The 137,912-nt window shown below is 42.9% G+C and overlaps 18 protein-coding genes across 25 annotated transcripts in view; 7 read left to right on the top strand and 11 right to left on the bottom strand.

Annotated features, from left to right (window-relative positions):
* The first annotated feature begins 5,659 nt into the window (after positions 1-5,659).
* tmem150aa (transmembrane protein 150Aa) lies at positions 5,660-14,147 on the top strand. Its single transcript, XM_079269979.1, has 7 exons — positions 5,660-5,840; positions 6,046-6,093; positions 6,215-6,301; positions 6,575-6,642; positions 8,967-9,094; positions 9,180-9,357; positions 11,249-14,147. Exons 1-7 carry the CDS (start codon positions 5,776-5,778, stop codon positions 11,548-11,550), a joined length of 876 nt encoding a protein of 291 aa, XP_079126105.1. The 5' UTR covers positions 5,660-5,775; the 3' UTR covers positions 11,551-14,147.
* Positions 14,148-18,780: 4,633 nt separating this feature from the next.
* rnf181 (ring finger protein 181) lies at positions 18,781-20,883 on the bottom strand. Of its 2 annotated transcripts, XM_079269884.1 has the most exons (7): positions 20,826-20,853; positions 20,393-20,459; positions 20,162-20,289; positions 19,943-20,079; positions 19,706-19,821; positions 19,533-19,607; positions 18,781-19,427 (listed from the first exon to the last, which is right to left on the bottom strand). In XM_079269884.1, the coding sequence occupies exons 3-7, from the start codon at positions 20,245-20,247 to the stop codon at positions 19,368-19,370; spliced, it is 474 nt and encodes a 157-aa protein (XP_079126010.1). In that variant the 5' UTR covers positions 20,248-20,289; positions 20,393-20,459; positions 20,826-20,853; the 3' UTR covers positions 18,781-19,367. The 2 variants fall into 2 exon arrangements, with proteins under 2 accessions (XP_079126010.1, XP_079126009.1); XM_079269883.1 differs by lacking the exon at positions 20,393-20,459 and having other exon boundaries at positions 20,826-20,883.
* A 578-nt stretch (positions 20,884-21,461) lies between these two features.
* LOC306779263 (uncharacterized protein) lies at positions 21,462-38,633 on the bottom strand. Its single transcript, XM_079271112.1, has 14 exons — positions 38,503-38,633; positions 29,458-29,666; positions 29,157-29,242; positions 28,920-29,059; positions 28,656-28,839; positions 27,691-27,805; positions 26,285-27,583; positions 25,232-25,498; positions 24,685-25,101; positions 24,378-24,539; positions 24,107-24,280; positions 23,942-24,023; positions 23,688-23,836; positions 21,462-23,556 (listed from the first exon to the last, which is right to left on the bottom strand). Exons 1-14 carry the CDS (start codon positions 38,513-38,515, stop codon positions 23,290-23,292), a joined length of 3,564 nt encoding a protein of 1,187 aa, XP_079127238.1. The 5' UTR covers positions 38,516-38,633; the 3' UTR covers positions 21,462-23,289.
* A 606-nt stretch (positions 38,634-39,239) lies between these two features.
* On the bottom strand, positions 39,240-41,758 carry ctu1 (cytosolic thiouridylase subunit 1 homolog (S. pombe)). 3 transcript variants are annotated; one of them, XM_079270492.1, is made up of 3 exons: positions 41,700-41,758; positions 40,479-40,979; positions 39,240-40,342 (listed from the first exon to the last, which is right to left on the bottom strand). In XM_079270492.1, the coding sequence occupies exons 2-3, from the start codon at positions 40,972-40,974 to the stop codon at positions 39,807-39,809; spliced, it is 1,032 nt and encodes a 343-aa protein (XP_079126618.1). In that variant the 5' UTR covers positions 40,975-40,979; positions 41,700-41,758; the 3' UTR covers positions 39,240-39,806. The 3 variants fall into 3 exon arrangements, with proteins under 3 accessions (XP_079126618.1, XP_079126619.1, XP_079126617.1); XM_079270493.1 differs by having other exon boundaries at positions 40,479-40,974; positions 41,613-41,748; XM_079270491.1 differs by having other exon boundaries at positions 41,613-41,740.
* Positions 41,759-42,164: 406 nt separating this feature from the next.
* Positions 42,165-43,430, bottom strand: crybb2 (crystallin, beta B2; the record flags this gene model as incomplete). Of its 2 annotated transcripts, none has more annotated exons than XM_079269799.1 (5): positions 42,165-42,333; positions 42,466-42,608; positions 42,706-42,838; positions 43,059-43,177; positions 43,353-43,430. In XM_079269799.1, the coding sequence occupies 5 exons, from the start codon at positions 43,413-43,415 to the stop codon at positions 42,165-42,167; spliced, it is 627 nt and encodes a 208-aa protein (XP_079125925.1). The 2 variants fall into 2 exon arrangements, with proteins under 2 accessions (XP_079125925.1, XP_079125924.1); XM_079269798.1 differs by having other exon boundaries at positions 43,059-43,247; positions 43,333-43,415.
* Positions 43,431-47,108: 3,678 nt separating this feature from the next.
* Positions 47,109-48,920, bottom strand: LOC306778159 (beta-crystallin B3-like; the record flags this gene model as incomplete). Its single annotated transcript, XM_079269574.1, has 6 exons — positions 47,109-47,370; positions 47,495-47,637; positions 47,818-47,950; positions 48,078-48,196; positions 48,531-48,631; positions 48,884-48,920. The coding sequence occupies 6 exons, from the start codon at positions 48,918-48,920 to the stop codon at positions 47,109-47,111; spliced, it is 795 nt and encodes a 264-aa protein (XP_079125700.1).
* A 726-nt stretch (positions 48,921-49,646) lies between these two features.
* On the bottom strand, positions 49,647-75,070 carry LOC306778396 (uncharacterized protein). 2 transcript variants are annotated; one of them, XM_079269886.1, is made up of 13 exons: positions 74,971-75,070; positions 73,259-73,352; positions 71,034-72,343; positions 70,195-70,285; positions 66,937-69,627; positions 65,307-65,432; positions 55,119-55,237; positions 52,538-52,697; positions 52,175-52,331; positions 51,819-51,949; positions 51,533-51,675; positions 51,340-51,427; positions 49,647-51,232 (listed from the first exon to the last, which is right to left on the bottom strand). In XM_079269886.1, exons 3-12 carry the CDS (start codon positions 72,326-72,328, stop codon positions 51,352-51,354), a joined length of 4,989 nt encoding a protein of 1,662 aa, XP_079126012.1. In that variant the 5' UTR covers positions 72,329-72,343; positions 73,259-73,352; positions 74,971-75,070; the 3' UTR covers positions 49,647-51,232; positions 51,340-51,351. The 2 variants fall into 2 exon arrangements, with proteins under 2 accessions (XP_079126012.1, XP_079126013.1); XM_079269887.1 differs by lacking the exons at positions 49,647-51,232; positions 51,340-51,427; positions 51,533-51,675; ... (2 more) ...; positions 52,538-52,697; positions 55,119-55,237 and adding an exon at positions 66,271-66,326 and having other exon boundaries at positions 65,337-65,432.
* Positions 75,071-75,952: 882 nt separating this feature from the next.
* Positions 75,953-83,132, bottom strand: rnf10 (ring finger protein 10). The gene is made up of 17 exons (XM_079270211.1): positions 82,599-83,132; positions 81,590-81,774; positions 81,266-81,471; positions 81,097-81,187; positions 80,797-80,981; positions 80,472-80,608; positions 80,135-80,289; positions 79,708-79,833; positions 79,287-79,536; positions 78,983-79,116; positions 78,638-78,755; positions 78,432-78,533; positions 78,177-78,314; positions 77,962-78,053; positions 77,770-77,827; positions 77,170-77,334; positions 75,953-77,061 (listed from the first exon to the last, which is right to left on the bottom strand). The coding sequence occupies exons 1-17, from the start codon at positions 82,690-82,692 to the stop codon at positions 76,988-76,990; spliced, it is 2,310 nt and encodes a 769-aa protein (XP_079126337.1). The 5' UTR covers positions 82,693-83,132; the 3' UTR covers positions 75,953-76,987.
* Positions 83,133-83,494: 362 nt separating this feature from the next.
* pop5 (POP5 homolog, ribonuclease P/MRP subunit) lies at positions 83,495-85,456 on the bottom strand. The gene is made up of 5 exons (XM_079271161.1): positions 85,394-85,456; positions 85,179-85,321; positions 84,369-84,518; positions 84,183-84,266; positions 83,495-83,933 (listed from the first exon to the last, which is right to left on the bottom strand). Exons 1-5 carry the CDS (start codon positions 85,411-85,413, stop codon positions 83,830-83,832), a joined length of 501 nt encoding a protein of 166 aa, XP_079127287.1. The 5' UTR covers positions 85,414-85,456; the 3' UTR covers positions 83,495-83,829.
* Positions 85,457-85,812: 356 nt separating this feature from the next.
* On the top strand, positions 85,813-90,597 carry unc119b (unc-119 lipid binding chaperone B). Its single transcript, XM_079269633.1, has 5 exons — positions 85,813-86,118; positions 87,006-87,119; positions 87,823-87,931; positions 88,037-88,209; positions 88,336-90,597. The coding sequence occupies exons 1-5, from the start codon at positions 85,881-85,883 to the stop codon at positions 88,446-88,448; spliced, it is 747 nt and encodes a 248-aa protein (XP_079125759.1). The 5' UTR covers positions 85,813-85,880; the 3' UTR covers positions 88,449-90,597.
* A 561-nt stretch (positions 90,598-91,158) lies between these two features.
* Positions 91,159-93,291, top strand: cUnh12orf43 (chromosome Un C12orf43 homolog; the record flags this gene model as incomplete). Of its 2 annotated transcripts, XM_079269919.1 has the most annotated exons (7): positions 91,159-91,280; positions 91,588-91,618; positions 91,898-91,996; positions 92,098-92,165; positions 92,266-92,353; positions 92,432-92,688; positions 93,194-93,291. In XM_079269919.1, exons 1-7 carry the CDS (start codon positions 91,163-91,165, stop codon positions 93,289-93,291), a joined length of 759 nt encoding a protein of 252 aa, XP_079126045.1. In that variant the 5' UTR covers positions 91,159-91,162. The 2 variants fall into 2 exon arrangements, with proteins under 2 accessions (XP_079126045.1, XP_079126044.1); XM_079269918.1 differs by lacking the exon at positions 93,194-93,291 and having other exon boundaries at positions 92,432-93,091.
* Positions 93,273-98,048, bottom strand: hnf1a (HNF1 homeobox a). Its single transcript, XM_079269917.1, has 9 exons — positions 97,387-98,048; positions 96,228-96,427; positions 95,907-96,087; positions 95,242-95,444; positions 94,763-94,935; positions 94,528-94,669; positions 94,259-94,444; positions 93,982-94,176; positions 93,273-93,484 (listed from the first exon to the last, which is right to left on the bottom strand). The coding sequence occupies exons 1-9, from the start codon at positions 97,689-97,691 to the stop codon at positions 93,354-93,356; spliced, it is 1,716 nt and encodes a 571-aa protein (XP_079126043.1). The 5' UTR covers positions 97,692-98,048; the 3' UTR covers positions 93,273-93,353.
* Positions 98,049-102,706: 4,658 nt separating this feature from the next.
* msi1b (musashi RNA binding protein 1b) lies at positions 102,707-120,722 on the top strand. 2 transcript variants are annotated; one of them, XM_079270397.1, is made up of 15 exons: positions 102,707-102,828; positions 103,118-103,158; positions 103,708-103,789; positions 103,935-104,019; positions 109,069-109,110; positions 110,907-110,999; positions 114,010-114,058; positions 114,539-114,621; positions 114,709-114,826; positions 115,776-115,856; positions 117,247-117,303; positions 117,623-117,685; positions 117,987-118,138; positions 118,788-118,833; positions 118,919-120,722. In XM_079270397.1, the coding sequence occupies exons 1-14, from the start codon at positions 102,770-102,772 to the stop codon at positions 118,827-118,829; spliced, it is 1,047 nt and encodes a 348-aa protein (XP_079126523.1). In that variant the 5' UTR covers positions 102,707-102,769; the 3' UTR covers positions 118,830-118,833; positions 118,919-120,722. The 2 variants fall into 2 exon arrangements, with proteins under 2 accessions (XP_079126523.1, XP_079126524.1); XM_079270398.1 differs by having other exon boundaries at positions 118,924-120,722.
* A 4,561-nt stretch (positions 120,723-125,283) lies between these two features.
* Positions 125,284-129,142, top strand: prkab1b (protein kinase, AMP-activated, beta 1 non-catalytic subunit, b). The gene is made up of 8 exons (XM_079269693.1): positions 125,284-125,632; positions 125,811-125,950; positions 126,658-126,827; positions 126,923-127,016; positions 127,172-127,286; positions 127,576-127,709; positions 127,828-127,896; positions 128,561-129,142. Exons 2-8 carry the CDS (start codon positions 125,828-125,830, stop codon positions 128,636-128,638), a joined length of 783 nt encoding a protein of 260 aa, XP_079125819.1. The 5' UTR covers positions 125,284-125,632; positions 125,811-125,827; the 3' UTR covers positions 128,639-129,142.
* Positions 129,143-129,244: 102 nt separating this feature from the next.
* Positions 129,245-130,701, bottom strand: LOC306778884 (phospholipase A2, minor isoenzyme-like; the record flags this gene model as incomplete). Its single annotated transcript, XM_079270607.1, has 4 exons — positions 129,245-129,369; positions 129,810-129,937; positions 130,015-130,171; positions 130,662-130,701. The coding sequence occupies 4 exons, from the start codon at positions 130,699-130,701 to the stop codon at positions 129,245-129,247; spliced, it is 450 nt and encodes a 149-aa protein (XP_079126733.1).
* A 2,555-nt stretch (positions 130,702-133,256) lies between these two features.
* Positions 133,257-134,252, top strand: LOC306779009 (phospholipase A2-like; the record flags this gene model as incomplete). The annotated part of the gene is made up of 3 exons (XM_079270750.1): positions 133,257-133,369; positions 133,875-134,008; positions 134,134-134,252. Exons 1-3 carry the CDS (start codon positions 133,263-133,265, stop codon positions 134,250-134,252), a joined length of 360 nt encoding a protein of 119 aa, XP_079126876.1. The 5' UTR covers positions 133,257-133,262.
* Positions 134,253-134,464: 212 nt separating this feature from the next.
* On the bottom strand, positions 134,465-135,765 carry LOC306779010 (perlucin-like protein; the record flags this gene model as incomplete). The annotated part of the gene is made up of 7 exons (XM_079270751.1): positions 134,465-134,618; positions 134,719-134,834; positions 134,988-135,127; positions 135,222-135,272; positions 135,356-135,442; positions 135,519-135,602; positions 135,687-135,765. 7 exons carry the CDS (start codon positions 135,763-135,765, stop codon positions 134,465-134,467), a joined length of 711 nt encoding a protein of 236 aa, XP_079126877.1.
* Positions 135,766-137,476: 1,711 nt separating this feature from the next.
* cox6a1 (cytochrome c oxidase subunit 6A1) overlaps positions 137,477-137,912 on the top strand; it is a 990-nt gene continuing 554 nt past the window's right edge. The window contains exon 1 of the mRNA XM_079269664.1: positions 137,477-137,600. Coding sequence (XP_079125790.1) covers positions 137,492-137,600 — 109 coding nt within the window. The 5' untranslated portion in view covers positions 137,477-137,491. The remainder of the gene's footprint in view (positions 137,601-137,912) is intronic.

Raw genomic sequence — 137,912 nt, forward strand, 5'->3', positions numbered from 1 at the left:
AGGTTTTTAGACAAACATGATAGACATCAAGTAAAGAGTTTGTTTCATACAAACCAAATTACATTACAAATGTTGTGGATGCACAAAAACAATCGTCTCATGGTGGTTTCCATTTACTAGAGAGGGAAGGCAACCCATGCTGTTCAATTGGCGTATGTAATAAATTATTATCATGCAGAAGAAATAAGTACATTTTGATTTTGATTCAACATTTGTTTCCTTATTGATCCAGTCCTGTCACTCATTGTGTTGTTCGCAAGGTTTACGGATCACATTTTGCAGTCCCTTCAAAGCTGCTTATAGTAAAACAAGAATGTCAGTTATAATCCTTCATGTAGGTTTATAAAGCCTTGTAAATTCTCTGTGGAAAATCCAAACACAGATTGTTCAGTTACATTAAATGCTAGTGTTGAACTTGACCTTTGCTGATGTGATTATACACATACAGGGTTTGCTCAAAATAAGCAGCCACTGGGCATTTCGTTTCTGTTTTCTCAACTAAATGTGTTTTCCAAAAAACATTTTCAGCTTTAAGATTCACCTGACAAATGTTGATCATTTAAATGACTTAAACTGTGAAGGTGACAGCATTCAAGAGAAGCAACAATACTTGTTTTGAATAATGGATGAATTGTCTGCAGCTACATTTCCAGGTTTGGTAAATGTGCCTCACATTAGCACGTTGTAGAAATCAGTGGAACGTCATCTGTTGTTGTTATCTGTTGTCTCCAGCAGATGGTAATATCATTGGCAAGACGATAATCCAAACCTCACAATTTACTCACTTTGTCATTGTGCTGAGTGACGGTACTGACAGTGTGTATTGTTGAGGTTGGAAAATTGAATATGACTCAGGTGATGTCCTGTATATTACTGTATGTATGCCATGTTTATGCTGCATCAACATCAAGCCAATAAAATAAGTGCTAGCCATGTATAAAATACATAATGTCAGTAGTTGAGCTTTTCCGAGTCACCCTCAATTGAATACACCACATTGATGTTCATTTTTGTTCTGTGCTGATCACACAGTTGGTGGCACTTGAATAGAGCAGAGCCATTGACCCCAGTGGTTTTCCAACTAAGTCAAATGTCAAGGTTTCATCACCATCCTGCCTTCCAAATAAAATAGTTGGAATTTGTGACAGCTGGAGGCTCTACGGACAAGTGGGTTACTACTATCACATGTTTATACAAACTAATTAAAAAAAAGGAATAAATTATATTATTAATTTGACTCAAGCTGCCGAGATTAAAAGAAACAATAAATTAAACTTGCTTGCATTTGCTTGCCACTGGAATAATCACGGAAAATGTAGTTTTAATCAATGAGTGCATTGATCAAATATAACTTGATTAATTATATTTTCATTTTAAATTATACCTTCAAAAGTAAAAGAAAAAAATACTGTTACGTTTAAAGATATTTTCACTTTAAATTATGTTCTGTAATAATAATTGAATTTCAAAAATGGAAAAGGAAAACAAATTTTAAAATGGCTTTTACATTTGACTTTTTGTTATTCCACTGCCTGTCATATTCCATCTCAGTATTAATTTGTTTTCTACTTCATGAAGTCTAACCCACAAGAGAGCAGCTGAAGCTTTGATTGGATAGCTGTTACGTGTGGGTGGGAATCTTGTGTGTCAGAGCTAATTACTGCTATTAATTGCACCTGTTTCTTCCTGCTTTGACACGTAAAGATGACTGCAATGGATGCAGTTAAAATTGTACTTCTCTCATTGTTGGAATGCTGTTAAGCATTCCAACTATTGTTCTTCGAATCTTTATTCAACTTCTTCTATTTCTTCCGTCCCACCTCTTCTTCTCCTTCATTTTTTAAGCTACAGAAACCGTTCAACTATTAAAATGTTCAGCTCTTTCACCAGAGGTCTGCTATGACTTTTCATATTTCTAAGCTTTAAACTTTTTGAATTATTAAGCTTTTTATTGACAATGGGATCTCTATGGAGAATATTTTCAAATGGCTTCAGGCACACAGGTGTTCGTGATTGAGCCAATTAGTGATGTTGATAAACACACAGACTCACAGACACACGCGCACATACACTCCTCTCCCTCTATCTCTCTGTGTCTCTCATACAGTCATTCAGCTCTTAGGGATCTTTAGAGGTCTTTCCCCCCTCTTGGTGGACATTTTTTGAAACATAATTTTAAAAAGGGTAAGAGAAACATTCACGTTCCTCTTATGTGTTATAAATGAAACATCTCAATGGACATTGTCATCAAAAACTATGGAGGTGTCTGTCGCCCAGCAGGCCTGTTAGTTACATCAGAATAAAACCAGAGATTGTGCGAAAATAAAAGCATCATATTCATTAAAAAAATTATGTTAAAAAGATCAACAAGGTTGAACACGTAGTGAAACTGTTGATGTAAATTATACTGACATGTAAGGTGATTGTATTCCAGCTGGCACCGAAGGCGTAGGTATCTTTTTTTAATTCCTGGGGCACACATTCGCTGATGGGGATTCTTCCAATGTATCACTTATTTTGTTCATGTAAATACGTTTTGTAGAACATCTATATTTCTACTCTTATCATGAACGGAATGAGTTTGTAAAATGAAAAAAAAGAATGTTTTGAAGAATTTCCTAAAAGCCATTCTCACAGTGAAACTATCATGTCTTATTTTGAAATGCACAGCCGGAAGTCATTTATGTCGCTAGCCTTGTCTGCTAAGAAATCACTGTTTTTAAAGGGAAACCAAGGTTGTTGAGGTCTGTGGTGGGCATAGCAGGTTGAAGGTATGTCCAGATTCCCCTTTTGTGTACTGACTGTCTCAACAGCGTCAGTTTTATTGTCCTCTATCTGTCTTTTATTTAGCAGCTTATCACTTAGGTTAGCGGAAATCAAGGAGCAGGCAAGTCAAGACAACTGGTAAAGTGCAAGCTAACAAGCTAGCTCGGTTGAAGCTAATAAAGCTAACGGTACCGTTCACCGGTTCACTGGCACAGGCTGCCGACCACAGTGATGCTGCACTAGTCGACTGTGGAGAAGTGACTATAATGTGTTCGCTGTTTATTACATTGTCACAGTTGTACCCAGTCTTACAAGTACAGTGCCGAGTATTTCCTCTGACTGGCTGCGGGGGTCAGGGGTGCTATGGCCCCCCATAACGTTAACGTTACATATACTCTAACACACTCTCAGCTTTGCGATGATTAACTCAATATCCGGCGTTTTAGCTGCTCCTGAGAGGATAGTTATGAATATTAAAGAAACATGATAGTTATACTGCATATATCTGACCAACTTGAGCTACATCTGCAACTGGTTTGTGAACTTTCACGGGTTATTCATAATTTGACCTAATGCTGCTCTATGCTGTCATGGAAAGTTTACTGTGTGTGTGTGTGTGTGTGTGTGTGTGTGTGTGTGTGTGTGTGTGTGTGTGTGTGTGTGTGTGTGTGTGTGTATAGTTTTAACTGTGACGTTAAAATGTTTCTTTTGTGAATAATAACAATTAAAAGACAGTTTGTGCCTCGTCACCCGGCATATTGCAAGTGTGTGAAATAGAAATGTAATTTCTTAATTGAATACCTAATTATGACATCAAGTCGAGTCCTATCTGGGTGTTGTTACCTGCATGGAGAACAATACACATGCCTACATTTTTATATTATTACTATGTACACCAAACCATATGAGGAAACAGCTACACTTGAGTGCAGGAGAGAACCAGAGGACATGGATGCAACAAAGCTGTGTGTGAGAAAACATCCTTATCCAAATCTACTGTTAGTGTTTAGCAAGCTGTTGAACTGTGATGTGATGTTGAGAGCACATGACTGTGTACTCACTATTGCTTAAGGTCTGTTAGTTTAATGAAGTCCATACAGATAGGGGAGCTTGTGTGGGGCAGGTGAGTCATTGTCTCTTCGATGGGGGACAATAATAGGCTTTCTGTCTGTACACTTAAGTCTAATCTTTAACCACACCAAACCCTTCTGTTAAAGGAGCCCAGTCTAGTACTGTAAGCTACTGAGGTGGCTTTCCCTCAGGAGTGACCTGGTTGACGCGCTGGTTGTAAGCCCAAGTTATCTTACGTTACAATTGATGTGCGTTGCATTAGGTAAATCATCCACAGACGAGGTTTGTTGAACGAGAGTCCGTTTATTTCCTTAACAAAGGAAGTTGATGACATCACATGAGCGAGCTGATACAATGCCAGCAAGTGACTGAGAACTGTTACTGTTTGAAAACAGATGTAGAATATCTTAACCGGTGGGGTGTCTAAAACTGTTGCAATAAGTGATGAGAAATGTAAAAAATTACCAAAACACAACACCAGTAATTCAAAGGAGAGCAAAGTTCAAAGCTGCAGCAGGATAAAACGGTCGAGTGAAAGTTCCCCACACCTGAACAATAAGCAAGGAGAATTTGTTAAACCCGTTCACTGTATATTCCCTGTGAGAGGAGAACACACTTCTGTAACGTGATGCATGTTGTTTCTCCACCACAGAGCTGACCGTGGCCGAGCCCTCATTCTCACAAGGTTACACTTTTCCCCGACGCTACCGTTCACAGCGTCGCGTTGCTGTTCACTTCTCTCCCAGAGGTGCTTCTCTCTCTGTCTCACAGTGCTGCTGTGATTTTAGAGAAACGTCACCATGAAACATGGCAGCGAAAACAATTGCTTTTGTTCAGCGCAATGTTTTCTAAATGATGTACATTAAACACCAGGTTTTGTTTTTAGCCATTTAGAATTCCAAGAGCAAGGCTTCCTCTTTATACAAACTATTTCCATTAATGTTTAAATATGATCAAATGAGAACATTATCCAAGAAAAGGCTGATATTCTAGTTTGTCTTTCCACTAAGTTGATTCGGCACCAGTGCAACAGTTTGCATTCTTTTATTAAACACATTTTGATGAGAGATTGACTGTGATGTGGAAATGCTTCTGTCATGTTCACAGAGTACAACATTCAGACCACTGACTGGTTGTCAGCTGTAGTGTTTGCTGCATCTCAAGTACAGAAGATGTGAGGCGGTCTGTCTCTGACCGTGTTCCGGATGCAGGCAAATCCGATTTTGTTTCTCAAATCAGATCTTAAAAAGACTGAGCAATCCATCTGCATGGGTTGCTGTGGTAACAACGTAGACCTCAGTGGCTAAGGAGGCTAGTATACATCGAGAGGAGGAAGCAGCGGGAAAGCAAAGTGAAAGTGCCCAGAACTGTTGTTCACCTCGGTTGTCATCCATTAATAATTGTATGAAATGTCACAAAATTGTGACAAATGTAGGTCAGTGGTTTCCAAAGCCCAGGATGACATCCACAACTCATAGATATTCAGTTAACTGTCGCAGAAGAGTAAAGAAACCAGAACATATAAGCTGACGACTAATCGATGACTTGTTGCTGCTCTAAATTAGACAGAATGAAGAGAAAAATGGACGCTCAGAAAATGGTGAATTAAGTCTTCATGACAATGTAACTTCTGGAGTATCATTGACGTCTCAGATGTATGTTAGTAGTTTAATAAATCTTCATATATTTGTACTTTCCCGTCTTCTGTCAGGTTGCTGCTGGCTGCAGGGCCCTGTGGAGGAGAAGAGCTGTGCCATTCCCTTTTTTTTCCTCTCATGTCCCCCCCCCCCCCCCCCCCTCCTGGTGTGTTTCCCTGTGTGTTAGTGACCCCGCACCCCCACCCACCCCCCACCTGATTCCTCCTGTCGTGTTGCCACTCCAGCCCGAAGCCCCCCTCTCACCCCATGCTTGGGACAAAGCCAGCTCACTGCCAGCCCAATGACTGCCTGGATCGTCCTGCCTGTCAGCCTGTCTGCCTTCTCCATCACAGGAATATGGATAGTGTGAGTTACAAGCAACACTGTGTCTGTCACAATGAAACATACTGTGTTCACATTATCAGGTGTACAGATGAAACCGTTTCTGAAGCCCAGTAGAGTATGTTCTTTCTTGATAACGGTTCACCTTGTCTCATTAGGCATCACAGTGCTGTGTTTGACCTTTTGCCACTTCTTGCTTTAAATTGTGGTGTGTTCCTTTCCCCCTCAGGTACGCCATGGCTGTGATGAATCACCATGTTTGTCCTGTGGAGAACTGGTGAGGGATTCTCCTCCTTTTTTTAAATTTATTTTTTTAAATTTAGTTTTAATGTGGGCACAGTCTGATGCCGCAGCTACCAGTGAGGGAGTGAACTGAACGTCTTGTGTCCCTGCTCCAGGTTTTACAATGTCACATGCACAGAAGAGCTTCCCCGACCGGGCTTCCCCAAGACATGCTGCACCATCCAGGACATCCCCCTCATCAGGTCTGCGTCTACCTTTCCTCCTCTCTTTGTTTATGCAGTTTACAAAAGCAACTGTGTGTCAGCAAAAGCCCCGAGGCATGAATTAGCACCTTGTTATGTTGTGGCTCTTTGACTGTCATTAACATCACTTTGTCTATTGATATACATTTTGACTACATGGCTGTGTGTCTTGGAAGAAATACAGACAAATGGTAAAAGGACTGTGGCCTTGCATATAGTGATATATTTAGATAGATGTTATTCTCCTAACTGTTTTGTCTCCATTTGCTACAGTAAATGTGGATCCTTCCCTCCTGAAAGCTGCCTGTTCAGCTTGATCGGCAACGTTGGAGCCTTCATGGGTAAGGCCTCGTTGTGACTGAATTTAAAACCATACACACACGCACACACAGTTATTTCATTAGAAGACATGTTTTGTGTGCAAGAGTTCTTTCTTCAAAGGAATAGTACAACATTTTAGCGGAGAGTCAGAGGAGAAGATTGAATCCACTCACACGTCTGTACGCTAACTATGAAGTTACTGCCAGGATAAGGTTAGCTTAGCTTAGCTTAAGGACTGGGTACAGCTTGTCGGGCTCTGTGTTTCCTGTTGGTGCCTCAGAAGCTCCAAAAGTACATAAGCCAACAGACTCTCATCATCTGCAGAGATGGGATGCAATTTTAAGATACCCAAACCAGACACACTCCTTCCTTTTGGCTGCACCTTTAAATCCTGTCCATGAAAATCACAAACGGGATTAGTGACGATGGACAACCCTGGCGGAGGCCAACACCCACTGAAAAGGTGTTTGACTCTCACTTTGGTTATACAAGGACTGGATGGCTTGGAGCAATGACTCCGGTACCCCAAATTCCAGCAGAAACCCCTACCGGACTCCTTCCACACTCTGGTTTTTGCTTCGGCAAGTGCCGCAGCTGCGGTCCTTCTGGCCAACCTTACCTGTTCTTCTATTTCTGGAGACCCTCGGGCGAGTGAAGTCCAAAAGGCCTCCTTCTTCAGCTTGACGGCCTCCTTCACTGCTGAGGTCCACCATTGGGTTCATAGGTCGCCCCCACACGATGACGTTCTGACCACAACTCCTAACAGCCGCTTCCACAATGGAGGCTTTGAACACGGCCCACAGCCTCCCCCCCAGGAGTTTCTCTGGAGATGGTAGTTGAAGACCTCACGCACACGGGTCTCAGTCACACATGTTAATATGAAAGTTACAAGAATTTAAACTTTTTCCTTTCCTGACCGATGTTATTTTTATTCTAAAATATAGTTGCTGTTTCTAGTCGTTTTGGCCAAGCTAAGCTGTCCGTCTCCTGGCTGTAGCTTCATATTTATTGTACAGACATGTGAGCATCAATCTTTTCATCGAGCAAGAAAGAAAATAAGCATCTTTATTTACAAAATGTGGAGTTATTTCTGATCCCATGACCAAAAAGAATCTAAAACAAATATGATGTACAAGTGGGTATTATCAAGGAAATTAAATATTCTCAAATCTTTTGTACCATAATGTAGTAAAATGGCAAAGACAATTGTTAAAAACCGGTTATTCAATATGCAATGTAAAGTTGTCTATCTGCCACTAAGTGCACTAAATAAACCTGCTGCCGTCTGCTCTTTCACACCAAGCAGCGACTGAGTACAGCTGATGTGAAAGTGTTTGATGTCTGTCTCCGCTGTCCATTACGTGTGTTGTATTAATCAATGGGGCCCACAGACAGCAGCCACTAACCTCCAAGAGATTCGGAGGGGCTTGAAATAGCCTGTGCTCTCTAATCAATAATGAATGCGGCTTTCCTTCTACTTCCCCCCCTCTGTCCTCTCCTCTGCACGTGCCCTCCGTAGCCTTCCTCTTTTAGCGCCTCCTCCCCCCCCATCTTGTGTTTCCACCACTCAGCTCTGCCCCAATTTTCTAATTGCTGCTTTAAATGCTTCTCTCCCGCTGTTTTCACGATTCATTTATTTTTGACAACTTTTCTTCCTGTGTGTATTGAGAGTTATTGTTATTGGTTCATTGCATTTTTATTTCTCATCCTGTTAATTCTCAGCTCCTTTCTGCCTCTCATTAGTGTGTGAGCTGCTTGGATGACTTAGTGTTTACTGTCTTGGTGGTAGTACTGTAACACGCAGCAACCTGCAGGTTTATGGTTCTCAAAGAGTGAAACGAACAAAATGGGAAGAAACTGGGTCAAAAATCCCCCATCATGCAACCTGAGACGTCAATTATGTTTTCAGGTTGTTCAACCCTCCCATACTTACGTAAGTCAGGAACGCCTGGAGGGGAATTATTATAATGTAGCACAAACGTCTACTTTGACTCGAGGTTAAACTAAGATTTGTTCAAAGATCAAGATCACTGTGACCTCAAGTCTGTCTCATTCTCGTAAATATCATAGTTCAGGAACGCCAGATGGTATTTTTTTTTCACACTTTGCACAAATGTCCACTTGGACTCGAGGATAAACGGTCAAGGTGACCTTGCAGAACTCATGAATTCATATGCCAATTATGGCAATTTCACGCACACGTCTACGAGGATAAAAAGATGAAGTGATGACGTGGCTGTAAACTGGCCTGGTTGGCAGAGGCATACGACCTCGAGGCGGTAATTCTCCTTTCTATATTGTGTGTGTCATGGATGTAGTGTAAATCTTCCCCTTTGTCCTGCAGTGGTGATGGTGTGCTTTCTGCGCTACGCCCAGGTGATCGAACACAGCCACCGATGTTGGGTCAACACCAGCGCTCTGGTGTCCGGCTGCACCAATGCTTTGGGTCTGGTCATGGTGGGCAACTTCCAGGTAAATATGAATTATCTTAACTCAAATGTTGGTGACCTCAGACAAGTAGAATCCACTCCTCTGACTCTACTGCTCTATTTGTCAGGTTGATCACGCCAAATCTCTGCACTATGTGGGTGCCGGGGTGGCATTTCCAGCAGGACTGCTGTTTGTGTGCTTGCAGTGTGTGCTCACCTACCGGGTGGCTGTGACGGCCCTTGACTACTGGATGGCCCATTTCCGAGTAGCTCTGACACTGGGAGCCATGGTGTCCCTCGTCCTCAGTATCCTTCACCTGCTAGCGCCCCCTTGTTGTGCAGATATTATGTACTGTATGTTGCATCTAAACACCATGTTGGATGTGAGGAGACATTTTGACATGAAAGACAGTTTGTAACGACTCCCATTTAGGCCAACCGGCACGAAGGTCTTGCACACTGGAATGACTTATTGGGTTTTTGTTTTGTCATTTTCCCTTCAGTAGCCGTGTTACAATCCTGCACGGATTAAGACAACTCTGAGACAGGACAGCGTGGCCATGACAACATTTGTCTGGGCTTACTTTTAGCTCCCTCTCCTGCCATCTTATTTAACAATCGCGATGCCTCTCCTCCCTGCCTTTGTCTCGGTGGTGTCCGGGGTGACTGCTTTTCCTCCACAAACCTTCAGTCCTGTATGCCTTCTCCTCTGCTGTCTGGTGCCAGGGATGAGAACCATTCAGGTTCATGTGTAAGAGTCTGAAAAATAGTCTATCCTAGCATTCCCTCTTTGGCATCCCATTATTAAACCCATCTGTTTTATGGAGCTATGCAAAGCCAAATTCTATTTCACCCTAATAATATAATGTATTCACTCCTGCACATTGTCATATATATCATGTCATCACATCATGGATTGTTCTAGACCAGCGATTCCCAAACTTTTTAGGCCGCGCACCCACTTCTACACCCCCCCCCTTAATAAAAAAACAAAACAAGCAACAGAGCCCATTTACAGCCGCATAAAAATCTGACCAATGATAGAACAGTTTGCTCGCGCGTGGCGTTAGTTTACAATATTTAGTCCGCTGTTAAATGTTGCAGTGTGAACACAAACCGAACAAAGCGGCAACTGCAACATTGTATCATATTAATCCCTGAATCAGAACAAAGCAAACGAACTGAAGGTGTGAAAACGCCCTGAAACACTGCAACAAAGTTTCAATAACTTTCAGTTACACAAGGCGTCACTTTTAAAGAGCAATCAGGATGGCGAGCACACACGCACAGGCTCAGATTATCACATTTAACTTACAATTAATGACCGACTAATGTAGCCAGGATGTCTTCGGACAAAGCATCGATGCGGCGACACAGTGTTGTTGGACACCGGGATCATGTCCAACTTGTTTGCTTCTTTCCCCCCAATCATACATTCCACCATCTCTCTGGCAGCTGGCAAGCTCACGTCTTCGGCGATTGTGTGCGGTAGCCCCTTTCTCGCTATTCTGTAACCAGATATGAAGCCCGTAGTGCGTAATTTATAGACCCAACACATGAATGAGACTCCAGTTGTTTTTGGCTGTTTTGTAACTCCTCCAATTTCAATTTAAAATATGTAAGGGGCTTTTGACTTGCACTGGCATGCTTGGTGTTCAGGTGGCGACGTAAATAAGAGCTTCAGACTGTTAGCCAGAACCTCACTGCACACCACGCACTGTGGCTTTGGGCAATCTGCGTTGCCAATCCAAGTGAAGCCCAGACACAGATACTTTTCATCATATTTCCTCTTTTTTTTCCCAGTCTGATGCTCACCCTCGTTTCCTCTTTTTTCACCTTGACTCGACTCACCTCGACCCCCGTTTGACTCCCGTTTGACCCCGTTTGACCCCCGTTTGACTCCCGTTTGACCCCCGTTTGACCCCCGTTTGACTCCCGTTTGACTCCCGTTTGGTTTTTATTTTGTGAAAAATCCCACTTTTTAAATTAAAATTCTTTTTTTTTAAAATATTTAATAGTATGACACCATCAGACGCCATTACACTTTTCCTCTCGCGCACCCCCAGGGGTGCACACACCACACTTTGGGAATCCCTGTTCTAGACAATAGGAAGTGTGAATAGGAAGAGGAGCTCTGTTTGTTTTGCTCCTCCATCTACCCGATGTGTTTGTTCCCCTTAACTCGCCGTCCTCCCAGGTGGCATCTTCTTTATCCACGAGAGCTTTATCCTGCAGCACGCTGCAGCCATCTGCGAGTGGGTCTTCACGGTGGACATCCTGGTTTTCTACGGCACCTTCACCTACGAGTTTGGCACCGTCACCAGCGAGACCCTGATGGTGGGCCTGCAGCAGAGTCACCACCATGGTTCGGGAGTTAACATGGGCTCCAGGGCCCGGGGCTCGACACTGGGTGGGGCGACTAAGGGCCTCAAGTCCCCCGGGGGAAGCAGCACATCCACACACCTCAACTGTACGCCAGAGAGCATAGCCATGTTGTAGCTCTGCAGTGCTGCTCAAAGGTTCGCAGAGGTGCTTCGTTGGCTGACACAGGAGGGCAAGACAACCGAGGAGGAGAGGAAGTCCTGCTATCTTTAACCATTGAACCAACACCAGGTTATCCCGTCTGTAATGCTGTACTATCTTTTTTTTTTTTGGTTGGTGCGAGCTACTGCAGTCGAATATCTTGTAGCGATGTTGAAAGGTTGAACGCGTGGAGCTAGCTTGAGCATTCGAACCATGAATGTTTTCTAAGATGGCGGTTGATTTGGGCAGTTCTTCACCGGAGTCGGTTGTTTCTTGAACATCACTGGTGTGCCCACAATGTTCCTTCATGGCCCAGACGCTCCTTCATGAACTACCCAACGCTCGGCGGGGCCCACCTGTTTTTGCCTTTTGCTTATCGCTGCACGGCGCCGTTTTTTTTTTTTGAATGAGAGAATAACAATTTATGATTGAGTTTTGAATTTGCACAGTAAGTACAAAATATTGAATGTTTGAGAAGGGAACGGTTAACAGTTGTGTATGTTTTACAGGCTGTAAGCATACGGCCTTTTAAAATCAATCAAGCATAAGTTATCCGTCAAGTGGCAAAAATCATTAATTTCACTCGACAATGTAATTGGTTGCACAGATGATTTTGAATGCAAATTTTGATGGTATTTTTTAAATGATTTTACAAACTGTATACGTGTATCTTGAGCCACTATAATTCTTGAGATCATAATCCATGTCGTTGGCATGGGAGTGCAGGATTACGACGAGGGCCGTCTCAATCACGTATAACTCTCTGAAGTAGTCTCCCTTGATGTCATTCCGTTATTGTCCAACACGTTGCATGATCCGAGGATTTCTTTGTAACATTTACATTTCATGCTGTCTTTTTATTTCATTGACTGTGAAGTCCGGTGCAATAATTGCCATCAATCGTCTGACCATTTCAGCTCTGCTGGAGTGAATAATGCCTTTTTTCAGTGTGTTGGAGTTCAACACTGGGCTTTTTGATTTGTTGTTAAAGAAGTGACACCAAGACATTTTAAGTGACCTAAATATTATAGTAAAATAAGTAGATGTGAAGGTATAAATGTAATCCGACTAACACATTTACAAAATGACGTAGTTCTTGCCCACACACTGACTTGATTCCAGGCTGGACCCTTGGAAGCCTTATTTGAGTTTTGACGATAGGTCTTCTGTTCGATATGAAGCGATGCTCCACCTGCTCAACAGTTTATGTTCACAGTTAACCGAGAGGTGAATATGATGCTTGTCGACCTCGTGCCATAAACGTAATGGCGTCACAAGAGTGTCCGTGCAGTGTTACAGACTTTACTAAACGGGTCGTAGACTGAAAGGAAAGTGTGTCCTGTATTAAGGTTGTGTATGATTTCCTGTTGCCAATTTCTCTTTAAGTGATATTTACAATTGTGAATTAGCTTATACCAGACTGCCACAAACTACCACTGCTCAAACTAAAGCTGACTAATGCCACCCAGTTTAGGACGAGCTCGGACGTTGTTTTTTTCCTCTGTGAGCTGCTTGATGCATGTTTCACTACACACAGTACACTACACACAGTATTCTGCCCTCTGCGTAGTGTTGATACATGTTTAACTGTCTAACAACCGGATGCCAGCAATACACGTTTTTAAAAAGGTCACATCACCTACCTCTTTTATCTTTTGTGGGTTTGATGTTCTGAAGGAAAAGCTAGAGTTCCAACATGTTTAAAAAGTGTTTTTAATATGACGCTAGCTCAGCAATCCAACGCTGGATCCACAAAGTCTCAGCAAGCTTTTGACAGGACAGCGGATCTGCTGTTACACGAGCTGCGTGATCATATGTCGGGTCAGTTTTCTTTACTCTTTGTGCATTTAACTTCCTATTCTTTCTGGGACTGCAGCAATCCTGTCTTTGTTCTGCAAATCTTGCCAAAAAAAAAAAAGGACTGGAATCCGCTGGAGGTTCAGATGGTGTTGTGTGCGTCTGCAGCAGGTGTATGACTTGATAAGAGTGCACAGTTTCAGCCTTATCCCTCGGACTGTGCCAGGGGGAACATGTTCAGATTTGTGTTTATTTTAATCTTGTGTTCAGCTGTAGCCTATTTCACCAAACTGTAACTAAGTCACGCGGTGTGACTACAAACGGCAGCTTGTATGAGCCCTCGCATCAGGGCTGGATGTATTCTGTATACGCATCTGTTCTATGATACCATCTTCCACATGCAGGCCAAACTTTGAAGGTAGATTTTACAACTTTTTGTTCTTCGCCTGTCGACATGTACGCTCCAGTAAGCTTTCGTATGGTATCTTTGTTGGTGGAAGGATCCGATGTTACAAAACGCTGACCTGTACATGGCTTGAACTCTTTTAACATCACCACAGAAACCATGTCCATAAAAATGTATTCTACATATTTCCTCAATTTGAAAAATATGTCAAAGAATGGTAGTCGGAGAAATCCCCCCAAAAAACAAGTCCACACAGATTATTTAGTTTCCTTTTATAAATTCTGTAAATATGTACAATTTGTCTATCATTTAGGTATTTTCATTTGACAGAGATTTATATTCAAATATGAAATAAATATGATAAATTATATGTTTTGCATGGATTGTCCTTGATTCACAGAAAATTGTTGTCGTACAACAAAAGTATCTGTAAGTTGCTGCATAAAGCAGAGGGCAAAATTACATCATGCTCATACAGTACACACACACACACACACACAGTGTGGAATGGTCTTTGGGTGGTTATTACAATTGCAATCATTGTGGTCTCACCAGATTAGTTTATTATTATCGAGTAACATATTTCTAATATTGGACTTTATGCCAGTGATGGTGGCTTTGCAGCTTGTAGTTCTTCAGGTTTCCGTGCTGCAGTCCTCACTACCCAGTGTGTTATCGGTGTGAATGGAATAGGCAGAATGTGTGACCCGCAATAAGTGTAAATATTTTATTAAGGATTCGGCTCTACAACTGAACTGAAGACTTAAATTCAACCGCCAGGACCGGCTCATTCTGTCAACATTTTTATTACAAATCACACTGACTTTTTATACCATTTCTATGACATAATATGCCTTTTTGTGACCTATTGAGGGCATACTCTATGATCTTTTATTACATACTATACTATGACTTTTTGAGTACATTTTCATGACATAGTATATTATGACTTCTTTATATTTTATGATTGCATACCATACTATCACATGTGACATTCTACAAATTATTATAATTAACTAATGATAATATGACTTGTTTTTGGTATACTGTACGATGACTTTTTTACATTTTGATGACCTACTATATACGAAGACGTGTTTTGTGACATTTCATGGCGTATTACACTGACGTTTTCTATGACGTTTTTAATGACATACTTCAGTGCACTTCGACAAATTATCACATTTGATGACATACATTACTACAACTTTTTTAGTGAATTTTCATGACATGCATGACTTTTCATGAAACATTTTATGGCAAACTATACTATAACATTTTCAAGACATACAATATTGTGACTATTTTATTACACTTTTTTTGGCCAAACTGTACTATGACTTTTTTATGACATTCATACAGTGGCAGGCCGTGCATTTTATACCTGGGCCTTCTGTGCTGTCCTACTACAGTTGAATTACGTCCTAATAACCTCATTATGACACATCAATCCAGCAGACCTGCAGCAGAGCCACGCATTCCACCACACAAGAGCACGAGCCATTCAAATATTATTCATAAAAATGACACGATAGACAAATGACTTTTTTTATGAATTTCGTCAACATACTTTTCATGACTTTTTTACACATATGAAACTATGATTTGTTTTGACATGCTGACTTTTTCATGACTTTTTTCAACGTATTATACTTTTTTTCGTCATGACTTTTCATGACTATGACATGAGTATAGTCTGTCCAAAAAAGTCAGGAAAGGTTACAATATAATATGTCGAAAAAAGTCATCAAGTCATTGTAGTGACCCCGTTGCTTATCAAAAGAAGGCAACCACGGTTGCTGATTGCTTGTTTAGACGTGTGCAATAAATAGCGAAATCCAGTTTCCAACATCTGCATTTTATTTCTCACAATTGCATATTTTCCAACATAAACAGAGGTTGGTTATAATATCGCAGTCAAAAACAGTTTGCCCCTGTATATTCAGCAACACCTGCATCAGTGACCCTCCTGATTATATTCATTTGTGGCTTATTAATTGACAGCGGCACTACGCCCCCAAGTGGCGGGAGGTTTTACAAAACAAAACAAGTACAAAATGGCTCTTACAGTCATAGTATAGTACAGGGATTCCCAAAGTGTGGTGCGTGCACCCCTGGGGGTGCGCGAGCTGCCTCTAGGGGGTGCGCGAGAGGAAAAGTGTAATGGCTTTAAATTAATTTTAATTTAAAAAGTGGGATTTTTCACAAAATAAAAACATGAATTATAAAAATCCCCTTTGTAAGATTTAAAATTAAAAACATACAATTTAATAAATGCACTTGAGCTCCTTCCGGCTGTCAGGAGAGTCGAGCGGGAGTCGAGCGGGAGTCGAGCGACACCAAAAAGGAGGAAGTGATAGCACAGACAAATCGGGAGCACATCGGCCCATCGCGGAGTCAAGGTGAAAAGAGAGGAAACGAGGGTGAGCATCAGACTGGGAAAAAAGAGAGGAAATATGATGAAAAGTATGTGTGTCTGGGCTTCACTTGGATTGGCAACGCAGATTGCCCAAAGCCACAGTGCGTGGTGTGCAGTGAGGTTCTGGCTAACAGTCTGAAGCTCTTATTTACGTCGCCACCTGAACACCAAGCATGCCAGTGCAAGTCAAAAGCCCCTTACATTGTTTATATCGAAATTGTAGGAGTTACAAAACAGCCAAAAACAACTGCAGTCTCATTCATGTGTTGGGTCTATAAATGACGCACTACGGGCTTCATATCTGGTTACAGAATAGCGAGAAAGGGGCTACCGCACACAATCGCCGAAGACGTGAGCTTGCCAGCTGCCAGAGAGATGGTGGAATGTATGATTGGGGGGAAAGAAGCAAACAAGTTGGACATGATCCCGGTGTCCAACAACACTGTGTCGCCGCATCGATGCTTTGTCCGAAGACATCCTGGCTACATTAGTCGGTCATTAATTGTAAGTTAAATGTGATAATCTGAGCCTGTGCATGTGTGCTCGCCATCCTGATTGCTCTTTAACAGTGACGCCGTGTTACTGAAAGTTATTGAAACTTTGTTGCAGTGTTTCAGGGCGTTTCCACACCTTCAGTTCGTTTGCTTTGTTCTGATTCAGGGATTAATATGATACAATGTTGCAGTTTCCCCTTTGTTCGGTTTGTGTTCACACTGCAACATTTAACAGCGGACTAAATATTGTAAACTAACGCCACGCACGAGCAAACTGTTCTATCATTGGTCAGATTTTTATGTGGCTGTAAATGGGCTCTGTTGCTTTTTTTATTTATTTTATTATTAAGGGGGGGGGGGGGGGGGGGTGCGAACCCGGTCGGGATGTAGAAGGGGGTGCGCGGCCTAAAAAGTTTGGGAACCGCTGCTTTAATAGATTCTGTAAATATCTATGATTTGTCTATCGTTTAGGTGTTTTCATTGGACAGAGATTTATATTCAAATATGAAATAAAAATGATAAATTATTAAATGTTTTGCACGGATTGTTCTTGAAACAGAAAATTGCCTCCGAGTCCTTATAAACAACAACAATCTCACTGAAGTGCTGCTTAAAACAGAGAGCAAAATGACATCATGGTCATACAGTACCGGTACTTGTTATATTGACAGTGTAGAATAGTATTGGTATCATCCATATATATATATACACATATACATACATATATACATATATATACACATATACACATATATATACACATATATATACATATATATATACATATATATATATACATACATATATACACATATATATATATACATATATATATACACACATATATACACATATATATATATATATACATACATATATACACATATATATACATACATATATACACATATATATACATACATATATACACATATATATACATACATATACACATATATACATATATATATATACATACATACATGTATGTATATATATACATATATACATACATACATGTATGTATATATATACATACATGTATGTATGTATATATGTATATATATACATACATGTATGTATGTATATATATACATATATACATACATGTATGTATATATATACATATATATATACATACATGTATGTATGTATATATATACATATATACATACATACATGTATGTATATATATACATATATACATACATACATGTATGTATATATATACATATATACATACATACATGTATGTATGTATATATATACATATATACATACATACATACACATATATATACATACATACATACATACATGTATATATATACACATATACACATATATACATACATACACATATATATACATACATACATATATACACCCATACATACATACGTACGTACGTATGTATGTATGTGTATATATATATATATATATACACACACACACACACACACAAATAAATGGTCTATTCATTTGAAACACCAATATAAATAACTTTTGGCATATGACAAAGAATGGCTAACTTGCATAATGTACTGCTGGTTAAAAATCCCACCTAAGTTGAGTCAGCAAGGTTGCAAGTTCAACATTGTGTGTTACCACATGCACAGATAGCAAACATGGGTTTTTCCTAGATTATTGCTGTAGTATAGAAGTGGTATAAATCTGCATGTGATGCAGAAGAATCAAAAAGCCAATCCAGGTCATACTGGTTGTGTTATTAAGTGTTCCTCTGTGTCGGCCAGAAGAGGCGTTGCCTCCTCAAACATCACGGGACAAGTTAAAGGGGAACCAAACTAATTGCACAGAAAGGTCAGTTTACTCAGCATGAGGCAAGTACTACTCAGCCAGTGAAAGTAGTTGTATACTGTATTCTGTGGCTCGAGAAGAGATTGTTCAGTTTGTACCTCGGCTTGAAGAAAACAAACCTACTGACAGCCCGTGTGACAGTGGGGGCATTTACCTGACAGGGTACCTGACATAAAATGCAGAATATATGCAAGTGTATACTATTCATATTACATAACTGAAGTGCACTTTAAAAATGATTTCTGTGGAAAAAAAACGAAAAGAGTCGGTGATTAAAATATATTCCTGTGTTTAAATAAATCATATAAATTTGACAAATACAGCTGAACAGACTTTTTTTGTGTGTTTAAAAGGTTATAGATTTAAATCAAAAAGGAATAAAACCAGAAATGCTTCAGGGCCGCCGTCAACATCATACTTGTCATAAAATATTTTCATCCTAACTACAAAGAAAAGAACATTTATCCACCTGAAATATAAGCATGTTCAATGATCCTGTTGCTTATGCTGCATTCATGCCGATGATTACCCAGATTGCAGTCAAACCAAATTCGTTGTTTTGTTTTTTTAGAATGCAGTTACATAGTTTTTGAATGTGGGATATTATTTAGAGAAAGCTGTCAGTGATGGTGGCTTTACAGCTTGTAGTTCTTTTTGCCAATTGGTAGATGGTGAAGATGTCATTTATATTCCTGACTCATAACTACAGATATGAGGCTGACATGAGAGTTTTTCCCAGGCGCATGATTGAAATGACGTTCTGCACAAAGTGGCATGAATGCAGCATTATGCATTTCCTAAAACATTAATTTTTCTCATAGATTTCTGTAAAAAGTCGCTGTGCCACAGCACAGTTGAGTCATGTGTACATGGATCCATGTAGGTCCTCCAGCCGGTGTTCCCTCTGTTTTCTTCTCTCCTACAGGACAGGAAACAATACTCAGCTCGGGACTGGTGCTACACAGGAAGCACAGCTAGAAGATGACGCTCATTTGTACCGTCCAAAGCATATTTACACACTCACCTTGTCTTTTTTAAACTCCTCATACTCTGAATTGTCAGTCGGTAATTCAAGGCGGCACAGCGGACAGGAGTTGGTCTATGATTGAAAACATGCAAAAGATTCAAAAAGGTATGTTTTTCCCGAACATGTCCGATGCGGAATTGAATTCTGAATGATACATGTGTCAGCTTTACCTTGCCCAACCAGGGCAGTATACATCCGGAGTGGAAAAGATGTTTGCAAGGCATTTCTCGAACTGACTCTTGTGCCTCGAACTCCAGCAAACACACAGGACACTTGAGACGTTTATCTGTGAGATATAAAAACACACACACAGTTAAATCCCTCCCTACCTAAGCATGATCTCTGCCTCTGTAAACCGCCGCACTTGTTGAATATCAGTTAAACATGACTGATGTCATGTCTGTCACCTGCTTGCTCTGGAGAAATGATGACCACAGTGAGGGTCTGAACAGCCGTTTTGGCAGCCGGAGGAGGGAGACGCTGGTCCCAGTCGGACAAGTCGAACGCCCCCGAGTCGAATAAGTCCAAGCCCTGCATCAAAGACCTGTAAACAAACCAACAGTCCTACTGTACACTGGTAATCAATGTGAAGCGTTACAATGTGTCGGAAGTGTGTTGAGCCTCACCTGGCCAGCTCAAGTAGTGCATTCTGACGATACTGCTCCTCCGGGTTGGTGGGCTCACAGTTGTGTTCATCAAAGTAGGACGCCATTGTGGTGAGGCCGATGTCTGAGTCCACTTTGCATTAAGATACCTGAAAGACATGTGGATGTTGTAGGTTCACCAATTTGTCCAAAAAAACCCCATTAAACCCACAGCTGACATTTAAAAATGAAACCTGAGCGATTTGGCATGACCTTAATGGTGATGAGTGAATAACCATCCCTCTCGTGCTCACCTCAGGGCTGTAGGCCAAACCACCTGCTGTACCATCAGGGTCAAATATATGATATGTAAATACTTAATACATATCTTATAACTTATACTGATTAAAAGGCCTCCATTAAACCGCCAGCACCAATTCTTTACGCTTAAGTTTAACTCAAAACGTTCATCAAATGTTTGATAAACTTTACACATGAATGAACCTTTCATACTTTTTAAGATATATATAACAACATTGCTCATTCTCTGACAAACAAGGACACATGAATGCTGTTGAACGGTATTTAATGAGTTTGGTACACTTATAACTAAAGTCAACGCTAGCAAGACCTTCGTTTCTTTAACTTGTACAAATAGACATACCGTACAGTAACACATTCTTTGCCAGACTTTAACTCGACTTACCTGAAGTGTTAGCACAAATAAACATGTCATTCTCCCTGGTATGACTGTATCAACCACGTGATACTTGTGTCCAATCACAGGACCGAATGGCTCCAGTTTCTTCTTCTTCTCTAGGTTTTATGGCGGTTGACCAACGACAGCGTTGCATTAGCGCCACCACCTGGCGCGGGGCGTGTACTGCAGCGCTAAAGTTATATAAAGTCCGTTGTTTTTCAGTCAAAACATCCGGTTTACTATCTGAATTAAGTTTTTGTTTTAAGTTTGAATGTCGGGGCAGTAGTCTCTATTGCTCATGCATTTAAAATAGCCTCCTTACTTCTTTAATCTTTGAGGAGGGAGGTATAGTTACTTTATTCATAGCATAGACATGTTTTCGCTACAGTAGCATTAATAGGTACAGGTAAAGCAATAAAAAAACCAGTAAAAAATATTTTAAAATGTTAAATATAAAAATGCACAATATATACAATAAAATAGATTATATTAACTAACTAAAAACAGTGCAAAGACTTAACCAAACAACTGCATTGTACAGTTGGACTAATGTTCGTGTTCGATGGTGTTTCCTTGAGTGAGAGTGTAAAATTGACGCGTCGAGTGAAAACATGTCACAAATGAAGCCCTTGTATACTATTTAATAACAAAACTGAATTTATTTACTTGAATCAGACTAGATGAGAGGAATATCACTGTTCATTACTACAGACATTCAGAGTGAAAAGAAAAGAAAGAAGAAGAGACACAAACAACTCAAATAAGGTATGGCTTTGGTTAAATAACACTCTACTCAACTGATTCAAAAAGATAACCGTTACATGATATCTTAAGTAGAGTGAAAAAGGATTTAAGGCTCTAGAATTCCCTGAAAAAGACAAAAGGCCCGATTATTGTGGTCATACAGTAGATGCTACTCAGATGCTGAGGGACACGAGTCATCAACTGACGACCGGGCTCTCACTTTTACAGCCACCATTTTTCAGTGGACTCATACATGAAACATCACTGCGGACTATTGACCTGTTATGAGTATTGTGCTGTTTTTGCCAGTGTTATTAGACATGGTACTGATACAATGGCACAGACAGACAGCCTTTTACATGAGAAATACACACCGATGCTGAAATACAAAGCTGTTAATCCCCGGTTGCAGAGTCATTGGAACATCACAGGCAACTTTCTCGTTTTGTGAACTTCTTTCAAAAACAAGTGAACATTCATCAGCTTCTCAATACAGTAATGATACCAAAAATATCAAAATATCTTTGCTATGCCTCCTCACCAGCCCTCCTCCTTCTTTGAATGAGTGGTTATCAAACGCATGTACATGCTAATAAGCATGCCAGCGTTTTGCTTACATTGCAGCTGCTTTTGATATATACAAAAAACTAGTCAGGATGTACCTAGAAACAGTAATGGTAGTTTAAGAGATGCACAATATACTCCCACTACCTTTGCGTGATTCCACTTCACTGTAAGAGACAACCGCAAAAATCAGATGTCAGATTGTTTTCTCTTTTCTTCTGTGAAAATACAAGGAATGATTTGGCAGATACGGCAGCTACTGGTGGACGACTACATACTGAACTTCCTCATTGACATCACTGTGAAAATACTCATCCATGCATAGTTTGCCTTTGGCTAAAAAATAGGTGTAGTTTGTCACGCTGATTCTGGAAACTGTAAGATGGATTCAGTTCAAACTCATCTTTGTGACACGTAGTGTAAAGACACTAGACTGTTCACACACAAAGTAATTGTGAATGCTCAGGCAGCCCATTGTCAGTCAATGCTACAGTGATATTATGGATACATCCATCTGCTCTTTCCAACTTTACACCATGTGGGGGGGATACGCGTTCTACCCTCCTCCGTTGCAACAGCTTACATTGTAACGTTAAAAAAAAAAGAAGAAAAGTCACCTGCTCCCTGCTGTAGGTGTCGGATTCTTTTTTTATGGTTTCTAAAATGACACGCTCAACCAGTGAGCAACAATGTCGCACATGCCTAGTGTTTCATGAATGACAATGACAGCTCTCTGCCTGTTGAACATATCCAACACATTTCAGGGGATTAAGAAAAACACCATAGTCGTGTATATTATCAGTGTTGAGTTGAAAACCCTCGTAATGTCACCTTTTGAGTATATCTGCGTCACACTCCGGCCTACTGACCAAAACTCCAAACCACCTGTATAAGAGCCTCGATGCAAACTGCAGAGCTGGCGGTCTGAATATAGGGACGTTTCTCCAAGTTGATGAAGGACGAGTTACAAGTATTTTAGCAGAGACTGTATGCTGCTTCAACCACATGCACATACTTAATCCATACACACTTCCAATGTCCCTATCAGAGAACGGACATCCTTCTTTGATACCAACACAATAAATCCCATCCCAACCCTACCTGTGCTAAAGATGCTTTAGACACTGATCTGACCTGATCCAGAGCTGCTCTCACTAACTCCCTAACTGAACAGCTTGACGAAGCAGCCATGGCAGTACGGCTTGTCGTTTTGTTCTTTAAAGGTGCCTTTGTTGAGCTGTTTCAGGCAGAAGGCACAGACAAAGTGCTCCGGGTGGAACTTCTTGGACATGGCTGTGATGCAGCGTCCCGTGATGGGCTTCTGACAGCCGGAGCAGAGGGAGCCACGGCGCTCGTGGTAGTGCACTTCACAGTAAGGCTGGCCATCGTGCTCAAAGAAACTTCCATTCACAAACGGGGTGAAGCACTCCTGTGAACAGAAACAAGAGAGGAAGCAGAGGAAGATGCTGTTATTCTGGAGCTATCGTTCCTTCAACAATATCCAGCTGAACTCTGGTACATGAAATAACACCAGAGTGACAGAAATGACAAGATACAGACCCTGCAGACAAAACATTCAGGATGCCAAAGGCTGTTCAGCGCTGAGATGTAGTTCTCCAAAATGGCTCTGGCACAGCCGCCACATTTTGGTGCAAACATGTCAAAGTAATCCTTCCTGCAAAAGGCTTTTCCATCCTTTTCATGAAAGCCTTCATAGAAACAACAAACAGGTTTTAATAAATCACAAAACCGAAATGCGAACAGAAACTATTGTTTGTACTTCTATGAGCGGACTGTAGATATAATCACAATACCTTCTGGGCCAAAGAAAGATCCACACTGAGCGCAGAAGAAGTGTTCGGGATGCCATGTCCTATCCAGCGCCGTCACAACTTTCTGAACAGACATGACAACACGAGTTGTTGGCTGACTGCACTCTACAACAGACACGACCACATAAGTAAACAGCAGCGACTTACATCCAGTATGGGCCCATTGCAGTAGTAGCACCGCGGGGAGAACAAGTTGTGGTAATCGGTCTCACAGTACGGTTGTCCTTCTCGCTCAAAGAAGTTCCTGGAGCCGATCTCCTCTTGACAGTGCGTGCACACAAAGTGTTCAGGGTGCCACGTGCGGCCCATTGCAGTCACCACCTAGACAAACAGAAAAGTGGATTGTAGAAATTAAATGATTAAAATTACAACACATATATATTACAGACGTACTATCTTTTTTTTAAAAGCGTCTCACCTGTCCCACAATTGGCTTGCAACAGGCTCCGCACACTCCTTTAGCTACGGTCTGTACACCCAGTTTGTTGAGGTCAGACTGCAGGCTACCCAGCATGTTGTCCAGCTTGTTGACCTGTGTCGGAGCCCCACCAGCAACGCCGGCCTTCCCTTGGGCCATAATCTGAAATGATTAAATTGTCAAAATTTGCGTTAAAGATGTGCCTGATACACACAGACGTTTAACAAAATGATGATTTACGTTACAAAGATGGAAAGAAATGTGAAGCTGTGAAAACCAAGAAGGGATAAGAGACAGGGGTTCATGCCTGCATTGGAGGGAAGATTGGGTCATACTCTGTTTGGCAGCCTACTGACACCAGGACTTTGGGTGGTATTGGTGTCACTGGCTCCACTGGTGGAGGGCGGTTTGGGGCTTTAAGAACAGGAGGAGGGGGCTCTGGTTTGGGGGCAGGAGCTTCCTGAATTGGGGCTGGTGGTGGTGGTGGTGGTGGTGGTGGTGGCGGTGGGGCTTTTATAATCTGCCGAGGTGCAGGGGGGACTGGTTCCTGGATGTAGGGAGGTTGTGGGGGGGGAGGTAGAGGTGGCGGTGTAGGAATAGGGGGGTGCTGTACTGGGAGTAGCCGCTTAGGTTCCTCTATAACAGGAGGGCGACGAAGGGCGGGGGGAGAGAGAGGCGGGAGCACCTTCCTCACGGGGACAGGCGACTCTGGGGAAATTATGATCTGAACAAAGAGGAGAGAAAAACAGAGAGAAGGGAAGGAACACAGAGAGCAAAGTGTGTAGAAAACTAAAAGGTGAATTTATTGGGAATAGCAATATTTGGGGAAAACTGTTGAGCACACTGAAGCCAACCTTGTCGACCTCACTGCCGGCCCCATCGGGACGGAAACGCTGGGGTTTGCATGTGACGACGACGCCCTCGGTCAGCCAATCATCGGACTGTTTACGCCGCCGCTCTGAGCGGCCGATCCCCAACTTGCCCTGAAGCTCCTCTATGAGGCGGTCCTGAGAAGTGTTCTTGTTTACAATGACGGGTCCCATCTTTCTGCGCAGTAGTCCGTCTCGGAACATGGGGTGCACGTTAGGAGTCTCCTTGGTACGCCTAATCACTGATTTTATCTAAGAAGGAATGGTGAGCATCTCATCATACGTCCACACCAAACACAACCCAGCTGAAGCAGTCACAGCGGCAGCAGGTGAGTCACAAATCCATGACAGGCCAGGATGCTGTGGTCAGTGGGCTCGGAGTCACACTCCATGCACTTCCAGCATGCTTATGTCAGGTGCGCATGAATCTTCCTCACAGCCTTCCTAGTCTCTCAACAACCACACCAAGCTCACAACGCAGGTGACATTAGGGTCCTTCACACAAAACTGGTGCAGCAGGTCAGGAGGATTACATGTGCCATGCTCAGGACTGGTTCTGCCAATCAGTGAGTTATTTCTAAGTGCAGCATCAAAGCAAATGCTCTTGATTACAAAGAGCATCTCTGTTTCTAAGCCAGCTTCTATTCCAGCAGCTGAAAGCCTGCTGTGCTTTATGTGACCGATAGTCTACATTCAAAAGATATTCACTTTAAAACATAAAATACAGAAAAGCAGAAAACCTTTCATGCTGTTCATTGACTAATCAATTTGTTGACCTATTGTTTCAGCCCTACTTGATCGTGCTAAAGAAGATTTGAGAGAATGCTAACAAAACAATCCCTGTTTTATCCATCTTAAAATGACAAAGTGCAAAACTTATACTAGTGAGCAAACTAGCAGATAAATATTTGGGATCATGTTTTAGTTTAGTTTAAGTAGAGGCTAGCTAGTGTGGAAGCATCAGTCTCTGGAGCAGGAGCAGAACAATGTGAGCAAAACAAGCCCATGTTGTGTCAAGCAAGAGGCGAGATGCATTACATGTCCGGAAGCAGAGACTCGGTCTATACTGGGAGTCTGCAGCAGGGGCAGATCCAGGGCAACGTCAGGGGTCCCGGGGCATGAAGACGGGGTCATGGACTCATCCATCCAGCTGGCCTCCGTCAGCGGGGTCATGCTGCCGTCTGTGTACGGCCTCTCGGTGTAAGGCGTCATGGTCCCATCCAGCCCATCGTGGAAGGACATCGACAGCTCCTCGTCAGCCCAGTCCAGATCTCCATTCCCATCAGTCCCTCCGTCCACCGAGTCGTCTGTGATGGTGTTGGTGGCGCTGGTGAAAGTGTCGGGCTGCACGCTGTTTCTGTCCAGAGGCAGGATGAGCTCCTCCTGCATCTCCTGCATTCCTCTGCCTAAAAAATGTGCCTCCATCGTCATCTGTGGATCCTCCACATCTGCTTCGGAGTGATTCTGTGCAAAACTCATGGCTAGCAGCTTGTCCAGCGCCTCGTCCAAGGAGGGCTCCCCCATGGGGGGTTGCTGCACAGCGAAGGGGCTGGCTCTCTGGGCTGCGGGGGCCGACTCCAACAGCTGTCTGCTGGTGCAGGTGAAGGCCAGTGGAGAGGGGACCGTCATGGAAGAGACTGGAGATGGCGAGGATGTTTTTGAGGAAACGTGCGCAGAATGTGGAGATATACAGACAGCAGCAGGGACGAGTGAAGGAGTCTTTGGAGCTGAGAGAGGTGGGGTGAGGTTTTTAAAAGGAGGAGGAGTAGAGAAATTCAAAGCAAGGTTATGAAAAGAAGATCCCTTGGTCATAGTCTCAGGAGCACAGGGGAATTTACCGACAGTATTTGAGGGCGAGACCCGCTCTACAGATGGACTAGAGGACTTGGAGGACTTGTGGTCCAGGACAGTGTTAACGGAGGTCAGCGAGTGGGTGGTGGTGGTATTGGAAGGACTCGGGCTATTTCTCATAAGGTTGGAGTTAAGGGAAGCGGCTTGAGAGGGGACAAGCAGAAACTTGGTTTCGGACGACAGCATGGTGGCAGAGACATCTATGACAGAGTCCAGGTCTAGGTCACTGGCTGCAGAAAGTGAGGATATGGGACTGTGAGGACAGAGACGGTTCGCATGGGGCATCGACATGCCACCGTCTCCTCTATCCTCGTCTATGTGCAGCTCTAGACCGGCAGGCAAAGAGAACAGAGGAGAGGCACAGGGAGACGTATGGGACAGGCTAAGGAAAGGAGAAGCCACTGGGGTGATGGAGGAAGAGGCTGGAGGATGAGGAAAGCTGGAAGACGCTCCTGCTGGGTCCAGCAGAGAGCCCAAAGAACTGGGCTGAAGGACATAGAAGCAGAAGCAAGATAAGAGGAAGAGGACAGAGAAATCAACAGAAATGTGTTTTTGTTGAAGCCTTTCCAGTCGTCACTCATGCTGCTCTGTACCTTGAAGTCAGACAAAGAGGCCATCAGCTCGTCGAGCTCTCTTGTGGCACAGGAAGCTGAAATTCTGGCTTGCTGCTGAGAGGGTGTGTCCAAATCGCTGTGGCGAGCAGAGGAGCTGGAAAATACAAATTATAATATGATTTGTTATTACATGCAAACATTGACTCCTTACTAACAGCAGAACCCAAAATATATATTGTCTAACAGCTAACCGGCTAGCTGACTGCTGGCATTCATGTACGTTCTGAGGAAGTAAGGTTTGTCATTCTGTGTTCCTGATCCTAAAACATCAGAAAGACAAAACAAAACTAACTTGTAACCATGTTGATGCCACTATGAACCTGAATAGTCTTATTCTGTGCCGACAAGAAGTCGAAACTGCCACATTCAGCATTTTAGAAGATGAAACTAAAGGGAGACAAAGGACAACGGCCCAGCACAGTCTTCCCACTCCTTCCAGACAGAGACACGTCACACACTGATAACTTCCTCTCTTTAGTCTAAACACAGCTGCACATGTAGGCAAAACAAGCTAGCATGCATTCTAATCAATTTTACATTCTTCAACAAAATCGTTTAAAACTAGTAAAAATAAAGACGAAAGCAACATTACGTAAAGTCATCCAACCTGCATGTGCTACCATGTGACGTGACTTGGGGGTGTGTTCAAAGCATTTCCACAACATAACCGAGAGCAGCCTGTTCAAAACACTCTCGTCTATAAACTACCATTTGAACGTTAACGTGACCTTGAACATAAGTTGGCCCTTTCAGATGGCAATGTTGTCCGTTTTGGGGAGCTCTGAGTGCGGATGCGGCCTCTTGTAAGCTTGGTGTGTTGAGGATCTAATGACGGGATGCAGTGTTCCAGCTATTTCTCTGCCAATACAGATCCTAAAACGTCAGCTCAAGGTATCTGCTGATTGAGTGCTTTCCGCCCTGCCTCCATGTGTGATATAAAGCACCTGGGTGAAGGCACCGAGCCCTCCAGCTCGTCCAGCAGGCTCTCCACGGTGGGCCGGGCCTCTTCCAGCCTCGTTCCGTTCCTCTTGGGTTTCTCCTGAGGGGCGGGGCTCACCATGATGTCAGGGGAGACGCCGTTCTCGTAGTGGGTAATGCTGCAGGACGGTAAAGGTGGAGCTGCCTCCTCTGTGGACAACACACAACAGTACAGCTCATTTTGCTGACCACAAACAGCGCCGAGAAAGCTGAGGGGACTTTGCACGTACCTGTGGTGGGGAATGAAGGGGAGCTCTGCTGCACCGCGTTGAGCTCCAGCAGCAGTCTGTCGAGCTCCGACAGGTTACTGCCCATGGCAGAGGTCATGGCTGCTGTTGACGAGTCTACCGACTTCTGTTTGTTTGGAAAACTGAAGAGGAGACAGACAGGGACAACTGCTAACAGCAACTACAGGTGGAAGAAAAGGAGGACGACACACACGACATTTCAAGCGTGTGACAGGATACCTGTAGACGTGGTCCTCTTCAATGTGAGACAACGGAGAGCTGCTACTGTCCCTGGACCATGAGCTCTTCTGGGCTGAACCTAACGACTGCAGAGGACACATCAGTGAGACAAACGGAGAAAACATGAGCAGAGCGATTCGACATTCATCTGGACACAGTTAACTGTGCGAGACTGACTTCCCCTCTCTCATGTTTCTTTTCCGATGAGTTTGATATCAGAGAGAAACCTGTTTGCGGAATGGCTTCACGGAGAAACATTAGTTCACGAGTTATGCATGATCATCACACTACGGAGACATACCTGCTGAGAGGAGTGGTGGGAGTCCGGCTGATCCATCAGGGACCCGTTCAGAGCCTCGGCTGAGGGCGGAGGAGGGACCGGAGGTGGGACGGACACATCCTGGTAGGAGTGTCCTCCAGTGGGGATGGAGTAGGGGGTCTCCTCAGCCAAGAACACAGGTCGCTTTGAGATGTGGGATGTCGTAGATTCCAGGTCCGCCAGTAACGCGTCTGGAATAATTGATAGTTGGTCATCAAACGTGGACTCGGTAATGCCTCGTGTCATTGGAGCAAAGACATCACATTCCCGAACGAAAAATATTTCGACCTGCAAACATGGTTGCGCTGGAGACCAGTGAATTCTTTACTGGGTCGTTGGGTTCTCTGAGGAGACTCCTGACTGGGGTGTCAGGCTGTAAACGGACAATGCCAGCGTGTCTGAGTCAGTCATTCCAACCCATCACCAAAAAAAGCTTTTTGTTAAGCCCTGTCACCCTCACAGCATGGCCCGGCACATCACCGAGCACAGCTTCATACCTATACCGATTAGGCCTTCATGAAATATCCCTCTGAAATCCCCAACATACTTTCCCCTCCCCACCATCGCTCCACACTATAAATACAACCCTGGTGACAATGAGAGCCACCCGTCTATGAGCTCGATCTGTCATTACAGTATTCTATACCTCTGGAAGTTATGCATGCAAAGATTAGTCGATGTTTTATGAGAATGCGTGTGAATTTAACAAGACAGACCGATAAGAACAAAGAAGGCGACCAACAGAAAGTGTTTCTGAACCCAGTCCAGGGTTGAGGGGCGACAGTGTTACCCCGCTGAGTGTTCACAGGAACGCAGGAGCAAAATAGACTCTTACATCACACGAGCCGTCCATTCTCAGCCGGTCCAGAATAGAAGCAATCACCGGCCGCATACTGTTACAGTACAGAGGCTTGGAACGGGAGTCTGTTCCGAGGAATTACCGCAAACTCGAACACAAGAGAAGCAGAGTCAAAAGCTGTCCAACTGAGCACGAGGTCAGACGGCCAACCAGGCTTCTAAAATACTTCCAATGTACGTAAAAAGTGTCTCTCTAAATTATAAATCTGTTCATGTATGAACACTTTGATTTCCTGTCCTGAATAAGAGTTATTTAAAAAAAGAGACTTGGATCAAGTCTGACTGCACAACACTGACTACTCATAAGGCTGCCTTACTCCCCTGTGTTGCAGACACTGACTTCATATCATCTGCAATCAAGTGACAATAAAGAACACATATCTATCACAGAATATCTGGAAAATGAAGTCCCCGCTGCCTCAGGCTTGGAATAGACGAAGATAAGTTTGTCCTTCGTCTACGTCAACATTAACAGATCCAACAACAAAGCAATAATATAATGAAACAATAAAGCAGTGCCTGTACTCCATGAGTACATATAATAAAAAGCCAGTATATATACGCACATTATTGGTTCCACCTGCTGTATCTGTAATATCTTCCGGGCAGTATTAAATTCATGTTTGTGTGCAGACAGCAGTACAGACGAAGATAGTGTGAGCAACAAGGAGTGATAACATGTTGCCAGCGTAATGGGGGGGGGGGGGGGGGGGGGGGGTTGAGAGCCAGAAGTGGGTGACGTATCCTTTCACTCTGCCTTTCTCTTATAACAAACACTGAAAGTGTCTCATTATTCTCACCCTCATATAAATATGGCCACTACGATTGTAGCTTTACAGATGTCGGGCTTATGTCCGTTATGTTAAATTGCATCCAAAAGCACATCTATCTATCTATATACCTATCTATCTATCCATCTGTGTGACTTTAAGTTTGAATGATCCACTCAGATGAGATAAGTTCACAAGAAAAGTGCGATAAACCGGAGACTCTCGCACGTCAAGACGTAAGCTATATTCTGCAAACAGTCCTTCAGACCAAAAGGAGATCCGGCCCAGAAGCTGAATGTTTAAGTCATGGAGTTTCACATAAACCACATGGGAGCACAGGCCTATTTATAGCAGTAAGCTCAGTGTATAGCCCGTGTCTGTGCAAACCTGCTGAAATATCACGACCAGCTCAAAATAATCTGCACCTGGTGCCGACATGCTGAACGAGGTCTTACTGAAGTTGACTTTGTCACTCATAAAACAAAAGCCTCCGCAGAGAAAAACACCACAGCAGGTTTTGGAACAAAGGTGAGCCATATAAAATACAGTGTAGGGTTTACATTTACATCTCTCTCTCGTAGCTTAGAAGACCGTAGAAGCTGTCAAAAATAATAAAAGCCTTTAAAGAAAGACGAATTATGGAAATGTATCCTTGAAAGTTCGTTGTGGCGTTGACGAAGAGGAGCTTTCCAAAAACACCTGTAGACAGAGCCAAGATTATGAGACTATAAAAGTGTGCACTCACGATATCCCCCCCCCCCCCCAAAATAATACAACGTATTGTTAGTTGCAGCACTGATATGAATGGCACTATAATCACAGTGGGAGATGCACCACATACGATTCTGCTATTTCTGTATCCGGATAAAGAAAGATTAAAACACAGCCAGGCCTGTTTAAATTTAGCATCAGATAAGTATCATTTTTAAATCCATAATTCACAGCTCATATCCATTTGTAGCCTTCGACCTAGCAGCCTGCAATAAACACACATCGCTCCATTAAGTGCATCTCTTTGATATCATTTAATGCCGGTCACACAAGGATACAGATTGAAGATTGGAGCTGCTACTTTAACGGTCTTGCTTCCCTCTTGTCCCCTGAGGAGGGCAGCATTGAGTTTGGCATGAGGACTGACAACAAGCCTTCGTCAGTCTCAGAAAAGTTTTGGTCCATAAAGAGTTCGAAGCATTAAGAATGCAAAAGAGCTGTAAGCCAAGTAACAGGCTAATCTTTTCCATTTCAGACAGGGGGGGTAGGAGCCACAAAGGACAAAGTCCAATTCTGCTCCAACAGCATCCTGACTCAATAGCCCATTGTGCGAGCTCTGGAGGAATAAAGCTGTCATCAAAAGGGATATGACTGGGACTAATAACACGAGATGGATTCATCAAACGTCCGTCAACAATACAACAGTGGCTCCCTGTGTCGAGGGGAACCGTCCGTGGTCACGCTGTGGTAACTAATCTTCATTACGTTCAATAAACAACTCGCAAGATATGTGGATAATGTACACATTCTTGTGGTAGTGGGTGCATGTACAGTCCGGCTTGTGCACATACACGCCCCCCCCCCCCCCAGTCCATCCACCCACTCACCCAAGGCCCTGCCACAGTCCTGCAGCGTTTATCAGATGGGAGCGAAGGTGCATGGGGAATTCCACACATTCCTCGGTCCGCTCCTGAGAAAGAAAGCAATCAGGCGGGGACACGGTGGCTCTAGGAAGGGGGGCATTCGGTTGTTGTCGTCCCAGCGAAGCATCGTTTAACATGCAACCTGTCTGATCTGGAAACAAAAATGATGCTGTGTGATACAATCTACTCCAGCAGAACAAACATTCCTCCCACAACCTCAGGAGTTTAGGTACAGAGCCGGTGAGGAATGTGCTTGAATACAAAACACCATCTGTGAAAGTCCAGAAAATGAAAATAATGTGTTGACAATTACAGGACCCGTTCCACTAACTACAGCGTGCTTTGAATTCCAGGATAAGGGAGATGTCAATGTTTTTACTCCCCATTTCCCACAGAGCAAGGTGTACAGTGCAGGCGGGGGGGGGGGGGGGGGGGGGGGGAAGGGTCCACAGCTCACCTGTTTATAGCCGGGCAGGAAAGGAGCAAAACTGGCCACGGCCCCGCAGCGAAACTCTACCCCATCAGGCCAACCCGACACGATATTTATATCAAACAAGACAGACGGGGGCCGGGGGGGGGGGGGGGGGGGGGGGGGGGGAGATGCCACTGAGACAGGCAGGGGAGGCTGGGTAGAAACCAGGAACAGACAAACAAGAGGGAATCTGAGTGAAGGAGAGAATATTGACCGGTAGCAAACAGATTAAATGACAAACCGAGAGAAACATTCAAATACAATGTTGTGCCTCACAGCTTACAGATGCCCACCCCACCCCACCCCCCTGGTTGTACACTAGGACACGCAGATCCATACAGACAAAGGATGAATGAGTGTAATAGTATACCATCCGAAAAGACAGAAGCATCTAAGGGGGATTATTTCAAAATAAACATACCCAAAAATACACTGCCAAGCAGCCCCATAGCTGAAAGATGACACGCCCCGTGAGAGAGCGCTGGACCAAAATAAAAGCACTTCCCCACAGACCAGTAAATCAGATGACAGGGGAAAGTCTGAAGACTGACACCCAGTCGCTGAGGACACATTGATACCGTGCATGTTCAAGGACCGTATGCCAGAGACAGTGAGCGGGCTTTTGTGCCATGAGAGTGGGGTAGATTGAGGAAGACCCTCGAAGAAAGGCCATCTTGTCTCCGACTGAAAACACCGAGCTGAGCTCCAAACAGCCATTAGCTGATGGAGATAGTCATGGATGAATTATCGACCAACCTGCTTACTATTTTTTAAACTGTATTTGACTGAAAGTTATGAAAACAGTTTCAGATTATTCTCCCGATTTATCATCTCAGTTCAACCGAGTATTGTTTTCAATATTTCTGAACTAAAGCCGATTAGTGAGCTTTGTTAGATTCTGATGCCAAAATGATGAGCAAGCATTTTGTTACTTGACATAATACTTAGTGCTGCAAACACACATCTCAGTTATCAATCAAGCTTTGACGTTTAATACCAATCCGAGTATCAAAACATGAGAAAAGTTGAGTTTAATAGAATCATATTAAAACTAAATGAAGTGAGATTTACTGCCCTGCTCACAGACAAGCAGCCCCTCTGTCTTTGAACTTGGCCCCTGGGGTCCCCAGCTCCAGTAATGCCAGAAGAACCCAGCAGGGACTCGGATTCCTACTGCATTACCCTAAAATAATCTGCTTTCTGCGCCACGACACAAGACCAGGGAAACAAGCATGACAAGAGGAAAAAGAGTAGACAGCATTTAATCGTGAAAAACACTGCTCTGGCCAGATCACACACCCCGAGGGCCCACGGCTGCCCACTCTACCAGAGTGTGCTGGCCTCCAGCACGGACTCTGCTCATTGTTTTTCTCCTCGGTTTCCTCAGGATGTGGGGCAGGGTCTGTTGCGTCAGCGATGAGGTCAGCCACGCAGCTCTCTCCTCCCCAGACCCAGAACAGGATGGGTGTGGAGCTCGGCAACAAGACTGATTTACAGCCGGGAGCTTCCCCCTTGCCGAGCATGCGAGCCCGCTGGTTAGGAGCGGTATGCGCCATCCTCGCAGCTCTCACGGGGTGATGAGAGCTCGTCTGGTAACACTAACTCTCTGCTGCCGACACACCGGGACCCAGAGACCACTTAAGACCTTCTAAGATCTGTTGGTATGCTGCGCAAACGCTGTAAACATTTAAGACCACGCCGCTGCTTCTACAACGGCCAACTTCTGCTCCTGTCTGGAGGATAAGGCCTTCCTCTGCAAGGTGATCGACTGATAATAGTACAGTAAACCTAACAAGGCCGCTGTGTGTTTACAAAACGCATATCTAGCAGGTGCTGCCGTCTGTTGCCCACATCGACACATCCCGTAGATACACATGGGCCTCACAGCAAAACACAGACTGAGGCCCACATTGTTTTGTACAGCTACATTGTACCTGTGATTCTTCTCGGGGTTACAGGATTTAAACCATGTTTGTACATTGGTAAGCTAATGCACACTGTTTCCTCTAGTAAAGTTAGGTAAATAAAGATAAAGGCACGTTTGTCTTCAACGGTACAGATGAGTATTTCTGCATGTTAGCATTACAAAGCTCGCAAGCCTGACTCTTACTAGTTACACTGTCGCCTGTATAGGAGACTATAGTGCTGTATGACAATACAAGACGCTCGTTTCAACACAGTGTATCAAACAAATATATACAACGATTGTGACTGAGCTGTGTTGATTTGATCTGGGCTGGATTAACCCGTTAATGGCCAGACTCACCCTGGGTTCCCCAAATTAGTTTAGTTGTAATTTGATTTAACACACAGATTTGTAAGAGAATGTGAGAACAGCATCAACTGAAACATTCTAGGTACTAAAACTACATTTTGACAAAGGGCCCCTCTGCAGGACAGGGCTCTGATAGTGCATGATGTACACAGTGAACCTCTGGTTTTAGGGGTCCTTCAGGGTCTGGGGTCCATGGCCACTTGACCGTGTCAGTAATCCAGCCCAGGATTTCCCCCCCCCCCCCCCCCCCCTAACAATGCATGTCTATGCTCATCCACTTTCTTCACTGTTAACCTGCAGACATGGAGCACAGCCTCCACAGTACAGTGAGGTCAGTCTGCCTGAATCTCACACAATCCTGAGGAATTCACAGAGAGCTGAGCTGAGCTGAGCTACATACCACACAAACATGAGACCCAGGAGCAGGACAAGCCAAAAGGACAGTGTGTCATATGTGGTCTGGGGGGGGCCACATGTGGGTGAGGACTCTGGGGGCCATATCAGTAACAACAGTGAGGCAATGCCTGGCCGCCTCACTGGACTGTGAAAGACTGATCAGAGACAACGTGTGGAAAAGTGTGACTCAGAGGAGCTGAGAGGGAATTCCCTTCCTCGAGTGTCAAGCAATGCGAGCAGATCAATATCCACAGAATGAAAGAAGACTGGAGGAGTGGAGTCTGATCGGGTTTCCAAACAGCTCCACGTCGACCCACCAGTCATCGATGAGCCTCAAGACAAGGACCCATGGGGGCTTGTTAGAGGGGGTTTTACTGGATATGCAGTAAACCACAGTCATTAAGGATTTACTAACATTTAACGTGGTTTGTTGTTGCATATTTAGGGAGGACATGGGAGGGGCTTTCCACATGATGTGGACAAAGAAATGTTTAAACCCTAAGAGAGGGTACTTTAAGACGTTTTTGACAATCTATAAGTGTAATTACCACAGGGCCCGTTTTAAAAAGGAGCGAGTGAAACCGACGGCCCTCCCTCTGGTGACAGCATGCGCAGGGCTGAGAGTAGTGGTAGGAGGCGAGTCATGACCCAGAGAGTATTTGGCCTTGGACCCCGACACAGAGCGATGTTCGACATTCCTCAGCAGCCTCGCCCCCTCCATCAGCCTGCTGTTCACGCTGCTTCAGTGAGACTGCAGGCTCCCTCTCAACCAACAATCGGCTCTTTCAGTGGCCCTCGGGAGCGAGAGCATCTAGCGTGCCCTGGAGGTATTCTCACATCGGGCCAAACTCAAAATGCGGCACGTCGTCTCTGCGCTTAAACAATTCACAAATCCATTTTTACGGCCTTTCTACTGGGAGAGATCAGTACAATGGGAGCGTTCCTACAGATACTGGACTTAAGAAGTGGTTTATTGTGAGTCAGCAAAGTAAATATAGCAAACTGACCAGCTGGTGAAAACTACAACAACCAGAATTAGAAGTTCAGCAGGTTCAATGCCAAAGGTCAAGGGCCGATGAACCAGAGAGGTAAACTGGTTAATGAGGCACATAAAAATAGATGGAGCGGATTGCTGAGCGCTACACATATTCAGTTTATGTTGATTGTCATCAATGCTGGTGTTGGACATAGGGCGGATAAAAGGCACTTTTAGTCCTGAAAGGATTAGTTGATTAACAAAAAAAAAAAACTGCAACGCTTTTCTCCTAAATATACTGCATCACTGTGTGTTAAATATATTCGAGTATTCAACCATTTGTCACGCAAAAAAAGCTATTACAAAATGTCACTTTGGGGTTTCACCATTTTTGTCGGCTAAACATTTGATCGAGCAAAAAAATTCAACATGTTAATGAATAATGAAAACTAGTTAGTTATTCACAGGCCCAACTCACAGCTCTCAGGAAATGACAAACACCAAAAAACACACATAAGAAATGATGGCAAATTGACTTAAATATCAGCAGGTTGACAGAAAACGTATCTATTCCAACAGCAATTTTGAGGTCGTCTTCTATTCTGAAAGCGTGACTATTGTGTAGTAATAACAACTCAGCAAGTGAATTTCTTACATAACTAAAAGTTAATTCATGCCTTTATACCACATGATTTAAAGGCCACTCTTACATGTACGATCATAATACAGGCGATTGTGCAGTGTGAGGGTTTTGAATCCCCATTATTCAAGGTCTGTGTTACATGTACACGGATAAATACCGGCCCAGCTAGACTAATCTAGATTCTATGTTAGATTAATCTAACATATAAAACCTGCTTTGGAGCAGAAATCAACAGGGTCAGGGTCCTACCAACAATACTGCTATACTGTTTCACCTCTAGGAGAAAGTGTTGACAGTACCTTTGACATAGTAAGTAAGATGTTGGGTTTATTTGCAGTACAATTTCCAGTTCTATTGTCCTAATCTCCTGTGTCTCCTGTTTCAAGGCTTTCCATTTATTTACACAAACACAGTAGATTGCATGGCCAGTGATGAGGTATCACTAGCAGTTAGGTCTGTTTCATCAGACAGGAGATACTTCATAAGCCAGGGTTGAGCTCACATTGTGCTGCAGCGAGCAGTCTAAATGGGGAGGCCCGTTGACTCCACCACTTCAAAGCTGGAATGAGTAGCCTGGGGGCAAAAGTTGAGGAGGTATAATGTTAAAGCTCCGTGTTAAAATGTCAATCAAATATCTCCTCCCTCGGGCTGAGGAATTGAAAAAGTAAGTTTGTTTAAATGTGCAGGATATCGATGTGTTATCCGACACATTAACGTGACTACAGAGAGTTTTAAAAAAGGAGGTTGGTAAACGGCTAACGATGCTACGATGCGTGTATAAATCAAAGTGGGTAACATGAGGCAAACATACACTCTGTCATACTGCACCGTGGCATTTTTTTGGGCAGCAAACTAGCCAGCATTTTACAGAGTAAGGTGACTCAGAAACGTGTGGGTTTTTTTAAACGTAAACTCTCGTCGTAACGTGAACTCCTCCACCCTGCTGTCCGCTGCTCACTGTGGAAAAACAAGAGCGTTTAACACAAACGACTTGATAACTCACCTAAGTCGTCCATAGTGGCTGCCTGGCTTCGGCCTGTCTCCCGTTTTATGTTTTGGTAGCTTCTCAACTTTACGAGTTTTCCTCTCTCCAAACTTCTCCCCACTGGCTGCTGCTCTGGAAGTTGTTCGGGGATAGCTCTCGTGAACGCGCTGCAATATGTCCATGTGTACTTTTAGCAGAGCGCGCGCTCTGATTTGAGGCTCGGTGATGAGCGACATCTAGCGACCAGAAGGTGGAACTACACGAAGTGAAACCGATCAGCCGAATTCACGAGACGGATGATCGTATTTGGAAAACACGGAAAATACTTTTCATGATCATTTTGTGTGCGTTCACACATAGAATGTTTTCACAGATTTATAAGATACAATTTAACACGAGTTCTTCACCTAGTCAGATAATTCAACACTATTCTATTTCATTGTATATACTGTGCATTTTTGTTGTTTTATCTTATATATTCTATATTCTGATATTTAATTTGTCCTACTCTGTTATTCTATTGTGCATTTGTTAATACTTAATATGTTTGGTTGCTCTGCTACTTTGCTAATTGGTGTGTCTTGCTGCTGTAAAATACAAATTTCCCCCTGGGGATAAATAAAGTACATATCTATCTATCTTATTTATTTCATGATATTATTAATTCTTGCATCCACCTCAAGAAAAACAGGAGAAACAAGAAGATATGGGATGATGCATTCATTAAATCATCATATCCCACAGAGATTGGAGCATTGAAACATAAAGAAGAAACATGAAATACAAAACATGAAATAAAACATGCCATCAGTGAGATTCCATCGCTGTGGAAACATTAGCAAAATTAAAAAAAATAAAAACAAAGTTGCTAGTCCTCATTTCTGCACTTCACACACCTAGTCGGTGTACACTACTTACACAAGAATGTGATGCTGATGTTTAATATGTCCATGGTAAAAGTGACCTGATTAGCTCGTCATAGAACTCTGTACCAAAGCTTTCATAGACATTGAAAAAAATGTTCCACCGTCTCCTGTTGTAATGTCCCTGAGATTAACGCAACATTCTTAAAACGTAAAGTGTGTCTACATAGTGTCCCAGTGATCCCTGGTTATCAGCTGTAAGACGACAGTGAATGTACTTTCTATGATGTTTTTCTCAGTTTTTATTATTAAAATATTCCATGGCAACTTTCAACAAAAATTTAATTGATGATAAATGAAAAAAAAATCCCAGTTGACTCATTGGACTTTTCTAATGTAAAAGACATGGTGCATTTTTAAATGTGGTCTTGTGGTAAATAAAACAGGGGATCATAATTGTCAAAAGACTACTGATTTCAGCTTCCTCTCCTCCTTCTCAGTAAGAGGCTGCTTGGAGAGGATTTTGTCATGCAGCCGGTGGTGTTTGCCAATGCCCAGCTTCGGCAGACCTCGGTTCAGCCCCTCCAGCAGCACGCATGACTTACACAGAGCCTGGCTGGAGATGTAGCCACATTGTTTGCAGGTCCCCTGCACAGGCATCTTCACGCCCTCCCGCACAGACAGGTTCTCCCCCGAGTGAACGATATCCATTATGGAGCTCGGCCTCACGCTCTCCAGGTCCTTTAAAAAGGTCCTCGCATGGCCCCGATAAGCATTGGGAGAGTAGATACATTCAGTGGAGAAGTAGTCCAACTTCTTAAAGTACGCATACAGAACAATCTCTTTCTCGTACGCATACTTGAGGGGCTTGCAGCGCGGCACGACCCCTTCGCCTTCGCTGCTTGTGGAGATGGCAGTGCATCGGCGCAGACGAGCTATGTCCCCTCGCAAGACGTTCATCAAAACCGTCTCTGCCACGTCATCAGCATTGTGACCTGTGAAAGAAAACACAGATACAGCCCTTGTAACAAATTCTAACAAACATATTTACTCTTTTAAATTCAGGCTGCTCTTTCACATTTCAAAGTTGAAATTCTTGCATTCACATTTCTAAATGCTCTTTGGGATTACCTGTACATATCTTGTCCACTTTCAACATGATGGCTCCTCTGTCGAGAGCCTGCCTTCTGAACACTCCACAGAAGGTGCAGTTATTTTTCCGGCCCACCTGCTTCACTATGGCATCCATAGTCCAGCCGTACAGCTCCTCGTATGACACGATCTTCAATGGCAGCTCGTACTGTTGCTGATTCCTCTTAACAGTCTCCAAGGAGTCATCTCGGTAACCAGAGATTCCCTCATCCACTGAGAGAAGCATAAGTTCAAGGCCGTAGTTGTACCGCTCATTTAGGAGCTTCATTACATGTGCGAGCACTGTGGAGTCCTTTCCACCCGAGGCAGCAATTCCCACTATCTCCCCATGTTTGAACAGCTTTGCTGCCACGATCGTCTGATGCACCTCCTCCTCAAAGGCCCAGAAGAAGCACTCCTTGCACAGCGAGTGGCCTGTTTTTGGACGTTTCAGCACAGCACGCTTGTCGGTACAGTTACTGCACAGGACAGGCATCTTTACTGTTGGATACGAGATGCAAAGTTAGTTAAACAAATATGTAAGTAAAAGTCTGTCAAATAAACGAATATACTACACTCCATCTTTTTAGTTGAAGATGCATACAGCTGACCCACACACTTTCATTATTATTCCCTTCATTTAATAGATCATTCACTGTTATCTTAATAAAATTGCTCTTTAGTTTAATCATTTTCTCTTTGCTAATGTATGTATCTGAATGTATATGACGCTTGATTGTAAGTATACGTTGCAGTTAAGCAGGGAAAAAATTCAGCACACTTATTAAGGATTCAATTTGCATAATGTATTAACTTTAAACGTGCTGCTGTGGATACTATTATCCCACAATGCACTGCTCAACTGAAATGGTGGAGCGGGTTACATCATACTGTAAGATGTGAGGTTGTGGCTGTTAAATACCCTAAAAGCACAAACCTCTTGGGAAGAAGTTGATACAAACAGCCCCTAAAACCTTTAACATTTCGCTAACTGGTTGAAATGACTTAATACAATTTAAGCACACGGCTGTTCATTTCATATAAAAGCCCAACGACGTACTAATGTTACCGTTAGCCGTTCCCTTGTCAATTTAAGCTAAGTAGTCACATTTCTATTTAGTAACATTTTCATACCAACGTTTCCGATGAACCGAGATCTGAATTGAGTATATGGGGACGAAGTACACTCGAAAAATACTTAAAACATATACACTTTCTTACTTAAACAAAAGTATTACACGAACAGATAAAGTAGCATGTTGTTGTCTCGTGAGCTCCGCTTGACCGGAAAACAGGAAGTGACACCATCCGTTAGCTCCTGCAGCACAACCTACTGGTCGGAGTTACTAAGTGCACATTAAACTACAATATTAACAACATTGAAATGTTTCTTATGGTACCTCTCCATAGACCCTTTAAATCATTTGACATAACTGACCTAACTTTAATTTCACCTGTGTTGTTCCTTTAGGATGTTACTGTGAAGTGGCAAAGAACTCAAGTAAATCACACAATGAAGTCAAATGTAAGCAATTAGGATTTATTAGTTTGCCTCGAAGAATGACACTACTGCAACAGCTGCAATAGATATCAAAATGCTGCATGGTGTAAATGAAGAACAAAGGGGTCGATGCTGGAAGGGAGCAAGGCCATGGTCAGGGTTCATGACAGGAAAGAGTCACAAGCTTAGTTGGCGGGGTGAAAAGCACCCCTCTGATGCCACTGCATGTCTCTGATGCGCCGGACCGACTGGATCTGAGGAATCTGGGCTCCGAACTCAGTGCTGTCCTTATACTCCCCCTTTTCAAACAGGTACTGATAGCCTCTGTAGCCTGGATACTGATAGCCCACCCAACTGGTGCACCAGGAGCACAGAGAGGGGGAAAAACAGATAAGAGACAGTTTTAGGTGAAGAGATAGTGACAAGAGACATGTAGTAAGTTATTTGCAATATCACTCAACATCTGTGTTGGGAAGATGGACTCACGTGCCACTCTGAACTCGAACAGAGGAGACCTTCTCCTGGTACCCGTGTGCGTGAAAGCTGGGCACATCGTCATCTATGATTTCTATCTTCTTCCCTGCAAAGCTGGGGTTTTCGTAAAGGACAATCTTGTGCTCCTGGCTGTCCTGAAAGAGGAGCAAAGCATTAACCAGGTGGATGATTCGACTGATGGCACGACTGATGGGGGTATATGTATCCATGTATGGGTGGTGTCTTTCTTACCACTTTAATCGGGCGGAATGCAATAATGGTGTCACTACGCCTGCTGTTGGTCCAGGAATCCCAGCGAGGATACTCCCCCTTCTCAAACACATACTGCTCACCCTTACAGCTGGCCTGCTCGTATCCCACCCATCTGAGTGGGCAGGGAAGAAAGAGATGGATGGTTGTGATTGAAGTAGGGGGCAAAGCAGGAAAGAAAGCTAGTTGCACACATTTTTTCTGGCCATTTTTGTCCCTTCCATTCTGTACTCATACACAAAGTCATTCCCTTATTCTGGGACTTCATGTCACTCCCTGGCTGTTTGGTTCTAAATCATTTTTTAATGCTCTGTCGGTCTCTGACCCACACTCACGGTCCACACAGCACCAGTATGGAGCCCACTTTCTCCACGCCTGCTTCCTGGAGGTTGTTGCAGGGACCAGTCAGCTCATGGCAGCGTCCCTGGAAGTTTTCCTGCTCATAGATAACCAGCTGTGTGCCGATGGGAGAAAGGGCGAGTGTGAGTTGTTGAGCTACTGGTCTCAATTTCAAGAGTGTCAATCTGTTTCCAATTTGATATTCGGTGGATGCAAGGCATCCAAATAGGGCAAGTGTAACTCCTGCAGGAAGAAGCTGTAAATTGTAATTGAATTGCATCTCCTCTCACCTTGAATGCACTGGTGCCTGGCTGCTGCTGCTTGGATGCAGGGTTCAGGTGGTCTGTGGCCATAGTGAATGGATTGGCAAAGATGAAACTGAAAAGAAAAACTATAATATCTGTTGTTTCTAATAAATATCATTGGATGTCTACATGATTAACAACATGTAGCTGTCTTTATATCTAAAATATGAGCAGGTCAAACTGCTGTTGATCCCACTTTTACATATTTCTTTATAATATTTACCCACACACATGTATAAAAATGTGCCCGTCCCTCTCCCTCCAAAACAAGTTTCTGAACACAGAATTACAACAATGCAACATGGGAGACCGTTTGAAGATAAATTAAACCTAAAATATTCAAACAGAAAAATAAAAACAAATACTGATCAAAAATGTTAAAGTAAACTTAATAAAAAATACAGCTTGACGGACATGAACCTCTTACCAGTACCTGTCTGTGCCAGTGTGTTTGTGATGGCACGATGAGCTCAATATATACGACGCCCAGGGGTGGAAACTCTGCCAACAGTCCCCACAGTGTCCAAGCCGGCCTGCAGATCGGCCTGTCATAGGCCCAGCAGGCTGAAATGAGGGGTCACCCTGTATTCTCCCCCCACCCCGGGGAGTCACACTCCCGCAAAGTTATTTCATTAGTTGTCAGTTTTGTCCAGCCAGTCATTGTTCGATATCCACATGATTCAGCACAAACAGTGCCAAGAGTCCCACACCTACAATGAGAGGCAGAGCGAGAGAGAAAGACAGTAAAAGATGGGTTTTACTGTGCAGGAGAGATTCATGATTTGAATTACAGTCCAAATACCTCTGAATATTTCCACAAGAGTAGGTTTATTTGTTATTCAATTTCTAGAAAACTCTATTAAGGTTTCATGTCAAAAAACAGTTGCCTCTGCTGTTCGGAAGCCCCAGAGCTTCAGTCAAACCTGTTTACCGCAATGCCAAAAAGTTGAGTGAGGATACATTTAAAAGAACTATATGTCACATTTAATTATTTAATTTGTTTTATTGACCTTGTATGTGCATGTAAATAGTCTTGCAAGGGTCCAGAATTAAATATTGTCTTCTATTGAAGAACAAATATTGTGTTATAATTTTACTTTACGTTACATAATTTTATAAGTGTACATTTAGATATGTACATATATTTAAGAATATATATATATAGCTTAAATACAGAGAACATGTGTCACTATTGAGGTTAGATCCAACCTTCTGTAGAGATTTCAGATGAGAGGTTTTGTAGTGCAGCAGAGTTGGAACGTAATAAAGTGCTTTTTAATTAATTCTACAAACCACTTTATTTTTAACACGTCTCATCAGCTTGATGAGTATTATCTTTTTTATAGCTGATATCATTGTTGGGTATTTTATTAAATTTTACATTCGCACTATTTTACTCATTTTAATCCTGGTTTTACATGTAGAGCATTTTGAGACTTTGTGTTGAAATGTGATAAATAAATATAAATAATGTTTATTATGATGTTTATTATTGTTATTTATCATGACTTGCTTAGCAGGATGAGGTTTTAGATGTTAATCATGGGAGCATCCAATATAATGGAGTTATTACACAAGCTGCAACACTACAATACTGGTTTAGGCTGTGATCACATAGGTTACACATGCTGGTCTTTTCAAAAAATATATTTTTGACAGAGAAGTATTTTTTATTAATAACATGCTGAATGTTGACTTTGAATCATCATTATTATCATTATTATTGAGTAAAGAGTTTTACCACATCTACTGGTGGAAGTTTTGAGGCAGAGAGTCTAGAATTACATCCCAGCTGACCACCATCATGTGTGCTGTGCTGCACCCTTAAAAAAAGCAAATGAACACCCATATAGCTCCAGGGGCGCTCAACTGATCTTGCACTGACATCTGTGACGAAGTACAAAAATATACACGTACAGTGAAGCATGTGAAAAGACAGATTCCAGTTTCTCTGTGTTCTTGTAGCTGCGAGTACATTTCCAAATCCCGTCTGTTGGCTACCACATAAGATGTGACAGAGTGTGAATAGAGTATGTACCGTGCAAGTGCTTAATGAAGACTGTGTGGGCATCATCAATTCTCTTAAACTACCCAAACGCTCCACCTCCTGTAGATATCTGTCTCTCATAAAACACATAACAGAAACAGAGTCAGTCGATCATCATTAATTCGCAGCTAAACATGATTCAGTGTCATCGATGCATTAGAATAGTGTTTCATCATTCAGCCTTAAACCCCCCATTTAATGTCATAGGCTACAAGGCATGCAGTGGAATGAGCTTTTAGGAGAGGAGTTTGTGAAACACTCAAGATTTTGGCAACTTTGGGTCTATGAATATGTGTGATGAACCATGTTACTATTCTGTTGGGATATTTGATGTTTTTTTTACGTCATTACATTTAATTTCAGTTCAACAGAAACAGGATTACATTGTGTGAGAGAGAGAACCAATTAGTTATTTGAGTCTCCTGACAATACCGACAAGATGTGTGATCAGTGTCTGAATGTATCCCCGTTGCAGCAGCGAGAGACTGGAGTAAAACTGAGCTGTTTGTGACAAGACACTGTCTTGTGATGATTCAAAACACAGGCCTGAGTTTATAAAGAACATAGGAGGTTGTGCGTGTATTGAGGGTTCTTTCAAAGAATTTAAGGGTGAGAAAAGTCAGTTCCATATTGGAGTGCAACTTGTTTTAGTCTATATCTGAATTAGGGATCTGGGTTTTAGATCTCATGTCAAGAAGGCTTTATGCTCTGGTGAAAACTACAGATTAAAGTGCAGCAATGTGACACTAAGAATAAATCCTCGTAATTTGTTTGTGTTCTGAATTAACCGCCTAACCGAAAGGTTCCTCATAATCCAATGTGGTAGATTCGTATGCTACAGATGTGCTCACAGCTGTGTATTTATTACTCATGTGAAAAAATCGAAAGGAAAGGGGAGCACTGCAGGAGACAGAGGGGGATATACAGGCCGGAGCTATAAGTTCTGCTATAAGGTCTGTGTCACCCTGTTCTCTGTTTTTTATCACGGTTATGAGAAGAATTGTTTCTATTTTAGATTATTACATCAATATCTACTAAATTATAGCCTGCATGTGCAATTTAATGTAATGAAAATAATGATGTCTGCAGATGGCATCTGTTTGGATTGTGCAATACAGATATTGGCTCATATTATAAGAATACTATTTCCATGAGTTTAATATCGTTGATATCAGTTCCTAATGTTTACTTAGTGACGATGCATCATTAGGATCATCAGCCATCTAAAGCACAATGATGACTATGGAAGGGAATGCAGTGCATGCTGTTTTTATGGCAAGCACACAAAGCATGACATCACTTCCACTGCTGTTTACCAGATGCGTATCCACATATTCCCTGAATAAGTCACGTGTTCCTAATGCTGCTGGATGAGGCTTTGAGGCAGTAAAAGTGTCTCACACGACAGGCCTCATTATTTCCACATAGATGTCAAACTACTATCAGAGATGTAAAACTTCCTAAATGTTTAGTATCCAATTTAAAGCTATTCCCACTGTGACTTACAAGTGTAACATCAACCAAAAATAGGACCAATTCCAGGTCAAACAACTTTATTCGCCACTGAAACATACATGGCACTCCTCATTGGGCACAAGCATCGTTCGCCATGGTTAGGTTAAGGTAGAGGGCAGGCACTGTCGGCAGCGTGGGGGAGGCTGTGGGAAGGGGTGGTAGGCGTGTGAGGATCCTGCTCAGCTGGCCCCAGCTGTGGCAGGAGGGGCAGGAGGTGCTGGGGCAGGGTCAGGGTCAGGGCCGGGTCCGGGTCCTGGGCCAGGAGCCGGAGCCGGGTCAGGGACAGTGAAACAGCCCCTCTTGTGCCACTGCATGTCCCGCACACGTCGGACAGACTGGATCTGAGGTGTAGGGGCCTCCCAGTCGTTCCAGTGCTTGAAATCTCCTCTCTCGAAGATAAACTGCCGCCCCCTGTAGCCTGGGTACATGTAGCCGACCCATCTGGAGGAAAGGAAACCAGGCAAACTGTGACGCATGTCTCACGATGGGCTTTGAGTTGTGCAGGTAAATTAAACAAAATGAACACCAAAAAGAAATGGACGTAGGGGTGTAGGGAGGGTCTTACGTTCCGTTAAGAGCCTTGACACTTGCCACACGATCCTGAAAACCGTGGCCCCACAAACTGGGCAAATCATCATCAACAATCTCCATCTTTCTACCAGTGAATCCAGGGTTCTCATAGAGGTGTAACTTGTGTTCAGCACTGTCCTATAGAGGGGAAACCAGACACATGGACGCAAGTCTTTTAACTGTCTCTGGTATATGCCGACTACAATCATATATCGTGTGTAGAGAAGTAATGTGCGGGCAGCTCATAATTGAAACCCTGCACATTTATAGAGCTTTATGGCTGCAGTGTCAGTTTTGTATGGAGACTAGTCAACCCACCACTTTGAGTGGCCTTAGAGACAAGAGGGTGTAGCTGTTCTGACTGTTGGTCCAGGTGTCCCAGCGTGGATACTCGCCCTTCTCCAGAATAAACTGCTCCCCTGTGAAGCCATGCCGATCATAACCCGCCCAGCTGAGAGGAAAAAGAAGATGGAAATAAAAGATTAAATGTAGTTTACCTGACACTGATATCAAACATGACCAAGTTATCGAGGAAACAATTTTCTCGAGACATGAATTAAACGTTGAGCATTACTTACGGTCCCGTCTCAACTATCACAGACCCAACCTTCTCCAGTCCCTTCTCATTCACATCTTGACACTCGGCAGAAAACTCCGCCTTGCAGCCCTGGAAGTTCTCAAACTCAAACAGCAACACCTGGATGGAACCATAAAGGTGCATATTTACCAGCATGACAACAATACAGAGAGGAGTCAGGATCAGCTCAGTCCCCATTAAGTTTGTTTTGGAAAAAGTCCTTCATAAAGTGGCTCATATTGGTTATAAAGAAGACACATTGCGATAATACCTACTCTTACATACTGTAGAATCACTTGTATTCCGATGTCTTAACCAGGATACATAAGGAGACTTTTTTGGAGCGAGATTTATGACCAATAGTTGGATTCTGTGGTTGTGTTGGATCACTCCAGGTTTACAATCCTTCCCTGATGAAACCAGGTTTGCATCTCTCACATGATTGTTCCAGTACCTTATATGTGGCTCCAGCTCCACCCTGGCTCTTCCCAGCAGCCAGCTGCTCCGGGGCACTTTGCTGCTCTGCCGACATCCTCCTGATCCACTGCTCCTCCACTTTTTTGGCAGCAGCACACACGCAGAGAGAGCACCATCCATCACGCATGCATGTCCAAGCACACACACACAGTCACAGAAACGCACACAGGAGGAAAGCTCCATGTCACAGTTGCAGTTTATAACTCACCCTTGAATAAGAGGATAAAGTAGCAATAGTTTGCCGAAAAATTCTGTTATCATTGAATCGAGTGAATGATAGAAAATATTTAAAGCAGGTTCTATTACAATCCAATGATAAATCATCCAAACCTGGGTCTCCACTTGATGCAGCACCATCTAACTCCATTTCATTGGAATTATAACCGACTGTGTCCAGAGTGAGGATTTTACCTGGGTATGCCTGCTAGGAAGTGGTAGTGTCCCTCTTTTTCGTTGCCACTTGGTGTTCGGTGGGGTTGAGCCATTAGAGGGCAGGGACAGGGGGGGTATTTATAGTTTATTTATGGCCACAACAGCAGAAAAGGGGGAGCTGTTGATACAGCAAGTCTGTCGCTCACATTGTGTCCGTAACGCTGCCTCTCAATAGGCAGCTGTGTTGGCACACGCTGCCCTCCCTGTCCGCCTGGCTGCCAGTGAGCACTGTGTGCGGGCACCGGGAGAGAGAGCCAAGAGGATTCAGCAAAACGCTGCGGTCAGCACAAACACACACAAACACACACACACACACACACACTCTCTCTCTGGGACTACACCGGGTCTCAACCACACCAAACCTCACACTTTCCCCACAAATTTGAGTTTGTATTATCAGCAGGATCAGATACTTCCATTCACAGTTTTAACTTTGAAGCAAATCTGCAACAGTTGCATCAAAGAATCTTATCAAACTTGATTATATTCATGGCCCTTGCTTTACTAAATAAGACTTTAAAAAGATGTCATTTCAATCGACTCAAAGCTTGATTAAGGAGCGCAAAACACTTTAACATCCACAGAGCTAAACTTAGTTAGGAAAACACTAGACAGAGACCTGTAGCTCAAGTCAAGTACATTTTATTAAGAACGTATTCACTTTAGGACACTGGCCAGTACAACACAGTGTAATATACATATTTACTTTCAAATAAAAAAAGAAAACGAGGACATGAAAAAATAAACCCTCAAAATTCATGACCAAGTAAAACGCCATGTACAGACACCAGGGACAATCACTTCGAAGACTCGATTAACATTTACTTGCATTGCACGAGCACTCCGACAAAACAGGAGACGAGACATGGTCAACAAGAGGGGGCAGAGGTCAGTGCTGTAGTGCATCAAGGGACAAAGTGCTTTATAGAAGCGCAGTGTGAGTGGGTGGATGGACAAACATCAGAACGATTGCAGTTAAGATGAAAAGCAGGAGCAAATGCTTTTTGGGAGTATCATAGTAGGTAGTCATTTAAACGATGTCGTGAACAAACCACCCCGACACTCTGAGCGATGTCTGGTGTGACAGCAAAGATTGTGCATGCACATTCATTAACGGGGACAAAATCGTGGTAAATTGCACAGTCGTTGGAAAAAAATAATATATATATTTTTTTTTTTCAAAAACATGACTGAAGAGTGTGTGACGGCCACAAGTTGAAAGTATGGTTTATGATGAATGCTTACAGCTACATTCACTTAAGCTGTTAAAGGAGGGAACACAGGCTGATTCGTGTTGTTTTATTTATATATAAAAGATTGAAGAGTGTATTTGTGCTGATAAGGAGTAGGCATGATTGACAGATGCAAAGTCACTTGGCCAAAAAGTCCCCCGTCCCTCTTCTTAGATACTTAGACAACAACATATATACAGTATGCAGCAACCGTGACAAGGTTAGGATTGTGGAGTGTAACAAAGTATTGTGGTGATGCATCTTAACTTTTGTAAAAACTAGCTCTCGGTCTCTGTTAAATCAATGATAATACAAATATAACATCTCCTGATTACAGTTACTGACATGATAATACACTCTCTCCGGGCAATCGAGTCAGCAGATATTTGTTCTCCACGTTCAAGAAGGAAAATCATTCGTGTTTGAAACGTTGTCCTATGGCAATGCTTGTGTGACTACCATCAACAACACACAAATGTCCAACGCAGACACAGCCAGCTTGTACATATTAGTCGAGTAAGGAGACTAAATACAAACATCTTGGAACGGATCGGCTGGATTGTCCTCCAGCAGGTGATGAAGCACGTCCAGGATGAAGAGGCGTCGTGGTCCCACAAGTTAACCATATCCTGAAATGCAGCTCGACAGGAAATATTTGCCAATAATCGTCTTTTCTCACCCCCCCCCCCCCACCCTCCTCAACTTCTGGTCCCCATTAAAGTGTTCGTGTGAAGTGCCTCCAAGTGCAGAAGTGCTTCGACAGGTTCAAGCATGAAATGGATAAAGCAGAGTAGCCCGATGTTTTTTTTCCTCCTTGCTGGTTTTCCTTTTTTTCCACAAGACAGAGACGCTCCATAAAAAAGGCACCATGCACATTTATCAACCCAGACGGGAAGAGAACAAAAAACAAATAGAAAAACCCAACAACACATCAGCAGCTGTAGATTCACCTCTCCTACTCTCTAGGCTGAACGTTAAGGCTTCAGTTTCATATAGATTCATCTGTTAAGGCAACCTAGAGGGGAGCGAGAGAGGAAAACTGGTGTCAAAAATGGAAATAATATATCTTCATGTTTAATACGCACAGGGAAAGATGTAGCGGACATTCAAAAACTATCTCACCTCATTATTCACTTAGCTGTCATTATCATACTGACTTAAGCGCTTCTTGGACTTCAGCTCTTTCAACCACTGCGGTGAGTCCTCCTCACTACATGAATAAGAGACAGACAGCACAGTTAGTTCAGGGGCTAACGGCTAAACAAGCTTTTGTCTCCAAAAGAAAAACACATTCTCTGTAACTTTCAGGGCTTACCCGTTCTCTTTCCCACCAGCAGGGGGCAGTACACGCGCTGCCCTGCGAAGAAAGGGGGACTTGGGAGAGCGAGAAAGCTGCGAAGGAGAGGGAGTGGATCCATCGATTTGATTGTCAGAGTCGCCCCTCTTCTTCAGCTGGGCCTGACAACAGGAACGGGACACATTTAGGAACATTTTAAAAATTCTAAATAAAAATAGATATCGCTGCAAGTATACAAAACATGAGCAGGGAGGGCAAAACAATATATGGTGAATACATCTGACAAAGCACAAGTGAGAATCACCTTTAAAGCTGAAGGGTCCATCCCAGGGAACAGAGCAACCCTCTGTGGCTGAGAGGAACCAGCCGGGCTGGCGTCTACTCCTTTGGCCGGCTCCTCAGACGAGTCATCGTCCTTACTCTCAACCTTTGCCTCTGTCACAGAAGGAACACGTAGCATTGTAATATGCGAGCATACTGAAAAGTCAGTTAAAAAGAGGAAGCCTATGGGATGGTGTGCAGGAAAACATTAAAACGTGCCTCTGGGCAACACAATAAAACTTCTGAGAGCATCATGTTCACATATCTCATATACTGAAGGAGGAGCTCATCTGATGGAATAGAACCGTATCAACATTTAAGCTCGTCTTTGGTGCTAACCTGTGGAGTCTGTGTAAAGCCAGTCCTCCGTGGTTCCTCCCTCCGACAGCGCAGCCGTCTGACGGGCAGCCCTGGAGGGTCGTGTCTGCGGCGCTCGTTTCTTCCCCAGCTGTGCTCTGGAGCGAAGAGCGCTGGTGTCTAAGAGAGCGGTCGGGGTCTGGACACGCAGACACAAGAGGAATACATCAGGTTGTATACAAACATACGAGTGACAATGCATTCACGACACACATCGGTTGCTAAAACATGAAAAGTATTATTACAAACAGTAACATCTTAAAAACAGCATCTGACATGAGCAACTGGTGAAGGCACATGTGCCATCAAAAGAACCGGTCTGTGGTGAACTCAAATCACGCTTACATCAGGGAAGGATAGCGGCTCAGATGGGGAGGAGGGAAGCAGGCTGTCCAGGGTGTCGGTATCAAACTGTGAGGCCAGATCACCGGGCGTGCGTGGGGAGATGGGCTTCCTTGGTGAAGGGCTGAGATTGCTTTCCGAGCTGGGAGTGGCAGGAGTGAGGCTGAAATAGTAAGTAAAAAAAAAAAAAAAAAAAAAAATAGATAGTTAGGAAACACCTTTGAAAACAACTGTGTGGTTGCTGTTACCACAGTTACAATCAAACCGAGTCGGAGTCATAACTTTCCTTTTGTTGACTTGACTTTAGGAAGTTATGACTTAGCTGACACACCAACAATCAAACTGCAAGCCGAAACAACAGAGATTCTTATACAAATATATATGTAATAGACAACTGTTTCACTTCTTTTTTTCTTTTCACAGAATTGCATTGAATAACGACATTCATGTTAGTTTTGGTAAATGTTGTGATGTTATTTTCTGACCACAGGAGGTCAGTGTCTGTGTTACAGGGCAGCGCTGGAGTTATTTCAACTTTTCTTATCAACAACTCCCCCAAAGATACGAATACCAACAAATCGTTTGTTGGTTTATCCTGATACAACGATGGCTTTCTGTGGCATAGAGGTCTCACCATCACCAGGCTGTGGCTACGCAGGCAAACAATGCTCGTTAGCAGGACTAACTAATGTTTGGATTAAGTCTGTTCAAGCGAATCAGTTTTAGTTATTAAATAATAATAAAAAAACATTGTACACAGTTTCTTATTTTTCATTAGAGCATCCTCAACAAAGGGAGAATCTTAAATCTCATCTCTGGTGATTTAAAGCCTTTCCACACTGTGGGTGATTTCTTTCATACTTTCACACAGAACATGAATAATAGACAGAGAAAAAGTCATTTTTTTTCCAGAACAGGGAAGATTTGTTTCTGAGCTTTCGCACTTTTAATAAAAGGCATCAACCGATTTGTTCCGCATAACACACTTTCCCACCACAGCGTTAAATCCATAGCACTGAGTGCCTTTTTTAAGCCAATACAAGCTAATGATTGTCAGGGTTCAATTAAGGTCGTGGAAGACGACCCGCTCCCTCAGTCGAAATAAATGTCGTTTTCAAACAAAAACACGATGATTCTTAGATTCATGTAAGATTATACAATGATTAAAACATAGTTATGAATATTATGTTACTAATCCCCCTAAATGATACACACGGTTCCTTTAAATTGTTCATATTTTGGATAATTTTGCATGGATGCAGTGAAAGAGCATAATCTGGAGTTTGGTGTCATTTCAGCTAAGTGGGAGACTTCACTGTATTTGGCTTTGATTTACCGTTTACTGATGTACAGCTTTGAACACTCGGCAGTCTGCTAACTTGTTGCTCTGGCTACCAATATTAGCTGCTCTGTTTAAAAAAAACAAAACAAAAAAAACAACAAAAAAAACAACAACATTTTGCCTGGAAAAATGCACGCAGGCTGAAATTCAACATGGTGTTGTCCTGTCGGGAGATGCCGTGACTTAAACCAACAGCGGAAGAGCTTCGAGTTATTTCACACTACACAACTTCAGGAGTCTGTCAGGGAGCCACAGCCAATGAGAGCCTCAGGGCTGAGGGGGAAACCTGGTGGACGGGTTGCCTCGCCTGTAGCATTTGCAACACAGACCAAAGTTGTTATTGTTGCACCCAGGATGTTGGATGTTTGCATGGATCAACATAACACAGTGACTGATTTACATGGGGAAAATAGTAAGGAGGTGTGGAAACAGGCTCTTATGTGAACATGTGTCAAAAATAACATCAACAAGTATGAATACGCTAGCGTGTGTAAGTGTGCGTGCGTGTATAGTTTATAGACCGTATCTGGGATTCCCGATCAGTAATTTACGAAAACCACGACGACTCCAAAACTCCCGACTAGATGACAGGAAGTTGTGTACAGTACAGCTATCTGCTGACTTTGAAAGTGGTGTAGTGTGTACTTTGCTTAAGGAAAAGTCTGCTGGCTGCTCGACCAATCCATGCAGTGTGACGTGCCACAGGCATCCAGTAGGTGACCTGTCCTAGAGCTGCTCAGTGAACAGCTTATTTTTGTAGATTACAGCACACTTGTAACGCGCAGCGGAAGGATTCATGTTTTGTTTTTGTTGATGAGTGAATCGTGATCTATTGGTGAGGCCAGTGACGATTCACACCACGACTACATACTGTTTCTGGAGACGCAAACGATTTATAAACATCTTGTCATGAAAGACAAATCACAGCCTCAGAAATGTTAGCAGTTAAATAAGCAGTTATGTTGATCAAATATATCATGAGTATAAAAGTGTATTGATACTTAATTTCAGAGGAAGGCACAAACTTTTCACATTTCACTCAAAGAACTGATCTCAAAGTTGATTCCAGTGTTAAACATTTGATTGACTCGGCCTTTTTAAGCAAACATAAGTTAATGATAGACTTGTTTCAATAAAGTCCATCTGAATCCAGTTATAACACACTTTTTTGGAAGCGGAACTTTAACCCTGAACACAAATAAAAACACATGACATCAGACATCACGACTAGAGTATGTTTACCTGTCATCAGTGCGCAGTCCGGCCTCCCAGGTCCCATACTGGCTGTCAGTGTCACGGACCGGTGTTCCCGAGTCCTTCCCCTCCTCCTCGTCACCACTGTCACCTTGCTTCTGCTGCACCTGAAGGCAAGAGAGAGGGAGAAATATGAATAAATGAGGAGGAATCAAACAGGAACAGACCAGTTTGAGTGACACAAACATTGCAGCAGCTCTCACTTGACGCTAGACATCTGAACTTCAGTTAAGTTCGGTAAATATTTGTGCATTTAGCTTTGTATTGCCGAGTCAAGCTCAAACAGTAGTTGGGTAATCGATGTCATCAGCGCTACTGAAGAGCAGTGTTGCTGCATCCCGTCGAGCTCGAGCAGCGGTACAGTCATGAAAAGGTGAACGGATGAGTTAATGGAGTGGGTGATCGAGTGTGTGTTTGCGGTCCACTGAACCGTGCCTCTTTTAATGAGGCTGGTACAGAGGACGTACTGTCTCAACATCACACAGGGCCCACAGAGGCACGCCTGCTCATGAACTGATAACCATGGCCTATATAGGGGAAAGACATGAGAAACCCCTTCTGTCCTCAGATGTTGCCTGAGGGGTGGACAGAGAAATGTGATACACCTGGCTCGGTGATTGCCCAGGTTCCTAGACCGAGAGCCGTGCACTAGTGATGTTTATGTGCGCAGTGGGTCAGAGTTCTCAGTGTTAGAGCTTCATGAATGCTATCCTTGTTTTCTTTGTGTTTCCGAGAGCAGCGATACAACAAGAGTACTTCAAAAAAGGAGCGCAAACGAGACAATGAAAAAGAAAGAAGAGCGCAACTGTGGTTTGAGGGAACACAAGATAGCTGAAGAGAGCGAGAGAGAAACAGCAGGGCCGGATGTCATTCATCAGCTGAGCCCTTCCTGACAGGAAAAAATAAAACAGAACAGTGAGCATAACATTCATCATTGCTCCCTGCATCAGAGAAAGCACTTGTTCTCAACTTCATCCTCTTCTCAAGGATTTACCGCACTCTGCACTTTTCTCTTTGACATCACAGGGTCACGCCACTTACCCTTAAATACACACACACTGAAGAGTCCTTCCATTGACAATGAACAATACCCCCCGTCCAAATCAGACATATTAACCATATACTCCACTTATCTAGTGATCTTGGGGTCAATCAAATGCTTATTTAGCTAGATGAGTAGGTCTCTGTAGCTTATTCTTCCTCAAAGAATAAGCTACAGAGAAAGATGTATAGAAACATTCGTGAGTGGCTCGCTGCAGTATCGGAACAGAAGCTACAGATCACTCACATCTATTGCATGGCTGCTGATCTAATAAGGCTCCTTAAGGCTCTTTGTTATACGAACAAAAACAATCTCACCTTCACCTATGGAAGTCGGGCTGTCAGGATATGAAATTTCCACTACACAATTTTAATAATCAAAAGAATTCATGATAACAGTTTTATCGCTAGCCAAACCAAACCAAAAAAATAAATAAAACTTGACTTGGTGGAGGTAGACAAAGCAAGAACGGTAAGAAATGGAAATGATTTAAGAGGCACTAAATTATTTATACAATATCATCACAAGTGTATTTCAACATATCAATATATTATATAGTTAAAATATCACGGTCATCATAAATAATGGCATCTCGCAACACGTCTAGTTGGAAGCAGCCCGGTCGATCGGAAAGGTTTAAGACGAGCACTTCAGTTAAAGCATCTGGCTCTGAAAACACCTCTCTGACAGCTGACTTAAAAAGGGCTGCCACAGACAATTTCTGGATTTTTCAAAAGTCATGCAGTCGTGCACATTTAATGCAGAAATTGATGTGCAGAGGCATGGAAGTTTCAACATACACTTGGTATGACGTCACTCCTCTCTCTTCTACCTGTCACTGTACACTGTTGTAAAAATGCCAAAAAATCTTAAAGCCAGGTCTCGTAAAAATGCTAGCGAAAAAAAGATTCCTGTCGTGTGTGTGTTGCTCAACCTAAACACACCCTCACCTGAGCAGCACACAGGACAAACATTGCCTTTGCTGGAACATGTTGAAGAGAGGCCTCAATACACAGCAGCTAGAAGAAACGACTTATGGCCGCCCGCTCAAAGCAGTCGTAAAGCCTTTTAGAGGCTCTTTCAAAATCTCATACCATTTATTATTCAGTGAAATTGGGGCCTTTAGCAGCCTCAGCACTGTACCTCAATTGGACTCTTTCTACTTTCTCTTTTGATGAAGCCTGCATTAATCTACACACAGACAGGTTTATTGGCCAAACAATTACAACAACAAAAAAAAACTTCAGCACCGAGATTATTCCATTGCTCTGCTGAATGCACACACACACACACACACACACACACAGGTGTAGGCTCTCCTATCAGCCACAAACAAGGAGAATGTGGTTGGTTTTGGAAGCAAGGTCTACTGAAGCAACAGGTCCAATAGCAATGATTTAAATCTGTCAGGGCAGAAGGCTTTTCCCTTAATAACATTAGCAATTGCCAGCTTCCCCGAGACAGGAAGGGTGTGTTCGAGGGAACCGACATAACAAAGAGCGGATGAATGGAAGGTTGAAGGAGAGAAAGGGCTGATCACTAAATAGGGGACAATCTGAGGAGGAAGGGGCTCGATGGAAGCCTTGGAAACTACTGCTTGATAACACACCGATCATCGCAGAGTGCCACACACAACCCGACGACACACTTGCACAGGATGGAGAAACTGCGGTCTATGGACTGCTTCAACCTCAACGGTTAAATGGAAAGTGTTCCTTGAAAAGGGAAGGGCTAACCAGAGCAGAGAACACAGTGGGCAGATATATACACGTTTACATGAACAAAGCATCCAAAACACTAACTCACAACCGTGTTAACAGCGCTGTTGAACAATGTGTGTGCAATTTGTGTCAGTGTCAGTGTGTGCATGTGCTAGCGTCACATCAGATCTTTCAAACCGTAGAAATGTCTGTTAAGGTGTGCACATGCCTCAGTATTGCAGCGAACGTCAACATACAGCTGACTGCGACTGTATCGCGGCTCATGCTCGTGTTGTGAGCTTCTCCGAGTTATTGTAAATGACCATCTCAAGTACTGTGAGATCATTAAAAGACATGAAAACACATTCAATCGTACCGTTACACTGGTAGTACGCCACCGCTCCCCACTCATCTGCTCTCATCGCTCTGGGTAGGGCGGAGTGGGAAAATATGCTCTGCGTGCACTAATGTACACAGCAGTAATCAATATCAATATCCTACATATATTCAAAACAACCGCTCCCACAAGCACTGATCTCATTTCAACAAATGGGCATTCTAGCCGCATGTCAGAGGGCTTACATTGAGACGAACTCTGCTCGGCAAACCAAACAGCACCGTATTATTCTTTCATTACATAAGTGGTTCATACAGACACAGGGCTCAAGGCTGTACAACGCGTTTCGTAAGAACAGAGGGAAAGAATGTAAAGACCTGACTTGGCTTAACAACTCTACTCAGAGGGCACTGGATCCGACTTAAAGGATTATTCTCATTTCTTTCAACCGGGTGATGTTTTCCTGCTTTTTGCCAATATGACAATTTTTTGAGTTGCATTCGCGTCTCCTAACTGACTCCAGATCGATGCTTCTCCAACTTGTTGGCAGTGCCGTTACAGGTAATAGCTGACCCCAAAGATGGTTTAAAGTTACAAAGCAGAAATACACACCAGTTACACGTCTATACACAGTTATAATAAAACTAGTAATAATAGCAAGTAAACAGTCACCGTGACATTTTAGTTATAAAATCTATCTTATAATTTAGTGATGCTGACATACTTCTCACAGACGGGTTTGTCCAGTCATCAGGTCACACTGGTCGCCCCCAAAATAAATAGCTATGATTGGTTGAGTTTAACAGTGTTCTTTGAACGTCCAAATCCCAAAATAATTTTTCAATTTAGTCCACGAGAGTCTACGGCTGATATTTCTTGACCTGTCGCAACTTTTTTAATGAAATTCATAGTTCTGCTGGTGGGATAATAACATTTCACTTAACTTGCTTTCGGCACATGCTGCTACTGCATGGACATTTCATTAAGATTTCCATCATCTGCTGTAATGTTAGCCAAAGCTATTCAAAGTAACCCAATACCAAAGACATGACTGTGGCGACACATATCAGAGATATTGTTCTCTTCCAGCATCTGTGAATGCGTTATGTTGCAGTTGTCACTAGCATAGTATCTCTACTATAAATAGTAGAGATGTCCTAGACCCATGTCCTAGACCTGCTCTTAAAATATGTTTTACATTTTTATTTTATTTATTATTTTTTACTTTTCTCTGTGTATATAATTTATTGACCCTAGGGTCACATTGTGTTTCTTATGCTTTTAAATGTCTGCTCTTTATGATATTATTGTCTGTGAAAAGCGCTATATAAATTAATTCATTCATTCATTCATAAACAAACATGTTTCACATCGTCTGCATCTCTGGACATACAGACCTGTTTTAACAATTTTGTAATCAGGATAAACATTTTAAAGAGAGTCGTCTCATTCCCACATCCCTCGCCTCCTCTCGTTGCTTTCCTGGCTATGTGTCCATTACCAGTCAGCCATCACGGACCACTTACTGTCATTCATCCACTTAACACTGGCCCGGTGGGGAGGCATGTTTCTCCCAGAGACCACAACCACAGTTGATGGTGTTTCAGATCTAACAGGACATGCCAACACAACAGACGACATGAAAACACCCCTTATCTTAAGGGTTGTGACTCATGAGGTGTTGGACGGTAGTTCAGCAAACAGGCGTAACCTAAAGATAGGCACAACTTCTCTGTAATGCATCCATAATATCCCTACATGGATTTCTACCATCGGTCCTTTATATAGAGCAGGTTGGATATCAGGGTGGAGACAAGTGATAGGAAGCCAAGGAATCACATTTGTGTCCCCTTGTGACATGATGAACCAGTACAACCACAGCTTTGATAAACAAAGAGAAAGAGAGAGAGAAAGGTTTACATTGCACCAAGAACAATGCAAGACTGAGAGGTGCTGAAAGCATAGAAGGAGATAGAGGAGACCAGGCAGGCAGATTGATGAGTTCTTGACATGTTTGGCTGGAGACCAAATAGTTGACGAAGGAGCAGCTGTTACCACAGTAACATTACAGAGCTGCACGGACATTGCTGCTAAAAATGACTTGAATTCCACTTGTGCTTTATATAACTTCAACAGATGTTAAAGTAATACTGCTGGGCACATAGCTGACCGACTCTACGGGTCAGTTAAAGTATGAATCGCATTTGTGTCTGGCACTTGCGACTATAGTTTGTTGTTGGCATCAGAGGTGAGCTGTGTGTACTGGTGCTTCGCTGGTGTGTGTGTGTGTGTGTGTGTGTGTGTGGTCTTACAGAAGTGGGGGTGTTTGGTGCAGTGCGCCTGCGTAAGGACAGACGTTGCTGGCTGCGTAGCGAGAACCTGCGGATGGACTCCCTGCTGCGAGATGCCAGGGAGCGCAGGGAGTTGGTTCTCTTGAAGTCCCCCATCCCGTCTTCTCCCTGGCCTCCCCTCTCCACGGACAAAAAGCCTAGTGCCCCGTGAAGGGAGCGACGGACGTTTCCCACCCATCCTGACATCTGAGACTGGGCCACTGACAGCTTGTCCCCCAGATACTCCATCACGACCCACTGCTGTCAAGACTTGGTGTGTCAGAATGGAGTTTGTGAACCGTGACTCCTGCCGTTATTATCGCAGCAACAGAGAATCATTAGCGTCTAGCTATGTTTAGGGACAGTGTCGTAGGTATTCACTGGAGTGTGCTGCTGGGTCAATACTGCAGCAGTGAGGACGGTGACAGAGAGAACAACACGGCTCAGCCAGTCCAATGTGGGGATGTTGATGGTGTCTGCTGCTTACAGCACTGCAGCAAGAACAACGACAGTCAGTCCCTGACCGTTACAGGACTGAGCGACTCCTCAGTTTCACTTTCTGCAGTGCAGTCCCAATGGAGCCGTTGGGACTCTGTTTCAACTCATCACGGTCAAGGCTCCAGCCTTTCGGCCTGAACTGAATAGCGAAGCTTTCTAATGTCTATTTCAATGCACACAAGATATGCTGGCTATGATATGTGATGGCAAAACAACCCAGTGGGCACGTAAAGGTTAGGCCAGCACTTTCTATTAGTTAAGCAGGGCACTACTCTATGAGACAGCCTAAAACACTGCTGCACTATCTACCAACAGTACAGAAAAGACAATAATAGAACCACATCCTCAACATGCTGGTTGTGTTTTGGCCCAACATTCAGCTCCACTGTGCTAATAATACTTAGTTTCTTTAACACCGCTCTGTGACACCTCTGCCAATTCTCCAGATGTGAGACACTCTGTACCAATCCCAGCCTCAATTACAGCCGAACCGACAGCGCTCCCAGAGCTGTCGCTGATGCGGCAACCCCAAAACAAGGCCCAGGTTAAAAGTTGAAAAAAAATCCATCCATCCAACAAGACTACATCTCCACGGTGCCAGACGCTGTTGCGAGCCTCCGGCGAAAGGCTGCGAGGGGAAATGGTGCAGGACAGCTGGTGGCGAAAGGAAAGCTGCTGTAGTCATTCGTATTCCATAAGGAAAAAGCAGAGGGCAATCCACGCAGTGCCAAAACAGAGGAAAACAGCAGAGAGCACTGTGGTGAGGAAGTCAAATCCAGAGGAGAAACGAGGTACAGGGAGGAAATGTTTCTCTCCTCGCCTTTTTCTGCAGGTACGGGCAGGTAGGAGAAAATGCGTCAGCAGTGCTGCTCTCCGTTCTCAGCGCTATAGCACTCACCGTCAAGGAGAAACTGGGTGGAGAGAGGGAGTGTGGAGCGGAGTCAGGGAGCGAGAGAGAGAATGGGAGGTCCCTGATACAGAGCGGGAGGGAGAGAGGAGGGTGATATATGTTATGCGGTGCTCTATCGCTCCAGCCTGATTCAGTTGCAGGGCAAGACAGTGAAGTGTCACAGCCACAACAGAGAGGCAGTGGAAACAAATAGGAGGATGAGAGACGCTATGACACAGCATCTCCGTTCCAAACAGAAAGAGGAAGCTACAGAGAACGTGGGGATTACAAAGTGTGATCAGACAGGAATGAGTACAAGTGCATGAAAAGAGACAACTATTAATCGATTGATTGGGCATGCATGAGAGATAACAGAGAAACAACAGGTGTGGCTCGACCAGGGAAGGGAGTTTGTGCGTTCATCAATCAGTTTTGCCAAAAAAGCAGGAATCAGTCGAGTGAATGTTTGTTCAAATCTTGCTTAGAGTCAGACTCATACAAACAGCAGAACAGACTAGAAAACACTTCCAGCTTAATCTCTGATGTGGTACCGGTGAACTGGTAACCCGAGCCACAGCGGGCGACTCCAGACACACTTCAGAGCGTTAACCTCAGAGCAGACTGGGACAGCTCATTCAAGCTGAATCCTTGTCCACGCATGCCCCCTACAGGTAATCTGATTAACTTTCCTCTGAAGTGCTGCGCTAAAAAGGCAAGTCAGCTGTGAGGTTCTCAGTGTCCAACAGCACACAAGCTGACCTCTCTCACAGACTCCTCAGCCTGGGAATGGCTGCCTCTTCTGGGGGGGGGCTACTACTAAGGACGAGGTGACACAGCCTGAAGAAACTAAATGACTCGCCTGAAGCATCTGGAGGTTACAGCAGGATTAGTTACAACAACATAATTATTTTCCTGTAGCGAGTGGTACCAAAAATAGATTACTATTTTACTCATATTCCGTCTTCTCGATGTGATAATTGAAATAATGCTCAAAATGGCTGCTGAAAAAATTAATTTACTATGTTAATACATGATTTCTTCAGTAAAAAAAGTGAAACAATTGCTGGTTCCAGCTTCTCAAATTGGAAAATATTCTGCTTTTCTCATTTTAAAAAAAAACAACAAAATCCTGGAAAAAAATGGAAAGCTTTTGAGTGGTTGGAGAAAGAAGAACTAGAAAAATTGTAGATGTTAAATTGGAAATTTTCCATAATTTTATGAACAAATAATGAACAAATTGTGCCTCTTTATCCACAATCAACTGTTACCATAAACATCACCTCCATGAAGTGAGTCATGGCTTCTCATCACTTCCCCTCTTCCGCTGACATCATCAATCTGTGCGCAGCCCCGACTAGAAACCCAAGCAGCTACCACACAAAGGAGATGAAATAGGATGCAGCTTAAGTGCACAGAGCATGCTGTATATATGATAACTGTACCTACCATTCAGTATTATACAAGAGGACATATGTAACAAGAGAGTTGTGTAGTCACTTACCCAGAGACAGTGTGGAGTCAGGCAGCATGACCACATGTACAACATAGCTCTCAGCCCGGTGCCCATCTCTGCTCTGCTGCGCTCTGCAGCCTCAGAGCCTCCGAACTTAAACCAATGATGTCACCGCACAACTATTATCTCATCTGTCCGATGAGTCTTCCACCAGTAAATACACGGTAGGAAAATCCATCATATCTGAAATCTGCCAACACTGATATATTTGGGCTAGGGAGGCACCGATCCAACTTTTTCAGTCCCGACAGACACCTGGGCTTTGGGTATTGGCCAATACAGAGTACCGATTTTATACCAGCGTTTAATCAATAAGCTGTTTGGCTTTTTTTCTCTGTGTGGAAGAAACTGAGATCATTCTTCTCTGTGTAAGGCAACATCAGACTTGACTTAAACATTGCTTTAAAACTAAATGTAACAAATAAATACACATAAATGTACTGAATTGCTATTTATTCAACTAATGGCAGCCAATACCAGATTGGCTTATTGTCACCGATACTCGATCCAGCAATTTGAGTCGATATTGGACCGATATTCGATATCAGTACCGGTGAATCTAATTTTGTCAAACATTATTTGTAATTTCTGTAAATCCTGAAGCCAAATTCTCTACAGCATGTGTTCTGGGCTTTTGCGCAGAGGCGTTTATTTGTCTACGATGCAGTCGGGCTGGACCCAAACATTCAACTATTAGGACCTTCACTCGTTGGGTAGGTGTTTGGTTTCAATTTTGGGATTCAGATATTAAAATCATAACAAAAACAAGAATAATCATATTAATATTTTTTTGTTGCAGCTCTCTGTGTGAGATTTATTTTTCTAAAATAGTGTAAAACATATTTTTACACCACACACAATGTCCTGGTGAAATTCAGCCGTGACACGAGGCAGCTATTTGAATAAAAAATGCCTGTATTGGAAATAAGCAAAGTCACACACTGTTAAATGTACTCGCATTTAAGTGTGAGGAGGTGGTAGTGTAACGCAGCACTGGAATATATTTGATCTTATTGAATAATATCATTGTAGAAACATGTCTCTTTGGAACAGTGTGTATTCATTTGCCTGCTGCTGCCTTTTAAAAAGCACACCAGATGATCGTCATCCAGCTTATTTCAAACCAAAAAACACACCGAGAACAGCAGTGGGTAACTGCTGACATCAGGAAGGGGGACAACTAAGTCAAGCACAACCACTAGATGGTGGCAGTACGCTCTGTATCATGCAGTGTACAATTATGAGACACAACAAAGTGTACTTCTGGTTCCATAGAGGAGGAGGAGGCCTTCCACCTGAGCCGACAATTACAGTCTCCATGACAAAGAGTCACCTGAGCCCAACCCTGCATATCAATAAGCCCTGTACATGCTTGAATACAGACGATAGATCTGTGTATGGAAAGTGTGAGGTTGCAAATATCCTGAATTACAGGCCCGAGAGGATTTTTGTCCGTCACTTTCATGCGATGGGTGAAGGAGAGTCTCGTAGGCCGCGCCATCAACATTAGTCACCGACTCTTTACCACCGCAGCACAACAGCATGCAGCCGTCACCGGTCAGTCAACTAACTGCATTCCTCTACCGTCTACCTACGTCTGTAACACACACACACACACACACACACGTACACACACTCTCTCTCGAAGACAAACATAACATTGCTCACACTCACAGTACAAACACAAGTGCACACAGATTTCCCTCCCTGTTTCCACAAAGCTTTGTGACAAACATTCCCAAATGAAAACAGTGATTATAATAAACAGCTCACAGCCAACCATTAAAACGAAGCAAAGACTCAGGAGGCAGTTCCTCGTCTCATTGCGTTACATCTGTTGCAGAGGGCGAGCAGCAGCCAGACTCACCCAGCTGTTGCCATCCTCCTCTCGGTGGGCGCTGCGACTCCTGATCCTGGAAAGGCTTCTCTGTAAAACGTTGCTTGAAGGAGCCGATCGCCGGGAAACACTGCGAGACCGCATCCTGTTCAACTCCTAACACACACGCACGCACACACGGGAACCAGAGTCAACTTCCTATCATATCACCTTGTAAACATACGTCTTTGAACATGTTCGCTACCATGCTGGATGCTGCTGTGTATTGGGAATCTCTGAGAGGTATTCATAACTTGTGGAATATTTGTTACGCACAACTGTATCAAAGTAATCTTGGACAACTGGGAGAGGGAGAGCATGCATGTGGTCACTCTTCCACCGCTCAAGCAGACACACACAAACAGCACAGTCCCCCCTGAGGTTCAGACGTATGACTTAACAGAGAATCAGCATATACTGTATGTTAATGTTGCTTTACAACAATGTTATGATAACTTCCAAAAATGCCATGCAATATGTAGTGTACATTTAACACATGTTATGTAAATTGTAAAAATCTATATTTGGTATCCAGCAGACATGTAAAGGCAGAAGATAATTAGTTCAATAAAAGGAAGACGAAATAAATGGAAATGCTGGAACAGCCCTTTCTGTCCAACTATAAGTTGCTCACTGGTGACACAGCTTAATAACACCAGTATATTCAGAACTATGAATTATCATTTGTTAACTGAATATATATTTGTAGAGATTGAATGACTCTTTTCTCTCTGAACCGTTCTGCTTTCTGGGATTTCAACGTATTCAATGAGCACATTTCATTCCAGACAAACTCTATGTGCTTTACATTTAAAAGGAAAAAACAAATAAATGAATTAATTGCATTCAAGTAAACATCACGCATATGCAACACAGTAGTGTAACAATAACTAAAATCACAGACAGACACACACCACCTACACACATTCCAGAGGGCCACAGGAACTAAAGGTACCTTTACCAGCTTTAGATCTTATTCTGGGTACAACCAGAAAGCCACTGTCTGAAGACCTGAGGTATAGTCAGTGAGCAGGTCAGAAATATAATTGAATGACGGCACATGTGTGTAAAAAGAGCTACGACTGTGTGCACGTGGTCCCACGCGGTTTTATCTCAGACATCTACTAAAGGATGTGAATCTTGGAGCACTTTAAAACAGATAATATATAAAATACAACCTGCTCTCATTGTTACAGGATTGTTGCAGTAATACTGTTTTCTGCAATGTTACAATAATCAGCACGTTCAACAATATTGTATTTAATTTAAACATAGTGTGATTACATTCGTGCAACATGAAAACAATTTCCACATGAACCGACTGCATTTAAGACTTGGACGTAGTCACCGTTACATCACCCATTGGTTTCTACACTACGGGTTTTAAAGCCTGAGGTTCGGCATTTTGGCCGTCGCCATCTTGGTTTGTTGCAACCAAAAGTGACACGAGAGGGTGGAGCATTTTTAGACGATCAAAATAAGCAATAAATCAAGTGATTTTCTCACTTCTATACAACCAGAGGAGTCGCCCCCTGCTGACTCTTAGAAAGAATCCTACATTTTCAGACACGGAGGTTTGCCGCCTGTATGAAACAGTATTTCGTGGATGTATCTGACTCACCTGAGACCCCTGTGATCTCCGGACCTCTCCCCTGCCGTCTTGAGGCTGTTGCTCTCTGGGGAGCCATATCTGCTCCTCAGGAGCGCTGCCGGACGGCCTCTGTGGAGCCAGGAGCCGTTCCTCCTGCCTGAGGAGGCGCTGCTCTGGGCTGAGTTTGTTGGTACGTTTTCTGGGTTCAGCCATAGGTTTGTCCACAGGCATGTCGACGGGCCGCAGCTCCCACGGGTCCTGAAGAGACGTGGTCCATACGGGGCTTGTGATACCTGAAGGCTGTTGCGGCAACCTCCTGCTAACATCTACGTCGGGTGTGTGCGGCTGTGATCTAGCTCCAAATGCAGCGTCTACACCCTGAATACCAGAAACAGGAAACAAGTCTTTACTCGGGGAGGGCTGAACTTGAGATGTGAAGGAGTCTATGTCAAGGATGGCAGGTTTGTAAGACGCTTCTGCTCTCGGGGACGGCTCCTTCCATCGCGTTGCCGGGTCACTGCGCTGAGAAGTGGCTTTGGAAAACGAGTTACGTCGGAGCATGGAGTCCAGATCCACCACGTGAGGCCTGAGAGGCGAGGACTCCGACCTCGCCCTCTCCTGTTCCTCTTTCTTCTGCCTCTCTTTTAGTCGCTGCCTCTCTGCTTCCTGCTGCTTGGCTATCTGCCTCATTTTCTCCGCCTCCTCCCTTTCCACACTCTCCCTCCGTCTGCGTTTCTCCAGCTCCACGAGTTGCTGTTTGTCCCTCTCTGCCTGCTTTTGCTTCTCCAACTCAAAGAGCTGTCTTCTCTCCATCTCTCTCATTCTCTCCAACACCTCCTTCCTCTGCCTTTCCTTCTCCAGTTCTCGTTGTCTCAGCCTCTGGTTTTCCAATTCCTGTCTCTCAATATCTAGTTGTCTCTGTCTCTGCCTTTCCAGCTCTCTCTGCTTGTCTCTCTCCATCTCTTTCTGAAGCTCCTTTTCCATCTCCCTTTGTCTTTCCCTTTCTTTACCAATCTCTCTCATCCTCAACATTTCCTGTTCTAATGCCATCTGTCTTATTTTCTCGGCCTCCTCTCTCTCCATCTTCTCTCTGAGTCTCTGCTTCTCGAGCTCCATCAGCTGCTGCGTCTCCTTTTCCTTCTGTTTTTCAAACTCGAAGAGTTTAAGTCTTTCCAGCTCTTTAATTCTCTTCAGCTCTTCCATTTTCTGTTTCTCCTTTTGGATTTCCAGCAGCTGTCTTTCCTTGTCCAGCTCTCTCTGCCTCTCTTCCTCCCTTTGTCTTTGCCTCTCCTGTTCCCGCTGTCTCACCATTTCCTGCTCCCGCAGTTTCTCTCTTTCAATCTTTCTCTGGCTCTCAAATTTTTGTCGTTTTTCTGTCTCGAGTTGTAGTTGCCTCTCTTTTTCAAGCTCTCTTAGTCTCGCTCTCTCCACTTCTTGCAGTTTCTGTCTCTGTTCAAGCTCGAACTGTTTCTGCCTTTCCAGCGCACGCTGTTTCTCCTCAAACTCCTGTTTCTCCTTCTCAAAGGCTTTCTGCCTTTGCCTTTCAAATTCTCTTTGCATCTCCCTCTCCTTCAGTCGTGCAAATTCTAAATGGGCTACTTTCTCTATTTCCAGCTGTCTCTGTTTTTCCCTCTCAAGCTCTTTCATTCTTGCCATGTGTCTTTCTGTCTGTTTTTGTAACTCTCTTTTCTTTTCAACGTCCATCATTTCCTCTGCTGCCTGTCCATCCAAAGTTGATCTTCTCGCTCTTTCTGAAATGTGGGCCCTCATCAACTCCTCAACTTGACCGTGAGAGTGTTTTCCAAAAGCTTCCTCTAATGATGGATTCCTCCTCATTGGAAGACGCTTCCCTTGCGAGTTGTCCGGCACGGACCTCCCAGAGAAGTCGTCAAAGGGCGCCGTCACGTCCCTCACGCTTGCTCCTGCATCGACAGGAGAAACTGGCTCCTGCATTTGTCCAGTCAGAGCAAAGTAGGTGGCCCTGGGTCTCGGCTGCTCTTCCGACTGCAGCATTTTCAAACGTTTTGGAGCTGCAGCCACTTCCTCCTGTTCAGCTTCTCGCTGCCGGCCCCTGTCTTGATCCAAAGCCCCTTGTCCTTCCCTTTGTGATTCCTTTGGCATCCCTTTCTCCACACTTGTCTCAAGACCTGTAGGGGTCCACTTATGCAAAGCGCCCACTCTCAGAAAGCGAGGCTGCTGTTCCGCTGGCTCGCCTGGTGCTGATCCGGTCCTCTCTGCCACCGGCCGGCTTCCCTCTGAACGCCTGGAGCGTAGCGTCTTGGCCTTATCCTCCCACTGTGCTGACGGGATGTTCTCACTCACTGCCCTGCTCTTCTCCACAGCCTGCACAGTGTCAAAGGCATGCGACACCCTCAGAGGACTTGATGGAGATGCAGGCTCTTTGTAGGTGGCAATGAAAAGAGTTCCCTCATCCTCGCCATTTCCCCTCTTAAATGACGGGCTGCTGAGCGAATCATTGGCCTTGTTTACAGGCTTGCCGTCCTCCACCATCAGCACACTGTGCCTCTCCACAACGTTGTCAAACAAGGATGCTTTCACCGTCTGTATGTCACTTCTGGGATCACTTTCCTCGGGAGTGGCGCCAAATGCCTCTCCAGCCTCAGGCCCTTCAGGCGTGAAGGCCTTTTGGAGCTGCTCCTGGGAGTCTTTCAGATCCACAAATGTCCTCTGGTCACTGGGGGTGATGGCCGACTCTTCACTCTAAGGAAATTCAGAGATATGCTGAGAGTTGTTAAGTGATAACAGTCATAACAACCAACCAATGTGGAATTATCTGACAGAAATAAAAGCTTTCAAAAGAAATGTGACTTGACAACACAACAGTAGAAAACACTGCCCTCAAAGGATTTAAAGGCTTTGAGTGACGAAGTGCCAGCGTAGTAATGGTATCCACATTGTTCTACGTCAGCCTCATAACAGTGGGTGTGGTGCAGAGGAGGCAATCAAAGCCTCTCTGTGTTGACCTTTTCCCAGTGATCTCCTCTGTGTGTTTCATAACCGGCAGCCACCGGGGATGATTATTGTGCCACCTGTATTAGGTTTCACAGCTTTGTCCAGCTTTGAAACCAGCTTTGGTTTCGTATTTTTCTCTCTCTGCTATTTGCAAAGGTTTTTATTTTGACGAGAAGAAACGCACTAAAATGCAACTCTGTTTCGAAAATAACATGTGAAAACTTTCCCCGAAGCTGTAACACTGTTTCTCCTTCTCCTGTTAGACATAGACTGAGCCCAACAGAAACCAGTTCCTGCAAAGAGTCCCTTTCTTACCCTCCTCTGAGGATCTTTGCTGATCTCATCGTGGTCTGTCGCCTCACTGAAGAAAACGCTGCCAAGCTCTGGCGACCTCTCGGATCCAAACCTAATGAACATACATCACACAAGACAAAAGCCATGCATGACAATGGAACTCGTGGACACACACACACACACACACACACGGCACAAAAGCAAGCTGTGGCATTAAGACATTAGGCTCGTTTGAGATGAGCTGCGCTTTGCCTGGAAAGTGGACGAGATCAGGCGGCGGCAGCAGCAGCTGGGGGCATTTACAAAGAATATACAGGAAGTCACAGAAACAGTAACATCCTGTTAGATCCCATCTGTAGGCTACTTGTAGTTTACAGACCTCGTTCGGATTTGTAAATATATATATTTCTGTGCAAATGCGTGTATCTGCATTGTGTTCAATCTTTTGTTCTTTTTATGCCTGTGAAACACTTTGATGCTTGTTTTGATGTGTTATATAAATAAGCTTTATTATTAACAATCACACAAGATGTTTTTAGATTAAACCTTCGTTGCACAACATGAGACTAATAGCCAACAATCTAGAGTTAAATATTTCAATGACACATAAAAATGTTCTACAAAACGTAATCAGCTGTTTTATCAGGAGACAGCCAGGCGTTTCCCATCATGCATTGGGGCTTGCAGGCAGTGGAGAGCAACTGCGGCGCCTGGCTCTAAAAACGGCGGTGCCTGGCTCTCGTGAGGTTATCGTTGCCCACGTGTGGATGACGTCAGAGCAAGTCAGACACAAATCTAACCGGCATGCATTGTGCGGTGATCGGCGCATCTCAAACGAGCCTATAAAGAGCAGATCTTACCTTTTAGTCAGGTCGAGGGGCAGGGGGCGGGGCTTCGGTGCCGTTTTCATAACAGGGCTCTGAGTTGGTGATGGGTCCTCGGTCAGCTGCTTGATGAGCTTTTTGACACCCACCGCTGGTTCGCTTTCAGGGACCGGCTGCACTGGAGAGTGAAGATCCGCCCCTTGGTCTGTGACACCCGTCCCAGGAGAAGAGGATGAATCGAGGAGGAGACTGATTCGGGACTTGATGCTAACTGCGCGCTTATCCTCTTCAGTCTCTTTCAGAGTCTTTCTGTCACTTACAACATCAGTACTTTGTAGTGTGGTACTCTTCGGTGTTTTCTCCTGCCCTCTATTCTGCGCCGGGCCCTTCTCCTCTGGAGTGTTTTCCTTAGTATCTTCCTTGGGAGTTTTACGGTGCAGAGACAGACCGATAGACTCAAACTTGGCCGTGAGATCGGCTGAAAGTGGTCGTCTGGCCCAGGGAAGTGCAGGAACTGGTGTCGCCGTCTTGGTCGGACTGTCAAGGAAAATGGCTGACACAGGCCTGGGCCTGGATCCTCTGGGCTTTGGCCGCAGTTGCACTGCTGCCTCTGGGTTTTCTTTTTCCTTTTCTTCTTCCTCCTCCTGCCATACCTGAGCGAGAAATCCCATGGACTTGGCTCTGGTCATGGAGGACCCCCCTGTGCTGGATGACATCTGGTCCGTCTCGTCTTGAGTTTTAGTGGTTCCAGTCCAAACTGCTGCTGGAAGTTGTTTAAGGCTCTTGGAATAGCCCAAGCTTGATGAACCAGGTCTCTGCCTCTCTGCTGTTAAAGGAAGAATGGGTTTGCTGGGGTCTCCCAGGTCAAGAGGAGGGGCCGGTGTAAATGGCTGGACTATCGGCTTGGTTGTTTGTCCAGTGTTGAACTTATTAGTTGTTCTGAAGGAGGTAGGGGCGGGTCGGTTGGGGTTGGTTGACACTGGCCTGGGTTTGCCAATGGCAACTGGTTGCTGAGGGTTTGGAATGCATGAAGGCTCTGGTTTGAATCCAGCAAGGCAAGTGGACTCTGGCCGGGGCTTGGTTTGGGGCTTAGGAGCAAGTATAGGCTTAATAGTGGGGTTCCTCTCCAGAGCAAAAGGTTTGGGAGTGAGCCGTGGCTTGGCGCCTGGGACAGGTTTGTCAGGTTCTGGGGTGATAATAAGGGACTGGTTGATGGAGGGGATCTCGATGAGGCTCTTATTGCTGGAGTCAGTCAAAGGACTCAGGTGAAGTCGTCCTCCGACCACTGGTCTCCCTACCTCCCCAGTCTGGACCTCTACCTGAGCAGCCATCCTCTTGAACAGCACCTTTAAAAAGGAAAAAAAAAAAAAAGGATCAAAGTAACAAAAAAAGATCCATCTATGGTAATTTCTATATTGATTTAATACCTCAGCACTACATCATGCTAAATCCAACTCATTATTAGCTTCATAGCACTCTATCTAGCCACTAGTGTGGACTTTGTCTTGGGAGTGCCTCACACTGCAGCGCAGTGAGAAAGGTTATAGGTCACTCGAGCTGATTAAAAACGCATGTCGACAGCTGTTTGTCACATTGATAGACCTTTTTCATGAAACATCTTGACAGGTCTCATTAGGAAAAGCACAGGCGTAAGTAATAACAATCAATGATGGCTGCTTCAGTTTCAGGGTTCTGGTATTGAGCATGCTGGTCCACTGTCACACTGCTTTGTCTGAGATGAGTAAATGTATTGCCTCTGATTGACTTGCGTCCATTGCCAAGCTGAAATACTGGTGCAGTAGTGATCAGTGTACCTTTAAGGTGGATCCTGACACAGGGGAGGAGCTAAATAACTTTACAACTACATTGTTTTCATTTTCATGTTGTCACAGACAGTGAATGGGAGATTCCACTGCAAACGCACACCAGATTGCCATTTAAGATCCAGCTCCTCCCCTAATAAACTTCCACGTGTTTATCTTGAACGGACTCTTCTAAAAGGAGACGTAGTGATAATATATGAGATAACTGGAGATCATCTGACTCACTATGATGATAATGACTTTATCAGTCGTTTCTATAGTGAAAGACGACGATAGAAAACATTACAACTCAAGCACTTCTGTGTTAGCCCTTTAAGAGACTCCCTCTTCACATCCGATAATGCTTTCCACATGTTGTTGTGTTGAGATACTTCACTATACGGACCAGCAACAGGAAAAATGACCAACTGCTGTGAGGTAAATCCCAGAATATCTTACCTGACCAGATGTCAAGCGTCTGCTGTAGAGCTCTGGCTTTTGTTGTCACCAAACAGCGATGTCATATCACACAGGACGAAGAATGTGGAGAAGCCTGAGAAGAACACACACTGGGTCAATAGAGCACACGTTCTCCAGTCAGGACCGCTGTGATTGAGGCTGTGGAAAACAAAAATCACAGCAGAGCTACAGGGCTGTCCATTCCAAACACTTCTTCACTGCGGTGTTCTCACGCCCCCGTACAGAAGCAAAGAGATGACAATGTTTACGCCGACAGAGACTTGAGTCAACATCGTCACACCCTTACTTTTGCGCTGATGACATATGAGCAGACATTAAAAACAGAATGCACGAGGAAAATCATTAACGCAATGCTGCTCTATGTTTAGATTTTCCTGTTCTTCTACTTTTATTATTTGCTCTATCACTGCTCACCTGCAATCACTCACACATCTCATTTTATGTACATCAACTGATACGTTTTAACTACTTAGGTGTTGATATCTAAAGGAGGAAATGGAAGGCAGAGGAATGATACTGATAAAACACACTGACTTCAGCTCGCCTAGCAGAGATTGAAAAGTTGAACTTTAGATGTTGACAGGAAGCGCCTTCGCTAAGATGGAATGCTAAACATTCCCTGTGATGGTGGGTCAAGCAGCACAGCAGGGATTAGGAGAGTGTCTGCCTTATAAAGCCTTAGACATACAAGAGTTTTACAAAGGACATAATACTGAAAGCCACAAATGACACGTTCAACATCTGTATTATTTCTAGCAAGCGGCATACTCGTGTTGAATATGTAAAACATTTAGCAGGTAACTTTAAGAAGTGGGTGCAGCAAAATTCAAAAGACATTTCATTGATTTCTAGCAGGAAGCACACACAGAAAGAGAGTAGTGCTCAGAGTGTTACTAGCAAGATATCTAGTCAGTGACCTGGTTCAGCCAGTTATACAGAGGACATCTAACAGACAATAGACTGTATCATGTTAACGTACCTATCAGCAACTAAAAGAAGAAGTATCTCTCGAGTGAGTTCTCACATAGTGTACAGCAAAGATTTAAATTACAATTCACAAATATATCTCATAATCTCAATTGTCTGCGAGAAGACTTGATGCAGAGTTAAAATAACTTGTAATATGTATCAGTATCACAAAAGGACGTGATCCAGAAGATCAAGGTAAGGTTGTTAGGCATTTCTTGTAGTCTAAAACAGGAGCAAGCACAAATAAGCATGAATGTAAATGTGTAAATCAATTAATAGAGATAATTTGTTGTGATTCAACTTTTACCAATTAACAAAGCTGCATTCATTTGATTATTTTATAATACAGCATGTCCATTAAAACTTGTCTGTCTCAGTCTATAATTTGCAACAAGTGTTAGTTTCGTTCCTCCTGTGCAGACCGCTCACCTACACTTAAAGCACCTTGTCTCGCGGATAGTACCCAGGTCCAATTCAGAAAAAGCCGGAGTTAACCTGCTCAGAACAGGAGTGCTTTTAAAGCTCAAATACCGAGTTACAAAGATGCACGCGGGGTTCAAACTCGTCGAAATATACTAGACTTCAAAATAAGAGGACAGATAAAACGTACCAAACAGCTTGCTGGCTAACAACGGTTAGCTAACAACTCAAGAAGCTGGACTCGCAAAATGGAAACACACTGACTGAACCTGTCCGTTTGATCCGAACTGGAGACAACTTACCGAAATGGGAAAGTCAGTTCTGCTGCTTCTTTCTTGTCGAAACAACTTCAAACATAATATATCTTTCAAACTTAGGAGGATAAATTCCGAGTCGTGGTAGTTGGTTGATATAGGTGCTAGCAGAGTAGCTAACTTAGCTGGTTTACTTAGCTAGCCCACTAGCTGGCTATCCCGTCTCAGGTTGCAGTGTTGTTGACAGGCTCGACTAGACAGCGCTGAAGAAGCCGACCGACTGGTTAGCCTCTAAACCAGCGTTAAGATAACCAGCACGACATGCGTCTTCCGGTTAATACTTTCAAAATAAAGCGTAGCATAAACTGAACTAATATTGGAACCAAATAAGTAGTTTGTTTAAAGGACAGAGACATTATAGTTTTTCTAAATGTCCATATATCGGAGTTTAATTTAATATACAGGTCTTATAATGAACCCTCGGCGCACCTCATGTATTTTATAGGTAAATCCCCCTGACTTCCGGGCTGAATGTGGACAACTTGACTCTTCTGCTTGACAATGTGATTGCGCGAGACCTATCCCATCTCTGCCATGTAGAACTAATCAATATATACAAATAAAAAAACGAATTAATAAACCTATAGGGACTGACTGACAGTTTCAAAAAGTTGGACACAATAAAATAATGGCTAACGCCTCCATGAATAAAGAGACCTGTTGTCATATGAACACATTCATGTATTTGAATAGCCTTTAATAGCCTTATGCATGTTATTAAAGTCTGACCTCGTTCCTAGCTTTGCATTAGCCAATCATGTAATAAAAACATCGACTCTACAGCTGTGATAAATAGATTGTATAAACATCAGGCTTGTCTGGACTGCCCTCATGTGGAGAGAACTAAACACTGCATACAAATTGTGGCAGCCAATTTAATGGCGATTTCTAGTGGTAGTTTCTATAGTGTTTGATCTTACCAAAAAGTATCCTTTATTAGCTAATAGCCACACAAAACAGTCAGTTATTTGATTGTGCATCATTTTTTATTCATTTCAACAGACTAGTTTTGTTCACCAGTCTTTAAACTTGCTCAAAATTAAAGGTGACTTAAAGAACCCTCAAACAAAACAAAATCAATCCCCTTCTCTCCAGGTTTCAAAGGCATTCTTTAAATGTCAGCAATTGTCTGACTTCACACATGTTCAACACTGAAATTAAACTAGGGGAGTAATGTTAAAAGTAAGTAAACCTTCTACAACAGAAAATGACACAGAGGAGAAACTGAATGATTAGAAAGTGCGTAGTTATGGTTTAACCACGCAGGATATATACCGGAGTTCTGCTGAACCAACAGATCTAATCTCTTCAATACAATACTGCGTTTTTGCTTCCTCGCAATGGTATTGGAACAAAATCCCAGGGCATTGATCTCAAACCCAAAAGCTATCCCCTAGAAGGGTGCTGAAGTAGTACTACTCCAAATTATTACCTGTGATAAACACTGACATGTACTTGTTTCCATTTATTCAAAGCTGAAGTTCAACACTGATGCCGGAGCACTGAGTATCTTGGAAAGATTTAAAAAAGGTGCAACGCGCCTGCAGCTGGCTGACTGCTACTCTAATATTAAGCACCTATAAAGATCTTATCAATATTACTCATGGATCCTAGATGCTCAGGGTCAAACTTCAGGAAAGTTGGACATCATACAGCAACCACTGTGATACAAGCCATTAAAAGTCTAAAGCGCACCTAATGTGAACCAGCAGCTTGTTAAATCCCGGCTTTACTTAGCATCGCAACAAAATGTTATCCATCAGGCTTGCAGTGTACCAGGAGGTTGTAGCAAAAGCTTTGACCTAGTTGTACAATGAAAAATTAAGGTATATGAAACTGATGGAATGCCACCCAAACAATGGATCAAGCCCACAAACAATAACCGAAAGCAGAGTATACTTTGACGACCTCCTAAAACCTTTTTCCAAGAAATATCTGCATGGCAATAAAAACAGCGGGAAGATCAACTCAAGAAACAATGTGATGAAATGAACTTCAGTGTTGTCTACTTTGTGTGAACCATGGATGTGCTGAACAGAAGTTTCGTCTTTTTCTTCTTCTTCTTTCCACCTCTCTCATCTGAAAGACAAGACACCGGGGATGAGTGCATGTTTTAAAACAAACAATTTAGCTTTAGAAATATCTAAATTAAATGGACTTGATACAGTTCATTCGTAGATGCCAGACCTGGGTCAACCACAGGTTGTGGAGGAGCGGCTGAACCGCTGTCCAGCTGCAGAAGCGCCTTCTCAAAAGCCTGGCTGAAGGAGTTCTGGAAGCTGGGCACAGGGACGCGGTCCGACCCGTCGCTCTCTCCATCGCTGTCTGCTGCTGGGGGAGCTAGCATTGCATCTGTATGGCACACAAGACACAATAGTGACTTCAGGAAGCCTTCAGGGAGTTACACTGATAAACATCAATTAAAAAAAACAGGCTTTACAGGAAATACACTATCATACACAGAGCTCCACTTATTTCCCCCACACCTATCCTTACGTGCTACTCGTAGTACCAACTGACACAAGTACAGAGCAAACTATGAATATAGTCATGTGTTGTGGTGTAGTAGTCTAACAGACCATTTCACAAGTGAAGCATTTTATCAGAATTACTTTAATGATACATGAGTCATGAGATATCAGAATGAGACACTCAACTTATTATTAAAGCTACAGCACACATTAGAGTATGGCAGATGTTTCTGAATCTGTACTAAATTTAGTTTTTGTTATTAGAATTGTAACATTACATTTTCTAGTCACATCAGCATCTACAATCGTGCACTACCTGTCTTTGGAGTGATCCTGGGCCCAGCATCACCTCTGGCTTTCCCATCTCTTAGCATCTAGGACACGGGACCATGTCAAGTATACAAGTTATGTTCTACAGTATAAGCCCTTCAGTTATGTGATGCATTTACCTTATGACAAAGGCAGTCTCAATTTATTATGTTGCCGTTTGTGTGTTTGCCATACACACCTGTGCAAAGGACATGCAGTGGGAGTCGTCCTCCACACTACCCACAATGGGTGAAGAGCTTTGCCCATTCAGATTTGGGAATATCATCCCATCTAAAAACAACAAAAGGAATGCTCAACTCACAACGTTCAACTGCTTAAGCATGAGCCATGAACAGGCAGAGATTACATTTATAGAAAGGAACAATAAAGTGCAGAGAATGGAGCTTCTCTCACCAGAGGAAGGACTGCAGCTGAGGGGTGAAGAGGGGGCAAAGGTGAAGTCAGGCTGCATTGGGTGGCTGCTGTTGTGAGGAGGAGATCCAAATGCTGGGAAATGGTGAAGGTTCTCCAATCCAATATGCACCTCTGGATCTGGGGAGCATATGAATGCAAGTACAGTTACAAACCTCAGTCCGATATCTCTCAGATGTGTGTACATTTTTTCTGGAAGTGAGATTTTCCTCTTGTGACCTGAACTGCTGTACTTACATTTACCCTGCTTCCTGTTCTCCTCAATTTCAATTCGCTTCTCTCTGCGCTTCTCATCCCTTGCTTTCTTCTGCCTCAGGTGCTTTCTCTTCTCCAAGTCATCTAGTAGTTTGCAGGAAAATATATACAATCAACAGTTAGAATAAATTAATTCTCCTTGCTACAACTGTGAATTCACATTCTGAGAAGAGGAAAAGTGTTCTAACCTGCAAATGTGTCCAGAGTTTCTTTGGACAGGATTGGCGGCTGAAGGACTAACTCACAGATGCTGAACTCACATGTGAGTGGCAGATGTGCCAGATAGCGATGCCGGCGACGGATGTCCTGTAACAGAGCCATGTATGAAAAGTCAGCTGAAGCAATAACTTGGGTTGCCATTTTCAACGAGTTAAAGTTGTAACGTATGCAGGTTACAGTAGATTGTAAAAGCAGCTTTTGGGGAGAATAAATACTGCCTTAAATTTGAAAACACCCATCCCTCCATCTGCTGAAAAAGTTAAACCAAAAATGATCGGAATGGCATCTGATTTGTGTTTCTTTGTTTTGCTGACCTCAGTGACTGTGTGTCCCACTATCTCCACCACTGTGGCAGTGATGGAGTCAGGACTGGCCTCCAAGCTGCCGTATTCACGCAACAGACAGCGTACATTCACAGGATGCAGGAACATCTGCTGGCAGTCATCAGCTGGACGGACACATGGGAGAGGAAAGAAACGTCAACACTGAAACATAAAAGACAAACATACAGCCAAGGCAAACTAGTTCCTGCACCGTTTCATGGTCAGACTCCATAACTTTGTTTCAATTACTATGTACAAGATTGTCCAGTTATGTTTAGAGCAGCGAATTAAGCACCTTGGTAGAAATAGTAGTAGGGTCCGTGCACCACGCTGGCTGAAGGGCGGCCTGACTCGGCCTTGCTGGCAGGGCTCTCCTCCTCAGGTTGGGGCTCCGGAGCTGCATCCATCATAGACTCTGGAGGCTCCTCAAGCACACTCTCCAGAATACTTCCAGGGAAGCCTGGCAGCTCTGCAGTTGCTTCCTCTGGCACATCTGGGACCTCAGCCACCTCATCATCAAATGCAGAGGAGTACTGCAGCACAGGCTACGAAAGGAAAGACAGACATCTCTTACAAATCAGAAGCATGATACCATATAATAGAAGTAGAAGCTACGGCATCGGGGGAGAATATGCAAGTAAGATCATTTGATCCTGTCAGCAATAGATAAAATATAGTCAAACAAGAATGTTGAAAAGATGCATTTTTAGACTCACCTTGGTGCTGCTGATGGTAGTGACCACTTCCTCCACAGGAGAAGTTTCTTCTAGAGTCAGAGAGGACAGATCAAAACTGTCTCTTACATTTGCCTTCTGCTGCTTCAGCAGCATTTCCTCCCGCTCCTAAAACATAAAGACACACAGTTAGAGAGGTACATGTCAGTGTACACGTATGTATAGTTTTAGTCATAAAGTAAGTTTCATGTTTCACCTGGAGACACGCAGGAGAAACATGCATTGAGTGGCATCGCCAAAACCTACTTGTTAGACATTATCATTGTTTTTCAGGCCTGCTCCATTTATATATTTTGAATGTACTCATACTGTGATTTTTTGTTAACTATGTACTGCCTATTGGTTCATATTTGACTCCAGACAAAAAACAACCGTGTGGTGTCACAGAGAGGCGTGTAGCTTCAGTTACCTGCAAAAGACACAGGGCGCTTTGGATGAAACAGCATTGGGCGTCCCCCTCCTGGCTGAGTTGAGCCTGCAGGACATCCTTCTCCTCTGCCACCAAGCTCAGAACCTGCGTCGCAGAGGTCAGCAGCAGCTTGGAGTACGGACTAAGACACGTATCTAGAAAACAACATTCAAAATTGAGTAGAGAATCTTCCAACAACATAACCCGACTTCAAGGACATAAAAAGTCTGTATGTAGAAGATGCTATCGAATTACTGTGAGCCATATAAAATCATTTTGAAGACTATGATGCTTCGAGGAAATTAAGACTTTCATAAAAGGTGGCCCTGTGTCTCACCTCCAAAGCGAACAGGCTCCTCCACCTTCTCCCACTGAGAGCTAGGCATGGCCACCAGAGCACCCTTTTCCCTCTGCATCAGGCGCATGGTGATCACATCTCCAGCCACATACTGCCTGGTCGCCATCGCAACCACACTGCAAAACGGAACCAATTGTTAAGAGTAACTGTCAAAGAAACTCAACCAAACCAAAATAAATCTAAATGAATCTGCCACTATGTGAAGGCTTTATTGTTTTCCTTGTTAAAAGAAAGATTTGCTCCTCACCTACTGCTTTCTTTGACCTCAGAGTTAGCCTACAGAGGTTTTTCATTAATTTTTTACCTCTTCAGGTCAGCGGTGTGAACTTCCTCATAGCAGATTGGGCACTTGGACCAGCTCTTGTCACCAAGAGACAGGTAGTGCAGCATGCACGGCCAGCAGAAAATGTGTCCACAGCGGGTGATGCGGGCTGACAAAGGAGGGTAGAGGCAGATGGGGCAAGACGGCACCTCGTGGCTGTAGATGCGCTGTAGACGAACAGAAGCGGATTGTGATTACGTGCATCAGTATGTAAATGAAAGTGGGCTTTATTACTTATACACACGTACTGGTAGCACAGTTCAACAGATAACAGGCACTCACCACTTGCTCCACACAGTCCCAGTTGACCAGAGTGTCTGGATCAGTGAAGTGAGCCTTGTAGTCCTGGTCATCAGTCACCACAAACTGGCAACTAAAACACACAAAGTGTGTTAACTCGCACATCTGTTTGCCACATCTGTTTCATGTTGGGTACGGAGGGGTTGCTTACTTGGCCTGCAGAAACAGCTCCTTGTTGAAGGGCTTGTGCTTGTGGCCCCATTTGTTTCGGCGGCCCCAACCGGAGTGGCCTCCATCTCCGATGCCACCGTTACCTCCGCGGGGTTCAAAGGTGAAGTTCAACAGGTGGTTGAGGCTTATTTTTTTCGGTCCAGCAAATTGAGCCGGGCTAAACTCGGCCCGGCGTGTCTCTGCTACCTGGAGAAGTAGAAGTGGAAAAGAATCTGTCACGCATATTTGAGCTGCTGACTTTTTTTCAAAAGATATAAGATAATGTTTTTTCTTTTTTAAATGATGATCCATTCGGAATACCAACCTCCTCCCGTCGTCCTCCGCCTGCAACTCCATACTGTCGCGCTCCACCTCTCTGAGGGGGTCTCTTGTCAAAATTCTTGCTTTTCTGTGAATTGGTGTGGCGAGAGCCTTGAAAACTTTCACTTTTAGGAAGGGAGGGCTCGCGCTTACGGCCGTTGCGCTTGGAGCCTCCATTATTTTTACCTTCTGAAAAAAAAGAAGAAAAAAAAAAAAGGTATAAGCAACACAAACAGAAATATTATCCTTCAATATAACATATATATTTTGCTGGTGCCTGATTTTAAAGATGTTAACCAGAAAGTCCTGGAGTTAAAAAGAAAGTAATATGGGGGGCTTTGTAGCCTGATTTCATGTAGTCATGTCAACATTTGTAATTAAATCTTTCATTAGTGCGATGGGTTACAATAAGGCCTTCCGTAAACTGTCACTCCAGCTGAGGAAATCCTTGTATGCAACCCACATACAGCATATTACAGAACTGACCACTAAAATAAAAAGGGGCAGCCTCTTTAGGTTACCGATTGTCCAGCTTCAAAGTGGGGTGTTTAACATTTATTGATGCCAGGAACAACTTCCACACATCTTTAGGAAACATATATTAGCTGTACACAAAATATGTGCATGAGACGAATTGTGCAATACAAAAAAAAGGTGCAAACATTAAGTCACTTAATCGATTGTTGTGTAAATGAATAAATAAATAAATCGTTCAAGGTACAACTTTCTTTTTGCAAAAGTTGATTGTTAAAATGTGTCTCTGCATCCAACTGCGGTGCATAAATACAGGGCAACGGGTATTACATATATAATGTTGTGTGCAAGTATTAGATAACGTTACAGCTCTGACTGTGAGAGGGCCAAATGTTTGACGACGTCATCCGTACCAGATGAACAACCTCTGTGCTACTGCTAGGCCCCAGCAGGCCACAAGGCAAAGACTGTTTAGCTGAGAGTACACTATGTTTGACAACTTCGAGCGACGGTTGTGTTGTGCACTGAGGTCTTTTCACCTGTTTTGGGTTTAGAGTCGGCCGCTGTTGGGCCTGTGGAGCTGGAACGGGGCGGAACCTTGGTGTTGGTGCTGTTGTTGGGGTTTTTCTCCATGTTTGTCTCCGTGCAGTGAGTGGTTCTGGGGCAGAGCTCCGGGTAGAGAGCCACCAAGCTCTCCAACGTCAAACGGAAAAACAAAAGGGGAAATCGGGCAGTAGTGAGTGCGGGTCAGGCGACGAAGGCCCTGGTTCATTTCTGTCAAACACGGAGACTCCATCACGGTGACATCTCGACTATAAAACAAGGAAAAAACAAGAGACACGATTTCGGCGTCTCAAGTTATGGAGGCTGTCGGTAGAGAAGACGAAAGCTCGCCACGCGGGGCCAAGACCCCCGAATTTAAGGCTTTTACTTGCTAAGGAAATCAAAATGCCCTTAACAAGACGTTAAACGTTTTCCAAAAGCTGGAAAACGAGTCAATTTAGAGATTTTAACCAAAAAAAGATGTCCGTTACAACGGGCTTGCACAAATGGCGACTGTTCGCCAAACGGGATCCTGAGAGACCCGGATGTTTCTTGTGCCGCTTGCAAATCTGTTTCGTAAAGTCTGAACTAAGCATTATGGGAAATGTAGTCGAAGAATGTCGGCTATGTATTAAGTTAACGTAACAGGTTTTTAGGCTTCTTCTCATAAACAATCTATGGTTTTAGGTGATAAACGGGTTAAGTAATCAATACCCTGACACGGTATGGCGCAGTATTGTTAAAGGTTATGCAATGTAGGCTGATATCGATAGAATGTAGACATTTTTGCATTTTTAACGAAATAATTTACCAACTGTTTAACACTAATTTTGTGAATGTTTGGGTGTGTACAAAAGATAATTTTTAGGACACCAAGGACAAAACCAGTGTATTCAAAAAAAAGTGTTTTAATTTGTAAACAAAATAAGCATGACCATAAAACAGTATAAATACAAAATATTCCATTGAAACATGAAAATTTCTTTTCTAGAATTAGGACACTGGACTCAGGCCATTCTGCCAACCCAAACGATTAATGTGCCAAACATATCTAATGTGTCCCTCTATTGAAGACAGGCATACAGTCAGTCAGTTTTCTTTACAAAGAGCTCTGAGCAGCTGCAGTATGAATCATATTTTCACAGAGTTGGGTATGCATTTCTTCAAATGCTTGATTTCAGTCCCGTAACAAAAACTGTCTGCCGCCCTTTACTGTATGCTGTGAAGTCACTCTTCTTCATCTTCCTCACTCTCTGAATCTTCAAATTCTTCCCTGTTTCCTCTTGTAAGAGTGCAGTTCAGAATTGCTTTCCGTACCTGTTGTTTTTCTTCTACAAATGAAAAAGGAAGAAGCAGTCAAATCCCATTTTTCTTACATCCATCTTGTGATCAAAGTATTGTTTTCAATGCTGTGTTCTCAAGAAACTAAAGACTGCAATACAAAATTCAAAAGGACCTTAGGTTAAGTGAAACGCTTCTATACATCCTGTAAGACAGATTCTAATTCAATGAACAGATGAATAAATAAATGGACCACATATTGCAGAGTTCAGTATGAATGATACAATTGAATTCCATACCTTCATTTTTACATTTAGGTAGCATTCGATGGAGTTGCTGGGTGTTGTATCGGATCAGAAACTTCTGACATGTTCTAATTGTTCCTGAAAAAAAACATACATCTTTAATTAATGTTCAATTAATATTCAAGATTGTCAAAGGGTATGTCTGATTCATTATGGGATGTGTGTTGATGTTTTTCTCACCTCCCACATGCAAACAGTTCAGAAAACATGAGATTTTCTGCCCACGAGTTTCAATACAGGTAATGAAAGGCAATGCAGACCAGAGAAGTTTGTAACACATTTTGGGGAAACGCAGGAATACTATTCCAGTATGAGCATTCAGATATTTCACTGCAAAGAAACAAAAGAAGAGAACAGTGAGAGCTCAGTTAACACGGAGTTGAAGGGCTGGGGGAATACTTAACATTCTCATGTCAACGCATCTAAACATACCCTGCATCTAGCGTGTTTCCAGGAAACCTAAACTGAATGATATTACTTCAGCACTAAAGCTATCTTTGTGTATCTAAAATATAGCTATGGATGACAAGAAGTTGTGTACTTTACTCGCCATTGATGCTACTTCACCAAATTCCACAGGTAAATAGTAACGTTTTTACTCCACTTCATCTATTTGACAGTTTTGGTACTACTTACTCTGCACTTCAAGATTTTAATCTCTTAGTTTATAAAATTTGATGAATTATCCGAGATTAAACTACATACAGTGTAAAAAAAAAGCTAAAATGGCCAGACACAATGGCCAACATGGACATGTTGTCAACACGCTCATGCAACATAAATTGTAAACAAATTCAGCTTAAAAAGAAAGCAAAAACGTAATCATAACACAGAATGGGCCCATTCTGCTGCACAAGTACCTTTAGTTGTTACAATTTACGTAACGTGAGGACTACATTATCTGGTTATATGTGTTTAATGTTAATTAAAACGCAGGATTTTTAATTGATTGTGATTTTTGTACTTTACACACATCTAACCACTGCTTACCAGAGAACCTGCTGCTGCAGAGAGCCGCCCCATAGTCCCCATGTGTGCGGGCCACCGCTGCCTTCACTGCCAATGCAACAGCTCGGTCATCCAGCAGCAACAAGCAGCTCCTGTCTTGAACGTTGATTTCGCACAGTAAATACCTACCAACCAAAGAAACAAACTGTGAACACACACACATTGTGAACAAATAGTACACGAGGAGCACATTTTACCTGGACTTCACTCGCACCATCGCAGCTCGTCTCTTCTTCCGTGGGAACTTCCGTCAACAGAAGTCTCTCTACAGCCCGGAGAGTCGCACTAGCGCCACACGCTGGACATTAGTTGCGTTGCTGGGTGTACTTCACGCGCGATACAAGTATACTATACAATAATACAATACAATTAGTAATAGTCCAATATGAACATTATTATCACCCTTATCCTAACAGAACACAAAAGCAGTTTGTACACCAAACAACACGGTCTGGTTTAAATAAGAGCGATAACGGCGGAAGAAGAAACCGGAGGTCCGGGGCTTCAAACCGTTCATACCCCTTTGGTAACCATGACAATATCCATCGCTGTTAACCAATCACAAGCTCCCTTTTTTGTCTCACATACACGTTGTACGCCATCTTGAAATTACACCCGCAGTTTGTCAAGTCGCTCCCAAATAAAAAAAACAACCTCTCTCTCTCTCCATTATTGCATCAGGTTATGAACGGTTCGCAAAACAAATCGGCCCCGACAGTCAGCAGAGCTCCGACGGACGCAGACAGCAGCGGCTCGGAGACGAAGCACAGGGAGAGAAAGACAGGTGGAGGAATGCTGAAGAAGCTGAAGTCGAGGCGCAGTCAGACGGAGAAGTGGCCCGTGGTCACAGAGGATGAACTCCGGGCTCTGGGGAGAGATATTACCCCGGACAATGTGCTGGGTCTCCGGGCAGTCACGGAGGGTAAGACGTATGAACGTTAACTTGGTCCTAAACGGGCACCATATACCCGATGCTAATGGTGGCTAAGTGACGAGTTTTCAGATGAGTTGTGTGCGTTAATTGTAATGAATATAGTCACAATGTTAATTTGGTCAAACAGGTAGCGTTAACGTTGGCATGTGTCTAGCTATGTTTTGAGTTGGGCATTTTAACTAACTTGAAAGGAGGATATATCCAGGGGCGTAGCAAGTCATTTGGGCCCCCTAGAAGTAATATTATCCAGCCAGGGCCCCCTGTATTAACAGCTGTTTTTTCTGGCCAGTTGGTGGGAAGACAAACACAGCATATTGTCATCCTTTAACAAATGTTTTAGCAAATACAAAGTAATTTGCAGTCATGTTTCTTTCCACCTAACAAATGCAGGTCTATTCACTACAAAACAGCATGTTTTGTGTTTGGTCTCAAGTGCAGCTTTAAGTAATTTTATCCAATATTTTTTGGCCCCGTTCTCTTTGGTCTCCTGGAATCGCGACCACCTAACCCAACTTGTAACTAACTGCCGCGCGTCAACCGTCTGAGTCATCCTACACCCAGTCTACCACAGTTGCAGCGAATACTTAATGGTTTCCATTGTTTCTTTTGGCCTTTCCCGGACCAGACAACAATGGCATTGCTTCCCTTTTCTATCGCTATAGCATTACTCAACAACTACTGCGAGGTTCAGGAGCCAGAAAACAGATACTGAAAGCCTAGTTGCTCATCAAGTGATATCTAAGTATTGGTCAATCTAATCATATGTCAAAGAAGTACCACAGATAGCTAATGGTTGCTTGCTTGCTGTCAGATTGCTAAATGTTTGAATTTGTCTTAACATGAGCTTGCACTTTTTCTTTTTTTTCACATTCCAGACTATCTGTGCAAACCTGAAGACAATATCTTCAACATTGACTTCACACGTTTCAAAATCAGAGATCTGGAGACGGGAACAGTGCTGTTTGAGATTGCCAAACCTCCAAACAGCAGTAAGTGACACATTAACTTCTGCCTCATACAAACTATTTACAAAGGGAGATTTGTTTCACTTAACAAGACCTGTTTTCTTGTACAGCCAAAGCGCTGTAAAGCTGTTGATTGTCTGCTTACACTTCCTTGCGATGTAGCTGCTCAATAAAAGTTGATTTTATCTGGATCGTCATTTGGAGAAGGATGTAGACAGACACACAGATGGTGTTCAGTTATAGCCTGCAGATGTTGCACAATCAACAAAGCTCTGTGTCACCAAGCATGAGAACGGCAGTCGTTCCCAGGGGCATGCTGGGTATTGCTCTCACCAGAAATACATATACGGTATAAGAGAACAGAAAGTCCCACAAGTAGAGGCAATGCTTAAGCAACATGTATTTTCATTGCTTAATTTGAACAAGTAACAAATGCATGTAATATATTCAGATTTTAGAACAAAATTTGGAAACAACCAAACTATATAAAATGCAGTTTCATCACAGTTTTTTTTTAAATATCTGGTGAATTGTTACTTCTATATTTTTTTGATAAGACAGAACATTTAACATCATGTTGAGCAACAGTATCTTACATATACTGCATGTATAATCACTTTATTACACCTTTTCAGCACAGTTGCGCTCACGCTACTGATTATTGTAATTTCTTTGCCTTTCCTGTGAATATTGGATGCAAGCCAGCTGAACATGTTTTCTGTATTAGGTCCCGTGGAGGGTGAAGAAGAGAATGGAGATGCAGACATCAGCGCAGGGCGTTTTGTGCGATATCAGTTTACACCAGCCTTCCTAAAACTCTGCACAGTTGGTGCAACGTAAGTAAACGAACCGTAACTTTCTGGCTCGTATGAACTGAGAGCATGTTAATCAGACTTTTATGTTCACAACTGAATGAACTTGTTTCTGTTTCTAAACCTCAGTGTGGAGTTCACAGTGGGCGACCGGCCTATTAACAGCTTTCGTATGATTGAGAGGCATTACTTCCAGGGGCGACTTCTGAAGAACTTCGACTTTGATTTTGGATTTTGCATTCCCAACAGCCGCAACACATGTGAACACATTTATGAGTTTCCACAGCTTCCAGATGACCTCAGTGAGTTTACTTTACTCAGCCACTGATGTTAATGCTCTTGCATGCATATTTTCACATCATAATCCATATTTTAATCTTTGTTTCATCTGTCCTTCCTTCGCTCTTCTTTTCCTTATTCCCCTCCAGTTCGCCAAATGGTGGCGCACCCTTACGAGACCAGATCAGACAGTTTCTACTTTGTTGACAACAAACTCATCATGCACAACAAGGCAGACTATGCCTACAATGGTGGTCTGTAATACTTGAGGGGATGCTGTTTGCAATACTTCCCAGGGGATTGATTTCCTGCATCACAACCACCCAAAAGCTTCTTTTTTGGGGGACAGAAGTATTCTCTCCTTTTGTGGACATTCCACCGAACTTGACAACATTCTTTAATAAAACCAACAGACCACATCTGCCTTCATATGAAATCATGGATCCATTCATCAGTACCTCATTGAGCTCAGTTTCTGTGACTCCGAGGAATGTTCAGTCAAATATTTCTCTGTTATTTCTGACTGAAACCTTTTTGTTCCGTCTTTCGGTTTGTTGTACAAGTCTCATGTTTCACTTTTGCCTTAAGTTTCTTGCCGTCTCTGCTGGAAAGGGACATTTTGAGTCAAAGACCTATCATGGCAAAGCCTTTCGACTGTGTTAGCTGTCACTTCATTTACTTTAGTATAGAGATGTTATCAGTTGATGTTTATTGGAACTACTTTCGCAAGTGACAATTGTGTTTCCCGTAAGGAAAAGCAAGCATTAACTAGATGTTTTGCAGTATTGTTAATCGTAGAGGATCATGTAGCATTAGTTGACATTGTTTGAGTTTCATTCTTGCTTAAATATCTATCAGTTGTCATTCATTTGGACTCTTCGTGTCATATATTTAAGTTTGGTTTCGGTTTTATAAGGAACATTAGGTTGACCAATCTCATCTTTAGTAGTTTATTATTGAAGAATAGCATGAGCTGTTTTCCTGATGCCAGCTGTTCCCTCTGCTAATGTCTGTTACATTTTTATGACAACAGTTTTTTACAACCTAATTGGCTGTTGACTGGGAATCTAGTGTTTGTTCTATCAAACTCTGAAACACACTGTGATACATAAAAATGAATAGCATTAGATAACAGCATAATCTGAGTTCCTGGACTTGCTTTCTGTGCCATGGTTCAAACAGTTTGATCTTCCCCTTCATCCACTCCAATGTGTAAGCAGCACACACAGTTATTTAACCCCTTGAGGTGAGTCTTCCTGACTTATTTGGCACAACAGCACTGGGAATCCCACTTTAGTTTTCCAGCGGTGTGGTGTACCCATTAAACTGGTTGCTGACTGCATATTCTGCCGCTCTGCACTCAGGTTCTCAATCTATCAATTAAATACAGAGTAGCACACAACATGACCGTACAGACTGATGTAGCTTGGTAGTTGATCTATTTTTAATGAGGCGGTTTGATAGATGCAGACATGTTTCTCTTTTCATAGAAGCCCTGTTTTAAGGACTATACTGGTGGTTTTGCATATTGTAGCTCATTAACTAAATATTGTGTAATATATTTATTACACACATTGTTCCATTCTTATTAGGTACACCTGAACAATGTAACGTCATTGTGCACAGCAACCTTGCAAACAATCCTACCTTCATTAAGCTCGCAATGCGCAATTTGGTGACACTTAACCACTTTATTTAAGAGGCTGATGTTGCTGTTGAATTGTATTCTATCCACTGAAGGGTGTTCCTGAGAGGTTGGGATGTCTGATTAGCCAATTCCATTTCTCAGAGCTTTACTTTGTACAGACATGAATGGAGCTGCCTGAAAGGCATTTAATTAATGCAAAACCACTGGAATAGTCTAACAGTTGTTTTCAAATGTTACACACATGATCCATTAACTGTACATTGTAACATTGATTCCATGTGCCTTATAGCCAGGTGTTCATTTTTAGGTTGTTTTTTTATGTAAGAGACCGTTATGCATCATCCACCTGTTTGGCTGAAATGAAGAGAAAAAATATTGTGTGAAACATGCTCTTATTTACTCTAATACAATTTGGAATTCAACACCAGTGCTGCTAACCAGCAGCCCAACATACGTCCATTTAAATCCAATTGATTAAAAAAAAGAGGTTCTATGGGGTACCTGATAGTGCACTTGTTGGAGTTATTAATGGGCTACATAACGGTTTGTCACTGTTTTTGAACTGTAGTAAGAGCTAGAAGGACATTGCTTATAGTATCAGTCAGTGGTAGGAAAATTGGATGATCTAAGTGGCTACACTTTGTCTGCACTAAAAGACTACTTGCGGACCCAAAAATGTATGGATCCATTCTGTAACCTGTCGCAAAGACTATTTTTGTAATGGCTAATTTTACAAATAATACATTCATGTCATATCAGATTCATTGTAAATAAAAATGGCAAACTGCAAAACAATAAAAACCAATATAAGTAAATGATCAGGGATTTTGGGGTTTTTCTATCTTCCAGCTGCATGGTAAACATAGTCATGTGACATGATTTGGTTATGTGGCCTGGCCAAGAACAAACAAGTCTTTATGTACATTTACACTAAATCTGCTATATTTGTGCCTGCTGACATTCTTAAACCTACATACATTTGGATAGTTGTTGCAAACCTAATATTTTGAATATCACATGACTATGGTCAAGTTTCCATGTCATTTTTTATATTAGAAATGTAAACTGGGAAATTACATTGTTTTTGTAGATGTTTGACTTCATCTGTGAGTATAGTGAGGATTTAAATAAACCTGCCGTGACTTATTTCATTTCCAGTCTGATCTGGTCTTGATCAAACAGTTGTGTATGAAGACAGTGATGAATAAAAGCACAAATCTTGAGTTAAAAAGCCTCGTTTCTGTCCACACAACTCCCCTTGACGAACAGACTGCATTACCCAGAATCCTCAGCTCCAAACAGACAACACCAGCAGCACATGCGTTATCATGGCGGCCCCCGCTAGAAAGATGGTTGGTGTTTCTGACGACTCCAGCAGTAGTGACGATGAGGTGTTAAAAAGATGTCAGGAGGCAGTTTGGGAGACACGAGCGGACAAAAAGAAAGGTGAACGATTCTTAGTTTAGAAGTGAGAGACTAAGTGAGTATTTCTGCACAGACAGATGAACTCCAGTAGAAACACGACATGAGCCTGTGAGGAGTCCTACAGAATACTCCACAGATGCAGAGGTGGTAGTTGAAAATACACGTCGGTTAAAGTTACGTAACTGTCTAAAATATACTGTGTTTGATTGAACTTCATTAGCTTGCTTTAACCTCTCACAGTCACTGTTCTGGTTTTAAGCTGCTCGTCCATTCAAACTCTTTTTCAGAGTATTTTATCAAATGTATTTTACCTGTTTATGTGTTTCAGATGGGGACAGCAATGTGCAACAGTCAAAGCGGTAAGCCTATTTGTCAACATAACCTCAAACTATAAACCATTATTAGGAAGGAAAAAGAGCTATCTGTCAATTAGTTCCTGTATCTCCACATAGTGTAAGTAGCCTATGTAGCTTTTTAGCATTCCTTCATTTTGGAAACTATAGTTCAAGTATTCCAGCTATAGCTATATAATAAACGTGCGACATGTGCAGCTCAGCTTTCTATTAATGGTACAATGTCTGCATTGCATACAGATATTTGAATGTCAGATGTTTGACTGTTTTCTTTCTGTGCATCAGTTTTGTTGTCGCTGACCACGAACACGATGGCAACGAGCTCCAGGTCACCCAAGGGTTTCGAACACACGTTGCTAAAAAGTTGGGACATCTTCTCGACAGGTACGTAGTTTGACTGTGTGGATAAGTCTGGCATTTTAATGCAATAATCTCATAATGCACATGTTTTTACACCTGGCTTATGGTGTGCCTGTTACTCTCAGTTCCATTGCAGAAATGTGTACTGAAACTTTATCCTGTGTGGAATCAGCAAAATGTGATGATGATGAAGGTGAAGTTTCTCTTTATTTTGCTGCTTTTATGGGGATTCTGCTATCTTCTCCTTACATGCACAATGATCCACATGTTTTCTGTTTTTGCCTCTTTTTTAGGATTTCGTCTGCTTTCTACATCAGTACCGGGACAGCCAGCCGATGATCCCCCAGCTCCTGTGAGGCGTCGGCCTCTTCCCAGCTCAAGGTTCGTATTTTTTAGTTTTTAAAGAACCTCATTAATTTGTATAGTCCTTAACATTATACGCTCCTCTGTTGGGCACAGTGACAGCGACAGTGAGATGGAAACGAGGCTGAGGGAGGCAGCGGTGTCCGTCAAAGATATCTTATCCGAATCGTCGCCGCTCTCTGCACTCTACACTCCCTCAGCAGAAAAAATAAAGAGGGAACTGGCAGAGGGAGAGGAGAGTCATGTTGTAAAGAAGAAGAAGAAGAAGAAGAAGAAGAAAAAGAGGAAACCGACTCAAGAAGGGGGTGAGCAGGTGGACTCTGCAGGTCCTCCTCAAAATGCTCAAAGAAATGGTGAGCATGGGATCTCAGAGCAGGAACACACACAGGTCAAAGTGAAACGGAAAAAGAAAAAGAAGCAAAGAAAATTGCACACAGAGGAAGAAGCTTTGAAGTGAACTTATGACCAATCTTTCACTGTTTTGGGTTGTCTGTCTGTTATCCAGTCTGTCACGCTTGAAATATATTTCCCCAAAAAATGTAAGTATTGTTTTAGGAAGCCGTGTGTGTCTAAACCGATGACAGCAAAAGTGTATCCGAACAGAAACCTCTTCTGATTCCATTGCTCGTGGTTATTCTTGAAATAGTCTTTTCTTTGTCATGAAAGATACTCAATTAAGAAGCCATTTCAAGGCAGTGACATAAACAATGCAGTTAACATGCCATTTGCAAGTTTCAACTTACAGTTTCTGAATGTTACCAAAGGTCTTAATAAAAATACATTTTGGTGTTGATTTTTCAGTTTATTATTGTATCAAAAGTGAATTTTCTCTAATGTCAATCCTTGTTCGTATTACAGTGGTACGGAATTTCAGAAAGTCTTTGAAACATGAAAGCTGTGTCATCCCTGTGGCCCGTGACTCCACAAGTTTTTCTGGAAATTTGCACCAGAAGTAGCTGTCCATCCAAAACACAAAGTCCAGCCGATAGAGGAGACCCACTACGTTGCCAGAGCACTTCTACTGTGCAGTAGAGACCATTTGTGTCGGGATGTAGGCGCTGATGTCTGTTGGTGAAGGGGAGAGAAGGTGAGACCGATGACTTTCTGTCGTCTGAGAGGCAGGATACAGCTCAAGGCTCTCGGAGGAAGCTGTTGACAAAAAAAATGTATTAAAAACAGCCAACCTATAGTTTCTGTTAAGTAAAGCCGATGTTAAACTTTATGCTAAAATGTGGAAAGAATACTGAGTTCAATCATACAGAAAGATATCTACAATATCAAACACTTCATAAGATAAGTAAACATAACTGGATTATGCACACTGTAAACAAGAAGAATGTGTTGGACATGTTGAAGATATGATGAGGATCGAGGCAACTTGAAGTATCACCACTAAAGGAAGTATAAAAACGATGATTTCATCAGACAATCTGCTTGGGAAGACATTCTTAATTTAACTACTTAAAATAAATGTTATGTGATGAAATGTAATGAGTCCAGTTTGATTGTGTCATGCTGAAAGGTCAAAAATCAATTGTAGGAAGGAGGTCCCTTTGAAATTTTCTTAACTAGACATGATGTCCTCCCAAGGATGTTGTAATAGGATGTTGACGTCAAGGAGTAAACCTGTATTCACAGCTGTGTACCTGGCACAGGTGTGTGCGGCTGCAGGTGAGAGTCGTCTTGTAAAGGTGGGTCCGTCTCTTCCTCGGGGTCTGCTGTTAGCTGTCTGACAGCGGTGAGGCTGGTCAGCGTCCCCAGGTTGCTGCTGTCGGTGATGACCATGGCTTGAGACAGCAGACTGGACGTGTGGTACTGCGGCGAATCCAACTTGTTGTACACTGTAATGAGGAACAGATGAATGAGTCTTCACTCAACATAACTCGTTAAAACTCATGACATGTTTGTTTGCTGTGGTCTTACTGTGACATGGCAGCTGCGCCATGGTTGCCATAAAGGGACTGGCCCCCATGTGACTCTGGAGGTGGTGTGATATAGGCTGATGGGGAGAGCCATGAAGCTGCTGCTGGAATGAGATTGGCTGGAGAGTGGTGAAGCTTCCCCCGACGTTGATTACAGGCACGGTCTGAGGCTGCGTGGAGGTTAAACCTGTCAAAGACAACATTGTTCTCTGATTTCGTCCTTATTTATCCCTGCATATATTAGAGAGTAAACTAGAGAGGAGATGTTACCAATGAGAAGTGAGGACTCCCCCAGGCTCATGACACTGGGCAGTGAGGCCATAATAAGGCCCTGTGAGGAAGCAGGGGAGGCAGACAGGCTGTGCAGCGAGGTCAGAGTGCTTACTGGGGGCAGTGGGCCACCGCTGGACACCTGAGAGACCAGAGGACAGCAACGGTTACGATGGCAGCAGTGCATACAGGTAGTCTGCGCAATATAAACTGGGACCATGACACGTGCTCTCACCAGCTTGTGGTTATGTGTCTCGAGGAGTGTGTGGCTGGGCTCCAGTTGGATGGGGCTGACCACCAGATGACCCACTCTGTCCCCTATGCTGCCTCTAGCTGAGCTCACGGTGTCACACAGGATTTGCTGGTTGTATTTGACACCTGGAAAAAAAGAAGTCAGGCCTCGCAACACTGACGGGGTTCATATTTTACAAATGTTGTACATCAAACACATGCATTGGTTGATGGCTCCAACATGCAGCATGAGGTAACAGGGAAGTACAAGCAAACACTTTCAGAACCAGTGCAGTCACGTCTACAAGTGTGCTGGTTATTGTTTTAACCCCAAGGGATCAAAAAGACAAGAATGTCTTGAGATCCGGCAGAGGCAAGTCCAACTTTGTCGAGCTCCCTTTTTTCGGGAGGCAGGTTTTGATTTCGCTCTTGAATTTCAATTCATCACTCTTCAAGCTTGCCTGAACATTGGCAGGGTATTACCGTGCTCAGGACTTGGTGGGAGGTTGGGGTGAGAAGAGGAAGCAGATTGGCTGGTGTAAGGTGTGTCGAGAGCCAGTTTGTTTCGGAATGCCTCCTCTTTGCGACGGTTGGCGAACCAGTTGTACACCCGGACCTCGGTAACCAAATTGGAGCCTAGGCCAGCAAGCTGGGAGGAAGACACCCCCCTCTGATGACACTCTGCCCTGAGGGAGAAAGAGCACACTGATACATACTTGCCGATACATTTTGCCGGTGTGAGTGAGACCCATTGGTAAGTCTTTGATGGCAGTTCTGACCCTACCAGCTGAATGTTGCAGCAGAAAACAAAACTCCTCAGACCGGGCAATGTTTTTTCCAATCTTCTATTGACCAGTTTTGGAGAGCCCGTGCCAATTGTAGTCTAAGTTTCCCGTTGTTAGCTGACATGAGTGGCAACCGGTGTGTTACTAAACGTCAGGGGCTGTTGTGTAGACACAGTGTTTCTATGGGTTCAATCACCAACAACCTTGTGACAGCAGCTTTTAGAGGCTTTAATAACAGCAAATGGCCGACCTCACCAATCTGGCCCATGGTTTGTGTCTTGTAGTGCCAATGTGACACAACAACTCCGTAAAAATACGATGGATAAACAAAATCCTGGTTTGTCCTTTTATCATCACTATTACCTGTTACAATCCTCAACTAAACCCTCTCTCTCCTCTTTGCTGGGGTTCTTCTGTCGTTCGTAGGCGTGGAAGAGGATCTGCAGGGATGCCGGACCCCATTTGAACCTGTTCCTCCGTCCCTTCCTGGTCTCTTCTCCTTGCTCCTCTGCAGATCCAAGGCCATGTTTGGCGTTGGTAAATTCTGAAAAGGATTGGTAATCCCCCCCTCCTCATTGTTTACAACTCTCTTTCAGTCTCACACACTTAGAGATCTGATATTTGATGTCTGTTTGAAAGCAGAAATGAGGGCCTTTGCAGCTCCACAGCTGCTTGTGTACTCACGCTGGCTGATCTCGCATTGCTTCTTGACGTACCAGGTGTACAGAGAGGCTCTCTTCTGGCTCTTCATGGGCGTGCCTTTGTTGAGGTGCTGGGAGAGATGGGACTGGTTGAGTCCTGTGGACTCCACCACCTCTCTCTGAGGGAGGTTGTGCTGCTGCATGTAGCTTTTCACAATTTTAGCAACGTGCCAGGGGTCCGCCCTATTAGACAAAGACACCGTTATTGCGTGATATTGTCCGCCTCACTTTCTTGTGTTTATTTGTTTTTATTTTATTTTTTACATTTAAACCCTTTCTAGAAAAGTGCTTAACAGTTTGTCAAACATGAGACACAAAGCATGGCCACTCAGAGGGAAGTACAGAGAGGCTTATTGACAGAGAGAGATAAGGGAAAGCACACAAGGGCAAAGTCCTCTTTCAGATCACTGGAGGGGAAAAACTGAAAAAGGTTTATGAAGCCTAATTTAACGCTTTCTAACTGTCAGGTCAGGAACATATAAAATACACATTTCAAAACTCTCTTACTTTACCAGGTTCAAATTCAGACTTAGACAAACTTAACTTAAACTTAACAAAATATATTTGAAACAGGCACTTAGCGAGTATTTTAAACCTTTTTTTTAAATACACAGCTGAGTATACGAAGTATGCAATGTATTGCAAATATCAGAAAACAGGTCTACAAAGATGTAGAAATATTGCTCCTGGCTTATGTAAACATCACAAGACCAGCCCTACTCCATTAATCTTCACCTATGCATGTAGCTTATTTATTAAGAAATGGCCAGAGAATAATGATGGGGGTGGGTAATTAGTAACTAGCAAAGGAGGAACCCTTTTTAAATTTGCCTCAGAAGCCAGATTGCAGAGAGAGAGAGAGAGGCAGACAGAGAAGCAGGAGAAGGAGGGAGCATTTGGCAAAGAGAGGGGAACTTAAGAAGAATTCAGACAGAGAGGGGATGCTATCGGGTAAACCGTTGCTTAGTTTTGATATGGAGAAAGTGAAAGAGAAAAAAACGCATTGCTGAAGTGGCCAAGGCATTTTCAAAGTTCAGGTCCAAAACAGGCACAGACAAATATCTGTGATGGATTCGGCAGTTAGTGAGAGATTAAGGTGATTTTGCTGTTACCATGGAGTGAAAGCGCTGGGATCTACTTACTGCAGTAGCCGGTCAACTTCAGCCCTCAGTTTGGCCGCCTCCTCGGGGAGAAGCTTCTCCAGCTCTCGGAATATAGGCGGTGGGAAATCCATTTCTCCTTCCTCGGAGCTCTCTCCATCCCCTCTCTCTCCTCTCTCGGCACCAGCACTCGTCCTGTCTCGCTCCAGTTCCCCTATGGCTTGGACCAGGATGTCCCGGGACAGTCCAGATTCCAGAAGGGCCCAGATCAGCTGCTCCTGAAGCCCGGTCAAACGACTCGGCTTCACCTTGGCTGCTCCGGCCCTCTCGTCTAACCTCTCTTCCATTACTCCGATGCCTTACCTCACCTCACCTCCGCTTCGCAAACAAACACTGCTCTCATGTGCACTAGCACACTCAAATGACAGCCAGACAGGCAGCGGTGGGCCTTGTTGTATTCGAAGTCCCTCTTCAGCTTCGAAGAACAGATACTTTCATTTTTCCTGCGTTGAATTTCCTCCCAATGCGTCCTGAGCTGCCTGGTTTGAGCTCTCCACCTGCTGTTTTGCTTTCAAAGGTCAATTTTCTTTTTTTTTAACCTTCCTCTTCACCCCCTCCTTCTTACATGCGTCCTGTGAACTTTGTCCCCACTCCCTCAGTCCCTAACAGTGACCAAAGTGCAGTTCGTAAACAATAAATGAACTTGAGGGGATGTTATGGTTGCCTGCAGGGCTGCAGAATCAACAGATCACCTCTCAAAGCAGACAAAGAAGACAAGTAGAGAAAAAATGACTTCATAATTTGTGTGGTGTATTTATATATGTTGATTTATTTTTATGTCGCAGTCAACCAGACTTTTAGGACACACAGAGAAGCACTTCTGACCATTTTGTTTAAATTTGGGGAATTCCAAACTTTAATGTTGAAGCATGTATATGAATGTCTAAATAAAGGCACAGACCAACATTAGACTGAGCAGGAACGGGATCTGTCTGTTGATCTGTCCTACGCGCCACTAGAGAGCGCTGTCGTGTCGTGTTTACATCTGAACGACACAGTTTCAGGGTGTGAACCTAAACCAACGTTAGTAGAGTTAGTGTCTGTTGTGTGCACGCAGTGTTTCTTCAAGCACTTTGTAAGAGCATTGAGGCAGCTTTTTAAAATCAGCATCCTCTTAAAAATCACTTCGGAATTGTATTTTTATCAAAGGGTGTTTTTATAATTTGATTTAAATTGGGTTATTAGTTTGCATGTGTGCGTATTTATTTGTGTATGCAGGTTGGTATATATATATATATATATATATATATATATATATATATATGTGATACATATGTAACTTGCAGTGGTGGAAGAAGTACACATAACTTTTGCTTCAGTAAAATTACCAATACCACAATGTGAAAATAAGGAGAGCCCTGTATTTAATCTCAAGTAAAAGCATTATCAGCGAGATTTACTTAAAAGTACTGTTTCCAGATCATTAGCCCTGTGACTGACACATTATCGTGTATCATATTAGAATGTAATAATTTGTGTGCGAACACATTGTAGACGGTTGAAGTGGAGCTTTTTTTAAGATACTTGTAGTTAAGTCCAATTGTTTCCTAGAGGTCAGGCCATTTGTATTGTCACAAGACAAATTAGGGGGGTTGTTTGATTAGTGTGATAGGAAGGAGAAATAAAAAAACTAATTCTGTGACACAAATCTGTCAAACATTTATTTAAATGAAACCATGTGAGAAGTTTACAGGGGAAATAATAATAACTCAATAACACCTGAAATGTGACGAGAGGCCCCAATATACGACGAACAGCTTCTTACATAGCTTACTATACGGGGTCACAAGCTAAACGACTGTTTTTACCACTATTGTTTTACTCCCATTTGCTCACCTGTTGATATTTAAACTGTTTATCTCACTGTTTTGTCTTTGTTACCACTCATCTCCATAAAAACACATTTCCTTTACTTTCATCACAGACAGTGTAAATGTTTATGCTGGTTATTTGTTTTAAACACTACCTGACTGTTCTTTTTGTAAAAGGCACTGTGAGCATGTTTGTATGCATTTCTTTCAACTTCCCCACAGGTGCTATTAAACTCAGAACTTTCTTCTTTAGCTGTTTTCATAGACTTCTCTGAATCCGACTTTTTGATTTCCAAATCCACAATGTCTTTGCCCCCCCCCCCCCCCCCCCCCCCCCAATCCTCCTGTTTTTTTCTCAAAGAACGTTGGCAGGAATGATAAGTTGGAAGTGGACTGGAAAGCAAAGAGGGCATACTGAATGGGAGAAAACCTCTGAGAGTTAATGTAGTCCTTTATCTTTTCTCTCTCTTTCAGTGTAAAACGCTCACTTTCTCTGCCTGGATCACCTTATACCATTCTCAGGTTCAGCCTATCAGCACCTTTTTGTGTAGAGCTCTTGTTACCCCACCCCACCCTTGGGAAGATGGCATTATACTGTATTTGGAAGGGTAACAGAGCTCCCTCTATCTCCCTGAGACATGCCACTGACCTGTAATTAAGTCCCATTGTACTATTCAGAGGAAACTCCTCACCAAAACGGACAGAGGGCAATGTGTGTGGATTTCCAACAGCTCAGATACGGCTGTGACTAATGCTCCTCCACACAAGCTGGGTTTATCGAAATGGACCACATGCAGCACACACGAGGGCTTGCATTTTCCCTCTCCAGAGAACTCAAAGCTATGTTGATTGATAATGAGATACAATCCACACTGTCCATCTCTCATTAGTGAGCCATTGCTGGCTGCCTCGGCCTGTGTTCTCGACACTAGCTCTCTTTCTCTTACTCTGCCTCAGCCATAGTGCCCTCCCCTCCACCCCATCCCCATCCCCATCCCCACCATTCAACCCCATTGATCATGCATGCAGAAATTTAACACACCCCTTAATTCCTGTCCAAATAGCCCCTGTCCCACTTCCAGGGCTCCATCTTCTCATCTGCAGAGGATAGAGTGTGCAGGCAGGACACTGGCTGCAGCACTCAGTGAGGATAAACTGTGTTAGTGAGGACAATCACCAATCTAAATCTGTGCCCAAACATCCTGGGTTACACACGCTGAGCTAGTGGTGTTGCTCTGAACATGATCGTGTTACAGGTATGTGTGTATTTTGAAGACATAACCAGCACTATAAGTCAGTATGCTCAAAAATATCCAGACTTTCCAAACTTTGCACCAAACCCTGCAGCCTCGGGTAGGACAGCAGCCATTTTACACCCGCGTAAGTCAAAGCAGTTGTTATCTTTGTGTCGCTCGGGCTATTGATTGGCCTTAACGTTGGTTAGCAGGTCACATGTTGAGTCAGTGTTGAGAAGATTAGCTGGAGCTGGCTTTGGAACTAATTAGATATTTAAACCCCGGCAATGAATGAGCACACAGCACACAAACCTCCTGTTGTACACCACATGGCATAAGCCGGTTTGCAATATGGAAGGTGTATTAAGACAGACAGCCACATTGTTGGCGATGATGATAGCTTCAACACTGCACAGACGTTCACTTAGAATGACTTCACAAAAAGCCCGTTGGTGAAGTTATTGATCAGTGAATATCAGTCGTGAACGAGGTTTGAAAAATCCAACAATATGTAACACATACGTTTTCATTCAAGCACCGCAGACACACTACAAGGGCCTGTGGGTATATTAAAAGAGACGTATGACTTCATGTTGACTTCATTTGATGAAAGCTTGCTACTGCAATCGAGGCTTGATAAGTCATTTCATCACAAACTGTTGGCCAATAGTTGTGAAACTGATTATTTTTTGTGGCCCGACTACCTTTTCATGAACACTGTAACGACAACACGTTTATAGAGTAGCTTACAACATGTCCTGTTGTGGGTAAAGTAGTGTCTGTGATGCTTTTTGTTCTGGATTGAATTGATAGCATATCATATTACTTCCCTGACAATATAAATACAAGTTGCATGTACATGTTGTGTACTAAAATGAGTCGACTTTCATTGTTATCTTTCTTTTTTTTAAGACCTCTCAAGACTGTTTAGGCATTTATTACAAATGCAGATTAGTTCTTGTAACTGTAAATTGTACCTGTTGACACTTTATTCTATCCAGAACGGAAATTGCATCAAGTTAATCAAAATCAGCCAGAATGTGACAGGAAGTTATGAGATTCTGCCTTCATAAGAAAGGCTTCATGTTAAGTACAGAGCGTTTAGTTAAGAACCTCTGGATATCAGAATCTGATTTAAATTACTCATGGTTTAGAGTTTATGATGTATTGTTAGCTTTCATTATTTTATCTCATTTTACATCATATAGCTGTTTCCTTTCAATTTAGCTCTTTGTGAAATATGTCTTTTCCTTATGAATACCATTTTATCATTATAAAAAGCTATGTTTTAATTTACACAGTAACGTAAAGGTTTTTTTGTTGATATCAAATATTTTGAAAAAAACCCTGTGTTTTATATTTTGAATTGCGTTTATTGGCTTTTTCAACAACAAAAAAAGAGAAAATAATACACTTTCCAAATATACAGGCTAATAATACAGATTGGGCCTCACGTAAAGCTGGCCAAATCTCCAACTCTGACATTAAATTAAATTGTAATTTTTGTGCTTTCCCCATTCTATAAATCCACTCCAAAGACTCAATATAAGACATTTGTATTTTTAAGGCATGCAGCTACAGCGCAGTACTAAAGGTTCCTCCAAGGAAAGACTGGCCTACTAATAGCCACTGATCACTCAGAACAGAAAATATAAAACAAGCAAATAGTTCTTGGTCTATTCATCAGCAAATTGGAGCAGTCTTTTTGCATTGGTTGGATATCAATTATTGTTTCATAACAGTTACTTACTTTCAGCTAAACAGTGCTCATCAGTGATATTTAACTTGTTATGCAAACTTACAGAGTTCTTTGAAATATTTGATCAACAAAGAGTAAAATGCAAAATCAAGCTGTGCATGAAGGATATTCATGCACATGCAATTTAGTTGATACCGTATTGCCTGTTACTTTTCATAAATGAGTCATCAAGTACATTGATTTCGCATTTCTCTATACAGAGTTTGCAAGTCGGCCTACTACACGTCCCTGATTTCGACAGCCCGAAGGGTCACTTCTATCTGTACGATGCACCACCAGGGATTTATTTTGGAAGGGTGCAGCGGAAGCGGCGTGGTTGGTAGCTGTGTCCTTGACGCCGGGGCCGCGTGCCTCGGTGGTGGGATGAGAGAGAGAGACAGCGGCGGGATTGACCGACTGGAGGAGGAGGTGGAGTCTGTCCCAGCCTGCATCTGGCCCGCTCCCCTCTCTGTCACCCCGGGCCAAACCCGCCCAGCTCCTCTCTCACTCAATCTGTTCTCCCGCACGGCTCGGCTCGGACACACGCAGCTCTCACCCACAACACACAGCGAGGACCCGGAATGGAGACGGAAGGGAGCCAGACCAGCCTGTCCACCACGGACTCCCCTCACGACCCCTGGTAACGAAAAAAACAACAACTTTTAGGAAACTCTCTTACCGACATATGCTCAGGAACAAACCGGGCATTCTGCAAAGGGGGACTCTGGACTCACACACCTCCACACAGAGAGCCTTCATCTAAAATCAGAAATGATAAACTCTAAAATGATGTCTTGACCTCCACGATTACACTTCTTCATTTAAAACCTCAATACCAAATTTGTCTTACTGTATAATATATAAATATTAATCAACCTGAATCCTCCTTTTATGAATATGCAAAATGTTTTCTCTCTTCTTTTCCACAGCAAAATGTTCATAGGTGGACTCAGCTGGCAAACAACACAAGGTAAATCTGTTTCCACCACTTCCTCTTCCAAAAATGACACCATCTGTCTTTGAAACTCCTGGCATGGATCACATGGAACGAATGGAAACTTATTTTAAAAGCTGTATTTCGTAATACTCCTGCTTGCTTACATTGGATTTGTTTATTTGTTTTCCCTTCTTTGAGTTATGAGTGTAAATCCTGCTCCAGAATGAATGCACCCATTCAGAACTACCATTGAATGAATGAGGGATTCTTTAAAGCTCCTTAAAAATGGGGAAATCAGATTATTCAATTTGTAATAAGATGAGAAATTTTACTTGGAATTATAGTTCATAATAATTGTTCAATAACCTTTCTGAGTCCTGATTACAGGTCATCATTTTATGACTGATTTAATTTAAAAAATGTATGAACTTTGGTGAGGGAAATCTCAGCAGAGTGAAACAGTTAAGACTCTCTTTTGCCAAACTCTTTGCTGATTTGATTCTTAAAAAAAGTTGTAATTTCTTGTTAACCTCTTGATTCATAAATGAACGTGTGTCCTCTCCACCTTGTTTGGTTTCCCAGAGGGTTTGAAGGAGTACTTCTGCAAGTACGGCGAGGTGAAGGAGTGTATGGTGATGCGAGATCCGGTTACTAAGCGCTCGAGGTGAGGGAACTGCGAGGCCGGCTTCTACGCCGGAGCTGAAAGTTTATCTGACCTCTGTGATTCCTCTCTGCTCGTAACATATCATTACATGTCACCATCAGTTTCTGTGTCATTAATACCTTCTCCCCCTCCCTGATGTCTGCAGAGGGTTTGGATTCGTCACCTTTGTTGATCAGCCTGGCGTGGATAAAGTTTTGGCCCAAACCAGGCACGAGTTGGACTCAAAAACAGTGAGTTCTCTGTATTTACTTCCCACCACCGGCTAATCCCATTGCTCAGTGTTTGATTCGTGGATTTTCCAACAATCCGCTAGAGAGGTGTATCATTGCTGCATTTTTAGTACTTCTTACTCAGGGTTCCCCTATGCCGATGTTTTTCTGTGTCCGCTGCCACAGCTCAGATGGAAGCACTTTACATGGTTGAGTCAGTAGTCGACAGTGGAGACACTTTGGAGAATGTGCTCCGTCTTCACTCTTCGGCCAAAACGGCAAGAAAATGTCACCCAGTCTCAATTTCCATAGAAACAAGGGGAACCGGACAGGGGTTGCTCCCACTGCCAACTTTTTTATTTTGGTGTCTAGGAAGAGTGAACCAAAAAACTTTCTGTCTGCTTTTTTCTTTTTCTGTCTCAAGGGGTAGAATTGCCCCCCCCCCCCTCCAAAAAAAAAGTTTCTCAATGAAACCAGCAAATGCAACCTGAAACCATCAAGGTGTGAAAGCAAAAAACAAACTCCTCACAGCTTCCTGTTGATCTCAGGAAAAGTAAAACTGTGGATATAGTGATGAGGAAGCCAGGCCTTTCACCTATGTGAATTGTAACTTAAAATGCATTAATCGCCCGTGTTGAAGTGTGTATGTGTGCGTGTGTGTGTGTGTGTGTGTCTTTTTGTCAGTAATGAATGTGGGTCGGTCTGGGAACAATGTGGCCCGTTGGTCACCATAGGGACCACTGCCCCCGCCTCTCTCCTCTGTGGGAGTGGGGATGGCTGCCGGTTAGTCACTGTATTGAAATGAGGGGAGGCTATTTCTTCTTTCCCCTTTTGTGCTCTGAGCGATGCACCTTCTCAAACCTTTAGAGAATAAGTGGAGGTGCTGAAGAAAGAACTAAGACAAAAAGAAGGGGAAAAAACCAAACAGGTTGTTTTTGCTGTAGAAAGTTACAAGGAAATGTTTGTTGTGATGAATCCAAAATTAGGAAGGGTGCAATCAAACTGAATTTCGTTTCCCCCAGTGCCCTACTGCTATAGTGTCACTTGCAGGCACAACAGCTATGACAAGTAGAGGCATCATGGTTGGACGCCACCAACTCGCCATGGGGTTTGTTGCCATAGTAACCCCCCCCCCCTCCCCGCCACAGTTGAAGAATGGTTCTGTCACAGAAGAAAAGAAAAAGGAAGACGGCATAAGCGGTCACAGATATTGGCGGTCATGATACTGCCGGTTTATCCTCACGTCGCCTCTCCTGATAAACGACTTATTAAGTTTATTTATGGAAGAGGCCGGCGGTGATGATTCCCTCCTTTTTTAATTTTAATTTCTCCTCTTAACTTCCGCGTGCGTTAGCCGTGCGTAGCCTCATGGGCCGCGGCAGGGCCCCTTGTGGCCCGGCAGTCGGGTGTGTCGGTGGCGTTCGGGTGGGGGCTGTGTGGCAGCCTCAGAGAATGTGTGTTTGGCGTGGAGAGGGCTCAGTGATCAGCCACAGGGGTTGGATGGTGAGTAGAGTAGGCCTTTTTAGACTGCTCACCCTGCCCCCCCCCCCCTCTACCTCTCTCTCCCATGCTAACAGGTTATCCTGTTAGAGAGGGGAGAGAAAAGTTCTCCAGTGGCAACAGAAAGAATGTGCCATACTGTGACCGGCTGAACCGCTCCGGCACTGGAATTAACAGAGCTTTGCACAGCCCAGAGTCTGAAGAGCAAATACAGTGCTGCAGAGGAATTTATTGGTACTTATTGTGTTGAAGGACAGATGCAGCCCGGTTTTGACCACTTTAGGAAGGCAGGTTTTCCACTGTGATTTATGTTACTGCTGCTCTGCTAGCTGCCCCTCTGGATGCCCTCCCAGCTTCCTGCTATCCGTAAAGTTAGTGACGGCCGATGCAAACTGCACCTTTTGTGGGACAAAGTTTCCATTCAATTGCAGCTCCAAGGTGCACAGCGGAGAGGTTTACAACAACGTCACAGAGCTCTTTGCAGAGTTGCGTCAGGCATATGTGTGTGTGTGTGTGTGTGTGTGTGTGTGTGGCCCCCGTTAACCATTTCCATGCTGACCTGCTGGGCAGGATAACTCCATATGTGACTAGTATGGCTCTCCTAACTAATAGGATTGGAGTCAACAAGCTTGAGTTGTTCCTCAGAGATGTTGAGCGCTGCCCAATCGGCATGTTGCGTTAAGTGTGTTCCCAGCTCAGGCTGTGACAGGCAGCGCGCTCGACTAACTGTTGCACAGCCGGGATGTAGTTGGTCAAAGGGGATTGCCCTGATTTCATAAACCTCTCTTGGAATTACATTCAGCTTCATCCCTGTTATCTTGTTGTGAGTGTGGAGAGGTTGTGCCTCTTCCCAAACAACGCCTCTGACATCTTCACGTCTCTCTGTAGAAGAAAGTTAAAGACTCCCTCTAGCCATGTTACATGACGTATGTTGTGGATTCATAATTTGTGTCTGGTTTTTTTTCCACAAAAAATAAGTTAAATTACCTCAATAAAAATTCTCGATACTCATTCTCCCTCAATGAAAATTTTTAGATGTACAAATATTTTTCTGCTACATCACAAAGATCTCAGCGCACGATAGTTTCAGGTTTCCACACTCGTGTAATTTGCATACTGGGCCACGATTGGCTGTCATACAAGTTGTGACAAATCATGTTTGTACGTAAACTTCTTAAAGTCAGAGTTTAGGTAAGTACAACGAGACATCCTCCCTCATCCGATGACTGTCAAACTCTGCACAGTGAAGCTCAAACATCCTGCCCAATTAACAACAAGCAAAACACATTTTTGTTGAGCGGAGGGGGATTTTATATACATCTCATGACTTTGCTATGATCAACTTTTTTTCCCCCTCCACGAAAACAAACCGATTTCAGCCACTTTTTGTCTTTTAATGTCCACTATTTCCTCCCCACGGATGTGCTGTGTGCTGCCATTTGTTTGATTTTGTTTGTTTGTGTGTGTCTGTTTGTTTTTGAATGTGCACAGGAGTGTTGGACATCAGGAGGGTTGGTGACCGGAGGTGACTATCAGAGTAGTCTAGCCACCATAGAAACTAAACAGTAGACTCTGCATCTGATCCTCCAGTCTTAGCTTATAGTCGTCTCACTCTGCTGTCTAGAACAAAAGAGAAAAAGAAGAAAAAACATACGGTGATGTCAACTCTTACTCAAGTAGAAACAACACTGTCACCCTGACTCTGGTAAACGCATGTTGTTTGCCATAGAGGCTCTAGCTGTCTACTGTAGTTCAACTCTACCCTCTCGGACTAATCTTAGCGCTGTACTGTCTCACCATCTGTTAGTGTAACAGCAGTACAGTGTGGAGTAGTCTAGTTGTTCTCTAGCTCTGTTAGACCAGTATAGACTAATATAGAGGTCTCAAATTCCAATTTTACAGCCTGTCTATGATTGCATCCTCGTGGCATGGTGTGGTTCTCGCTCCAATCTTAACAGTGGTGACATTCAGTGGGCTCGACCATATATTTTGTGTACATTTCTATTGTTTGTGTTTGTAGTTGTAGTGTAGAGATTAATATCAAAAAAAGGCCTAGCTGGTGCTTCTTCCTGGGTGTAAACGTAAGGAGCAGGAGGGCAGAGGACGATCGGCATCACCTAAAAGCGTGCAGGAGGATGAATGGTCGCTGTTGTTGTCATCGCTTCCGTCCAAAGCCGACGGGAGACAAAAACAAACAAACACACAAACAAACACAAACAAACAAAATTGGGTGGATCTCGCCGTCAGTGTGGTTTGAGTGACGGCTCCCTTTTCTCTGTCCCCGTCTTCCTCTCCCTCCTCGGTCCGCTCACTCTCTTTCGGACGCGCTTGTCCTCCCCCTCGGGCTCTCCTCGCCCGAGGTGAGGCGTGTTTGTGATTGTAGTGCCCGTGTGAGATTCCAGGAGATCACATGTCACATGATGGTGATGAGAGAGGCAGGAGTTCACAGGACATTTCCAGGCATTCCACCTGAGCACAGCTGCACACACACACACACATGTACAATTCTTACATCGTCACATACTGGAATATAAACACAGGCAAGCATACATACAAAAAAAAAACGTGGGATAAAAGCACATTCACGTTGCACGTAGATGCACAAACACTGAAGGTTGTATCCTTGTTTTTATGCTAATATGAATGTGTGTGATCGTATTTCAGATGAAACATCACAAACAGATGTACAGTAAGTTCTATGAAGATAGGATGTTTTAAATGGTTGTAGCAAAAACAATTACACTTACAGCCAAGGTAGTTCTGCTGTTCCTTGCCCAGGTTTTGGGTATCTGTCATTTCGATTTTCTTTCCATGAACAATGTTGCAGTTACTTTGGATAAATCTCAGACCTCACTGTGACCAGTTTTCATTCGAACTACTTTCTACCAAATGAACAGCTCCCATAAGAACTATTGGCAGCATGTGTTGTGTGTCATCAAGAGTAAAAGCAACATTGTTTCTGTAAAGAGACGTTACATTTGTAAAGGCTAATCTCTCAACCTGGGTCAAACCATCTGCAACTGAATACCACGAGAGGAAAGCAGATTTTTTTTTTTAATGTCATTTCTGTGAACCAACCTTCAGTGGAAATTATTCAAATGTATTATCGCTTCCTGCATCTTAAATATATTCTCCTTTATCCGTCATCTACTGCTACATCGATGTCAACGTACACCAGGACATAGTCAGCACCTGGTCTACTGGCTGAAGCAGGTTATAATGAGAAAACATCACTGATGGGTGTTGAGTTGAGAACATACTGTTCATTTGATGTCAACTTCATCACAACTTTCCTTCACAATTATAAATGGTGTCATTCTGTTTTCCAGCGCAGTGAGGCCCGAGAATGATGATCCTTAAAAAGACAGGTGTCTTTACCGTCACTGCTTTGATTTAGGATTGGTGAATCCATGGAATAATAACATGGATTTGTTGCACCTTTATCGTTAAAGAATGAAAGATGAGGCTGTGACGTCTGAGAGCACCAAAGGAAGGCGACAGGTTGCTGTGTCATCCGTGTCGTGGCACAACACTAACCGTTCCTCTCTCTTTCTGTATTCTCTCCCGCAGATCGACCCTAAGGTGGCGTTCCCTCGCAGAGCTCAGCCCAAGGTGAGTCAAAGCGTCTCCCTGTGTTGGTTTCACGTGCATTGTTTGCAGTGGGCGAGTGTGTGCCTCTTAGCGTCGCTAATGCCTCGTAATCTGATGAACACGAGCAGCGCTGACGTCACTGAACTGTTACGTGATCATGTGTTAACAACAAAAGTTGACAACTTTAAAGACGCTCATTGTTGTCAAACTCGCCTAAACGTCGGTATTGTGTTTCAAGTACGCTGTGTCCTGATCTTAGCCAGTTTGTCTCTTTCATGAACAACAACATGGTGAGGAATAGAAAGGATACCTGAGTGAGGCAAACAGCGTGAAGGAATACTGGTACTGTAGCCGCTGCAATATATCGATAGAATATCGATATATTGTGGAGTTAGGCTAGGGATCGTCTTGGATTTTGAATATTGTAATATGTAAATATTTTTCAAAAGCACCAATCGTCAACCTTTCAACCCATCGTCGCAATATCGATAATAAGGTATTTGGCCAAAAATATTGACAAAAATATTGACAAATTCACAAAATGAACACAACAAATACAAACAAATACCAAGTGAAGCACACAGTGCCGAAATAAATGTAGTAACTTGCAAAATATTTGTATTTTACTTTGAAATTTGTAGTAATGTTGTAATATCCCAGTGTGGCTTACATTAATACAAAGCTTGACTCATATGCCATACAAAACTGGTTCTTGTCTCTTGTATGCTCAATACATTCCACTGTATATTGTTTAGTGTTATTAAATTCCAATGGATGTCAGGCACACGTCCAGTTGATGCGTGTAAATCCAACAGACAACCTGCTTCCTTGTGTCTGATTCCTCTCTATATTTTAAGAAACTTGCATCCCCTCCCAGTGGACTAACAACAATATATGTTACATTTAGATGAAGTGTCAAAGCATATGTAACCTGTGCCGTGAGATGCTGCTCGTCTTGCTCTTTGTGTGTCTGACTGAGCAAGCTCATTTTGCTGTGAAAGAAAATTAAAGTGACGCAAAAGATGCAAAATAATTAAAGTGTAAACCCAGGATTTGCTCTGTGTCCGTCACAGGAAACACTGCTTTTTATTCAAAGATTGTGTGTAATGTAAGACAGCCAACGTCACACAAGAAACCGACGTACGGGAGAGTTTTTTGTTATCCTGTTTGGGCCTCAAGTGAAAGTGTTAAACCGTCCCCAAAACAGTGTTTAGTAATGACCCCCACAAAGCTAAATGATGTCATGGAATATCATCATTAATGTGTTTGTATTAAACATAAATAAGGTCGCTCAGAGAAAAGTTTCATGATTATTTTAAAGCCTCCTTAGATCGAGCTGTATATTGTACACTACACAGATAAATGAATAGTTGTAAAACACTTTTCATTTAATTGCTCAAACAATACATTACCGGGTACATTACTTTTTTTGTGTCAATGCTCAATTTGCTCAAGTTTCTATTTGATTTTCGCAAGTTTAAGTTCCACCGAAAGAAAGTTTTCTGCTATTTCTCATCTATCTGAGCTTTTAATGAGAGGATAATGAATATTGTTTTTGCACTTGATTTTAGTAATGTAGTAACAATTACAGTAACAGGACAAATCAATCCTGGTGTGTAACTGAGTAATGTACATTTGAAGCTAATAATGCAATTGATTTATTTTAAAGTAGAGTGGCCTAGAATTGTATTGTTGACAAAAAGTAATTTTAAGCCTTATCTTACTAGATATATATTATATAATAAGAAATGTACAAGATGATAACAGACAGTCCGAAGAAAGAAATGTGTTCATCTGTGCCTTTCCTCTTCTTACAGTTAGTGACTCGAACCAAGAAGATCTTTGTGGGAGGCCTGTCAGTGAACACAACCATCGAGGACGTGAAACAGTACTTTGACCAGTTTGGGAAGGTGAGAGAGTGTTAAAGTTGTTGGGATGTCACACTGTGGTGGAAATGTTTGACAGAACATCTGCAAAATTGATCAGAATGGAACTAAGGATTACAGTCTCGTTGGTATTTGTGCAGAAACAAATCAACAGTTTATGGAACACGTAGTACAACATCCCACCAGCTCTGCCGAGTCTGATTCACCGCAAATTCGCTGAGAAAAACTTCACTTGGAGTCGAGCGACCGCCTTGAAGTGAAGGGGTTACTGCGAGGAGGAGGAGGAGGAGGAGGAGGGCGAGAAAGGAGGGAGAGAAAACGCTTGCAGAGGGTAGGAAGGGAAAGAATAACGAGGCCGAGAGGCTCCGGGAGCAGCAGGCGAAGTTAGGGGGACTTGAAGAGGGAGCGGAGAGAGGGGGGGGGGGGTTTGTGGTGAGTGTGTGGTGATGGTGAGGAAGGAGGAGGGATTATCAGAATCTGAATTAATCTGATGTAACAGCTGCTCCTACCCACAACCCCCTCCTGGCCCGTTACCGTGGTGACCTGGCTTGCCCATTGTCCCCAAGTAATTCTGTGGGTAAGGGGGTTTTGTTCTGATGGAGGAGGGACGAGGTGGTGTTTGGGGGTGTTAGCATGAGTGTGCGTGAGTTGGGCGGGGGTCAACTCTGTAGTTTAGTACCAATAAATTTAAGTCGACCGAATGCTCAAAGACCTGCCTTCGTCAAGCCTTCATTTACGCATTTGTTTGTGTGTTTTTTAATATTTCTTTATGAAGTTTTGTCCAAGTTCTTGGATATTCCGAGGGCTCTGACAGAAGTGAGGCAGAGAATAGATGATGGGCTGACAAAGACCCCGACAAGAGAAGAGGGAGGGTCTGATTGAGAGAGGTTTGCGGAGGCGTAAGAGAGGGAACTGGGGCAAAGTTGGTGTTTTAGGGGGGGTTACGGGGGCCATTATGCCTCTGTACAAAGCTAGACAAATATTTTGTTAGTTTGTCCAGAAGTTATCTGCATGCTGGAAGTTTCTGGACTGTTTACACTCCTAAATGGGTATTGTAATGGGAAACTGGCCATCAATAATCAGTGTGTCATGTGACATTTGGTTGATTTTGTGCAAAACCAATTAAACAAAACAAAACAAAAAATCATATAAACTTTTTACAGCAAAGCGCAAATCTGCACCTCGAGCTCTTAGAACTTTTCAAAGTCAAACATGCGAAGACTCCGTTTTAGCCACTGCGTTTCCGACTGCGCGGCACTTTATTTTCAGTGCCAAAGGTTTGGCCTCGAGTTTCCCCGTGCTCCCTCCTCAATCATAACGTCTAGATGAATTTTGCCGAGAGAGATATCGAGGGGATGGATGGTGAAATGTAGGCTCCAGCCATCCATGGAAGTTCCTGATTAGACTGCCTCACTGGACCTTTTGTGTCCCGTCCTGGTGAGGACAAAGGAGCGCGGAGAGGGATGGGCAGGGGACAACAGGGAAGATGAGAGGAGGGAAAAAAAAAAAGGATAAGAGGGAATATTGTCCGGCGGTACGCCATTAAAATATGCAGCGTTTAAAACATCAAGCAATGATGTGCAATTGACTCAGTGTGCGGTGTTGAACAGGAACTGCAGGCGTTGTTGTGGTGTTTCGATTGCGTCTCCCAGAGCGCTCGTGTGTCCTTCCCGTGTTCCCGTGTGTTTGACTTCTTAACTCTCGCTCTCTGAACAATTGATTGTTTAAATATGTGTCAATATGAGGAGTTTCTACTGTCAGGCCCTTTTGGATAAAAGTGTCATCTAAATGGCAAAGAATAAAGAGTGTCCTTGCAGAGATAGAGCATTGAACATGTTGCTGGCGTTGAGCAAAATGTCAATCTGGAAGGAAGCAGTGACTTGAGAGGCATCAGAGCAACAGGTCCCCTTTCACACTGACACTCCTCACCTTTGACCTTTCTGTAGGCAAACTGCCCTTAGGGGTCCACACACACACACACACACACACACACTCTCAGTGTGCTGTGTGACTATGACACATTTTTCAGTGGCCTATATCCAGTAAACTTATTATAGACTGAGAGCACAGATTAATTTACCAAATGTGTTATTTGGACCTGTGTGTGCAGACTGGAGTATAAACATTTTATAAGAGAGAAGGGGGGGGGGGGGCAGCAAAAGAGTAGGTCAACTTTGACATTACAAACTCACTCTGTGTGTGTGTGTGTGTAGAATAGACACCTGTGTCTTTGCTCTATAAAGAGAGGCCAGTCCGGAGGGAGAGGTCAAAGGGAGAAGAGGAGGAGGAATTATAGCTGACTGTGCCAACAAACAAAGCCTCCAGGCCTCTTTGTTCTCCCTCTCCTTTTGTCTCTTCTTTCTCCTCCCTTTCCACTCTGACCCAATCTTTTTTTTTTTCTTCCCCTCTCTTACAGGACTCTCTGTGCTCTCTTTCACCATATCTCCACCTGTCGCTATTCCTCTCGCTATCAGCTCTCCCCTCTCATCGAGTCTCCACCTGCCCACAGAATTCACCTTTCTGCTAACCACTGGCTTTCAGTGTTTCTCTCTCTGCAGCCCACTTTGTCTCACTGGCACTCTCCCACTATTCATAAAGCATATTTGATGTTGGCTCGAGCTCTTTCATATGGACTTCTTGTACAGTTGCCATGGGAATGCCAAACTTTGTGGTGGGGGGGGGGGGATTATGGGCTCTCTGTGAGAAGGATTGTGACCGGGGCAGTTTAGCAGCACATATGACTTCCAACTTTTCATGCCACCCATTGTGTCCGCTGGTCTTATACAGCACCAGGGCTTGTTGTGCAGTGTTTCTTCATGTGTTCCTGCCGTTGCCCCCTCTGCCTCCTTTCTGTAACCCGTCACTCGTCTCCCTCCGTCCCTCCTTCCCCCTCCTTTCTGTCCATCTGTTGCTGAGCCTCCCTGCAGAACTTGAGAAGGGCTGAGGTCAGGCAATATGCTGCGTGGCAAGAGAGCGAGAGAGAGGGAGAGAGAGAGCGCCTGCCTAAATAACTGTGTTGTTTGTCTGTCCCCAGGTCGACGATGCCATGCTCATGTTCGACAAGACCACCAACAGACACAGAGGTGAGACAGTCTGACCCATCTCCATGTCCGTTCAATCCCGACATCTCTCCTCGTCTTCGTTGGTTTACTACTCTTCCTCCGGTCCTTCCAGGGTATCTATTGATCACCCTCCACCCCCCACGGACCTCCTTCCTGTGGGCTGAGCTGGAGGAGACGAACTGGGCTAGTCTAATTAGCCAGTCCGTTAATCTGGATCAGGATAAAGTCTCCTTAAGCACCTCCTCCCCACCCTGGGACTGATCGATTTTGACAGCCTACCGGCTTTGCCCGGGCCTTCTGGCCAGGAAGGGAGGGAAGAAAGGATGAGTGCAGAGTAGCAGCATTGAAGGGGGGGGGAAGGGGGGCAAATGTGTTAAGCGGCTATTACAGCACTGATTACTGGAGACTATTAGCTGTGCTGCTGCACAGAAAAGCCTACTGTCTATCTCCCCCGTACTGTGTGAAATGTTCTTACTCATGAACTTGCCTTGTCCTCTCCAGGGTTTGGCTTTGTGACGTTCGAGAACGAGGATGTTGTGGAAAAAGTCTGCGAAATCCACTTCCACGAGATCAACAACAAAATGGTGAGCAGCTCGATTTGTGGAAGACTTCTAGTATCAGCATGTCATGTAGCAGCTAGAAGTAATGATTTGTGTTTTGCATGGAAACAGGTGGAGTGTAAGAAAGCTCAGCCCAAAGAGGTGATGTCCCCCACGGGCTCAGCCAGGGGGCGCTCTCGTGTGATGCCCTATGGAATGGACGCCTTCATGCTGGGCATTGGTATGCTAGGTAAGGTGGTATTGATCAGGACAGGAAGGATGTGGCAGCATACATGAACATGACAATAAGTATTCCTGCGCTAAGACCGCAGCTGTCTGAAAGGTCACATGGTGCCTCATGTGGAGAAAGCTGACCGCTGAACTGGTCGCAACTCTCCACCATGCAGCCTTGATCACTTGAGACCTCAGACTTTAGAAGTGGCGTGAAAAACAAGCCTCCTGCTTCGTCCACACTGTTCACAGCTGTGAATATTAAGTTAGAACCAGTGTTTTTCACTGTGCTTTTATTTACTTTTGGAAATCTCCCTCCGCATTTTACAGTTTTCACCTCAAGCTGACTAGTGCTCCTCATGACGGGTAAACTGAATCTCAGGTGTAAAAATAGTGGAATGGCCCTTTAATAATTCTGATCTCCTTGTTGACTTGAACGTTATACTTTTTATTTACAGCGGTGCCAATCCATTAACAGATCTTAACGGGAGGACCGGTTTGTGCATCTGAAGCTAAACTTACCAACGCTGCCTCCTGCTGTTCAGTCTGAGAACAGCTTTTCTTCTCTCCAGTATCTCATTGCTTTGATTCGACGGTGCAGATTAAAGGATATGCCACCACATGCACACAAAAAATCTAATTAGTTGTGGTATCTTGGGGAGCCCATAATAGATCACATTATTCTCATCCGTCTGAATGTTGTTCTGAGGTCGGTTATACAGGTGTTAGTGTGTTTTGTACAAAAGAAGATCATAGTGTCGTGTGCACTGCTCAGTCCTTAACTTGTGAAGAAATCCAGACCACAGGTGTAGAATATCACCCATCTGCATGTCACAGGCTGTACCGTGTTTTACTGTTAGGGGGCAGCACATCCACACACTTGTTATTTATTTAGTGCATGCGGCCGCTCGATTTTTTAGTGTTTGCAAGGATCCAGATGTTAATTAACAGGGATTTTGTTTCTACAGGTTATCCAGGCTTCCAGACAGCCACCTACACCAGTCGGAGCTATGCTGGCATCACTCCTGGATATACCTACCAGTTCCCTGGTAATCACAGCACACGTCTGCTCCGGATACACGCTGTCAACTGAGAAATCGATACACAGCCATATTTCGTTAGTATTTAGCTAGCAGGTGCAAGTGTTCAGGGTTTCAGCGTTACAGGTGCATTGTGATGGGTGAGACAAAAAAGTAAATATCTTTAGAGTTTGGCTCAGTGGTCACCTGTGATACAATGAAAGCACAAACACTAGAATCATCTTTGTGTCCCTTGTAGAATATACACACTTGATCATTTACTACATTTAGGGACAGAAGGGAATACAAGTTGTGTTGAATGTAGTTAAATATTATTAAATGACTTGCAGCAAAGTCTTCTTGCTGGTTGCTGAAGAATTTTACACAAATAAGATGTTAAAATATATATTGATGTAAGCTACCAGGAAGCATCCATGTTCTGTGTTGGGCCACTGCACATTTAACAGGAGTCTACAGCCATGCCAGCAGCTTTGTGTGGCTGTACTTCGGCTCAGCTGAGCTAAATGCTAACAGTGACAATGCTAACATGCTGTCATTTAGCAGGTAGTATTTACAAGGTTGAAGGTTCACCATCATAGTTTCGCATGACAGCATGCTAACATCTGCTCATCAGCATTCAACACAAAGTACAGTTTATGCTGACAGCAGGGATTTAGTCATGAACCAAAGTATTGGAAGAATTTGAATTATCAGCTGATGATGGCACGAGAGGAAGAGTCATAGATCTTATCCTCTAGAGATCTTATATACTGTATATATATGCAGCAAATATCACAGCAGTCGATCTAATAGTTGCAGCACAGCTGAATAGGTCTGAAATGCCTGAGCAGCAGGTGAACACGTTTCAATGAACGGATAGTTTTGGTGTAAATACTCCTCTCACCTGATAAATTAACTTTAACCAGTACTGTGTGTTGTTGACCAGACAGTAGACACACTGTCACAAATACAAACATGTTTCCATAGAAGCACGTGAAACACTGTGAGTGTAAATGGCTGCTTGTAAATATCAGGGAGTGGAACCTTGTGTTTGTGCGTATGGCAGTGTATTTCACTGGAGTGTATGAAGCTAATCGAGGGGTTGCTCCCACAATTAGATGTTTTGCATATTTATGAAATCAAAGCTCACTCTCGGATTGAAATTATTGTAACATTTGCTGTAATTTTTTGCTATTTTATACAGATTTTAATACCACTATATTGAAAGCATTCGTCCATCCTTTAACTCCTGTTTGCATCCCTCAAACCTTGTGTGTTAGAATATGTGCTCTCCATACCTCCTGTCGTCCCCTCAGAGGGGTTTCCCTGCGTGTGCGTGTGTGTGTGTGTGTGTGTGTGTTTTCCCTGGTGGAGATGGTGGTGTGTGTGTCTCAACAGCACTCTGATGTTTCTGTTTTAGAGTTCCACTTAGAGAGGACTCCCCTTCTGACTTCACCCCACCCCCCTGAGCTCACAGGTCAGTCAGTCACTCCTCTGGACTTTACAAGCAGCATGTTGTCAGCCTGCTCCACTCTTTGGTTTGCATGTTTGTGTTTGTCAGTCCTCCTCGGTCTCTTTCTTTAGGCAGGCTCGCTGACAGTAATGAGGACGTTTTCAATTTAAAGGCTCCCTGCAGTGACTTCATCAACCCGTCTGTCGTTGTTTCGTTTTTACTTCTATGTCTGTGTATTCACAAGGCTTCATTGAAATGATCAGAAAGTTCCTGGGGTCACTGGAGAGAGACTTTACATTGTTATTAGTTTATTTCTCTGTCTTTGCCTCTCTTGTCTCTTTAGCCATTCCTCTGACTGCATATGGACCCATGGCAGCAGCAGCGGCAGCAGCAGCAGTAGTTCGAGGTATGAACATTGAAAAGGTTTTTTTCTGGGACCAGCTTCACAATATACAGAACTCAGAATCAGAAACAGTTTTATTTCGAAGTAGGTTTGCACATATAAGGAATTTGTCTCAAAGCAAAAGTCAAGAGGAAATAGAAAAGAAATATAAGAAATTCGTTAAAAAGAGTGTGAAGCAAAAAAGTAAAATCACTGTGAGCTAATTGTTATTATGAAAATATTGATGAAAGACACTTTAAAAAAAAGTGGGCTCAATATGTTCTTTCACGTGTAAAGAAATGTATTGTTTTTATTTTGCTTCTAGGCTCCAACCAGTCTCGCTCAGGATTTTTAAGTACGAGCAGCCCGGGGCCGATGGCGGACCTTTATGGGACGGCCAGTCAGGAGTCGGCTGTCAGCAGTTACCTCAGTGCTGCAAGCCCCTCCCCAAGCTCTGGATTCAGCCACAGTTTGGGGGTAAGATATCCTCTCTACTGATTCATTTATCATTTCAGGAATATTCAGTTCTGTGTTGGACTAGTTTCTGTCCTCATTCCTGATCGTAACATAAAGCTTGAGGTCATCTTTTTCATTGAAATTGGGAAATACACTTGTTCCCTTTCTTGCCGAGAGTTAGCTGAGAAGACTGATACCACTATGATGTCTGTCCATAAATGTGAACCTGTATCCAACAGCTGGTTAGCTTAGCTTAGCATAAAGGCTCGCCTGGCTCAATCCAAAGGTAAAAATCTCTAACTCTCTGCAAGAAAGCAAACAACTCTATTTCCCAACTTGTCAAAGTACTGATGTTGAATCCACTACGCTGTAAATAAAACAGACAGGTCCAGCAACAACATTATTTATTTGAAATGTTTCCAATCACCGCTCTGCTCATCTTTAGCGATACATTTTCCACCATAGAACAATTTTGTGATATTTTTGGAGTTTTGGTGTTTTTGTTTTGTGAGTTGTGGGCCATCATGACTCAGAATATGTGTGCAGTTCTTCTTTCTAACCAAACACTGCAGCAGCTCACTTTTCACCTGATTTGCATCTTCATCCCGAAAGAAGGAATTAAGTCTGAGAGCAACTAGTGAACTTGAAACTTGTATGCCTGCTCCCACAGGGCCCTTTGATCGCCACGGCCTTCACCAACGGCTATCACTGAGACTGTAAGTCATCATCTTGTTCAACCTAACATATAGGACTGTTTCATTTGGACTCACCTGTGAGTAACCCAGGTGCTTTTTGTGTCAGTGCAGAGATGTAGACTGAGAGCTGGAAGGAGTTGAAGCTGCTTTGGAGCTGATCTGGCCTGTCTCTGTCCAGTCCACCTCTCTGGCTGGGGCAGCTGAACCCTCACCCCTCAGCCCTCCTCCACCCTAGTCTCAGCCTGAACCCAGCCCACCCTACTGACGCCTCACTTAACTCCCCCTCCTGAGAAAAACAAAAAAAAGAAGAGAAAGTTCATGAAAGGAGCAAAAACGTTTCTGACTACATGTAATCGCAACACATGAGATGCTGTATTTTTTTGTGTTGTTTTTTTTTCTCCGTCGTTATGTTTCACCATGCTGTTTCTTTTCGTGTGTGATGGCTGCGTTGTTTCTTTATCTGTTTTATTGGTTTATTTGACCTCTGAACCTGATCTCTCTGAGATAAGAGGAGACACATCTCCAGGTGAAGCCTGTTTGATGGTCAGGAGCTGTAATTTGTACTGAAAAACTGTATATTTGTCACTAGTTCATACTGAATTTTAACAAAACATTTGTGATTAATACTCTTTCTTGAAAATGTGTCACAAAGTGTATATCTTGGTAGGTTTTTAACAAAACATTGTTACACTAATAATGGGCAGAAGACAAAGGTCATTAGTCACAGTTACGCAATAGGCCGACATGAGCTGTAAAATTTTGTAAAATATTGTAAATATGACTGGTTTCTTGGAGGGGCTCAGCTGATGTTTGTGTGTGGGAGGTGGGAGGCTAATAAGATTGCTTCTTTCATCAGTTGGTATGTGTCGGAAAGCTTGATTGTTACGTATCATAGTTTCACATGGAGGATGTCAAGAACATTTCAGTATGTTTGTCAGTGAACAGTAGACCAGCCACATACTGTATTCCTCACCAGGCATTTTCTACAGAATGTGTCGCTTGATTCTGTTACAGCATTTAAAAACTGCCTCAGAGTTGAAACACTTTGAGTTCAGGGGAAGAGAGGCTGAGTCTGGAACAACACTTTACTTTTGGGGATATGTGGGTGTGAGTTAAAAAAACAAAAACAAAAAACATGCTGAATTCTTACTTTGTCATATTGTTGTTTTAACTGTGATGTTCAACATGCTATGATTGTTTGTGAAGGGAGATGAAGGAGTAGTGTGCAGGAGCAGTCATGCACAGTGAACACTGTTGTGACTGATCTGCTCTGCAGGTTGCGTTGATGTCTGCGTGAGCGTGTCATATGGTTTTATACACATTGGTTTCCAATGTGCCATATGCTGTTTATTTTTTTTGGGGGGGCGGAGGGTACCTCAGTTGCAAATGTGAAATTTTAATCTGACTTTTTTATTATTACATTAACATCTACGTCAAAGTGAGGATGATTGAACCTTTTAGAAAGGTGGCTTTTCCAACAAGAAAGGGGGGGGGGTCTTATTAACTCTTGTTTACCTGTCAACCCCACCCCCCCGCACCCCCAATCCATCACTGGATATCCACTGGAAGTCACAGACTGTAGCAATGTGACAGCTATTTTTAGACCAAAACAATTATGTTCAGAGCTACTAGGACATTGCACTGGCCGATCACGATAAAATGTGTTTTCCTTCGAATGTTAGCTTAAGAACAAAGCACTCTTCATCTACAAAGTACCAGGTTTTACATTTTGATACACTTGCTCACACTGCTGTGGCCTACCAGGGTAGGTCATACTTTGATGCTGTTTTCACTGAAAAATAACAATCTTGTCAACACTGTAACATTTTCAGATTTTCTTTTTCCTGTCATGTTTATTCCTTTGAAAAAAAAACTTTTTAAAATTCCTAATAAATTATTTTAAAACATTCCATATATGTGTACTGTTTTTTTCTTCTTCTTTTGAACGTGAGATTAACAGAAATGCAAATGTGGTGAAAAGAAAAGAATGTGTTTGTCATTTATAAAGCTCAAGCTATGTTTTGGGCATCGTTCTTCATTGGCATTGTGCTGTGTGGTCCTCTGCAGTCAGGATAATCTCAGCTTCGTACAAGGTGAGAGGCTTTCACACATTTTCACTTTACATATAACAAACAAAATGAGGAAAGCTCATTTCACTACTGATGTGTTTTTCCTGCTTTGTATAATTGTATAACCGTATGTACACTGTGAAGAGAACAGTTTTGATATTCCAATATATTCTCTTGAGTTGTACTAAACTACTAATATATACTATAACTGTGCACAAAATTAATACAAATGTACTGAATTACTATATATGTTCTGTACAAATACTCCTAGTTTGTGGAAAATTATAAATTTGTCCAAAATTTATATGCAGTTTTACTAAATGACTGTACAATTGTAAGTTACTATGTATTTTCTAAGCTATAAAACTGTCGATAAAAATGTCTCTCAATCTTAAAGTGTTCCAGTCCTTTTCTTGTTTCTACGCAACACCAGCATTCACTCGGTCTGTCTTTCTTCAGCTCAGACTTTTCCGGGCCTCTGATTCCCTCTCATATCTCTCTGCTGGCTGATTTCTCTCTTCCATCATCACTGCTCCACTGCCTCCCCTCCCTCGCCTCCACCTCCAGTGTCTCAGCCCCGTGCCTCGCCTCTCTGCTTTTACTATCTCTGGGGACGGCAGCCGGTCATGACCACCGAGTCCTCACTAGACGGGAGCGCTGACTACCTGAAATGCGGGATGGCTCAGGAGATTCCCCCTCTGAGGAACTATATCTGTCTCACCATGTTCACCTGTTTCTGTCCCGCCATCAATATTGTGGCGCTGGTCTTCTCTGTGCTGGTAAGTTATACAATGCTGAAAGCTTCTTCACATGCTTGGTTCCTATTTATGGATATTTACAGAATAACATAATGTAAGTGACTTTCTTTCATGAGTTTCAGTTATCTGCAGGCAGCACATAAAGATCATTTAACGTGCGTCATGTCACATGGATAAGTAGATTAGAGATTAGTGTAGTCTGGATATATTGTACATTAACACTTAACTGCCATGTTTGTCTGTCTGTCTACTGATCAAGCAGCAAACGGGATGTATTGCTATTACAGACAACTTCATCCACTCATCAAAGTGCCAAACCATGTTTATAACTGTGTAATGCATTGTTCTAATCTACACAACGAATTTACCCCATCTGTGTTTCAATGAGAGGAACATGTTTTGGTAAATATTCCGCGTTTGCCGTGAAGCCACAAAGTTTAAAGAAGCGTCAGATGGGAGCAACTCGTTTACATTTGTCTCAAGTCTTTGAGCTGTCGGAGGGGAGACGGATGTGTTGAGTCATCGTGCCGACAGCAGCTGTTGCATCTCTGTAGCTGTGAGTAACAAGATGAGGGACAGCAATCTACTGTTTCTCATTGCTAAGGATGTTAGCATCAATACGAATATGAATTAGACATGACAAGAAAGGCAGGTGCAAGGAGAGACATTTGGTTGGAATTCAGAATCATTTGCTCGCTAAATGTTCAGCACAGATTCCCATAAAAGACACATGCCTTGGTCATGTGTAACATGCTATCCATGTATATCGCCTTATTGACACTGAAGGTGTTTCTTCATCACAGTACATGCCTTTTCATAACGAATCTTTAATTCCCCTGTCTATCACCCTACAGGCTCAAAAGAGCTATGAGGAAGAGGACTATGAGGGCTCCAAGCGGCTGGGTCGGAAAGCTCTCCACATGGGGATTGCTTCTTTTGCCGTTGGCCTTGTGATCATCACTGCGTACACTGTTGTGCACTTTACCACGGTATGAATGCGGCAGATACTATATGGTGCAAAAATGAACAAAGGGATAGAGAGATTTCAAGTATCCTTTTCCTCCACAGCATGTGGTGTGACCTCTTGAGGAGGAAGAGGAGGTGGACGTGGAGAAGAGGTGATGGAGAGATCAGCTCCACAGGATGCAGAGCAGCTCTGCTTGGCTTCTGTCATCAACAACTCTGGAAGTTTTGCAAGAGCTGGCAGAGTCTCCCTGCACTGCTGAATACATCTTTGTTTCAGCTATTTTGCAAATGATATTTCACACTTTTTACAATTTTTGTAAATGAAAATTGAAAGGAATTATGCCATATGACATATGCACAAGACCCTGTACTCTTTTTTTAGACTTCTGTAACTAAAAGCCTTTAATGAACTGTTATACATTTCCATTATATCTTCACTGTTTAACCGATTTCTGATTGTGATCTAACACGGTGAAATATAGGTCTGCTTTAACTGCTTTAAATGTTGTGGACATAAAATGTAAAATAAAACGTTTTACACAAAATGAAATTTGGTCTGGTAAATAAACCCAAACTGTAAATACAATATGATTGAAAATTAGTTTAATTCTAAATCTATTGCTGACGCTGATAAAAACTAGTTTCATATTTCTCAGGGCATCAATGCAATGTGATAACATCCAATACTGGTAGAACCAACAAATACAGCAACAATGTGGTGAAATACTGCCCAACAGTTGTGGACCAAAATGGCCTAGTTGACAGCCATCTTTGACACCTGTTGCAATTCGATGAGTGTGCGGTATCGTTTCCTCTAATATGTCATATTAACACTGTAACAAGGCTAAAAATAAAAGCATACCATTTAGGCTATGCAGGGATCCAGCACACAAATTACAGAGAAAATAAAAGTTGAATCACCAACACATCACGGTGGAGGATTTTGTTCATCCCGTGATGCTGGACGCACCGGCACTAAAAGTGTCTGATCCATCTTTTTCTCTGTTGTTGTGATCAGCACCTGAAAACTGTAGCAGTCTGAATGGTGCCATCCATATTCAGCAAAGGACGGTTCATAAATGTATGGTACCAAAACACTGACCTAAAGATTGATGATCAGCTGTGTGGTTGTACTGTTGGACTGCAGCCATGTGTCTTGGACAACTGACGACACCCACCTGCTAGTGAGCTGGACGAGACGACAAGGAAAGCTGCTGGTTGGGTGCGGTAAAGCCCAAAAAAATGTCGTGAGGATGAACTGAAAATGTCAGACAGAGGAGCCTAACCTGCCAAATCATCAACATCCACCAGATGAACTTTTCTTGCATTTTGAGGGAGGGGTACAGAGAATCTGAGAAGCCTTTCAAAGCCCCCTTTGCTGAGGTGGCTGCTTGGAGTTGTGGCTTGAAGTTCACAGGGGCAACTCAAGAACTTGTTGATGGACACCAGCTGAAGAAGGAGGTCCTTTTAGCTTAGTGAGGCCTCTGTAACTCCCTCTGCCAAACCCACACTGAGGACAGAGACGTGGAGTTAAGCTGCATCCCATTTACCTTGGGAATCGGAAGTTGGAGCTGTGAATGACATCACACCTGAGTCTGAAAACTTGATGGGGTTGGCCTCAGCCAGATTAGCCGTTGTTAGCCTTAGTTAGCAATACCAGTTGAAAACAATGCAGTATGCTGGTATTTCGCGTATATAAACACTAACTTGTCCATGAATAGAAGTTGGACAGGACTGTGTGTATGTCTGATTTAACGCGACTGCTAGAGAGTGCTAATTTTCAGGAGTAGTTGATATTAAATATAACTATTGCAATATAAATACTGCTGACTGTTTTTATTATGAGTGTGTACAGTTATAGGCTTTAGACATGTGAATCACATGAAACAGGATAGCCGTGGGAACGCCTCAGATAAATAAGTGTGATGTGGCTCGAGGACAGTCCCCTGCTGAGCAGCAGAAATCTTAAAAGGCTCTACTGACTATAGCGGTCTGCTTCACAGGCCTCTCACTGATCTATACGTCGGAATATGTAAATAATCATCATAATCAACACATCTTTGTGTGGCCAAGATGTGTTTGAGGTATTATTTAATTATTTTTGACAGAATGTAATTCTGGCTGTACGTATTTGAATCATTTTTAGGGGCCTGAAGATGTCACGTTATCCAATAATACACAAACTAATTTAAATCGAAAGAATAAAACAAATTTTGTAAAACAAATGTTTTTTCTTTTTCGCTTTCTTATCCTGTTAATTCAGATTTACTGAGTGACCCTTTGCACGGCTGCTACCCCCAGGTTGGGAACCACTCATTTACTACAACACCCTTTTGATATTTTCAAGAATATTTGTCACCTGAATCTTTTGTTTTTTTCCATTTGATTCCTTCATAAATAACCCAGTAGCCTATTATTCTTATCTGCATTCTATATACAGAACGTGTAGTACATGCAACTTGGCCTATTTATTGAAAATCACCAAACCCACTGACAGCTTTGATGTTATTTTATGATTAAAAACTCGTACATCTGTTTTTGAAATCATGCAATTCACTTGTAAACCATCTGCTAACGTTACCACAAAATAATTGGCAACAATCGGGTTAAACAAAAGCCCGCTGAGCTCGAGGTCAGGAGGCGGAAGAGGTGTGTTTTCTTCACTACACGCACACACAAACGCGCACACACACCGAGGTTTCCCTTAAATGGCGAATACGCACAAAGTAGAGCTGACCTCGGGAGATTAGAAGAAGAACTAGTGGTAGGTAAAAGGAAAAAGAAAGAGCATAAACAAAACAAGCCACTGCTCGTCTGGTGCTAGTCTGCGGGACGGTGAACTCTGCTCCGCCTCATGGTTGTGCTTCTAGTCCGAGAGGAAAACTTCTTCCGTTCAGAGACGAAAACAACAACGATAAGAGCACCGGGACGTTCGTACATCCAGGAACCCAAAACAGATGTGCACGAGACCAGAGACCTCCGTTTGATAAGACCACATCCGACTAAACCTCCCCTGGGAAGACTGAGGTGGGGTTTTTTTTCATTACCAAAGGCTTTTACTGCTGGTACATACAATGAAACCTATGAATCACCCGCGAAATATGATGGTTAACTCCAGAGGAGCATTGGACTTGCAGTCATCCGGGGCTCCTGGTGGCACTGACGTGATTTAGTGTGTGTGCGTGTGTGTGTGTGTGTCTTGCAGTGTTTGATGCCACCAGGATGGGGAACAGCAGCAGCGACAGGTCCAGTGGGGGTCAGGGTGAGAGAGGGAAAGAGGCAAGCCCCACCATCCTGATAGACAACTCAGAGGACGGAGACCTTTTCCAGAGAGACGACACAAAGGTAAGAAACAGAGATGGGGTGTTGGACCAGGTCGCACTTGAGTTGCTCACACAGTGACTTGAGAGTTGTTTTTGTTATTTTCGGCTTTGTTATTTTAGGATGCCTTGAAACATCTGGCCGGGGACAGCAGATGGAAATTAGCCTCTCTGGCTAACTCTGGCTCACTTACAGTGTAACTGTTGATTAGTGTGCATTGTCCCTGAAAAATAAATAAATAAATAAAATAAAAATCAATAAATTGAGTTTACTTGCAGAAAAGTGACTTGTGAGCATCTCTAGGTTTCAGACTTTTCGTATGCTTTAGTAAAACTGTTGTGGCAAAATTGCAGATGGGAATGCATAAGTTATAACAAATATAATAGAAATATTGAAATATTGATGAATGAAATATCACTCATTATGTTGTGAACACTGCTCTATTAATACATGATTTTATACAACTCTAAGACATATCATTTTGAAATAGTTAAATGCAGTAAATAAAAAAAAATACTGCATATATACAGGATTTGCAAAATATCTGTCATAGATGCAGGCGAGGCCTTACATAGCTTACTGTATGTACAGGCAAAGTCATACATTATGTATATAAATCATATGTGCTATCATGAAAGCTATTCATCTAATCTATCACTTTAAATCTAATTGGCAGGAAACATATGTCTTTATTTAACATGGCAACAATACATTTATATCATGCTGTACAGGCTCCTGAGGAAATACAGGAATTTCTGGCCTGGCAGCATGACCTGGAGAGTGATAGCAAAAGTCCAACCCAGGACAGACCCACTATGTTCAGGTGGTCGGGGGCCGCCAAGGAAGTTTTTGTGTCCGGCTCCTTTAACAACTGGGCCACCAAGATCCCTCTCAACAAAAGGTAGTTTGACTCATGCAGAATGCATCACCAGACTGTACATCCTGCATCTGTGTGTAGTGATGGAGATGTAACACGCAAATGTCTTTTAAACCCAGTCAGAACAACTTTGTGGCTATTGTGGACCTGCCAGAGGGAGAGCACCAGTACAAGTTCTGTGTAGACGGTCAGTGGACCTTGGATCCTACTGGGGTGAGTGAAAGCTTACGTTTTAGAGATCATCCACCTTTTTATGTAACATAAAATGATAATATATATCACCAATGTGCTTGTATTTTTCCATTGTGGTAGAAATGCCTACTCCACACTCACATCTGTATCAAATGCCTGTTTACACTCTCTCCCAGGCCGTGGTGACGTCTAAAACTGGCTCAGTTAATAATGTCATACAGGTGAAGACAACTGACTTTGAAGTCTTTGACGCTCTCAGGATCGACTCGGAGGATACTGCAGACATCTCGGGTACTGGCATTCATCATGAACTACTTTCAGACTGCCCAGATATTATTGAAGAGAGTTTCAGTTAACTTTAAATAATAGAATGTGTGCCATGTTATGACTTGTGGGAAACTTAATCTGGTGCAGTAAAACCAATGATCGTAGTCAAGTTAACTGTAACATTTTTGAGCAATTACTTTTTTAGAGTAGATTGTATTCGTCAATGACATTTGCTAATGCATGAACCCAGAGAATCCTTTCTACTTCATTCTCTTGATGTATTAAATCGTGCTGTGTGTTCATTCTTCCCCAGACTTGTCCAGTTCCCCTCCCGGGCCCTACCTACAGGATGCATATGTGACCAAGCCAGAGGACAAGATCAAGAATCCTCCCTACCTACCTCCCCACCTGCTGCAAGTGCTGCTCAACAAGGACACGGGTATTTCTGTAAGTACAGGCTGAATGCTGGAATACACGCTCGTCTCAGTGGTGCACAGCACTTTAGAAACCTGTTATGACAGCATGCAATGTAGTCAAACTCATCCTCTCTCTGAATCCTCATCAGTGTGACCCAACGCTGCTTCCAGAACCCAACCACGTCATGCTCAATCACCTGTACGCCCTCTCCATCAAGGTAACAGATCCTCCTGTTGCAGATATGTTTTTTTATTCATATTGTTGTCCGGTCCATGCTCGTCTACGTGATATCTCAAGAAGGCCTGGACGGAATTTCTTTATTCGGTTGCATTCAAGGTTGAACTGATTCCAATTTGGTGGTCAAAGATAGCTGACTTTACAAAGCACATTTTTGGCCATAGCTCAATAATTCATATGCTAATTATGACAATTTCACACAAATGTCTAATGGGCTAAAGTGATGACGTGACTTTTTTGGACAGACATTGATATAAACTGCAACATGTCGTGTTGGTGGAGGCATACAACCGCGAGGCGGTAATTCTAGTTATGGTTGTCACTCAGGCGGAAATTATGGATCTTCATCTGTCTGAGAGACAAAACACAAAATGGATTTTGTTCAAACTGATGGGAAATGATGTGCTGCATGCCATGCATACGACATACAACATGCATAAAATGTTGGTCAACAAATATCTGTTCTGTCTTTTGAACGCACATACATTCTCTTTATCTTCTAAAACGTATTATTTAATGACTTTCCCTTATTTTCTGTGATAAAGCAAACTATTTTTAGGTCAAACTATTTCTGCTTGAATAGTGTAAACTTCAGCTATATACCCCACTTTAATCAAAATGCTCTTCGTGTCGTTGTTTTTCAGGACGGCGTGATGGTCCTCAGTGCAACGCACCGATACAAAAAGAAATATGTGACCACACTTCTCTACAAGCCAGTATAATCCACAGAGCTATGATGCAGCCTCTTATTTTTTAAATTCATCTGTTGTTATACACAGCTGCTGCTCGCATTGTTTTGTTGAAAATACAACTAATTATCTTCCTGATATCAATTCAAAACATTTGATACATCTGTTTTACCATCCTGTAATCTCATAATCTAATAAAATGTTGCACAGGCATGTTGCATAAATTGCTGCACAATGTATGTCAATTCATGTTCCAACCATGACTACAACCTGAAGCTTTCTTTCTTGTAACACATGGTGCGTAAGTGGAAACCTGCCTCGAGTGTTGCTTTACATATTTAAGTGAACAGAAATTGTGGCTGGAAAAATATAATGGTGCGATAAGTACTACTGCAACCTGTGCTACGCAAGCTCTCCATATGTGAGCAAACAGACACAAGGACAAGCAGAGGCTGGAATTCAACTGAAACGACTCACTGAGAATCTCACTTGCCTGTTTTATTGCAAACTGATGCTATTCTACAAAATCAAACTTCTTTTACATCTGGTTTTGTGTACAAATTACAGAGAAATTAAAAATAGAAAATAAATTGGTTGGAAATCCAACCCTTTCTTGTGTGTTTTTATGGATTGGATAAGTCAGTTGACACAGTGGACTTTGGGATCCAGGTTTTTGTTTTCAGGGTTGTATGAAGTCTGAGCAAAGCAGTGAGCCGCCACCCGATCACACTCGCACACGGGAGCCTGACACTTGCCGTTGGTAGCTGTGGAGACAGAGTTGAGTCAGGAAATTGACAGATAGCTGATCAATAATAACGTAACATGCAGCTCCCTCTCACATTATTGGTAAGTACTCGTGTGCAAGTGCTCTGCAGTATAGGGAAGCATTTGTTTGCAGTTAGGTACTCCCAACTGTGAATCAAACCTGTATAATACTTATATATAGCTGTCTAAATACAGTTGTATGTACAGTACACACAGGGCCACAGATGCAGCCTTGTTTAATCTTCTATACAGTACAGCTACAGTCAGTGCTGTTCTTTTAACCAGTCAATGAAATCCACCCCAAAACCTTGATTTATATAAAATCAAGGTTTTTTGTTGCAGTGTCGTTGCAGAATGTCATCAAAAATGCACTGAAAATATGTCAAATGTGATGTCTAAATGATTTGAACAAGCCATCATCGTGGGGTCACAGTCTTACCTGAGCAGGTCACTTGTTGATTTGAACAGGTGAAATCATAGACAAGAACATAGGGAAGGTCCACAATAGCCGTGCATCCAGGAGCCGTTCTGCTTGCTCGATAGCATTCATCATGAACTTCACAGCACCTAAGAATACAGGAGACCTCAAGTTACTTTCATTCTCAAATTGATGAAAACAAAATTGGGCAATGTTTGCATCCTACATGTCCGCTCCATCCACAGGGCTTCCCGTTCCTCCGAGGCCGCACCAGCAGCCGTAATCGCTGTATCGTAGAGTGCTCACGCCAGGCTGAGCGCATCCGATCATATTCGCAAACTGCCATAAGGCCTTGGGCAGCAGCGCACCACTGGCTGTACAAGCTGGTGAAGAAATGTGAGGCAGACAAATAAGAACACATGATGGATGAATCAGAAAAGGCATATCCTTTGAGGCAGTGGCGCCGAGGCTCTGGAATGCTCTGCCTGCGACTCTACGCCTCGCAGATTCTGTGAATACTTTTTAAAAAACTGCTGAAAACCCACCTTTTTAGGCTGCCGTTTGAGTAAAAATCCCATGTCCTAGACCTGCTCTTAAAATATGTTTTAATTTTAATTTTACATTTTTTCTCTGTGTATGTAATTTATTGACCCTATGGTCACATTGTGTTTTTTATGCTTTTATATTTCTGCTCTGTTAAGCACTTTGTTATTTTATGTCTGTGAAAAGCACTCTATAAATAAATTGTATGTATTGTGTATATCCTTAAAAGAACGGTTTGAGCGATAAAGACAATGATTTCACAAACAGCACATGTTCACAATATGTGTTATTTTCAGGAGTTATACATATTGACAGCTTGTTCAAGCTTACCAGTGAGAAGCAGCAGCAGCAGAGGAGCTGTCAGATTCATGGCTGCAGTCAGAAGAACTTACGTGTTGGTGCAGCCTGTTCTTATATAACAGGAGGCGAGAGACAACTAGAGATAAGAGAGAGTGACAAGAGGGTGGGAGCTTTAAATGAGGAGCTACTTGTTCGAAAGTTTCTACTTGAGAATTGCGTTTACCTCAGCCTGTATTTAACACCTTATTTTACAGGTGTGACAGTAAAACATAGAATCAATTTTATGTAGACAAGGACTCATTTATTGTCCTCATTTATTGGGCAGGACATTTGTTATAATTCCCTTTTGATCTTAATATATATATATTTTAAATATCCTCATCAAATATTCCCTGATCTATTTGGTCTTTCCTTTCGGTTCACTCTGTCCTCACTCATGTTTGCTTTTACCTTCTCCAAACAGGAGTTGAATTTAAAATAAGTTTCCAACACACAGCTGAGGAAATAGCTGCACTTCCCAAGGCTTTCCACTGCACATTGCCCAAGCTGGGTCACTTCAGGATAATACAACGATATACACGAGAAACATGACGCAAACTATGATAATAATGAACCAAACATGTATGTAACAAGCATTAGTGTGTGTCTGTTTGTATATGTATACATGTTGCATAATGTATAGTGTATATACAAGGTCAGGAGTCAATATAGGTGTTATGTTCCCCGATTAAGGTCTGGGGGAAGTAAATAACCCCGGGAAAAAGAGTCATGGGCAACAGATGAATAATCAAAAAACTATTTGTTAACGAAAAGATGCTCACAAAGGCAACAGCGGAAAACTACCTTCTTAAAAGGAAAGCGACACGAACAAACAGCAGTAATAATGGATCTCAAAACACCACACTAGAGGGTTAGACTATTAACACACACACACACACACACACACACACACACACACACACACACACACACACACAGGCAGGGAAACCCCTCTGAGGGGACGACAGGAGGTATGGAGAGCACATATTGTAACACACAAGGTTTAAGGGATGCAAACAGGAGTTAAGGATGGAAGAATGCTTTCAATACAGTGGGATTAAAATCAGCATTAAATAGCAAATAAATACAGCAAATGTTACAACAACTTTAAACCAAGAGTATAATTTGATCAATATGCAAAACATCTAATTGTGGGAGCAACCCCTCGATTAGCTTCATACACTCCAGTGAAATACACTGCCATACGCACAAACACAAGGTTCCACTCCCTGATATTTACAAGCAGCCATTTACACTCACAGTGTTTCACGTGCTTCTATGGAAACATGTTTGTATTTGTGACAGTGTGTCTACTGTCTGGTCAACAACACACAGTACTGGTTAAAGTTAATTTATCAGGTGAGAGGAGTATTTACACCAAAACTATCCGTTCATTGAAACGTGTTCACCTGCTGCTCAGGCATTTCAGACCTATTCAGCTGTGCTGCAACTATTAGATCGACTGCTGTGATATTTGCTGCATATATATACAGTATATAAGATCTCTAGAGGATAAGATCTATGACTCTTCCTCTCGTGCCATCATCAGGTGATAATTCAAATTCTTCCAATACTTTGGTTCATGACTAAATCCCTGCTGTCAGCATAAACTGTACTTTGTGTTGAATGCTGATGAGCAAATGTTAGCATGCTGTCATGCGAAACTATGATGGTGAACCTTCAACCAACAACTTGTATTCCCTTCTGTCCCTAAATGTAGTAAATGATCAAGTGTGTATATTCTACAAGGGACACAAAGATGATTCTAGTGTTTGTGCTTTCATTGTATCACAGGTGACCACTGAGCCAAACTCTAAAGAGATTTACTTTTTTGTCTCACCCATCACAATGCACCTGTAACGCTGAAACCCTGAACATTGTGATCTTCTTTTGTACAAAACACACTAACACCTGTATAACCGACCTCAGAACAACATTCAGACGGATGAGAATAATGTGATCTATTATGGGCTCCCCAAGATACCACAACTAATTTGATATTTTTGTATTTTTTGTGTGCATGTGGTGGCATATCCTTTAATCTGCACCGTCGAATCAAAGCAATGAGATACTGGAGAGAAGAAAAGCTGTTCTCAGACTGAACAGCAGGAGGCAGCGTTGGTAAGTTTAGCTTCAGATGCACAAACTGGTCCTGTGTTAAGATCTGTTAATGGATTGGCACCGCTGTAAATCAAAAGGATAACTCTGCTTCTGTGTGGCTCTCCCGGCCTTTCCGCCGCCGTGGCACTAATTGGTGATTGGACCCAGCCCCGTTCGCTCACAAGCTGCAGCTGCTGGGGCGGGATAGAGTGAGACTATAAGGCTTTAGCTTTACATTCCACATCGTCACCTGCAAGATGCGTCTGATTCACTCCATGCTCATCCTGTTGCTCAGCCGCACGAGAGCCCGTGAGTACTCTGAAGTAGAAAACCTCTCAGGATGACTGTGAGAGTTATGCATGTCTTATTGATCGGCATCGGGGATATTTGTATGTCATGGTGGTTTTGAGATGGGAACTAGCTTTGTCTGAGATGTCTCCATTGTGTCCCATAGTGCTGTATAGAAACAGAAATGTGTTGCAGTTCAGGGCGATGATAATCTGCGCTCAACCGGACAGCTGGCCGCTGTTTGACTACGCTGGCTATGGCTGCTACTGTGGGCTGGGAGGCTCTGGCACACCTGTGGATGATGTTGACAGGTAATGCTGATCTATTTCTTGTTTAAAAGGTTGAATCGCAATAAGACAAACACATTTTCTGACTTTCCTCTAATGGTGTCGTTGCAAGGAACAGTTTTTTACTTTTGTGTACAAAGGTTGTCAAATGTAGTCTTCTTGAGACTCCTGCAGTTACTCCAAGACACTGGAGGTGGATTGAAGTTTGTTTGACACAATTTACTTGTTCCAGCTTCTTGAATGTGAATATACTGTATTGGTCTTCTCTCCATCTTTGTGTTTCTAATTGAACAAATGTAACGCTGGACATGTGTGACATTCCTTTTTAAAACAAATTTGTAGAAAATAAAAATCTGAATCTTCTGTGATTGCAGGCTGAATATCTTGCCTCCCTGTAAAATACATTTTTCAGTATTTGACATTTTATAGATCTCCTAAAAGTCAAGGAACTATGAACCGGCAGGTTATTTGCTTCATCGTGATGTAAAGAAGGTGGCGTAATCACCTTTATGCTTTCTGTATGTTGCAGATGCTGTGAGGTCCACGACCAGTGCTACGGCGATGCCATGCATCACGACGATTGCGTGCCAATCCTGGACAACCCCTACACTAAAGTATACAGCTACAGGTGTGACGAGGCCAACAATACCTTCACCTGCCTGAGTGAGCGTTCAACAACACTTCCAATGAAATCTTCAATATTAGAGTTGTCAGTGTGTGGTTCGCCCTGTTTTCGTTGTTTCTTCTTCCTCACTCGACTGCTGCTCTTCTCTGTCTTTGTTATTTAGATGACAACGATCCCTGTGAGAAGTTCATCTGTGAGTGTGACAGGAATGCAGCCGTGTGCCTTGCCAATGCCAGCTATAATGACGGAAATAACCACCTTCCCAGTGAGCGCTGCACATAAGCCGAAGCACTTTGTAGAGTGTCTCTAATAAAAGCAACTGTACTCATAGTTACTGTTTTATTGTCCAACAAAGACCTCACACGTGTATTGTATATGCAACTTTTATCCATTTTGTGACTCTGAACATGAATAAATGGATATTAATTTCCATCAGTGTTGATTTGAGCCGTTACTTTATATCAAGTCGGTCATGTTGGTAAAGGTTCAGTCTCTCACGCTCTTGTCTCACAGATGTAACGATAAGGCATATTACAGTCTGCATCGTTCCACAGCTTGCGTTTGCGTCTCTCAGAAAGATGAATCTGCCCACAGTCCTCTCCGTTCTCTCTGTAGTCCCAGTTGTCAGGCTGACCGTTATCCCAGAACCTAAACACAAATGGTGAAAGGATGAGAAACAATTAATATGCTACTTATAATTGAACTTACCAAAACATTATTCTATTTTTTTTTTTTTTTAATAGCTTACTTTGGGGTTGAATTGAAGTCTGTTCCATCCACCCAGCTCCAGTGTCCCTCATGTTCTCGCTCCACCAGTCCAATCCAATAGTTATATTTGATATCAACTACTCCTGAAATGTAGTCCTAGGAATCAAAAGTAGCAACAGGTTATTTGAGGCCTTTGTTTATTCTGACAAAGGGGTATGTGTGCTCCTGATCAGAGTCCTGTATTCAGTTGCAGAAAGAAGACTCCGTTTAAAATGTATGGAACCAAACCGATGTAAACTTGAACCTCACCAGTTCCACAACATCATTCAGAACCACCAAGTGTCCTCCGTGTTTTCCGCACTGCTCCTCTGCGTTGCTCCAGGTCACGGTCGTGGTGGATAGCAGGTAGCAGCTTGTCTGGAAAGACACCCAGCCATCCCTACATGCTCCTGGTTTGATGAGGATCAAGTCAAGAGCCTGATTAGGAGGGGGGGGGGGGGGGGAAGTAAATTCTGATTTGATATTAAAGAATTTAGTGTTTACCTCTAACTGGGACAAGTCTCAATAAGGGGACCTCCTGCACAGGTGCTGCACCTTAAATTTGGAAAGAATAAAACAAAAGCTGTAATGAGGGCATCGATTGAACATTAAAATCAGACCTGAAAACATTTCCTGACCTGAACTGGACAATGAGGTTGTTCCTCCATTGCTGATTCTCTCTAGGTTGAGTTTGACATCAGTTATTTCCTTATTTAACTGGGAGACTAAGATACAAAAAAAATGGTTTTATAAGATGAAGGATGTGAGTTGGCCACATGAAAACTGAGTTTAAAGTCGTACATTTTATCCCAATGACCATCAGCAGAATCAACAGCAGCAGCACCAGGATTCCATAGAGGACACAAATCACCATCTTCTTCATACCTGCAAACACTGACGTACATTTAGTCATAGTTTAAAGTGATATCTGACATTGGATCAAAATTAGAAGACATGTACATGTCGTACCGGTTTGTACAGTCGTCTTGTGTTCTCCGGGGACAGAGCTGTGATCAGTCGACCGAAACTCCTGATACTGAGACTCCATTACTGAAAACGAGCAGATTCTCTTGGAAAATACTTTTTTTTAAGACTTTTTAATGGTTAGTAAAAAAAAATATATGTCCAACTCTGTTGCTCTCATTTGTAAAAGAAAAACTAAGTTGATAAAGTATTCAGTCCATAGTCTTGTTAAATAAGAGGTCAACCAAATCGCCCTTGTTTGTTTTCAAGCCTAATATGTTAACTATTAACGGCTCAATACATAAGTGATTTCTGCCGTTATATACTGTATTATACACGAATGGGTTTGAATACATGCAGCTACTTTTACTAAATGTTTTGCTAAATTTAAATTATGATATCAAATAATTGTCTTCATTGATATCCTGACTATTCAGTGTATAATTGATGGTGTTATTTGTACATGCGCGACACAGTGATTACGGCACTTTTCTACACAGTTATGGATCAATATAAACGATGAAAAGAATGACTGCAAAGTAATTAACACCAACAAAGTGAACATTAATCACTTACCTTCATCAACCAGAATATCTCAGAATCTCTCTGGTTGGACTCTGATCATGAGATCACACAAAGTCCTCCCCTTTCAAGAGAAACACTTTTAAACACACGATTTTGAATGTATCTACAATCGTTCAGTTATAATTTGTCTACGGTCACAAAATAAAACAGGGAATAAGAGTTTGTTCTGTTTTGTATGATGTGTGAGATGATTTCCTGATGTGTAGGTAATTAAGGAGTAAAGACCAAGAGAATTTTGGGGATATGACAATTGTGACACAAGCATTACACAAAATAATTTCCTTCTTATTGTCATTGTAAGTTTGAGTTGCCACTATGTATGCCTGTGCGTGAAAACCAGCTTCCCCATACCGTAGAACTTGTTTTACTTGTGACTTTTTACAAATCAATGTCTTCTTGCATTCTTTTATCTATGAGGTGCATTTCATTCAAAGAGTGGTTTCCCCTTCTCAGACTGTTTTATTTGGATTGGTTTAAGAGGCCTGGAGAGGTATTCAGTGTACAATATGTAACAAGAAAGAAAGCAAAAATATAAAAAAAATATCCCCAAAATCAACATAATTATATTTGGTGTAATTGTGACTGAGTCCTTGTGAGACTTGGAACTATTGCTTTAGAATATGCAGTAGAAACTTCACATTTTGTTAGATACAGATGATTCATACAGATCACCTCAAGTCGAGGACACAAACAAGTCAAATAACTTTGCATCAGTGTCTCTGACTACCAGACTCTTCAATCCCCACTGATCTAAGAGGACCAAAACAACTATGGACTATATGTCAGTCACATCCACTGAATCTTTGATCTGCGACTTTGGTACTGTTCTGCCTTGTGTTATAAAGCACAAACTGTACACACTATCTGCTGTCTCAGGACAAAAGACACTTTGACCACCATCAAAATTGAGTGCAATTTGTGAATTTAATATTAATTGCAACCTACTTCAGTGACTATTTTCTGAACAACTTTACAATTGAGACTCATTCTTGCACTGCATTGCCTTGTGGTGATTAAAAAAAATCCCACATTTTGTAAAGTGCACATGCACCTTTAATGGCAGAACAACAGCAAACTTGAACTGAGTTTATCTACTGAGTTTATCTACTGAGTTGCTGTAGTTCACAGTCTCACCGCTTGGTGGCTTACTGGCGCTGTCTGACTTCCACGTGACACTTCTAATCAATATGACTTCCTTCCGGTCTCTGAGCTTCTCAGAAAGGAAAATGGCGGCTGTCGGACGCGTCTCTCAAATGTTGGTACGGTCTTATTTGACCCAGACCCGGCGTCAGCTCTCTGCCGCTGCTGCTGCTGGCGGACACAGCGCGCAAGCAGGTAATTTAAGCGCGACATTTTAATCCCCTAATTGTATTTAATGCCATTTATTTTTTACCTAACTTGTGATGTTTTGACAGTGACCTTGCTGAGCTAATGTTAGCTGGTTTAGTATTAGCAGTAGCGTTTGAATCCTTGAGCCGACAACACGTAGAAGAAGCGGCTCAATATATTGTCTTTCTGACCTAAATTAACTTAAGTTAGTTCTTTATATGGCTTGGAAGTGGAGCAGGGTCACGAACGATGTGTCCTGTGAGCTAAAGAGCAACACCATGGTCCTATCGGGTCAAGAGACGATTGCTTCTTTTTTTT

The sequence above is a fragment of the Melanostigma gelatinosum genome (assembly GCF_949748355.1).
Source record: "Melanostigma gelatinosum genome assembly, chromosome: 6".
Classification (NCBI taxonomy): domain Eukaryota; kingdom Metazoa; phylum Chordata; class Actinopteri; order Perciformes; family Zoarcidae; genus Melanostigma; species Melanostigma gelatinosum.

What these genes read in the sequence shown, in the direction of transcription:
- rnf10 (XM_079270211.1), bottom strand. Translation starts at nt 82,692, where the DNA reads ATGGAGAAAAACCCCAACAACAGCACCAACACCAAGGTTCCGCCCCGT. An exon ending in CGACTCTAAACCCAAAACAG is followed by an intron (nt 81,775 to 82,598) that starts GTGAAAAGACCT and finishes CTTTTTTTTCAG; the next exon opens with AAGGTAAAAATAATGGAGGC. An exon ending in GCGGAGGACGACGGGAGGAG is followed by an intron (nt 81,472 to 81,589) that starts GTTGGTATTCCG and finishes CTACTTCTCCAG; the next exon opens with GTAGCAGAGACACGCCGGGC.
- LOC306778396 (XM_079269886.1), bottom strand. Translation starts at nt 72,328, where the DNA reads ATGGCTGCTCAGGTAGAGGTCCAGACTGGGGAGGTAGGGAGACCAGTG. An exon ending in CCCCTCGACCTGACTAAAAG is followed by an intron (nt 70,286 to 71,033) that starts GTAAGATCTGCT and finishes TATGTTCATTAG; the next exon opens with GTTTGGATCCGAGAGGTCGC. An exon ending in TGGACCCTTCAGCTTTAAAG is followed by an intron (nt 51,676 to 51,818) that starts GTGATTCTCACT and finishes TCCTGTTGTCAG; the next exon opens with GCCCAGCTGAAGAAGAGGGG.
- msi1b (XM_079270397.1), top strand. Translation starts at nt 102,770, where the DNA reads ATGGAGACGGAAGGGAGCCAGACCAGCCTGTCCACCACGGACTCCCCT. An exon ending in GACTCCCCTCACGACCCCTG is followed by an intron (nt 102,829 to 103,117) that starts GTAACGAAAAAA and finishes TCTTTTCCACAG; the next exon opens with CAAAATGTTCATAGGTGGAC. An exon ending in ACGAGTTGGACTCAAAAACA is followed by an intron (nt 104,020 to 109,068) that starts GTGAGTTCTCTG and finishes TCTCTCCCGCAG; the next exon opens with ATCGACCCTAAGGTGGCGTT.
- prkab1b (XM_079269693.1), top strand. Translation starts at nt 125,828, where the DNA reads ATGGGGAACAGCAGCAGCGACAGGTCCAGTGGGGGTCAGGGTGAGAGA. An exon ending in AAGATCCCTCTCAACAAAAG is followed by an intron (nt 126,828 to 126,922) that starts GTAGTTTGACTC and finishes TTTTAAACCCAG; the next exon opens with TCAGAACAACTTTGTGGCTA. An exon ending in TGTACGCCCTCTCCATCAAG is followed by an intron (nt 127,897 to 128,560) that starts GTAACAGATCCT and finishes GTTGTTTTTCAG; the next exon opens with GACGGCGTGATGGTCCTCAG.
- LOC306779263 (XM_079271112.1), bottom strand. An exon ending in CCCTTCATTCCCCACCACAG is followed by an intron (nt 28,840 to 28,919) that starts GTACGTGCAAAG and finishes TGTTGTCCACAG; the next exon opens with AGGAGGCAGCTCCACCTTTA. An exon ending in GGCTCGGTGCCTTCACCCAG is followed by an intron (nt 27,806 to 28,655) that starts GTGCTTTATATC and finishes TGTATTTTCCAG; the next exon opens with CTCCTCTGCTCGCCACAGCG.
- pop5 (XM_079271161.1), bottom strand. Translation starts at nt 85,413, where the DNA reads ATGGTGCGAGTGAAGTCCAG. An exon ending in ATGGTGCGAGTGAAGTCCAG is followed by an intron (nt 85,322 to 85,393) that starts GTAAAATGTGCT and finishes TTTGGTTGGTAG; the next exon opens with GTATTTACTGTGCGAAATCA. An exon ending in GAACTGTTTGCATGTGGGAG is followed by an intron (nt 84,267 to 84,368) that starts GTGAGAAAAACA and finishes GTTTTTTTTCAG; the next exon opens with GAACAATTAGAACATGTCAG.
- rnf181 (XM_079269883.1), bottom strand. Translation starts at nt 20,247, where the DNA reads ATGGCGTCCTACTTTGATGAACACAACTGTGAGCCCACCAACCCGGAG. An exon ending in GCACTACTTGAGCTGGCCAG is followed by an intron (nt 20,080 to 20,161) that starts GTGAGGCTCAAC and finishes GTTTGTTTACAG; the next exon opens with GTCTTTGATGCAGGGCTTGG. An exon ending in CATTTCTCCAGAGCAAGCAG is followed by an intron (nt 19,822 to 19,942) that starts GTGACAGACATG and finishes TATATCTCACAG; the next exon opens with ATAAACGTCTCAAGTGTCCT.
- hnf1a (XM_079269917.1), bottom strand. Translation starts at nt 97,691, where the DNA reads ATGGAAGAGAGGTTAGACGAGAGGGCCGGAGCAGCCAAGGTGAAGCCG. An exon ending in GCAATGCGAGATCAGCCAGC is followed by an intron (nt 96,088 to 96,227) that starts GTGAGTACACAA and finishes AATCCTTTTCAG; the next exon opens with AATTTACCAACGCCAAACAT. An exon ending in GGCGCAGCTGCCATGTCACA is followed by an intron (nt 94,177 to 94,258) that starts GTAAGACCACAG and finishes TCCTCATTACAG; the next exon opens with TGTACAACAAGTTGGATTCG.
- tmem150aa (XM_079269979.1), top strand. Translation starts at nt 5,776, where the DNA reads ATGACTGCCTGGATCGTCCTGCCTGTCAGCCTGTCTGCCTTCTCCATC. An exon ending in ATCACAGGAATATGGATAGT is followed by an intron (nt 5,841 to 6,045) that starts GTGAGTTACAAG and finishes TTTCCCCCTCAG; the next exon opens with GTACGCCATGGCTGTGATGA. An exon ending in TCATGGTGGGCAACTTCCAG is followed by an intron (nt 9,095 to 9,179) that starts GTAAATATGAAT and finishes TCTATTTGTCAG; the next exon opens with GTTGATCACGCCAAATCTCT.
- ctu1 (XM_079270492.1), bottom strand. Translation starts at nt 40,974, where the DNA reads ATGCCTGTCCTGTGCAGTAACTGTACCGACAAGCGTGCTGTGCTGAAA. An exon ending in AGTGGACAAGATATGTACAG is followed by an intron (nt 40,343 to 40,478) that starts GTAATCCCAAAG and finishes TTTCTTTCACAG; the next exon opens with GTCACAATGCTGATGACGTG.
- unc119b (XM_079269633.1), top strand. Translation starts at nt 85,881, where the DNA reads ATGAACGGTTCGCAAAACAAATCGGCCCCGACAGTCAGCAGAGCTCCG. An exon ending in CTCTGCACAGTTGGTGCAAC is followed by an intron (nt 87,932 to 88,036) that starts GTAAGTAAACGA and finishes TCTAAACCTCAG; the next exon opens with TGTGGAGTTCACAGTGGGCG. An exon ending in ACAGCTTCCAGATGACCTCA is followed by an intron (nt 88,210 to 88,335) that starts GTGAGTTTACTT and finishes ATTCCCCTCCAG; the next exon opens with TTCGCCAAATGGTGGCGCAC.